This window comes from Python bivittatus, unplaced genomic scaffold, assembly GCF_059951505.1.
Source record: "Python bivittatus isolate LINGU-HERP-01145 unplaced genomic scaffold, Pbiv_v1 ctg000840_np1212, whole genome shotgun sequence".
In the NCBI taxonomy this organism is placed as follows: Eukaryota; Metazoa; Chordata; class Lepidosauria; order Squamata; family Pythonidae; genus Python; species Python bivittatus.
In genome coordinates this window covers 12,131,141-12,275,319 of record NW_028277113.1, presented here as the reverse complement: position 1 = coordinate 12,275,319, position 144,179 = coordinate 12,131,141, and the positions used below count along the sequence as shown (strand labels likewise).

Here is a 144,179-nt window from a genome sequence, read left to right as displayed (position 1 = left end):
TCCTAGCTTAGGATCATGTAAACATGGTTGGGGTAAAACTGAGATCTTGATATGTTTGTGGCATTCTAGGCAAAAACTGCCAACACTGACCTCTACTATTCTTACCATTAGCAAAGAATGATGCATGCAGCATGCATCAAATAAGGCTGGTAACACAGTCTACTGTCTCCTCCAACAAGTGTTAACTGAAAGCCTCAATTAGCCAATACTATGATGAATGGCAGAAGATATTGTATATGGACTCATTTGGTGATCACCATTGCAGAAGGAAGACTGCAACTAGGAATGTAAGTGGAGTAAATGGTAAAGAGCATAAATTAAGAAAAAAAATGAAAGAAAAACAGGTATATATTGTGTGTTTGTGAAACAAAAAGAAAGAGGAAAGATGTAACAGAGATGAATGAATGTGGTTAGTTTTTGTGAAGTGGAATTAATGAATACATGCACAGAAGGGAACATTTAATTATGAACAAAATGGGTGAAGTATATGTCAGAAAGCATGAAACTGTGGTTTCTAAATTAGTGTGGGCATGTATGAAAGTAAGAATTAATAGGTTGATGATAATAGCATGTTACTATCCAGGGAATGGTGGTGATGAAAGAACCAGGGATAGGTTTTGAATGAATGTGATTTACTCAGAGAAAGCTATTCTGTTAAGTGACATGAATGGATGGATGGGAATGAAACGGGAGAGTACAGAGAGAGCAACTGGATCATTTGGAGACCCGAGAATGAAAGAAATGGGTGAGTGTTGTGAGTAACTGCTTAGAAAAAGGTTTGCTTGTTTGTTTTTAATATGTGGTTTCAGCTTAAGTCTATTAACACATACATGACAAAGAAGTGAATGTAAGTGACTGATCTGATGTTTATGATGAAAGATGGAGAAAATTACTGATGGATATGAGGGACATGAAAGGCTTTGAATGTGAGACAGATTGTTTGTTTGGTAGAGTCAGGAGTGAATCTTGGGAAAAAATAGTATGGATGACAGAAAAGAAATGAAAGAAACTTCAGTAAAGGAAATTAACTGTGGGAAAAAGAAGTACAAACCCTATATGAAAAAGTATTAATATATAGTCACTCTTACTAAATATATGAAAACTGGGTGTAAGGAAGGATGATATTGAAACTGCTTAGAACAGAATTAAAAGAGTTATGTTACAAAGTGCCAATGAAGTTACAGCTGATAAAATTATCTTAATTTGAGTCAAGGTTAGGTTTACCAGCTGTCTGGCAAAAGGAGGACACATCCTCCTTTTTGTCCCCGTGTCCTCCATCTGGCAGGCATAGCCTCAAAATCAAACATTGTCTGGCTTTTTGAGTAGGTTTGTTCATTTTTTTCAAATTTTGGACTGTTTTCACAATAGCTGTCATTCAAACATTTGTGTATTGTGACCCTGTAAATTATGTTATTTAATTTATTTCCTGATTCCAGCAACTGGCTTCAATCTAGCCCCTTCAAATCTATGATCACTGTAGTCTGTAGATCACATGACTTGCCATAAGTTTCTATGATGAAATTTGAAAAGCACGTCATCATCAATTCTATATTATCAGTAGCACATGTTCTTGAAAATAAAAATTTGTTAAGACATGTTAAGATAGAAGAAATTAAAACTATCACAGTTGGGGAGAATTTCTGGGATAAAAATGAATGTTTTGCCAAGAATGATGTTTTTGTTTCAGGTAATACACATTTTGACAATGGATATACCATTTAAACAATGGCTAAAAGCCATATCTAAATTTATATGGCAAAGGGAAAAACTACGAGTTAAATATAAAGTGTTACAAGATGCAAAGGAAGGAGGAAGATTGTGTTTACCAGATTTGAAATTGTATTTTGCACCTTGTTGTTTGGTCTGGATGAAAGAATGGGTGCTGCTGAGAAACAAGAGACTTTTAGAGTTAGAAGACCATGACCTGAGGTTTGGATGGCATGGATACCTATGGTATGATAAAGTTAAAATTAACGTGGACTTTAAAAATCATTTTATTAGATGTGCTATACTGAGAATATGGAATAGATATAAACCCAGGTTGTGCCCAAAACACCTTTATGGATCTCAGCTCAAAAAGCATATTGTAGAAGAGAAATGGCAGATAAAGATAAAAGGCTGACATACTGGGACTTATCAGAAAACTATCAAGGGGAATTTAAGATCAAATAAAAAAAAAATAATAGCAGAAGGATACAGTTGCCAATGGCTTTCCCATTTATAGTTACTTTAAAGATTCAAAATGGATGAAAAGACTTATGGTATGGAGCAAAGTAAGTCAGAATTTGAAAAACAATTGTGTACTGATGATGAACATGTAACTGATAAAATGTACAAACTTTTGTTGAAATTTGAAAGAGAGGAAGAACAGGTTAAAGAATGTATGATAAAGTGGGCTAAGAACTTTGGTTATAATATACAGATGGATCAATGGGAAAATATGTGGTTAAAAGGGTTGAAATTTACATTGGGTTATGATCTCAAAGAGAATTTTTATAAAATGATGTATCATTGGTACATGATGCCAGAGAAATTATCTAGAATGTATAAAGGCACTTCAAATGCATGTTGGAAATGTGAACAGCATGGACATTTTATCATGCTTGGTGGATATGTAAAAAAACTAAAAACAATTGGATACTGGTACATACTTTGATATAGAGGATTTTAAAGATTAATATTCAATTGAAACCAAACTTTTCCTTTTAGGATTAATGGACAAACAGTTAGAAAAAAGCCATGGAAGATTATTTTGACATATGATTACTGCAGGGAGATTACTGTATGCATAGAGATGGAAAGATTCGACACTACCCACATATGGAGGAATGGTTAGTGAAGCTGATAGATTTTGCTGAAATGGATAAATTGATTTATTTGATTAGAGAAAAGACACTATCTACGTTTATTGGTGACTGGAAGCCTCTTATGGACTTTTTGCACAAGAATGAAAAAAAATGAACTTGTGATTTATGGTTTTGATGATTAGACAGGATAGTTTATAGAAAGAAGAGTAATATGATATACCGTTAGAGAGGTTAAAATATATTTGTACTTCTAACTGTTCTGAAGAATATTGGAAGCTACTTCTTTATATCTTTTTTTCTTTCTTTTTCTTTTTTTCTTTCCTTGCACTCTTTGCTTTTTCTTTGAATTCTTTTTTTCTTCTTTCTTACTTTATATTAGTTTGTGTTAGTTTTTATCTTCTTGTTTAAAAGTGTTAATAAAATTATATTTAAAAAAAGGAAATAAAAATTCGTTGGAAAAATATTGCGATTGAAAAGCCAGTCTTTCTGATGCTGGAAAAAATAATTTCATATACATGCAGGTCTACTGTCATGGATGTTACACAGAAAGTTACACAGTGTGATCTTCTTTTCCCCCATTTGTCCTCTTCTCCAATTGACCAGATCCTCCTTTGCCTGTTCAGATATCCGATAACCTTAGGTACACCAATATAAAAGAGCATAAAAGGGACATTCCAATTGTCCCAGTTAAAAGAAATTATAATAATACAAGTTGCCCTCCAAATATAGCTTAGGAATCAACAGCCTGTCTAAAAAGGAAGGTTTTCAAGCTCTGCTTGATGGCAGACGAGAGGGGGTAGGTCTGCCTTGGCGTCAGTGAGTCTCATAATGTGGGGAATGCCTTAGAGAAGGCCTGCTTTTATCCTTGACCACATGCAGATGGAGGGCACAGGAGCAGCTTGCAAAGGGTCCATCAACTGTTTTTCTTTGGTGCCTTTCCATCTGCAAATATATCAATTATACTGGAATACCACGTCTTCTGGCAACGCATTCCCACTGAGAGCACCAACAGACCACTTAGATCAGTGTTGTCCAAACTTGGCCACTTTAAGATGAGTGGACTTCAACTCCCAGAATTCCCCAGCCAGCCATGCTGGCTGGGGAATTCTGAGAGTTGAAGTCCACTCATCTTAAAATGGCCAAGTTTGGACAACACTGACTTAGATGCTCTTCTGATATGTAGCTTCGCAGATGGGTTTCTTTTTATCCATTTAAGTTGAGAGAATGGCCTCTTTACAATTGCAGCTGTCCCTGTCATAGATATGATAAAGGACAAGCAAGCATGAATGCAGACCTCAGTAAAATTTGATGGTAAATTACAGTTTCTTATCATAAGAAATTGGGCAATTTCCATTATTGTTCACTTTTTAGCAATATACTTCTGTTACAATGAAATGCCCACAAAGGCTTTCTGACAAATCACTATTATATTTCTTGACCAGAAATTCTCTAGATGCCTGCAATTCCTTATCAGTTGCTGACATCTTGTAAATTATTGAGTGAGGTCTGGAGAAGCTCTGCAGCTTTAACTCATTTTGGGGGTGACCGTAACAATGTTGAATTGCAGGTGAGAGGTTCCAAGATGTTTGTGAGGAACACAGTTAAAAAAGAAAAAGTAGGATTTCTTCATTTGCGATTTCAGAGCTCCAACTTCTGTTAACTCATTCCTCGAAAGAATAAATTCCAGGAGAATGACCTCACAGCACCTTGTGGATTTCTCTGAAGTGGAAATGAACTGGCCTTAGAGCCTTATTGTGTAATCATTTTGTTGCACTTGCATACAAAACCTTCAACATAAATTTGGGCTGAGATGCCATACATAAGAAAAAGTAATGCCACGATTTGATACCCCGTGCAGAGTAACCGTAAAAACATTCTACAACTCCAGAGAAGTTTTTCATATCTGAAAGAACTGGCATACAATAGCACCATTAGGGCTGTGAGCAGCCTCGTGAATATACATATAAATGTTGTACTTTACCTCAGACTCTAGTATACAACCAAGTCATTGTTGCAGCTTCAGCAGAGCCTGGGTTTAGCAATTTTGACATGGCTCGTCTAGCTTCTGGGTCAGTGTGTCCTGTGAGTGCTGCTGGTCAAGATTCATGCAGCACTGGAGGCGGACATCTAAGGCTTCATGACTCACAATCTCTCTTTTTAAGTGAAGCCAGCCATGTATACTTGTCACCCACCAATTCATTTTGTCCCTGACTGGAAAAGCCAACTTATCTGGGAAAAGAATTTGCCTAAAGTTGGAGAATAACAGATATTTTTGGACTTGTACACCATCTGTGCTTGTGGTTATATAATAAGGTTTTTAAAAGCTTATCAATATCCTTTAGAAATGAACCAGGTGGCTGACCTAGTCCATTTAAAATAATGAAATACTTTTTATCAGTCTTCAGGGATTCAGTTAAATGAGCTCTATCAGTGGCAAAAACTGTGAGGCCAAAATCACTCTCTTAGCTCTTTCACTGAATGAAACATACTCTTGTTTTCTGACTAGTAATCATGTGTGCACTCAGTGGATCCCTGTGACTCCTTTGATCCATAGGAAATCTTGACAGGACAAAGTCAACGTCCTTTGAATTGTGTGCTTCATTTTCTTCCTGGTTGCCACCAATTACTGCCTTTGTGGACAGTGCTACTACACCTTTAATAAATGGGCAGCAATCACTTCCTGTACTGGAGACTTCCGACATATACAGTAGTAGCTGCTCAGAGCTAAGTAGCCAGTTGTTGTTGGCCTGCCTGTGGCTGAGGGTGTGGTCAAAAGAGACAAGATGGCTGCTTCAATGTGAAATTGAAGGTCCACCTGTTTTTTATGTGTGTTGCTAATTGGGAACCAGGGGAAAATGGGTGCAGGTGGGACGAGAAATTTCATTTTACCTGACTGTAATCAAACCACATTAATACGAAGGTAGACAAAAGTTCAGGGATCTTGGGGCTTCTTTCTGCTTTTTCTCAGCTTTTGCTTACGTGCATCAGTGTAAACTTATGGCTTTTCATCACTGCTACTTGGAATTCCACACACACACACTGAAGTTAAAAACAATCAGAATTGAGGAGACAGAAGCAAACCAAGTTTAAAAAGAAATTCCAATTTCAGAACCCTGAAGGAGGTCCAGTTGTATGTTGTTTTGTGCCAATATTCAGACCATGGCTTATGGCTTAATGCATTATGCAATCCCAGCTAACTGACTTGTGACAACAAATCCTGCCTTAACATGACATGGGAATCCAGCCATTATTTTTAGGAGGTATCCTTGTCATTTCTATAAGATGGAATTCAAATGACCAAAAGAGGGGGAAACAGTGAAATTCATTTGGCAGAAGAACACCCAGCAACAGTTTTTCTTCTTTTAAGCTCTACTGAACTTGGAAAGAAATTATATAAAGAGCTTGGGATTCTGTCTGTCTTTCCATAGGATAGCTCTTGAAAAACTGTGCAGAATGGAATCACATTTGGAATGAAGGGAGAAGCTGGCAAAAGAAAGATTGGATTTGAAAATAGGCTGGATCCAACCGGGGACTGAGGGGATACCTTCCATGCATTGCCAATGGGAGAAGCAGTGGGGCAGCCACTTGGAATGCTGCCAGCTTCTCCATTCTAAGCCCCCTCCTTGTTCATCATGTGCCCATATGTAGAGCATATGCTGCCCACCCTGTGTTTCCCAGTGCACTCATAGACAAAAACATATTCAAATGCAACCCAAGGGAAAAGCAGGAACACGCACACATAGACACAATATGTGGCTTTGTTGCATTGGAGAAATACAGACATCAAGCTAGGTCAGCTGCTGGTTGGATTCAATTCCAAAAGCCATGTTCTTCATGCTTCCCTAACTTAGTTCAGGTATCATTACAGGTATTATACATTCCTAGATTCTGACTAAACACTGCTTCTAAGCTTCTACCCTTGCTGTTCCCAACTCCTGCGCAACCAGCCCTCTTTTCTATTGGCCAGTCTGCCTCTCTTTGTATCAAGCCTCTTTGGCTAATTGAATGCAGCCTGCCAGACATGATTTTTGGCTTATGAGAGGTCTGATAAACTGTTCTGCAGTTGGCCTGCCACCATGAAAAGGATTATGACAGACTTCTCCAGTTGTAATAGATGAACAAAGGGTTATACATAGCTAACTTTAATGAGGTCTGCTTTATATCCCAGATCTGCCCATATGAGTCTTTCAAAAACTAATTTGACAGGTTCAAACTGTATTCCTGGTGCAGAGCAGTATTACACACTCAGCAGTTTCTTTTGCCCTTCAAAACAAAATAAATACTTCTGCAGGTGTGATGGGTTATAATCCTGGTCCTGGGAAGGGATGAACAACAGGTTAAGGAAGGAGGGGGTTCAATAAAGTTTACTCAGTCCAGGAAAACAGAAAGCATGAGAAAAAAAAAACCTCAAAATAATCCAGCCTTGATTTGGTTGGTATAAGATGTAGTAGAGAAAAACTGACGGGCTTTAAAGATTCTGTTATTATACCCTACAACAATAAAGACCCTTTCTACAGGCCATCCTGTTTTTGGATCCAAATAAAATGCTGTAGCAGGACGCCTTTGCCTCATTCACTTGCCCTGTGGGGGAAAAACATGTGATTCAAACCAAAACATAAAACAATGATGAGAAATAGATGATAAATCATCTCATGCTGGCCTCTGGGTGAAACATGTCTTTGCATCCAGAAACCCAGTAGTAATTTACATAATATGTTTGTGATGTCATCCTGAATGTCAATCAGCCTTAGGCAATGTGTGCTTGGAATTGGGGACAAACTTCTAGAGCAGGGTACAGTATAGCTCATAGATGAACAAAGACACTAATCAAATGTCATAAGGTACTTTGTGCTGCTTCTTATTTAAAGAATTAGCAAAATAGGATGTGAATGGACTAGAGAGAAAGAGTTGCTTTATTTATTTTTAATTTGATGTCGACGGATCTTTAATTTCTGCTGGTTTCCAAGAGGATTTATAGCTGCACTGATATGATGAATGCCAATGCGGGGACTTTTAAGATTTGTTGCTGGCAAATAATGTTGTTTAGTTCCAGAACTACTTAAATGCACTTTAGATTGTGCTAACATGATGTCACTGTTGATAGTGTGATATGTCTCCTGCTATGGTACATCATAGTCCTTTTGAAGCGTTATTCATTCCACACATTGATGATAGGTAGACTAAAAATGGGATCCCATGTGGTGAACCAGCCTCTTCTCTTGCTACCACGTTTTAAAGTCTGAATCCCCAGTGTTACATTCATACAGCCTTTATGTCCATCAGGCTCCCTGCCTTGCTTTTATTTTTTAAATTAAAAATAATAAATGGGAAGAAAGAATGTTGCAACAGAAAGTACCCCATGTGGGGCATCTTGCTTTCGTTATCACAGAATTTGCTCCATAGACTTTAAGCTGAATTATTATACAGTATACTGTTTCAAATTGGTGTGAATAATCATTTAATTTATGTGATGTAAGAAGATAAGTCCCTTCCCTCAGGAGATTGCAATATAAGATTCAAAACAGAGGAAACCATAAAAGCAGGGAAGGGAGACAGGAAATTTAAAAGGGAAGTAATATGTAAAAATCAAGATGTGGTTGGGATTTCTGTAAAGAATTCTGTAAAGAACAAAAACTAAGTAGGTACATGCTTGCACATATACTGTACACGCAAATATGTCAATCTGTTGCAAAGCTTGGTAGTAGGCTTAGTGCTATTAATATTTACTGCAAAGTGATTGCTTATGTGCCATCAAGTCATTTTTGACTCCTAGCGACCACATCAACAGATTTTTTTCATGAACTGCAAAGTAGGAACGCTAATTGGAAAAAAAAAAATAAGTTGAAGTCCACACGTCTGAAAGCTGCCAAGGTTGAGAAACGCTGCTCCAGATCATATCCGCTTATTTTCAAAAGTCCTTTCTTTGTTTGATGCACACGTGCTGTGCATCCTGTCATCCTCCTCAAATGCTGCAGGGCATGTGATGTTGTTGTTATTATTTTATTTATTTATTTAGCACTCAGGCCAGAAGTATAAAAATGTATAAACATAGGAAGGTCACAAGCACATTGTTTTAAACAATTGCTCACGCTTAGCAGAATGCAGTATTTATATTTAGGCGGTTAACTTGCCCAAAGATTAATACTTTTTGGGGGGGGTGGAATTCTACAGTCTTTAGAAGAAATGACTGGTCAGATAATTTCTCAGGCTGGCATTTGTCCTGTATTCTTTATTTGTTGAAGAAAATGGATTCTTGTATAATCAAAGCTTGAGGACTCGTGTGATCTGTGTTGTATGTATGGAAAAAGAAGCCTTGTGGCTTTTAATCACATATCTGTCATGTAGGTAGATATGGGTAGGTAAAGTGTGGACAGGGTTTTTGAAAGGGTGAATTCAGATATTAAAAATGGAGGATCTCTAACTACAGGTACGTATTTGCTGACATTTTAGTCCCCTTTATTTTATTTTATACCCCCCTTTGATCCGGTGGACATCTAGCATTACAACCATATTTTTGAAAGTCTGCTTATTGTTGGCAGTTCTAGAACTGTTAGCTTGCTATTATTTTCCACTCAGATGGTAAATATTTTAATGAAGTTCAAGAGTGTGGTCTCAAAAAGAAACTCCCCTTCTGTGACAGCAGCTAAGTCTATTTCGAAACAGGTATCAGACATACTGGCTTGCCTCATAAAATTCAAAGCATGGTTTTAAGATGTGCCTATTCGGCTTTAAGAAAGATGAGATAAAGCAAATGTCATTTTTTCATATTTCCAAGCATTCAAGGTTAAAAAAGAAGAGATAAGTTTGTTCAAAAGTGTATGGAGCAAAGGAAATGCCACCATTCATATCATTCAGTAGAATAATTTTTAAAAGATATTTATTTTCATTTCTTGATTTTTACTTTTACTAATTTCTTTCATCTAAGAGAAAAAGAAAAAAAACCCCAAAGATATATCACCTAGCATCTGCCTACTGCCATTCCAAGGCTCCATGACATGTTAAAATTCCTAAGAATTAAACTGGCCTGCAACTAAGATGTGTCTGTCAATTTTTAGTGGCTCCCATTGAAAGCTATTAAACAAACAATTCTGTCACTTTGCATTTCAGGAACATCTTTTCTAACATCGTTTCATATGTTCTTCAGTAATTTGCTCAAAACATGATGAAAGACTTCAGTGTCTTCACTCTATATGTACTTACCTTTGCCCCCTCATCACAAATGGTTAAATTCCATTGGCTGAATAGTCCTGTGATACTGTGCTGCTCACCACACAAAACCTATATCTGGCTGGAATTGTTTTTGGAAGAAGACAAAAGAAAACAACAACAGAAATATAAAAGCAAGAGCTATCCAAAAGGAAAACAGTGTGTAGCAGCTAGGAGTTTTGAGGAGGTAAAAACAAGTCTGGGGAAGAATTACTATACAGAAAAGTCGTATTTTCAATTGCATATTTAAAATGGGAGAGACTTTGTCAAGGCAGCCCTAGGAACTGTGCCCTGTGCCTACATTTTACATCAATATTATACAGATATAAGAACAACTGTAAGGAAGAAGAATGTATTATTATTCCATTTGTTGTTGTTGTTGTTTAGTCGTTAAGTCGTGTCCGACTCTTCGTGACCCCATGAACCATATTGCGCCAGGCCTTCCTGTCCTTCACTGCCTCCCTGAGTTTGCTCAGTTTCATGCTCATTGCTTCAGTGATGCTATCTAACCATCTCATCCTCTGCCGTCCTCTTCTCCTTTTGCCTTCAATCTTTCCCAGCATCAGGGTCTTCTCCAAAGAGATCTCTCTTCGCATTAGGTGGCCAAAATATCTGAGCTTGAGCTTCATTATCGATCCTTCCAATGAGCAATCAGGGTTGATTTCCTTTAAGATTGACTGGTTTGACCTCCTAGCAGTCCAGGGAACTCTTAAGAGTCTTCTCCAGCACCACAGTTCAAAGGCATCAATTCTTCGGCGCTCGGCCTTTTTTATGGTCCAGCTCTCACAGCCATACATTACTACTGGAAAAACCATAGCTTTGACTATGCGGATCTTTGTCGGCAAGGTGACGCCTCTGCTTTTTAATATGCTATCTAGGCTTGCCATAGCTTTCCTCCCAAGGTTGTTTAGTCATTAAGTCGTGTCCGACTCTTCGTGACCCCATGAACCATATTGCGCCAGGCCTTCCTGTCCTTCACTGCCTCCCTGAGTTTGCTCAGTTTCATGCTCATTGCTTCAGTGATGCTATCTAACCATCTCATCCTCTGCCGTCCTCTTCTCCTTTTGCCTTCAATCTTTCCCAGCATCAGGGTCTTCTCCAAAGAGATCTCTCTTCGCATTAGGTGACCAAAATATCTGAGCTTGAGCTTCATTATTGATCCTTCCAATGAGCAATCAGGGTTGATTTCCTTTAAGATTGACTGGTTTGACCTCCTAGCAGTCCAGGGGACTCTCAAGAGTCTTCTCCAGCACCACAGTTCAAAGGCATCAATTCTTCGGCGCTCGGCCTTTTTTATGGTCCAGCTCTCACAGCCATACATTACTACTGGAAAAACCATAGCTTTGACTATGCGGATCTTTGTCGGCAAGGTGACGTCTCTGCTTTTTAATATGCTATCTAGGCTTGCCATAGCTTTCCTCCCAAGGAGCAAGCGTCTTTTAATTTCATGGCTGCAGTCTCCGTCTGCGGTGATCTTGGAGCCCAAATAAATGAAGTCTGTTACTGCTTCCATTTCTACCCCTTCTATTTGCCAGGAATTGATGGGTCCAGATGCCATGATCTTAGTTTTTTTAATGTTGAGTTTCAAGCCAGCTTTTGCACTCTCCTCTTTCACCCTCATCAAGAGGCTCTTTAGTTCCTCTTCACTTTCTGCCATTAGGGTGGTATCATCTGCATATCTGAGGTTGTTGATGATTCTCCCTGCAATCTTAATTCCGGCTTGTGATTCTTCCAGCCTGGCATTTCTCATGATGTACTCTGCATATAGGTTAAATAAGCAGGGTGACAGTATACAGCCTTGTCGTACACCTTTCCCTATTTTGAACCAATCGGTTGTTCCATGACCGGTTCTAACTGTTGCTTCTTGGCCCGCATACAGATTTCTCAGGAGACAGGTAAGGTGGTCTGGTATTCCCATCTCTTTAAGAATTTGCCACAGTTTGTTGTGATCCACACAATCAAAGGCTTTTGCATAGTCAATGAAGCAGAAGTAGATGTTTTTCTGGAACTCTCGTGCTTTCTCCATGATCCAGCGAATGTTGGCAATTTGATCTCTAGTTCCTCTGCCTCTTCGAAACCCAGCTTGTACATCCAGTAGTTCTCGGTTCACGTACTGCTGAAGCCTAGCTTGTAGGATTTTGAGCATAACCTTGCTAGCATGTGAAATGAGTGCAATTGTGCGATAGTTTGAGCATTCTTTGGCGTTGCCCTTCTTTGGAATTGGAACGTAAACTGACCTTTTCCAATCCCGTGGCCACTGTTGCGTTTTCCAAACTTGCTGGCATATTGAGTGCAGCACTTTAACACCATCATCTTTTAGTATTTTAAATAACTCAGCTGGAATCCTGTCATCTCCACTAGCTTTGTTGTTAGCAATGCTTCCTAAGGCCCACTTGACTTCACTCTCTAGGATGTCTGGTTCAAGGTCAGTGATCACACCAGCGTGGACATCAGGGACATTAAGATCTTTCTTGTATAGTTCTTCTGTGTATTCTTGCCACCTCTTCTTAATCTCTTCTGCTTCTGTTAGGTCCCTGCCTTTTTTGTCCTTGAAACAGTAATATCATTTGTGTTGTTTTCTGGACATGGACCATAATAACCTATAGTATTTGCACTGGGATGTGCATTTGAATTGTATACTTTTTCTGATGGTTCTAGAAATGTTTATGTTGGTCTTCATGCAAGATTTGATCTTTATTTTATCCAACTGACACATATCTAGATTGAATGAAAGCATATATAGTCATGTATAGTCAACTAATGATCAGATCCTCTTTTTATGTAAGAGATACACTGTCTGGCTTTGAAATGCACTCAGAAAACTTAGCAGGACTAGGACAAAAACTGTATTGGATTTAATGCAGTTAATATGACTCCCCATCTATTTAAATAACTTCACTTCTCTGGGAACACAATGGGAACACCGTTTTCATGCATGGAGAGGTAGCATGGAAGAATTGCAGGATAATTCTAGGATAGAGCAGAAGACCTAGGAGCAGAAACAGACTTGGGTGGGAGAACCAGAGTTAATTTTAAAAAGAGCATGGACAAGAGGACTGCAGCCAAGTATCTGATCAATTATTCTGAACAATCAAAGCAGCCTTCCCCAACCTGATGTTCTCCAGATGTGGTAGACTACAATCCCCATCTACTGCAGAGATGATGGGAATTGTAATTCAGCACTTCTTGAAACTACAAGATTGGGCAAAGCTGAATTGGTGGTATCAGCATGGAAGAATAGCCTTTCATCCAAAGATAGGGATGTTCCCAGCAGTACTCTGGAATCCAGAACTGAGACATGTGCCAGCAAGAAAGGGAGCCGCCTATCTTGCCACTGCAAGCTGTGGGGAGATGTCTGTGTCAGCTCCTCTATATCCACACACAAAGCCTCCTTGTGTGTCACAGTGTGATCCTTATCTTTCACTTCCCCCAAAGCACAGCAACATTCTGTTCTGCTATTGGGCTTTGTGCAAATAGGAAAAAAGACGTCTTAACAACTGCTTGTTTAGCAGAAGGCTACATTGGGTCATGGTTTCTTGGGCCACAGGGAAGGTACCCCAGAGGACAAAAACCTTGGCTTCCTACCCGGGTTCAAAAGTGGAAAAGGTCTAGCATCATGGACTCTCCATCCCAGATCACGGAGAAGAAGTCTCAATTGCTACTTTTGCACATGTTTCCACTTCCATTTCGAAGACAAACCAGAATTGACAGGAACAGACTAGCAGTCACACCACACAGATGCCTTTTCCCCATGCCCTTTTAAATACAAAACAGCCTCAAAGGCTGAGAATGAGAGTAGACGTGGGGAGGAGAGAGTCATTTTTTCAGCATAATACAAATACTGATGTCTCCCTCTCAAAACTGCTTTCTCCTCCATGAATGGAAAAGTCACGACTCTGTGTGTGATTTTGAGCAGATGTGATTGGGAAATGAAACCATAATGAAGATGCTGCCTTGCATGGATATAGGAGCACAGAGATGGAGATACGTAGATAATTATGGGGAGAATCATCCAGCTCAGCAACAGTGTAATTTTCCTCACAAAATTCAGTCTATATTAGATTAGTATTTGCCCCCGTTCTGACAATAAAGCAGTTTGATAATCTGTACGGTAATTCTAGAATGCAGGATCATCCAGCTAAGATAATGATAAGAGATTCAGAACAGAGAAAAAGGAATTTTAAAGAAGATGGTTGAATGCCGTCATTTGCTACCACAAGATGTATTGATGACCATACAGTTTTGACAATCTTTAACAGAGGGTTAGATTGTCTAAAGGCCACTATACATGATGATTATTGGGACTTGCACATGGGACATTTGCAACAGTTAAAATTTGCTTTCAGACTTGCACATTCTCACAACCAGCACTTCCACGTGGCACCATTTCTATTCCCCAATCCCTCCCCAAAGTAGCTTGCTAATGTTTTTACTGTCGGAGTGCTGGGATCACAATGAGCCAATCAGTGCTCTTCCTGTCATTGACCTATAGCAGCCAGCCTGTCCCAAGCTACTGTGAATCCTGAAGCAGCAGCAACAATGTCCTAATCACTACTTTCCCCATACTCATTTTTCAACGGAGTTCTTTTATTGGTCTACTGTGATTTACTAACAACCTAACAAAACTGTGAGCCTCTTAGTTAATCCAGACCACTCTAATTTCAGATATGCATTGCTTGAGTATCCCCAGCCTGGACATAAAGGATGTTTTGTACTGATGTGGTTGATTCAAGACACTTAAAATGAAGGATAAACTGATGCCCTTCTCCGGTTCTATATGGAGAAATTAACTGGCATGGCAATGGAATCTTTTTTTCCATATTGGCAACAGAACAATGTTTTCCCTGACTCCTGAAGGTAGCAGGATAACTTAGAGAAGGCAGGACAGTTCACGTGGCTTGCCCAGTTCTGCCCTCCAACGTCTGGTTGCAGTTCCTCCTTTAGCATCCACATCTTCCCCAGTCAGTACATGAGTCGAAAAGATATGGGCAGTGCCACCCACACAGAGAGAACTTCCCAGACAGAAGTTGGGGCATCTACTACAAGTGGCTTTCTGCATGGCACTTCCTCACTACCACACTGAACAAAAAGCCCAGAAAACCAAACTTCTTCTTGAGAAGATCTTGGGATTCGGACTTGGAAGTGCTGAGGTAGAAGTCTCCAAGTGTCAGAGCAATGGCTGCTGCTTCTAGCTTGGTATTTATCTATGTCATTAGACACCTGCTTGGTCAGCAGTGCCATTTTCTGCTCTGCTGACTCTTACTCCTATTATTAGATCTCTTTTCTACTTTGTGTCAGAGAGAAATATTTGTCTCCCTAAGGTGCATTGCATTATCTTGTTGTAAACCACAGATACTTAGGTTCACAGCATCAGCAGAACTATGGTCTTGCAGTTTTTGTTAATAATCTATGTGCCATCTGAGACTCAAACCCTCACTAATTCAAGTAGGAAGCGGATAAGTTTTGAATTTTGCATGTGCTCTGTTTAGCAGTTTGAGCACTTCCAGGTGAGGCTTTTGATCACCATGTAGCCTTTATGCAATTCCAGGAAAATTCAGATAACTTCATCCTATTGTTGTTACTGTTCTTCCTCATCTGCCTTTCTGCCCATAGAGTGTTTATGTTTCTGTATTGCTTCTTCCATCTTTCTTCTAACTGCAGATCCTTTAAGGAGAAAAAGAGAAAATTACAGAACAATCTTTTTCCTGGTATGGATGGGAAAGTGGATGAAAAAGACATAGTAGAGAAGCACTCCATGGAAAATGGAGGATATTTTGGAGATGCCCCTTATTTCATGATTGGTTGTTGTACATATGTGATTTTAAAGTCACTTCATATCCTGCACCCATGTTCTCCAATATATATATATATACTGCTATTTTAACCAAATAAAAATAAATTGATACCATCTAAAACAGTTCCACTTCTGACTCTTTGGACCAATTTTTCAAAGCTCCTTAAATCATTGCTTTTGAAGCATTTTTTTTTTCTGAAACAAATAGGTGTCATAACCCTCCTGTTTTTCCTTTCTAAGTTATATGGCAATCCAATTATATCTCAGATCAAATGGGCACTGGTGGTTTCACCTTTCCCTGATCTTAGCCACAACATAATGGCAGGGCAGAACCAAAGGAGATGTGAAATGTTCCATCCTCTGTGGGACTATTTATTTATTTATATACAACCGCAATCTAAAATGACTCTAGGTAGTATTATTCACTTTCCATTGGGAACAACAGAATTGAATTAATCTAGACAAGTTCAACTGATGGTCTAAATTTTCCTCTAGGTCAAAGATGCAGTAGAAACATGATTAGGATATATAAGTTTCTTGAGATGATCCTTCCCCATCTCTCCATACCCTCTTCTGAGTCATTCTGATATTCAAGTTTCCCAGTTTTGAAAAAAGATCACCTTGGAAGCTTGAAGAAAAGCAGGAAGAAGAATCCAGTTTTCCCCTTCAAGTTTTTTTCCAGTACTGCTCCAGAACTCATAGGATTGTAGTCTTAAGTAAGTTTTCAATTTTAAAAGAATGGAGTAATTCTGATCTCAATTCAATCACAGTAAATACATATCACCACAAAATGTTGGACTGTGAAAGTTGATTTTTGTCTGATTGGTTTATCTGATTGCTAAATTGGGTTATGAAAACTAATGACTAGTTCAGTTAGTCTGGTTTGTTGCCAGATTGCCTGGACCAGATATTGGGCATTTTCAAATTAATCAGAAGCCAGGTTCCCTCAGTAACAGGTTGATCTATCATCATCTTGCCTTGTTCTCTGTACTTCCCTGGGACAAATAGAGTATCATCTGCCTACTGGCAGTACTTTAGATCAAAACTCTGGATCACTTCCTGCATCTGAGATGCCTTGGCTGATCTCTGATGGCTCTGGCTTAGCTCTGGGACCATTCTATTATCACATTCTGTCATGAGATTTGACTAATTAGCCATTATTCTGCCCAGCAGAAGGATGTGCTGTAATTTAAAGCCATCACAAGCCTAAAATTACATCAGAGGACAGGAAGAATGGGATTTGGAAGAGATCCGTCTAATCTAATCTTGAATCTAAGAGTGCCTTACTTACCTGTTACTCCAGGTGGCCACATCCTCAACCTCTGTTTAGATGCAGTTGGAAAGAATGGTTCATCTTCCTCCTTCCTTCTCTGAAAACTACACTATATAACTGTCAGGTTCAGCCCAAGAACAACAGCGAGACAGTCCAGAACAGTTTAGCTCCTTTATTAGTTTACACCTAATAGACCGAATCTCGCCAGACTAATTCTAATCCCCAACAACAGCAACTATAACCATGATGCCCTTAGGGAGAGGCCAGTCTCCTTCTCTTGACTTTCCCACACTCTGGCTGGGGGCTGAGGCTTCCCCTAGAACCTCTCTTCCCCCTCCCAGCAACCTTGAAGCTCCATTCCAGAATCTTCCCCATTCATGCTTTCCATCATAATAACTCTAGTTGCTGAAGAACTAGAGTTCAAGAAAGGGGTTTTATGTGCATGAAAAATGTCTTAAATTGTGAGTTGTTCTCAGGTGCATCAACTCCCGTTTCAAGGCAGTGACCATTCTGTAAGAAAATAAATCGATATTCCGTTAAAGTACAGCAATGACACAGCTCCTGAAGCCAGAGCTCTCTCTCTCACTGCCAGGAGAACCTTGCAGAGTAGGCGTATTGACCAGTGGCTGGACAGGGGAGTGTGTTGCAATAGTCTTGCTAGACTAATTGGAGATGAGCAGATTGCTAATCTGGACTGTGTCATCTCAAGCTCCTCCATGCACTCTAGATTGCCTGAATGGGAGGTCTTTTGCTGGGATAAGAGGTATAAATACCAACTGGAATGTCCTCAGATATTGCCCCCATCTTATTTTTATTTATTTAATGTCATTTATTTAATCAATTGATATGGCCACTCATCTCACAGTAGTAACCCTGGCGTGGGGTGGGCGGCTAACAAAATTAAAACTCAGTAGAAAGAGACCAATAACAATAGCAGGAAAAAAAACCAATGAAAATAACAATAAAAGTATGCAGAATATACACAGAATGGCTGCTGATAGCAACAATAAGCCATATAATGAGTCAGCTCAAAGTTGAGTCAGCCCAGAAGTTAGCTTTAGTCATGCAGATACGGAGCAATATCATGGGTTCATCTACAGTCCATTCCTTTGTAATGTCTTAGTGTTGTAAGCTGCATTGACAGAATCCATCCCCTTGCCCCAAAAGATCGTGTTAAGCCTTGATACTATATCTGAAATACTTTATTATAGTATTATATTTCAATAACATAATATTGAAATACTTTATTATAGTATTTCTGCACTTCCCAGATTGTTTCTTTTCTTGTGCCATTTAAATAATAATATCCATTATTTGTCTTAACAGTCATTTTTACGAGATTACATAGCAAATACAGGCACAAATCTTATTGGCTTGACTTGTTGTGTATTCAAACATCACTGACTAAAAAGGCAGGGCTGAACTATCAAATAAGCAGTAAAACGGGCACCCCACAAATTGGGCCCAGCGTCTTAATGCAATTCTCTGACTCTCCCCTATAGTGAAACCAGCCCATTTCTCCAGCTCATTTAAAATTCTTTATTGTTAAAAACATGGGAGGCAAAAAAACCAAAAGGGCAAAGAAACACCACCATCATATTCCTTTCACCAAAAGAGAGGATCCTACAAAACTGCTTGTACCCAGTCTGACCCTAAAACCACAGATTCTTGGCATTTCCCCATGGGATCCTTGCGCCATTCCAGAATCAGCTGTGGAACTCAGTAGTTGCCTGCATTCAGCAGCTGAATTCATTTATGGGTTCATAATGGGGGTGGGGGTGGGGGGGTGGAGGAATCCTAGTTTTCTGTTTACAGGTGTGAAGTTCTGCAGAGTGTTTGGGTGGTCTGTTTCCACATTAGTGGGAACTCCTACCTCACCCTGCCATCTGGGCTTCAACTGACTTAGCATTATCTTCATAGGTTCTTCAAGGGACAAGATGACTTGACAGGTCTCCCTGGTAGGACTGCTCAGATCTTTTTCTGCATACAACAAGATGATGCCCTGGATTGATTTGGCCAGTTTTGACTGTTTGCAGATGCTTGCAACTCTTCCCAAGGTAAAGCAAGCAAGAATGAAATCTTTTTTTTTCCTTTTCTTTTCTTCATAGACCCCTCTGCATGGGTCAGTTTGAGCACATGTATTTGCACATCTAATGATCATACCTCAACCCAGTCCACAGAAGGTTATGGGAAACAAACCATTATGCCATGTTGCACTGACACTTCTGCCCCAAATCAGTGCATGTAGCCTTGTATCCCCCACCACCACCAGCCCCCAGTTATTTTTAAGAGAGAAAATCATGCTGGAACAGACTTATGATCCATCTTGTTCCTGAGATGTTTCTGAGAAGTTTATAGCAGGACATGAGGCAACAGACCTCTGTGTTTAGGGCCAACCAATAGAATACACATTGAAGTTTGAAAAGAAATCAAAGAATATTTCAAAAATTAAAACCTTCAGCCCTTGGACTGAAGGAGAAAAAAGGAAAGGGGCCCATGCCAATAAGTGGAAATATTTCAAGTGTGCTAGATGTTACTGTAAAGCTTTGGTTTAACAGACCTTGGTTTATAATTGATATCCTTCTTGGCTTCCTAACTTTGTCTTCCTTTCTGCTCTCCTGATTCCATTTCTGCCAGAGCAAATCCTCCCTATTTAGCAAGGACAAAATGTTTGTGAGTAAAGTGTTCCATGGCAAAACAGGGTGATATCAATTATAGAAAATGTCAAACATCAGCAATGTTTTCTAAACAGGTTTCTTCAGGTTACCACATTGTTTCAAAATTTGATGCAGAGCAGGGGTCTGGAAAATAGCATTTGATGTCGATTCAGTAATCACATCTCCCTGATTTTTGGGGTGGATTATCATTTGGAGGTCATTGTGCTAATGGCTATTAGCACATTGTGCAAAAATATAAACAGAAAATTTCAGCATGGATTCCCCTTTTCTTTCTTCTTTTCACTTCCAGTTCCACACTTCTAACTATTCCTTTACTTTTTCAGTGAAAGAGACTTTCGCTAAAAAGTCTCTGCCCTATAGCAATTTTGCAAAAATTAAATTATATCATTTTAAAATGTAAAATGGATGAAATAATCTATGCTCCCATGCATTTTGACTCTTATTATTTGTCTATGATTGAAAACATCACTTACCATTAGAATTAAGACTTTGGAGATTTCTATCCTTGACTCTGAGTAGGATGGCACTGCTCTGCTTGGACCTAATACACAGCTTAGGGGATCTTCTGGACTCACAACTCCTGCTTGAGGAGCAGGTAACAGCTATGGCCACAAGGGCCTTTACACAGATTTGTGCTGTATGCCAATTATGCCCCTTCCCGGTTTGGGCTGCCCTGCTGATGGCAACTCAGGCCTTAGTCATCTCCCAGTTGGATTATTGCAATGCATTCTACATGAGGCTGCCCTTGAAGAACATCCAGAAACTACAATTGGTCCAGAGTGCAGCAGCATGAGTAGTTATGCCCATGTGACACCACTCCCAGTTGGCTTTCCCAGTGCAATTCAAAGTGCTGGTTATCACCTTTAAAGCCCTATGTGGCCTAGGACTATGTAAGCTATTTCCGGGACTGCCTTCTCCCCAGGGTGTCTGCCTGCCCCAGATGCTCCAATAGGGAGTGTGCACTCTTGGTCTCTTCACTGAAACTATGCCATCTTGTGAGACCCAGGAGGCACACCTTCTTGGTGGTGACCCCTATCTTATGGAATGATCCTCCTCCTGACACAGAGTTGACTCTGACCCTGCTGGCCTTTAGAAAGGCTGTCAGACTCTTTCCCTGGGCCTTTGAGTTATGATGGGTTGGAGCCCTGATTGGATGATGGTGTCATTTTTGTTTGGATCACTGTTTTATTACTGTACTTTATTAATGTTTATCAGTTTATGTATTGTGGTTTTGTATTCTTTTTATTAGGTTCTGTCAGGATTTTTGTAAGCTGCCCAGAGTCACTTTGGTTGAGTTGGGCAGCCATACAAATGCTTCAAATACAAAAATAAACTAACCAGAAGAGAAATATTGGCTGATCTGGTGTTCAGTCCCAAGTAATTCCCAACACTGAAAGATACCAACATTACTTGTAACTTACTTACTAAGCTACATTATTTGTGGCTTAGTAACCATCATGGCAATACTATCAATGACCCCATACTTTGGAATTGCCAAAGAAGTCCAATATAGCCAAAACTTGAGTTTCCCAGATAGAGCTTAAAAAAATAAGGGTTTGCAAAAAAAAATAAATGGAAAGAGAAAGTCAGGAGATTCAGGAGAGATTGCACAAAATTATAATACTATAACCTATAAAACAGAATTCAGAAAAAAGGAACAAAATTACATCCTCCCCAGAAAAACATTTAAAATATATCAACATCTCATAAGACATTTGGGCTCTCATGTGAGATCTTTTGAGATACCATAATCTCATGAGATCTGAGCAATTTTATTTCTAGATGTGGCACTTGGGCTTTCATGTGAGATTATCCCTGTAGAATGGATCACGTTATCAAGAGCAAATTATTTAAGTACAAGGAAGCAGGAACTGGTAACAAATAAGTTAAAGAAGTAAAGAAGGCTAAAGAGAGCCAGTTTGTTGTAGTAGTTACAGGCACTGGGCTAGAACCTCGGAGACCATGAGTTCTGGTCCTTCGAAGGCCAACTGGGTGACTTTGGGTGAGGCATTCTCTCTCAGCCCTAGGAAAAAGGCAATAGCAAACCACTTCCAAAACTTTTGCCATGAAAACTGCAGGGATTTGTCCAGTTTTGTCCAGGCTCAAAGGCACAGATATATATACACAAAAAGAAGGCTAGGAAGATTTGTTTGCTTGTTTGTTTATATGGCCACCTATCTCACAGAATGTGACTCTGGGCAGCATACAATAAAATCATAAAATAACAATATTAAAACAAAATGCCATTAAAAATATTGAAGTTATTATTTAACAAAGACTAGGTGAGAGCATTGGATATTATTAACTGTGGAGCCATTCAGGAGATCACCATTCCCTTGAAACCCCCAGGCTGTTGACACAGCCAGGTTTTGAGGGATTTCCAGAAGGATGGCAGGGAAGGGGCCAATCTCACCTTGGGGTGGGGGATGATGTTCTGCAGGGCAGGTGCCATGGCAGAAAAGACCCATCTCCTGGGTCCCACCAGATGTAACTCCTTAGTAGATGGGACCCACAGCATAACCTCTTCTACCAGATCTAATGGGACAGGTAGAAGTATTTGGGAAGAGTCGGTCCCTCAAATAACCCGGCTCTGTGTTATGAAGGGCTTTAAAGGTCAAAACCAGCACCCTGAATTGGACCTGGAAGCAAACTGGCAGCCAACACAGCTTGTGGAGCAGAAGTGTAAAGTGTGCCATTCTAGAGGCACACATCACTGCCCACGCTGCCACATTCTGCACCAGCTGAAGTTTCCAGATACTCTTCAAGGGCAGCCCTTGTAAGTATTGTAATATAGAGCAGGGTTCCTCAACCTCAGCAACTTTAAGATGGGTGGACTTCAACTCCCAGAATTCCCTAGCCAGCCATGCTATCTGGGGAATTCTGGGAGTTGAAGTCCACCCATCTTAAAGTTGCTGAGGTTGAGGAACCCTGATGTAGAGTGCATTACAACAGTCCACCCGGACTGCAGAGAAGGCAAGCAAATAACCAAAAAGGACTTCTCTGGATAGTCAGTCTAATTAAGAAAGTGTGCCTTGTAGGTGTTTTAAAAAGCTGGTACCAGAGACAATAATCTTCATGTGGACAGGGAATGTAGATGATGATGATGATGACAGCAATTATGATTTTGTTATTTTCTGTACTGAGGGGATGCTAGATGGAATGTACAGTGATATCATCATGTCACCTGAGGAGCCAGAGGTTTCTTTTGTGGGGAATATGCTTTAAAGGCATTGTAATAGGGCATTTGTTCCACAGAAAATTGGTTGCAATCATGACACTATTATTCAGCATTCTGAAGCTACGTTTGGGTAAAACAGTCTTGGGGAGTTCTACAATGAAAAAAAGGGGCTATGGAGCTGCATATGACCTGTGAGCCACAAACTGCCTATGCTTGCCCTACAAAGAACTGCACGCTTTGCGGGACAGAAGCTCGGGGACAGGTGATGTAAAGCCTTTGCTTTCTCTGACTGTTCTCACTTTGTGGACAAAGGAGGTCCTAGTTGGATGACGAAATGTTGCAGAGAGATGAACAAGCTGGGTACTGTGATGAAGAGGGCACTGAGTTCAGTGACTCAGGGTTTGTTGAGTGTACTGCTTTCAATCCATTAGGATGAACAAAATGCATTATATATTCTCTAACTTCTAAAAAAATCTGAACTAACCACAAAAATGAACTTCCATTACTCTGTTTTAAAATGTTTCTCCTTCACTGTCCTGTTTGGCTTCTTTTATGCTACCTAGAAATCAGTAGAGAATTATTTGACTTTGGAACAACACTGCCAGTGAAATAAACCGGCAGCCAGTTCAATAGATGTAATATTGGCTGCATATGTTGTTGCCTTCTGAAATCTGTTCCGTCATTTGCTTTGCCCAATAGGATGGCAACACCATACATCCACTGGCTTACTGTAAAAAAAAAAAGTATCTTTCCCTATTCTTGTGAGGGCATGTCTGTCCTCAAAACAATGGAATGGTCTGTGATGGCCCCAGATGAAACTCTTTGGATCTCCATTGTGAAGCTCACAAAAGGGATCTTATAGTTAGCCTTATCTCCTTTGAGAAAAATATACAATGGGGAGGGAGGAAATCTCTGGAAGCTGAATTTAGTCTTTACTATCTTGCTTTTGTACGGCCCAATTTGAAATAACTGTTAAAATTAATCATTGGGGTCCCCTATGAGACAGACATAATCTCACACTTTAGGAAATTAGAGCATTTTACTGAATGCAAAGGGCTGTGTGTGCCTGTGCACACACACATTTTCCTGCTTTCAAAGACTGCAGGTGTCATCTGTTATGTTTTGAGAAGGGGTGAAAAGAATAAACAGCAGTCAAAGCATATTTTTCTTTGCAGAAAAAAACTCTTTTTATTTCTGTTTTCCTTCTGACAAAATTAAGAAAAATTAAATGCTACAATTGCTTGCAGCAGGCAGTCTACAAATTTTCTTTTAATTGGAGAAAGGATCTGAATTGAAATGTTAATGAGGTAGGGTGTTTTTTTTAATTGTTGAAAATTTGCTGCTTGTATTGGGACCATGAAATCTACCAACCAGATCAAGTTATCTCAGTTGATCCTGGAGCAGCTTTATCTTGGAGAGGTCCACAGTGCCCTATCTCTTGAATGGCCCTATAGATCACATCAAAATATCTTAATGCTAGTTGGGAATTTGTTTTATGCACAGCTGAAATTTCTTGCCCAAGCCATCAAGTTTAAAATAAAGAACTTCAAAAACATATGGGGCATATTAATAAAAAAATTGAGGGAAGGACAGAGAAAGAAAATTACTGAGTAAGCTGCTGCTTGTGGAGAATATAAGATTGTTGTAATATAATTCAGTGCCATTTTCAAGTATTCAGCTATATTATTCACTACAAAGTTCATTTTCTAATGAATTCTACTGAAGTTCAGCAAAATTATTTCTCTCCCCCTTTATATTAGGTTTGCCTCTCCATTTGAGTTTTCTTTGAAAAACCTTTTTTATTTTTTTAAAAAAAATAATTTTATGGAATTTTAGACCAGAATGTTTACTGTGCCATTCACTTTGTGTACTCCAGTCCACTTCATCACAAAAGCAATACATTGGTTAGCCTTTAAGGTACCACTGAATTTTGTTATTTGTACTCCAACATACTAATGTGGGTGCCCCACTAGAATCTTGTTGCTTAGGTAATACCTTCTACTGTTAATATTTCACAAGACATTGATTGCATTGCTTATATAATTTTAAAACTGCTTTAAATGCCATAAGGGCAAGAAAATAGCTTAAGAGAAATAACAGTTCACAATATTGAACTATGGATCCAATAGCATATTGTCTGAGATGTTTGTATCTTAAGGATCATCTTTTGCCCATATGGGCCCAGCTGAAATTAAGTTCAGCTTCAGAAATCTTGCTCTCAGCTGCATATTTAGTGGAAATTTCCCTGGTGATCACTTAAGGCCATTCCTTCTTGGTGATAGCAACAAAATTAGCAAAGTTGTTTTTCTGGGAGATCCAACAAGCTCCCTGACTGTTTTGAGGAATTTTCTGTTCCAGAGGCTTTTAGCTTTGGATTCCACTTACGTTATTGCTTTACTCTTTATGGTGGGAGCCAAGTAAGAGATTATAAGCAATGTGCACAATTGTAGTTGTTTTCTGCACCTTACATACTTGTGTCAGACTTCCTGACTCAAGTACATAATTATGACATTTGTGTGATTACATCATTTCACAGATGTCATGATTTTGGCATCATTTGGTTTGTGTTGATACTGCTATTATTTTCTGCAAGCTCTTTAAAGGACAAGTCCTTTTTTTCAGCTGTTGACAGTCTTTGTTCATTCAAAATTATTCTTTAGGGATTCTGTATGACACATGCAAAGAATTCTGTGGAAATATACTTTAGGCTTTGTATGAGGAGAGCATCTTCATTGTATTTAGGCAGAATTCTATGTCCAGTGAAAATATTCCCATTCTGATTCAGTCTATTATAAATGGCTTGAAAACATTGTTGACATATGACCTATAATTGAGGGAGAGGCTAGCTTCTAGGACAGAGTTACTAATAACTGGCTTTCAAGGAAATACAATTCTGGGGTTCTTCAAGCTCCCCAGTCAACACAGGCTTCCATCATCCCCAGTGCTCCTCATGCCAGGTGGTTATAACACATGGTACCACAGCAGTTCTCTGCACCTTCTTCATCGGTCCATTATTTCATTTGGAAATGGAAACTGGGTGGTACCAGGAAAGCTCTTCAATTCCCCCAAAAGATTAGCATTGCATATAATCTAACTTCCAGTAGAATGCAGTAGGAAAAGGAGAAAGATCCCTCAAGGTAGGGTTTTTTGTTTAATTGTTGAAAATGTGCTTCCCTGTATTGGGACCATGAAATCTACCATCCAAATCAGGTTATCTCAACCAATCCTGGAGCAGTTTTAACACAGAGAGTTCCACAGTACCCTATCTCTTGAATGGCCCTATAGATCACATTAAGCTGTAGATTGTTTTAACCATAACGGAGTGAATAAGCTGCAATGGTTGGGCTCACATAACAAGCTAAGTCAAAATTAAATAAAGTATATTAAGACTGAATGCAATGTGTGGACCCCACCACTTTCTTTGCACTTGTTGCCTAGCTTGTAAATTTAGGAACCAGAAATGTTTGTGCTTTTTTTTCAGTCTAAACTTCACTTTGACCCATTTCTGCATCAATTTGTGACTTATTTTAAAAAGTACCAAATAGAAAAAATGTACACACATTTTTGCATGTTTGATCTAGTTCTAGTATTTTCTATGCAATTTTGCCTGTGTTATGGATATCTGCAAGTATTTTCACCTGATACAATGCATTTTAGCCAGACCAAGGACAGACTAATTTTTAGCATGGAGTAATCATCGGTCCAAATGAAATTCCTGCCCTGACTCGCTGGAACTTAGATATTGCCTTATAGATCCCAAAGCCTGCTGCCCATAACCTAAACATGGGACCACAGCAATCCCTTCTCGGTGGATTCTTGAGCTTAAACGTTGCTTCACAATTGGCTCAGAAGGAGCTGGCACAGGCAGGGGCTTATCATGTATTCAGAGCACAGCTCAGGTAAGAAATTATCTGCATGACATATCCGCAGCTTTGCTCAAGTTCTTTGCAGCAGAGCTCAGTTGAAGCTAGCCATGCCTGGTGGGTGATTTACGAATGTTGAAAAGGAAGTGAAGGAGCGTGGCCATCTCCTTCTCATACAGATTAGGAGGCTGAGCTGCATGTACACAGGCACCAAGCCAGTTCTCCTCGCTCCAGCCAATCAGAAGCCTCCCTTGCCCTGAGTTGCTGGGTAGTGCTAACCGTTCAAACACTGAGTAATTCGGACCAAGTCATAACAAGTACAACAAAAACAGGTTGTAGATGCTGCAGAGCTCTCCTCTTTGGTTGAGATTTTAGATGCATTCCCTCTCTTATTGCCAATGGGGGAAAAAAGCACTTGGGTTGGGAATGGAATGAAAAGATGGGCTTAGGAGTAGAAAAGTAGGGGGGGAAATCTCGATTTGTTTGTGTGTGCCTTTTGCAGTAGCCTCGGAGGACTTTTAATTGGAAATGTTAATGAGATGCAAGAGTGGGGGGAGAACCAAAGGATGTTTGGAAAGGATGAAAAAGATCCCCTCTTTTTCTAGAATTACAGGAAGCTCTGTTGAAGCTGCAGCTGTTCTTACCACTAGCAGTATTATTTTTCAAACTTGTTAAATCAAACTAGCCTTTAGCACCAGCAGAAAGAACCTTGTGAAGCCTTCCCCAGTTCCCTACTAGGATAGGAAAAGCTTTCCATGTAGGTTTCTCCTTGTTACAGAATTGACAAGTCTAGACTGCAAATGATAGGAAAACGGCAGCATCAGCAACCTGCTTATTGAAATAAGGAAATTATTCAGTTGATCTATGGTGCCCTTACATATTATTACATTTTATTATTACATATTATTATTACATATAATATTATTACATATTATGTCCTACACATGGACATCACCAGATGGTCAATACCGAAACCAGATTGATTATATACTTTGCAGCCAAAGATGGAGAAGCTCTATACAGACAGCAAAAACAAGACCAGGAGCTGACTGTGGCTCAGATCATGAGCTTCTTACTGCAAAATTTAGGCTTAAATTGAAGAATGTAGGGAAAACCACTAGACCACTCAGGTATGACTTAGATCATATTCCTTGTGAGTACACAGTGAAGGTGATGAATAGATTTAGAGGATTAGATTTGGTAGACAGAGTGCCTGAAGAACTATGGACGGAGGTCTGTAACATTGTACAGGAGGCAGCAACTAAAACCATCCCAAAGAAAAAGAAATGCAAGAAAGCAAAATGGCTGTCTGATGAGGCTTTACAAATAGCTGTGGAAAGAAGGAATGCGAAAAGCAAGGGTGAAAGGGAAAGATATAAGCAACTGAATGCAGATTTCCAGAGAATAGCCAGGAGAGATAAGAAGGCCTTCTTAAATGAACAATGCAAAGAAATCGAGGAAAACAATAGAATGGGGAAGACTAGAGATCTCTTCAAGAAAATTGGAGATATGAAAGGAACGTTTAGTGCAAAGATGGGCATGATAAAGGACAAAAAAGGCAGGGACCTAACAGAAGCAGAAGAGATTAAGAAGAGGTGGCAAGAATACACAGAAGAACTATACAAGAAAGATCTTAATGTCCCTGATGTCCACGCTGGTGTGATCACTGACCTTGAGCCAGACATCCTAGAGAGTGAAGTCAAGTGGCCTTAGGAAGCATTGCTAACAACAAAGCTAGTGGAGATGACAGGATTCCAGCTGAGTTATTTAAAATACTAAAAGATGATGGTGTTAAAGTGCTGCACTCAATATGCCAGCAAGTTTAGAAAACGCAACAGTGGCCACGGGATTGGAAAAGGTCAGTTTACGTTCCAATTCCAAAGAAGGGCAATGCCAAAGAATGCTCAAACTATCGCACAATTGCACTCATTTCACATGCTAGCAAGGTTATGCTCAAAATCCTACAAGCTAGGCTTCAGCAATATATGAACCGAGAACTACCGGATGTACAAGCTGGGTTTCGAAGAGGCAGAGGAACTAGAGATCAAATCGCCAACATTCGCTGGATCATGGAGAAAGCACGAGAGTTCCAGAAAAATATCTACTTCTGCTTCATTGACTATGCAAAAGCCTTTGATTGTGTGGATCACAACAAACTGTGGCAAATTCTTAAAGAGATGGGAATACCAGACCACCTTACCTGTCTCCTGAGAAATCTGTATGCGGGCCAAGAAGCAACAGTTAGAACCGGTCATGGAACAACCGATTGGTTCAAAATAGGGAAAGGTGTACGACAAGGCTGTATACTGTCACCCTGCTTATTTAACCTATATGCAGAGTACATCATGAGAAATGCCAGGCTGGAAGAATCACAAGCCGGAATTAAGATTGCAGGGAGAATCATCAACAACCTCAGATATGCGGACGATACCACCCTAATGGCAGAAAGTGAAGAGGAACTAAAGAGCCTCTTGATGAGGGTGAAAGAGGAGAGTGCAAAAGCTGGCTTGAAACTCAACATTAAAAAAACTAAGATCATGGCATCTGGACCCATCAATTCCTGGCAAATAGAAGGGGTAGAAATGGAAGCAGTAACAGACTTCATTTATTTGGGCTCCAAGATCACCGCAGACGGAGACTGCAGCCATGAAATTAAAAGACGCTTGCTCCTTGGGAGGAAAGCTATGGCAAGCCTAGATAGCATATTTAAAAGCAGAGACGTCACCTTGCCGACAAAGATCCGCATAGTCAAAGCTATGGTTTTTCCAGTAGTAATGTATGGCTGTGAGAGCTGGACCATAAAAAAGGCCGAGCGCCGAAGAATTGATGCCTTTGAACTGTGGTGCTGGAGAAGACTCTTAAGAGTTCCCTGGACTGCTAGGAGGTCAAACCAGTCAGTCTTAAAGGAAATCAACCCTGATTGCTCATTGGAAGGATCGATAATGAAGCTCAAGCTCAGATATTTTGGCCACCTAATGCGAAGAGAGATCTCTTTGGAGAAGACCCTGATGCTGGGAAAGATTGAAGGCAAAAGGAGAAGAGGACGGCAGAGGATGAGATGGTTAGATAGCATCACTGAAGCAATGAGCATGAAACTGACCAAACTCAGGGAGGCAGTGAAGGACAGGAAGGCCTGGCGCAATATGGTTCATGGGGTCACGAAGAGTCGGACACGACTTAACGACTAAACAACAACATGGTGCCCTTTGGATATGTTGAGAGCAACACATACAGAAGAAAATCCCATCTACCATAGCCAGGGTTGTAAGCTTTAGAAGTGGACTCTGCTGCTATGTAACTGTGGTTTGAACAAGTGAGCTGGTGATAATCTTGGCTCTCTTCCAAGGGAGGCTTGATCTGTTCATTTTTGAACATCCAAAGGCATAGGAGCACACCAGGTAGTTCTTTTCCTAATCAGCTGGCAACCCTATATGCAGCATGGACTGCCAGTCCTTTCTGAATAGAGCTTCCTTTCCTTCCAAAGCTTCCAAGACCAAGAAATTCCACAGGGTTATCACTTCTTGGCATGCATATTCTATGATATTTTTTTAAGAAAAAAAATATCCCCCTTTTGAAATTCTGCTCATTATAAACCATTAAAGGAGGTTGGAGGTTAGCATCCTTAATTATAATGGAACACATGCTAGGGATCAAACTGTAGAGAGGAAATGAAAGCTTGTTAGCTTTGCAGTAGGAGCCTAACTTGGGATAAATAAAAAGCTGAAATTAGCCTGATTCAATTTTATGACTCAGGAGAGCCTTAGACTGTGTTCAGTTTTCTGCTTACCTCCCAAATAAGCCAGGGAGATTTGGGAAATGGTAAGACTTGTTGATTTTTGGAACTTGTCCTTGCTAAGTTTAACCAGTCTCATTAGGGAGCTTTGGAGCAATAACAAAAGATGTAGAATTCTATTTGAATCAGAAAATCTATAATTGCTGTTAGAAAAACCTGGAGTTGTTCTAAAAAGCAAACAGAAAAACACCTTCCAGAAAATGAGGATATGCTACCACCTTGCCACATCTCAATCTCACAAAGAAATCTGTATGCATTAAATCCCCATGAATGATAATGAATTTGATTTAGGTTGGTGGGGTGTGGAAGAAGGAGTTAATTCTTTCCTCTGAGTATTCCTCCAGTGCAAATGGGAGGATCCTGCCTCCAATAAAACAAACCACAAACAATTGTGGTTTTACTATGTCTTCTTTGAGTTAGTATCATGTACACAGAACAGGCTGTAAACGGTGACTACAACTTTAATGAAACAGGATTGATTACATGTTAAAGAACAGGTGTTGTTTAAAAGGGAAGATTTTTTTGTGAAATTGGCACTACTTCTTGTTCCTTTTACAAAACTTAGCACAGAGGGAAGTTATTTTTTTCCCACTATTTCTCTGTGTCAGAACAGGTTCACCTATTACATTACTGACCTAAAGGCCTACAAAGAAGGCCTATAAGAATGTTGAAAAGTATATCCACAACTGCAATATTACACTGAGAGAATTCGTGCATCACCCAAAGCCAGGTTTGTTAATTATGTTTTATTAAATTGGCTCCATACAATGTGCTAAGCCATAAATCACAGTTAACAAGCCTCAAATCAACGGCGTTAGGACTTAGCCTTTTCTGTGATCACAGTTGAATTCTTACATGCAGTTTAATAGAAATATTAGTCAGATTCACACATTATTATTTGTTTGTTTAAATTTGTTATAGTATTCACACATCATTATAAGCCATGGATTATTTAATGAACAATAAATGGCAAGGTCCACATTATACACTAAGACACAAACTATGGTGAATTTAACTAGATATAAACTACACCAGGAATTATGCCAACCATTCTCACATACACTATTCCCATCTTCCATCTTTTAATAGTCTGTGGGATGTACTGTGCAAATAGTGTAGTTCACCTTTCTCCTACAAGGTGCCCCAGATATGTTGGAATTATAATTCTTGAAATCCCCACCCAGCATGACCATGAATTCTGGGAAATGTAGTTTCAGTAAGCAGCATCTGTAGCAAGCCACAATGAATAAAAAATGATGGCAGGGATGTGGTAATGTTATGACGCAAATCCCACCCTTACATACTTGGGTCCTGATGTTGGATACAAGTACATAGATCATGGAATTGCATCATGACACATATTTTTTCATTGGCCCCCATCCCTCCTTGCCCCAGTTGCAAACATCCATTGTTCCAGCATATATGGAAGGTACCAGGTTGAAGAAAGTTGGCATAGTGGAACAGCTCAAATACTCATTTTAGTTTCAAATGTCAATGAAATAATTTGCTTATCATAATTCTTAAACTTATTTTGCGCCTTATTCATGCTTCACGTTTCCATGTTTGTAATTTACATAAGGACACCAGCTTAATGTAAGCAGGAGTACGGTTTCATGTGCCTCAATCACAAACCAGTTTTTTCATATGAGGAAGGTGCAGTAGATCCCAGCACAATGAAGTAACTGATGCAGAGAAAAGCTTTCAACTAAAAAGAAAAGGTTTCCCAGCAGTTATTTATGAAGTGATCCTGATAGGAAAATGACAAGCGGAAACTCCATAGCATCTTTCATGAAGGTGCATGTCAGATACCTTTCTTTAAAAAAAAAAATTAACCTGGTACAGCCTTGTTGCAGTTCCAGCTGATCAGCTTTATGCCTGTTCATTTACTCTCAGCCAAGTAACCAGAAATAATTTTCTTAATTTTCTTTTTTTTTAATAATATTTTATTGAGATTTTAAAGATACATATTTAAAAGTTAGAAATGAAAAGGAAAATTTGAAATACAAAATATAAAGAAAAGGAAAAGAAAAAGTGAGATAAAGTAAAAGAAGATATGAAAAATAGATAACTTCCAATCTATCTCTGGTCTTAGAAATAATAAGGCTATCATAAGTGCTAGTTTTTAATACATTAAATAGGAATAATTCTTTGTCTAAACATATCCCATTACATTTATAATCTAATACTTTTCTTAATTTTCGAATGTCAGGATATGAGAGCTTGATTTAAATATGGTGTCAGGCATGTTTTAAAAACAAATCCTTATCCTTATTAAAAACAAATCCCTATGTGCTGTTCTACGTGGCTGGCCTCTCATTTTAATTAGGTCATTTCACCTACATTTGTATGTTTGTATGCAAAACAACTGTAGCTCAGGTGGGCACAGCACTGGCTTTCTTAATAAAATCCAAGGGGGCAACAAAATTTAAATACAATAAAAAAGACATTGAGCTAAAAAAAAATCCTTTTTGCAATAAAACAGATTTCATTGCTCATTTCAATGTTGCCTTCAAGGCAGAAGAATTTCAGAGCAGAAGTTCAGGGTCTCATTTGGTGGAATGGACAGAAGGGCCTTTAAGTCCAGCAGGATTGGCTTACTAGATTGTGAAGTAATGCACAATCAGCATCTAAAGAACATCCTTCCCCAAAAAGACTCTTCATGTCCGGATTTTAAAATTACTTGCTAAAAGAAAATCAAAGATGGGACCTTGTTTGGAGCTATGACTGACTCTGTCTTTCAGGCCAAGTGAGAGCAGATCAGCTAGCCAGGAATGGTGGAGCACAACCTCCGTTATCAATGTCTGTATCCGGGCAGGTTCACATGGGAGGAAAAGATTCCCAAAGAATCCTGTCCAAGGACCATGCAGAATAGCCTTCTTCAATCTGATTCTTCAGTCTCATAGGTTGACTTGGCTCTAGGAAAAGATATTTAGTGTTGCAGGTAGCAAGGGGGAAAAAAGAGGAGCAACTGACCACTTTAAAGTGGTCGGTGGATCACTCCATGAGTATTATGTATTCAGCATCACATTTCACTGAAGCAAAGAGGACAGGGGGAAAACAGCCTTCAAGGTCTGCTTTTAAGCAGGCTTATTTTAAGAGCAGGAAGGGATAAATATACTTTTCTGTTGGAATGAGAGAGCACAAGCTTTCTAAACCACACAATTCTTGCATTTAACAATCTGATATTTGAGATCTTAGGTAACGTGAACATTAATCTTTAACTTCTATTAAGTATTAGTGAAGATGCCTTCAAATAATGGGTCCTGGGTTTCAGATTTTAACTATATTGATTGATCATACTAAGAGACAGAGATGCGCAATTGGTCATTAATCAGTTTTGCATGCACGTTGAGCAATAAACCACATACTAAATGATATGAAACTTTTCTTAATAGTCTGCTGCTGTGGCTTTTTAAATAGCCAGAATACAAAACATCACCCAATGAAACTTTTCCTGATGTTACAACAAAGTCAGCCATGCCAAAAACTTGAGCTGTTAAGTCAGATTGTTATCCTAGTCACAAGAACAGAATCACGTGAGGTTGGAGACAACAAAATCCAGACTCCTGAAAATGTGTCTCTTTCTTTTCCAGTTGCAGAATGCTGATATTCACTCTAGCTATGTCCATTGACTCACAGACTGAATTACTGCCCTAAAAAGCAAAAACAAGATATAATACATTGAATTCTACTATGCATCTAGCTGCAACTACAGCAACTGAAATCAAATGATCAAAAGTGGACCAGGGCATTATTCTTTATTTTTCATGTTGAATTTCAGTAACTATAACTCCCACATGTGCCTATTTATTTATTTATTTATTTCAATGTCTGTGGCATTCTAGGCAGCCAATGTTTAAAATAAAAATAAACAATTGAAATACATTTCAAAAGTGCATATTAAAAATGAACAGAATATAATTAGATAATAAAATAATAGAACATCAAAAAGTAGTCAGTTAATCAGTGTCTTGAGCATAAAGAGCCACTGGTCTAAATAAGATAATAAACTGTGCCTAAATAAAGAATGGAAGCAAAGGAAGGGAGGAAGTTTAAAAGCTGGGAACAGCCACTGACTGATTTTCACATTAACCATGGTTTCCTTAATAGTTTGTGACATAATCCACAAATGCTAATTTTACATAGGGTATTAAGCTGTGAATTGTAGTTTATAACCTATGGCTAAGTGCATACAACATGCTACACCAAAACCAAGCAAACATTATGACTCAGCACAAAATATGATCACAACTATGGAGGAAAATGTATTTCACAAATGATCCCAAAATTTAACATTCTGAAAAGTCATAAGATTCAAGCTGGGTCAAAGGAAGAAATCTCAGATTATTTGATCCAAGCTAATTTGTACACATATCCCTTGTCATTTCTTCTTTTAACATTAAAATGTTTGCCCTGAAGGAATAAATTAAAAGATATTTAATTAGCCAATACCACTTCTGCAAATGATAGGTCCAATTTGCCTGTCTGCTCATTTCTTCCACATTTCATCTAAGACCAATCTGATGTAGATATATCTTAAACATCATTTGTGGATTTTTTTCCCTCTCTCCTGTCTTCCAGATTTGGGGGGGTGGGAGAACAATCATTCTGACAGGTGAGGACTTCTCAAATGTGAAAGTTTGCACGCTATTTTGCGAACCTTCTGTTGGTCTAATAAATCAATTACTGTCATATGAGTTCCTCCACCGCCCCCCCCCAGAACATAACTGGCTGTTCCTTTAAACTTCTGCTGCAATCACATTACTGTAGTTTCTAATCTTTCACTGACGCTTGGGTTTTTGCTAAGGATTTGTAGGACAAAATGAGTCCAAAGGCCAAGATTGCCCGCATAATGCCAAACAACCCCCCACCCCTGTAAGGTAACTGGCCATAACAGTTGACCAAGTGCTGGCATAGATTGGATTCATGTTAATGCTCTAATGATGAGTAAGAAATCTTACAAAACTCCCACTAAAACAGGGATTTAAAGCAAGTCACTGGTCTTTGAAGGATGAGCAGTAAATTATTTCTAACAACATCTTGTAACCAGCATATAGTGAACTGGCCTTCTCCAACCAGCTGCTTTCCAGATGTAGCACACTATGACTTCTGTATTCTCCAGCAGCTGAGGATGATAGGAACTTTACTGCAATGCATCTGGAGAGCACCAAGTACAGAAAAGCTGAACGTCACGCTTCAGGTGATTCTCTTTCCCCGCCCCTAAAGAATGGACAATCGTTCCTTGTATGCAACAATGCAAGGGTGGCCAAGGGCCACATTTAACATTGGGAGGCTGGGGACTAAAAAGCATGTAGGACCACATCACACATGGGGTTACAGCTGAGGTTGGGGGAGTTGATGTGCTCTTAATTTTTTGATTCCTGCCTACTTTAGGATTCATAGTGCACGTGTTTTGCATTTCAGAATGGGAAAACTGCAGTTTCCAGAGGGGTTCCTGAGGGCCACCAAAGGGGGGTTTGGGGCTACCTGTGGTTTGGGATTATAAATGGCCTACTCTTGCAACAATTTACATTTCTAGTTAAATCTGTAAGTTTCAACAGTTCTGCATCATCATCATCATCATCATCATCAGGTTTACACCCTATGAATGAATAGCACTGAGATATTACTACAATGGCTAATAACAATTAGTCATTAACCATAATAAATCACATTCTGGTACAGTGTGATGTATGTGCCAGACCATCATGGCTTGAGGTGTTGCACTGCATTGAGCCATTATGGTGTAGTCCATAAATTAGGCTATATCAGAATGTGTTTTATTGTGGTTAATGATCAATTGTTATTAGCCATTGTGATTAATAACCAATAGTATTAAAGCTTACCTTGTTGTACAAACCCAGCCAATTATTATTCAGCAATGCATGGCTAACAAAATATGGTTTAGTATATGTGAACCAGTGATTTACTCTGTGTGTGTAGCTTTGGGAGTACCTCAAAATTATTGAAAAGTCACATCCCATTTATATTTATTTAGAAGTCCAGAGAGGTTTATTACCAAGCCACTATATATAGAACTTGAGTCATTAACTCTACTGTACTCTAAAAATAAAAAAGACAATTCAGCTGCTTAAACCTTCTTGATTTCATTAAGATGTGCACAGCCTCACTGTGGGCAAGATTGCAGCTTCTCAATTGATGACTTTGCTCATTATTTAGACACAAAATGCTGAATCATGTTCACTTGTGCAAACAACCAACAGAGTCACCTCCCCACTTCCCAGACTGTCTGAAATAGAAATTGCTTATATACCTGAAATCAGTCTAACCATAGGAATGCAGAGCAAGGATAGTGAAAAGTCCTGTTACCCAAATGGAGAAGTAGATTTATGTTTGAGAAGTGATGGTGGTTCTCCAGAAGGGCCATGCTGCTTCTCCATCTGTTGGTATGCTGAGCATCTTAATCAAGAGAGGAGACCTGTAGACTTCCAGGCATTTTGGAGCTAAAACTTTCATCATCTTTCATCACACACACCATGCTGACCAGAATTGTTGCAGGTTTCCAGGTCTGGGCTGAAAAATCCAGATGACCAGTAGCTGGTGGCAAAGAGATATGGTGTTCTATATCTCTTTGTTGCCACTGAGTCTGCATCTGGATTTCTGCAGCCCAGACCTGGTAGTCCTAGGTTGATAGAAATTGAATTTAAATAGGATTTTAGGGTTATTGTTTCACCATCCCTGATTAATATAACCTGGTCCCCAGATAGCCTGCTTCACAGAATGAGTGAAATCTATGGTTTGTTTTAAACATAGTTTGTGAATCAAGCCACTAGGGTGTGGTTCACAAACAGGCCATAAATAATGGTTTCCAAACCAGTGGCTGAACTTGCACAGCATGATTATCCAGAGGAAACACATTACTGCTAAGGAGGCTTTGTCCTAGAAAGCAAAGTATTTTCTAGCTTGAGAGGTTAGAAAGTTAGACAACGTATCTTTCATTGTATTATTGACACAGTTGCAAAAATAAAAAGCAAATGCAATCCTAGGTTGCATCCACAGAATTGTAGTATCCAGATCAAAAGAAGTAATTGTTCCTCTAACATTCTGTTCAGAATGACCAGAACATTCTGAGCATGATTCAGACAATATTCCATTCAGTTCTGGACACCATGTTTTAAGGAGGATATTGAAGAAGTGAAGCACAAAGAGGACAGCAACCAATGTGATAAGGGGCCTGTAAGGAACCAGCTAGGAGTAACAATTGGAGCAGCTGAGAAGATTGCAGGGAGACATCTGGAAGGCTGACATGCAGATAATGGTCAAATTGTTCCAGAAGGAAGGACCAGAAACAATGGGTTTAAAGTGCAAGGACGTAGGTATTGATTGGACATCAGGAAGACTTTCTTAATGGTAAGAGCTGCTCAACAAGGGAACAGGCTGCCTTGGCAGCGAGTGGACTCTTCTTCACCATGGGGGTGCTGTTGTAGTGGATTCCTACCAGATTATTTTTGAAGTTCCTTCCAACTCTTACATTCTATAATTTGATTTTGTGCTGGGAGAATGGGACCACAGCACATTAGCTCACCAGCTAATTGGAAATAAGCTTAGAGAATCTTGCCCTGCCTCATACCAATTTTCTTCTAATTTTGATTTAAACTGTCAGTCAAGTTGGTGAGACATTTTGTTCTATTGACCAAATTCATGCAGATATATTGTATCATAGTTTATAATTATATTTAATTATTTATAATAGGAAATTTTAATGTATTAAGAACAAGAACAAGAGGGCTGAACCTTTTGCATTGATTTTCAAAAAAAAATAATGATTTCTCAGCCTTAATGTTGCATTAGATTGCACTTATATTACAGAGAATGAAATGACAATTCTTATGCTTTGAGTGGAAATGATTAATCTAAAATAGTTTTACTTTCAGCAATTTTATACTGAAATTATGTTGCTTGTTTTTCTAGAGAAAAAATTAAAAGAGTGAATATTGGCTCTATTTTTATTCCTTTAATTACATTTAGTGTATAAATTAAGAACATAAAATACAGGGCAACAATAAAACCAGGATGGTAACTCAGGACAGTAACAACCAAGAGCACACAATAATGCCAAGAAAGAAGACAATAGAACACATAAAATAATGCAGAAAATTTAAGAGTTCCTAAATATCTCAGAAAAATAAAAAGGAGTATATGTATATGTATATGTATATGTATATGTATATGTATATGTATATGTATATGTATATGTATATGTATGTATTAGAATCCCTAATTTGGAACAAGTAGTGACTCTCCCTCTTAACAACTTTGTTCCTGTTCAGTGTTCCATTCCCTCCAGGTGGGTCACTCTATTTTCCAGCTTCTCCTTTTCTGTTTTAACAGACATCAGTAATCTGTGGCTACCAAATATGTGCTATCGACTTCCATTGTCCTTGATATGCTCTCCTTGCTTTATTCTTTTTGTTATTTCAGCCTTAGAAATGACTCCAGAAAAATTATTAGCTATTCAAACAATTATGTCAGGATCACTACATATACATACACTGAAAAATAGAAAGTATGGTTGCAAAAAACATGGCTTACAACACTGGTTATACATCTGACTGGACATACAATGGATTTTGCACCATTTGTCTGCAATGTTATGCGTACCTGTTTGAGGATAAGATATACAAGGAGTGAGATAAAGAGTACATTGTTTGCCTTTCCTGTTGCTATAGGAAGGTATGGAGAAATGACATCCACCCACTGATAATTCTGAAATCCATCTACTAGTGCTTGACCAAGCCAGTACTGTCCACTATTACAGAATTAAAAAGCTACAGGTTTACAACTAAAGCAGTACACTTAGTTGCTCTCATGCTAGTATAAATCTTACACAAAGGACTTTGGCTGCTTTGTACAACATGTAGCCTTCTGTTTCCAATCCATTCAGATCTCTAAATTGTTAGAGTAATATTACTCTTACCTATTGCCTTAAACTGTGGTTTGTTTTAATGATGGTTTGTTAAATAAAACATAAGTTGGACTGACACAAGACACTAAGCCATAAACAATTTTAAAGATGTTATAGAGGCTGGGCTCACCCAATATATTAACCCAAAAGCAAAGAATCACCTTATGGCTTAATGTGATGGGTCAACTCAGCCAATAATATCCTACTGTATATCCTTCTCTCCCAAAGTATATCATAATGCCCAGTTTAAAGCACAACAGTTGGTGAAGAGCTTTCTCCAACATCCAATTGGATGGGAAAATGGAGCATCCTTTTCACCTATCACCCTTTTTCATTTGTGAAATGCAAGGCCTGCTTGAAGCTCTGACTTCCTGTTTCAGCAGGAGAAGAGACGTGGTCAACAGCAGTCATTCTTACACTGCATCGACTCGTCTGTAATCTGTCAGGAAATCAGTTTATCATGCAAGCTTTAAAAAGCAGGTCTAACTGGTTTAGGAATTAGCTTTCACGTGGTGGTGCAACAGCTAGGATGACTTTCAAAAGCAAAACTTAGCAGCAATCTTCTGTCCACCTCTTTTGGGGAAGCCTCCAGTGAGTTAAATGAGGAGGGATGAATTAGATTGTGCTTTTAATGGGAAGCGTACAGCACAATCTCATTCCTTAGAAGTGAGTTGCACTGTGCCCAATGGATCTTGTTTCTAGGCAAATGGTTATTGCACAAGGGAATTAATTTACACATGTATAAATAGCTACAAATAAGCAACTGTCCATTTATGATTTTCCCTCTCTAGATGGGATTATTTTATATTAATCCTCCCGCTGCACAAAGGCAGTGGTGTACACAAGAACAATAAAAACAATTCATCAATCATAAAAGGCATTAAAATATAACCATTTTAAATAGTCCAACTTAAAAAGCTGTCCAAAACTGCCATCTGGTCCAGGACAAATTGTAACCCTAAAAGTGTCAAATACAGTTGGCTTACCTTTAATTGTCTTTTAAAACGAGGAAGCAGTTATTTCTTTGTGATAGAATTCCATAACTGCAGTGCTACCACTGAGAAAGTCCATTCCTGATCACTGCATTGTGAGTTGAACTCACTGGTGGACCACTTTATATATTAATTAGATTTATATCCTGCCTTTCATTCAGGAGCTCAAGGTGGTATGTGTAGTATTTCCTCCTTTTCTTTTCCCCCACAACAATGGCTCTGTGAGGTAGGTTATGCTGAGAGAAAGTGAGCAGCCCAGAGTCATCCAGTCAGCTTCCAGGGCTGAGGGTAGACTGAAACCTAGGACCAGCACCTGAGCCACTGCATCATACTGGGTCTCTACAAAAGCAACATCTTCACAGCTGACATTAGAATATAGGTTGGATGGTGTTGGGCAGTGATCTTTGAAATACATGATCCCAAGCCATTTAGGACTTTACAGATTAATGTTGACACCTTCATTTGGGATTGGCATCTGACGGATTACAACTACAGTGATTTCATGATGGTGCTATTTGGTCTGATTTACCTGTCCCAATTAACAATCAGTAGTCATGTTCTGCATCGGCTGAAACTTCCAGACTGTCTCTAAGGGTAGCTCCATTACAGGGGATTACTGTAATCCAACTGAGAGGTTTCTAAGTCATGGATCACCAAGGCTTGCATACCACCAAATATGAAGATAGGCCCACCTAGCTACTGAAGCTACTGTATTGATAGACTAGAATCAAGAGGAGCCAAGAAGCTGTGCCCCAGTTCCTTTTGGAGGGAGTGTTAGATTGCCCGGGATGAGGTATATTTCTCTTTCCTAGACCTGAGTCTAAAACCTTGTTGAGACCCTATAACTCAAGCAGCATGGGGCTGAACAGGAATCTCCTGTTGTGACTCTGGTAGTATACTGAGAGTATGAAAGGAAGCAGTGTCATAGATGCCTCCAATTGCCAACCCAACGAAGCTTCTTCAGCAGTATCTCGTGATCAATGGCCCATGATCAAAGGCAGCTGAAACCTCCAGAAGAACCAACATGGGAGCACTCCCCTATCTCCTATATTGATACCTGTAAAGTTCATCAGTCAGATTCAGGGCAACTAAATCTGCTTCAGTGTAATTTCCAGACTGAAAGCTAGGCTAAAATTGATCTAGATAATTGGTTTCTTCCAAGCATGCCTGTACTTGGATGGGCACTCCTCTCTCCGTTACTTTGCCCAAGAAATTAGCACCTGGATAGTAGTTGTCCAAACTAAGTGCATGCGCACACACACATGTATATAAAGTGTTACAAAGAGACAGGTCTAAATTAAAATATTCCGCATAAATATTCCCTGATACTGTAAGAAGGAATACGGTTAGATGTATAAGAATTTGTTTTTAATCTTTTGTGCCATATCTATGAACTATACAAGATAACTAGATTCTGAAAAAAAGAACTTTATCATCACCTTTTAAAAGATAGTGCTACTATCTTCTTTCTGATTGTTCCGACTCTCTCCTTTGCTACCTTCTTCAGCTCCAGTTCCCAGAACACTCAGCCTCTCATATTTATTTTGTGGCATCTTATGCAATTTCTCCATCTTCCATCCACCCATAAAATTAAGTGTTAATGTGTTTGCATTAACAGGCAGAGATAGTTTACACACGCATTTACAAGGAGAGTCCTGCTATCAAGAGGCTGGATTCACACAACACACTCACTTTAATGAGGTTTAGTTTAGGAGCGCTACTGGATATTGCCAATGCGCTTGGTGAAGCATTGTTTGGAGGCGCAATGGGCATTGTGGCTTATTCAACAAATCATAGTTTAAACATTCTGGCTTAATGTAATGTGCGAATTAAGCCAATGAAATTTTCTTTTCAGCAAGCGTATAGAGAATTGCACTGTATAAGATCTCTCTGCACATTTTCCTGAGAGTTAATCCCACCGAAACAATAGCAATGAGACTTTGATACTGTAATTCTTTGAAGGTATATTTTCCTTCTATGAGGTTTCATGCCAAACACCCCTTTGAAGCAGCTTCCTGAGGCAATGTGGCTGCTACTTCTAAACTGCAGAGCTACCACATCACCAGAGGAAGCACTGACTAAGGAAGCACCTTAGAGGAGATGTTTCTGCTCATGTAAAGCACTTGGGGGGGGGGGGAGAGGGCCTCACTCCAAGCCTCATCAAGGGGGAGCATATTATCTCTGCAGTACAAACAGCCTCATTAGGCATCACCTACCTTGCACATCCCTGTCTCTGGATTCACTTTTATTAAACCCCAATGTTGTGTTGATATGCACGTCCTTGGAAATCAAAGGCTGACTTTTTATTTAATTACTTCCATTGAGCAGGGAGCACAGCCAGTGTTAAAGTCCCTTTGTCTGTCTAGGCAGCAAAGCAGAATAGTTTGCAGGGCCTTCCCTTCATTTCCCCATCTTGCTTCAGTGAGGAAGCCAGAGAGCGGTGCTGCCCTTACTGTTTCAAGGCAGGACAAGGAGTCTCCCCCAGTGGCTGTGGCTGGCCGTACTTCGAAGTAGCATGCGAAGTAGTTAGAAGAGACGCTCCCCTAAATAAAAACCCTGAAAAGCCCCTTGTAAACAGAATAAATAGAAAATGCACTCTGGCAACAAAACCAGCAACATACAGCTGGTAGAATCTGGGAGTTTTTCCCTAGTAGAAATCAACACAGCAGAAGAGAACGCTAGTGTTGTGTTTCGCTTTGTTTTAAAGACAGGCACTTTCAAGATAGCTTTAAACAGGTGTGTACAAGGACCTCATGTGAGGTCTGACAAGGGCTTCGTAAGGTGCTGGGGTCAAGCATTACGCGGGCAGCGGCCTCTGCAGAACCAGGTGCCCAGTCTGGCCCTGCAGCCCAAACAGCCAAGAGCAATGCCTGGAGGGAGGGGCTAGGCCTGCAGCCACTTGATGCGGCCATAGGAGATTCCCACCACTTGACCACATCATGAACCACCTACTGATGAAGTGTGTTAGACCAGAGCAGGTCCACAGCAAAAAAGGCCTCTGGAGAAGAGGGGAATGCTGGTTTAAAAGTGAAACACCTGAAGATGCCTTTCAACTGCCTCAGCTGTGATCTAGGATGAGACAAAAACAGGACATGGCATTAAAAAATAGTTAACGGGGCACGCTTGTGCCACTGTTAGGGAGATATGAAGATAAACCCCAAGAGAGAATGACCTTAAAACAGATATGATAGGCTCGGGCTATGTTTATAGATTGGGTGCAGACATCACATAGCGCTTCGGTGGACTTAGTCAAGATTTATTTAATATTCCACAATTGGTTAGGTTTCTACATCATGTTGTCCTACGCCATGTATACTAACCGCAGTTTATGGCTTAGCATGTGGTGTGGGTTGACCCAACACATTAAGTCATAAACATGACTGCCAAGCTCCAATGCCTCGCTTCACAAGGCATTCTGCCGCCGAACACCCAGCCGACCACGCTGCTGCTTAGCGCGCTGGGTGAACCCATGGAGTTGATACTTGCTGCGACGCCCGACCTACTTTCCGCCCAGACGCTGCCTATCCAAGCCAAGGCGTCTCCTCCTTCTGGCACTCGCCCCAAGGCTTCCTGAGCTTGGCTGGAAACTCTCGGGAGTCGTGCGAAGCGGCCCGATGCCGGGGGCGTTCCGGTCACCTCCTGCAGGGGGAGCCGGGCGGCCGCAGAGGCTCAGTACGGCAGCGGCAGCGGCAGCGGCAGGGGGAGGAGCAGCAGGTGCGGCGGCCGCAGTTGTTACCTTTACCTCCGGGAAAGGAGGAGACGGGGGCGGGAGCTGGGTCAGGGGGCTGGGCTTGCAGGTTGAGAGTCAAGCGGAGGCAGCGGAGGAGCCGCGGCCGGAGAAGGAGAGGGAGGCAAGGAGCCGCGAAACCTCCCAGCCCCCACTCGGGGAAGGAGGCGATCCGCAGCCGCGAGAGGACGGAATCCGGCTCTGGCTGGGCGCGCGAATGCGGCTCCTTTCTACGCTCCGCCCGCTCGCTCCTCCGACCCTCCGTGGAGGGGAATCGTCCCCCCGGCGAGCTTAATGGGCGGTAGCAGGGGCTGGCGAGGGACTGGCGGGAGCCGCTCGCCGGATTCTTTTCCTGCCGGCCCCAGTTGCAGCACCCGCGGCCAGAAGGAGATCTTTTAGATCCGATCGCCGATCTCCCAGTCCCGCCAACAGCCCCGCGGGCGCTCGGGCCCGCCGGCGTCCGGCAGCGGAGGCAGTAGCCCCCGCGGGTCCGGGCAGAAGCGGGTGCGGCGAAGGAGACGCAGGAAGGTTTTAAGGACAACGTGGAAAAGGAGGGCTGGGTGTGGCGGCCAAGGAAGGCGGGCGCGCCTCGGAACGAGGGGAAGCGAGGCAAGGCGAAGCGAAGGTGGGCGGGCGACCATCGGTCTCCCGGGACCTCAGTGCCGCTAGAGCGGTTACACCTATGCGCGAGTTGGCGGAGAATCCCGCAGGCGAGGCTTCCGTCCACCAGCCCGGCCGGCTTACGAAACCGCGGATCGTGCCCCGGGCGCCGCCTCCCCGGGTCCCCTCTATGTGAGCCTCTTCAGTTGCCTTCACCTCCTCCTGCTGGATGGCGATTGACCGGCGACGAGAGGAGGGGGGCGGGGGGGGCCGGCCCCTCCCCGAGGAAAACGGTTCTTTGCCTGCCGGGGAGGCGGACCCTGCCACTGCAGCTACAGCCGCACCCCCTGCAGGGGGTCTGGCGGCGGAGATCCAGAGCCTGCCTCTTCCGACGCCTCCCTCCGGGTCCTGCAGCCCCCTCCTTCTGGATTACGATGGCTCCGTGCTGCCCTTCCTGGGGGGCCTGGGGGGCGGGCACCAGAAAACCCTCATCCTCCTCACCTGGATCCCTGCACTCTTCATTGGCTTCAGCCAGTTCTCGGACAGTTTCCTCTTGGTACAGCCCGTCTCTTGGTGCAAGGGGATGGATGGGCAGAGCAATTGGACGGGACTCCCCCCACAGCCTGCCAGGGGCCTCACCACCAGCCCCAGCTACAACCACAGCAGCAGCAACAGCTATAGTAGGGGGATGCTGGCAGCCCCAGAGCTGCCCACTCCAGAGGGAAAGAACGACAGTTACTGCCACTGCAGCGAGAGGTTCCATCGGATTCCGGCAGGCCTTCAGGAGAACATTGTGAGCAAGGTAAGAGGCATGGAGGTAGGAGAGGGCCTGATGCAGGGTGGGAAGTGGCCTTGGCTCCTCTAGGTCAGTTATGGGTCACTGGGACTGTCAGCCCCTTTCCAGCCCCTTTCCAGCAGGAAGGGTGGCCAGTCCTCCTACTTGTATCCCTTGTATGTGGGGTGGGGGGAAGAGTGGACCTTGCAACTTCTCATAAAGTTCTCTGCAGTCCACATAGCTGCAGCGGGCAAATGAATGAGATCATGTAGTTTCCGTTCTTGAGTGCAGTTCTTGAGTGAGGTCCTCCAAGTGTGGCTTCCCTGGTGGTGCAAGACTCAACGTATGCCCGTGCTTGAAAAGATTTCATGGCCGCACTGCAGGAAGGGAGGCAGCAAGATCTGGCAGAGGAGCAGGGCAATGCATTTCTAATGCCTCTGCACGGACAGGGATGTGCCATTATGTGTGGAATGGCCATCACGGGAAATCGCTTTAGCAACATCTGTGTGGCCACTCTGGCATGTCTGAAGTAGATGATGAGTGGGTTAACATAAGCTGTTGAACCACAAACCAGGCAACCACATTTTCACCTAATGTGTTGTGTGAATCCAGCCCATGGTTGGATGTCAGGTGAACCCAGAAAATTGAGTTAATGGAATCACTGTGGCTAAATTAATGATGATAATTGAACTGTACAAAGGCAGCCTATTTGTATGGGAGTGAGGATCATGAGCTGTAGTATTTTTTCAGCTGCTTCTCAACCCAGTTGACATGAACCCAGTAAAGAATGTTTGTTCATTTTGGATGGCTTATTCTAGGAGAACTTCTGTTGGTTGTAAGTGTTCAGATTGTATTCCTATAACACCTTTCCTTTTTCAGGGATCAGTCAGTTGAGTGTTGCCTTGTGAGGACATCTTCCTAGGGGTGTCCTCTGCTGTAAAAGGATCTCTCTCTGACTAAAGTGAAAGGATCTCTCTCTGTTACCTTAAATTCTTTGAATACTTTAAGTCTGTGAGATATACACACCTGTTTTCACAGTCCTTTTATGACTGATCCAGTTTTAGATTTTAACACAAGGCACAAAACAAGTACTTGTTCTTCCTTTCTTGGCAGAATCAATAATACATTTCTCTTTAAGTGAATGCTTGTTCCTATGATAAGGAGGTCCTTTTTTAATGCTGCTGTGGAACAATTGGGCCAAGCCATAAACAAGGTTTTGGAATCTCAGTGACAATATTCAGACAAACCAAATGACCTACATTACAGCACAGTGCAGTGCCTGGCTCCAACTTGTAGACAAGGATTCCAGTGCATGCATTTCTCACTTAGGAATTTTGCCTGTCGCGCTTCATAAGCACCTTTCTCATGTGATGGTGGTATATTTCTCAGTGAGAAGCAGGTTGGCACAAGTCAAACTTAAAACACAAGGGGAATAACAGAACTGCTAGCTTAAGAGTGCAAGTTCTAAGCCTGCATTTATGAGGGAGTGAAAGTGTCATTGAATGGGCTGGCACGCTCACACAGTGCACTAATTCTTAAAGTGGTTTGTTTGGTTATTGTGACCTAGTTATTGACATGAATTTATGATTAGCCAGTTGTTGCTAATTTAACAAATCATGGTTAAAGCCAAATACAACAACATGATTGAACCTAGTCAATATAGGTAGCCAGTTAGAGATATATTGACTATTTCTGTACAGATAAAAGGAATGAAGATTTTTGCATAAGTCACCAAGAAAATATATTGCAAATTACAGCAAAACAATTTCAGTATAACCTCTGATGTGAATGAAGGGGTACTAGAGCTATGTAGGATGAAACTCTAGGTTGGAATATTCCCGTGAGTAATATTTGGTTTAGATGAGTGCTGTCAAGAATTGCCCTCCAAGTGGTATTAAGAAATCAAGACCTGTTTCTCCAACATTTTTGGAATAGCTAGCTACTAAATTTATTTGGGGCTTTTTAGCGCTATGTTATACAGAAGGGTGGGAATCACAAACAGGACTGGTGCTATTAAGGCTGGAATTACTGTATAATGTTTTGCTGCAGGAGCCCATTCTCAGTTTTTAGAATGTATTCCTCACTTGCTCCCTTTAACGGGTGTTTTGCTTTTCTTGGGAAAGAGATGGGTATTTTGTATCTTCTCTAGCCTCACAATCTAAATTGAGTCAGATCTGCTCAGTATTTGGAGGGGGAATTAACCAGGGAATCCCAAAGCTGTAGGTTAGAGTAGGAAGTAAAAAAAAAAAATCCAGAAAAAGGAAGTGGCAAACCACTTCCATATTGTTGCTAAGAAAGCTGCATGAAGGTATCCATGAAATCACCAGGAGTAGAATTCAAGTCAAGAGCCTGTCTTTCCAGCATGACTTGAATAAACAACTTACATTGTAAAATGAAACTGTTCATCATGATTGTGGTTCCCTTAATCCCAAACCACCAAAGCTCAGCAAAATTTACTCCTTCTGGGAACCGTGTTAGAATTAACTGTTCTGTGGTTCAGGCATGCACTAATCAAGTGACTGCATTCTTCAGACTGAAAAGCCAAGAAGATTTGAAAACCTTCTTGTGAAATAGAAGTTAAACAACAAAAAAAGTGAGAAGAAAAATTAGGCTGCATTACTGAGTGGCTGACAGAAAGGGGTTTTACAATATGGTTTTATTTCATGCAGAGGCATGGTACACTGTTTTTCTTGTAATGTTCTTCACTGTAACCCAGATTTAATTAAAGATCTCATTTTGATCCGCTGCCTTCCTGAGTGTGAATTCACATAGGAAAGTGTGTTCTTGTCTACTCACCAGATGCACACAGCCAAATATTAGTGGGCCAGTCCAAATCCAATGTGCAATTCCTTTTGAAAGACTCAAATTGGTAACTAGCCAATTAGTGGTGATACAGTGGCATAATCTATATTTTGCATGCAGAAAATCCCAGGTTCCATTTTTAGTATCTCTTGAAAACAAGTGCTGTGAAAATCCTCTGCTTTAGATCCAGTGCGTTGTTGCTAATCAGAGCAAATCAGCTTTCCCCAACTGATAGCCTCCGGGAGCATTGTGCAAATAGGTTCCAGCCCTACTAGGCTGCGTGCCAGCTGTGGATAATGAGTGCTGCAATCCCACAGCGGTGGGATGCCCATTACATCATTCACCAATATGTTTTTGGATGCCGCTGTCATACCTGGTCATTGGTGTGGGGCTAATAAGAGGTAACTGGGGATGGCTCTTTCGTGGGGACAATGTTTGTGGAAAGCCTGCCTGCTTGATCTAGGAGCTTTACTACACCTTACCCCTAAATGATCGGTAATGGTGAGATGCTGATTTTTGTCACCATGGAAAAACCCAGCTGTTGTGGATTGTTCAACAAATCATGGTTAAACAAACCATGGCATTGCACATTGTGTGGACCCATTCATTTTATTCCTGTTCTTCCTGGTTTCTGCTAGGGCTGAGTTCTGACAATGAACCCATTGTCAGATTAAGCTGTCAGTTATAGCAATTAGGACTTGAACCTGATAATATAGAACCTGGGTTCCTTTATACAACTCAAACAAATGTACTGGAAAAAGTAGCTGATAACATAACTCAGAGCTGCCAGTGAGTGTATTTAATCACAGATCTGGGTTGAAGTCTTGACTCTGATCATAATTCAGAGCTTGTAATGTTGTGCTTCAGTAAATCTTTTTCCTCTAGATTTATCTATCTGAATTCCTTTAGAGAACTTTCTAATTGCCTTTACAATGGCTGTTAAAGCTTCATCTGATCCCCAACTAGTACTACAATGCTTATTAGGCATTGATGGTCCTGGGTGTCCAGGTAGGGGGAAAAACTCTGAAACACTACTGTGCATTAGTGGTAGAGTTTTGATGCTACTAATTAGTTATTTCTGCATATTGTTATTTATTCTGGAGAGAAATAAAGCTACTTAATTGCAAAAAGTTAATAATATTTATCAATGAACATTGCTTTATTGTATTTTAATCAGTATTTTAACCAGTATTTATTTTTGTTTTTACTGTAAACCACCCAGTTGCTCATTGAGTGAGGTGGACAGTGACTAAATTTGAGATATAAATAAATAAATAAATAACCTCTAGCTCTTCCACTTCTTGAACTCAAATATCTAATGGACCAAGGCTGTAATTCTTAGATGTAGCTTTCTCAACCTCCAGGTTGATTGGACTATGCATTTTATCATAGCTAGCAGGCACAGTAATTGGGTGCACTGGCTGGGATGTTGGGTGTTGGAGGACACCTGCTTGGGTGAATGAATGAATGAATGAATTCTTGTTGCTCTAAATGGGATTTTGCTTCTGAACAAACAATTGTAGATAGTGATAGAGTTTCATTGTTACATTCACTGTTTACTAAACCGTGACTTAGTGCAGCATGTGAACCCAGTCCCAATGATCTCGTTCATACATGGCTTAACCATGAGTTTTGGAGAAATCCACAATTCATTGTGTTCCTACTGCTAAAGCAGAAGCATCGATCATACACATGTTCAGCTGAAACCAAACAAATCACATTTTAGCTTGGTGTGGTATGTAACACCAACCACTGTACATCTTTACACCATCTCAGAAGCTTCCTAGATTTTCAAATTAATGTTAATTCAGGATTTAATTTAATGGCTTTTCCTTTTCCAGAGGGAAAGTGCTATGTATCACTTAGCACTTTGAAGTGCTATGTATCACTTACCTTATGAAAGGCCATTGTGGCATTCTTGAACTAAGGACATTTTTGTAGTGCAGCTCCTTTCCTTACATGTAGGACATCCGAGAAACGCCAGAATATGTGGAAGGAGATAAGGCCAGAATCAAAAAAGTTTGTTTGAGGGTTGCTGCTGGAATGGGGAGTCCCTGGATCATGGACATCCTTTGCCTAATCCAGGGCTTTTTAGGGTTATCCCAGGGACATAGGAAGTGGTTTATGGGACAGGTTGGAGTTGTTGTTGATCTGCAGAAAGTCTGATGCAGAAATCCCCCTGAAAGATTTAATTATTTCTTTGATTCTCCTGTTTCTCTGGATATTTAAGATGGTAGCCTTACAAAGAATCACTGGTTCATTCATACCACTAGCCCCCAAACAAGCAAACCTTATAGAGCTTTCTGATATATATGAGCCAGGATCTAATCAGATCTGATATCTTAGTTGCATCACTACTGCAACATTATCCCTGAAGAGTATCCAAAGCTCAGCTGGAGCAAAATGTGGCAGCAACATTGCTGTTGCTAACTCATGAATGATACTGTGATCATCAATTGTATCACCCCAATGCTAAAAGCTCTGATTGCCAGTCATTACTGGTTTGAACCTTTAAAATTCTAAATGACTTAGATAGCTAGCATAGTGAAGTGACCGACTTGTAGATTTGACCAGGGAGATTCAGAACTAGTGTCCACTCAGTCATGGTGTTTCCTGGTGACTTTGGCCCAATCAGTGTGTCTCAGCCCAATCTACTTCACAGTGCTGTTACAGTGTGAATAAAATTAGAGATTGTCATGCATATAGCCTTGACCTGTTAGGGAAAAGGTAGGATATAAGTGAAATAAATATAGTAAATGTGACTGATTATTGAGGCCTGCTTGGCATATGAGAAAAGACCTTTCTCCTGTGTCAAAGTCTTAGCCATGGTTTATTGAATATATCCCAGTTGACTGAGAACAGACAACATACCAAATTGTAAAGCATGGTTTTATACTACAACAGCTGGTTCAAACAGCATGCTAAAATAAACAAACCACCTCAGGATTCAGCAAGATCTTTGCAGCTGCAACCTCTGTTCCAGTTTTTATATGGGGCCTGTGTGTGTGTCTCAAGATGTATTTAATGTTTTGCAATACAGGTTTTTCTCTCTCCTCCTTAAACAAGCTCTAGATATGTCATTTTTGCTTAATATTAGCAAAAACATCTGATAAGACTTGCATATTTTTTTTTGTTTTATTAAGACCTTTAATTGTAGAGATAGTAGAGATTTCAGTGGTATGCTAGATATTACCCAGATAATCTCCAGTCCTTCAGGTTTGCATTGTGTTCTTGTGCACTCACAACAGTAGCACCTATGAGCTACTTACATTTAGTCACTCTGTTACATCCTATGCAAATGTTCCTACTCTTCCACAAGTTTTTATATTCACTGAATGGGAATTTCATGATAGCAGCTTCTATTACAGTAGTCAGATCAAAAGTTATTCCGAAAGTCAAATATGTCTAAATGTTCATAAGACCCAAGTTTTGGTATGCATTTGTTTGTGTGATTACATACACACATACACATACATACATACATACATTCTACAGGATATGGTTGTTTTGTTGAATCTGGGGACCCCAGCTCGCTGCTAAGTCACCCATGGAATTTTGTTTTGTCTTTTAGTTCCTTTAAGCCATACAGATAATGGTAACAAATAAATAAAGGAACGTTTCTTTTATCCCTAAAGTGAAAACAGATTTGATCATAATTCTTATAGGATCCATTGCTTGCTGTATTAAAAGGATTCATGCCATAGTACGTGTAGTACATGTTTTTATGATTCCACCCACTGCCCAATTAAGCCAAAGTCTTGGGAATCTTTACACAGTTTACAGAGCCTTCTCTACGTTTCTCAAAAGGCTTATTAGTGTGTGTTATCATTTCCATGTATGTGATTTTTTTAAGCAGTTACAGCAACTGTATAGGTCAACATTTTCCAAAATTCCTGTTTATAGAGCGCTGATTCCACATACATTTTAAGTGAAATAGCTTAGATAGTCTCAGAGACTGGATTTAATAATTTTCCAGTTCCCTTTGTAAAACATGTTCATGAGGTACATTATTTCATTTACATGTGTCCAACTTGTTTATTTCAGTCTCTGCTCCCAAATCCCAGTTTGATAGTTGTTGCATTTGTCTGACAAAACTTGTTCATGTTGTAGAGTAGTTGTTCTAACCCAGGATAGATTTCAGGAGCTCCCTGAACTTGGATGGGAAGAGAATTACCATTTTATTTTCACTATTTTATTTTGTGCATTTAAGTACATTTTTCTGAGAAGGGTCTCTGTGTTTCATCAGACTCTCAAAGGAATCTCTGGTTCAGAAAGGTTAAGAACCCCTGTTGTGGGGTGATTTGTGATCTTATAGAACGATGTGGGCAAACCCCTGACCTAAATGCTGTCTTCATATCCTCATATGAACAATGCAAGACCTGGAATATTTTAGGGGAATAAAACTAATACAGTTCAGTTCAGAAAACAGTGGTCACCATTATGGATTTTCCTGCTGAGAAAACCACTTCACAATATCTAAGAGTTTGTCTTGTTGTATATAGTGGGCTTCCTGCTATGTGAAGGCATTGCAGAATTGACATGGGTTACATCTTGTGTGACAGCATATATGAGGAAGGTTACCTATAGTTTCTGAAATATCCAAAAGTGAAGTCTTGCAGTCTTCCTTTGTGCCGGTTTTCTGCTGAGACCTAATCTTAGTGTTGTTTGGGACTTTTTTTTTTTCAGGTTCATCTTCTGAACATTACTTGTTCTTCTGCAAATCTTGGGTTTCCCCAAGCCAGCTGATTTTTTTCCTGTTATGCATGGCTGGTAGCATTTTGATGACACAAGCACAGCATCACAGGCTAGACTGTAGAAATGGAGAGGTTAGCAGAATCCCTCAGATGCTTCTTGTGACTGAGCTCTGTTTTTTAAAACATGAGCCAATTTAACATGATAAGCCAATTTAAGTAATTTTTGCTTGCAGCAAGTTCTTAGATGTTTGTATACAGCAGAGTTTCTCAACCTTGGCAACTTGAAGATGGGTGGACTTCACCTCCCAGAATTCTCCAACCAACCATGCTGGCTGGGGAATTCTGGGAGTTGAAATCCACACATCTTCAAACTGCCAAGGTTGAGGAACGCTGGTATACAGTGAGACAGGGTTTTTCCAGATTTCATTTTGATGCTTTCAGAAAGACTCCTTTATTATCCATTTGTTAAAGAGGATCCAGGAAAATTACATTTTCTTAGCGTGCTGATGTCACAATTAAGAAAATGTGTTTAGTGACTAGTGTATTGATATCAGGACAAAATACAGATTTATCTCTTTTTATAATGGTGCTCCTGAATGCATCTCTTTACTCTCTGCTGTTCAAATGAGTGGTTGTGGTTCCATCCGTGTTTACCCTGAGTCTCACCCTCTCATGATGCCTCAGAAGAGCAGAATGTACACAGGACTGTAGGAATCCTTACAATATTTGATTTCTCCAACCACGCAGCACCTTAAATAATGGGCACTTTGCTATTTATAATACAGGTAGTCCTCACTTAACGACTGTTCATTTAATGATGGTTTGAAGTTACAACAGCCTCGGAAACGGTGCTTTACAGGCCATGAAGCACTTCCAGCCATCTAAAACATCACACCACCCCCTCCCCCGCAGTCATGTGGCCGCATTTCGGGCACTTGGCAACCGGCTCGCATTTACGACTGGTTGCCAAGTGCCCTGTGATCGTGTGATCACCATTTGCAATCTTCTCTGCCAGCTTCCCCAGAAAGTCAGTGCAGGGAAGGTTGCAAGCAGAGGGGATGGAGGGAAACCTCTTGGTGGTGTCCAGGAATGGAGCTCAAATCCTGAAGATTTGAGCTCCCTCCAGCCTGAGGAAGGATTTCCTCTCCATCCATGGAGGGGAGAGCAAACCCTTTGGCAGGCTTTAGGAACATTTGAGAGTGAAAGGGCTGCCTGCTGGAAGGATTTCAGCTCCACACAGAGCAGAAATGCTTCAGCAGACAGCTCTTTTGCTCCATCTGCTTAACAATCTGGGAGATTGCTTAATGATCACAACCGGGTGTGCCCAGATTGTGGTCATTGAGCAAAGCAGTCATATGGGCATCTCGCTTAATGACTGCTTTGCTCAACAATTGAGATTCCAGTTCCAATTGTGGTTGTTAGGTGAGGACTACCTGTAGAGCCAGTTTGGTGTAGTGGTTAGGGCACCAGACTAAAAACCAGAACACTGTGAGTTCTAGTGACCTTGGGCCAGTCACTCTTTCTGCCCTAGGAAGGAGACAATGGCAAACCATTTCCAAAAAAAGCTTGCCAAGAAAACTGCAGGGACTAGTCCAGGCAGTCGCCAGGAGTCAAAATGAACTCAAAAGCATGTATGTGTGTGTGTGTGTGTGTGTGTATACATATACAGTACATACACACAGACACACATACACACACACACATACAGAGTAGCTTTTACCTTTTACACTACCATGTAAGGTAGGCCATTTATATTCCTCACCTCACCTTGATTAATATTTGAGATGCTGATCTAAGATTCAGAGATTTGTCTAAGCTTACTCAGAAAATATATGGCTTGGCAGGGATTTGAACCAGTGTGGAGCTTGTCCTCTTAAGTACCATGCTACAGTCCACTCCTTGGGTTAAATGCAGAATGACCTATTCACTTAAGGGTTCTGGGTCACAGGAAGTTCCCCCTGCTGGCCTCTGGGAAAAGTTTGCTAAGCACTTTGAGAACAAAATTGCAGGATAGGTGGAGTCTCATAAGATGATAGATAATGCCTTGCAACACTACCTAGGATTTGTTTGTGTTTATGAAGCTAAGAAAGTTGACAGGGTCCTCTGTGGCAAATATTTATTTAAAAAATTTACATGGTTGCCCATCTTAGAGCACAACTCTGGGCAACTCACAAACATGAGATGTGAAGGAAGTGTTGTCCAAGTACCTGGAGGCTGTGAGGGCCTGGATGGGGCAAAACAGACTGCTGATGAATCCCAGCAAGATGGAGCTACTTTTGATACCCCCATGGAGATTCTGTCTACTGCTCTAGTAGGCTGCAGTCCTCCTAAAGGAGATGGACTCACAGCTTCTCTGGAACAGCAGGTGGAAGCTGGGGCCAGGAGACCCGTGGGCCAGCTTCAGAGGCTCTGCCAGTTACACCTGTTCCTGGATCAAGAAGTACTGAAGACTCACACGGTTGTCATTTCTCAGACCCAGAGGGTTTAAAACTTTTTTACAGGGCAGGGAACCTGTTTGGTTTGTTAGGTAAAACAAACCAAAAAAAATGCTAGAACCGCTGATTAAGAGACAAAGCCTTAGGAATAGAAATTGGGAATAACACTAATTGCCACTATTTTTCACTTGTCCATAACAGAAGGGCCAATTAGGAATGGCCTGTCTCCGTCCCCCTTCCTTGCGACCTTGCTCAGGGAAAGGGCAGAAAGCGGGGCAAGCATGCACAAAATGGCAACTCTGAGGTTTTTCCACAGGAGAATACTGCATGGCCAAGGCATTTTCCTAGGTAAAGATTGTGGCCATCATTTTTGCCCTTTCTGCTGTATTTATAGAAATTACTATGGATGCATTTAAGTGAATTTATTTTGCCTGTAGTCTTTCCCATCAAGTTCTCACAGAACCCAAGGGTTCTTCGGAACACAGTCTCAAAAACTGGGAGTCAAACTACTGGAAATGTTCATATTTTAATGGATATTTTTAATTTTATATACAGGTAGTCCTCAACCTACGACCACAATAGGGACTAGAAAATTAATCATTAAGCTGTGTGGACATTAAGTGAGGCATCATATGACTGCACCTGATTTTATGACATTTTTGTGGCGGTCATTTAGCAAATCATGGCGGTTGTTAAATGAATTATGTGGTAGTTAAGTAAATCACATGGTTGTTAAGTGAATCCCATTGATTTTGCTTGTTGGAAGCCAGCTGGGAAGGTCACAAATAGTGATCACTTGACCCCAGGATGCTGCGACTGCTGTAAATACATGCCAGTTGCCGAGTGCCCGAATTTCGATCACATGACCACAGGGATGCTGCAATGGTTGTAACTGTGAAGACCATTTGTAAGTCACTTTTTTAGCATTGTTGTAACTTCGAATAGTCACTAATGGTCATAAGTTGAGGACTACCTGTATTGTAAGCCACCTAATATCGTATCAGTAGGCAGTATTCAAATGATGGTAAATAAATCAGTAAGGAATAGAGATATTCCAGGAAATGCTAGTACCATAAAATAAATCAGATATTTCGGACGTTTCCTGCTTAAGTTATAAGTAAGCTATTTTCCTGTTCCTCCTCATCTCTGTAGCTAAGAAATCTGTTCCCTTCTCAGAGAAATTGCTTCAGCAACAAATACCTTGCATATTTTTATCTTCTGACTCCATAACTGTAAATGTCCAAGTTAAGGCCTGCTGTTCTTTACATACTGACCTGGGAGTAAGTCCCATTAAACCCAGTAAAATGCATCTGTCTGTACCAGGGAAACTTACAAATACACAAAGTGGACATTTTTAACTGGATTAAGTTACTAGTCCACAGTGTTTCTGTGATGCTGATGGCTCAAAATAAATGCTGTGTATCTGTGTTTTCGAAAGGCTTCCCCTTCCTGCTTTTCTGTAATCAGGGCCAATTATTTATCTCAAACCTTGGGGTCACTAATTAAGAGTTCTGCTTAGTTGCCCCTGATAGAACTACTCTATCCCTGCGAGAAAGGATCGCTGAAATCCCACTGGTGTGCTGATAATGCGCACAAATGACAAATTGTTAATGCAGCCAGAAGGCTTATGTTGTGGCTGGTTCTTGAACTGGGACTTTTACAGGTAAGATCTTAGAAGGAATTTCATGTATGTATAATTTGATGGGTGTTCTTTCCCTCCCCTCCCTGAAAAAAAGTGATAACTAAAGAGCAGCATGATATAGTAGTGCGTATTTTCGGGCTGCTGGATTGTCATGGTGCAATTACTGTCCATTTACATTTCAGCGTGGCACTTGTATATGAAGGTTTTGAGGAAAGGCAGTAATTTCAATCTTCCAGAGGACTCCCAAGAGGACCTAAATTTAGAAAATACTTAAGCCAGTGCCTTTTCTCCAACACATCTTTTTACCTTTTTGTCTGACCACTGGGCTGTGGACTTTCAGAAAGTGGGCTGTACTGTGCCCCATGCAAAGCATACATACAACCTATATTCATTTATTGCAGGAGTGCCAGACTCCTGGCATTAATGCAGCTCTTCTGTTTTAGAGACACCAGACTTTCCTAGCACTCTAACATTTGGTTTCTTGGTTAAAAACAATCCTCTCCACAATAGCTGCGCACATCTGTTGTGACTATAAGAGCCAGAATGAAAATGCTCATCTCCACTGCCAGTGCATGAATTGTGTTCTAGCCCCACCCTTAAATAAACATCAGAGAGAGCCGGTGTGGTATAGTGGTTAAGGCACCAGGCTAGAAACTGGGAGATCATGAGTTCTAGTCCCAACTTGGGTACAAAGCCAGCTGGGTAACCTTGGGCCAGTCACTCATTCTCAGCCCTAGGAAGGAGGCAAACCATTTCTGAAATCGTGCCAAGGAAACTGCAGGGAGTAGTTCAGGCAGTCACCAGGAGTCAACACTGACTTGAAGGCGCGTGTGCATGCGCGCACACACACGCACACACAAATAAACATCAACATGGCCTCCATACTCAGCCTATTTTTTTAGGCTTTTTTTTTAAAAAGCACCCAATAATACTAGAACTACCCTCCCAGTGTTGTATCTTAACTTAGTTGTGCCTTCTCAGGTTAAGTAAGATATTATGTTGTTAGAGCTGGAGACATGTTAGATGAGAATAAAGATAAATAACGCATTAAAGTATCATCCAAAGTAACTCTTTGTTTCACTTCATTACATATTCTGTCCTTGGCACAAATGCCTTCTCTCACGCAATTATTCTTCCTTTGTGCTGGCCATATTTTCTCTCTTTTTCTTACTTAAATGTTTCCTGTGGGACAATCACAATTGTTTGATTTCTGATTTCCAAAGTACTGCTGTGGCAAACAGTTCCTTGTGTTATGGCATAAGGACAATGGAAGGGCAAAGATAAATTTTGCTTTGATCTTTTGTACGTTCTAGTTCTGGTTCTAGCAGATGGTCTTAAAGAAGGCTAGGCAGAGACTGTGAGGTGGATCCCTTGTCAATTATGGATAAACAAGCTAGTGCCTACTGATTGCTAGTGTTATCTTAAGGAAATCTGAACCTTGATTTAATATGGACCAGCATTTAGTGACATGGTTCACACAACATGCTAAACCATAATGTGGCTTGTTTGACATATTGTATGAATCCAGTCACTGTGCTGAATAGCTTAACATGTTATTGAAAACTACCCAATTCTGGTTAATATGACAAACCATGACTAAGGACAATGTGAATCCTGCCACTGCTTAATATAGACATGTAAAATGTTAAGATACCCTAAGGGTGCCTCTTTAAATGTAAAACGTGATGCAAGATAGAGACTATAGTTAAAACAATCAAATCATCTAATATTGAAGAAAGCCTGTTTTTGATTATTGATCTAGTCCAGCATGGGCAATAGGGCAGATCTGTAGTTCTAAATAACCTTTCACGAGCCTGTGGCTGTGATGCTTCTGTCCCACATACTTCTCTCTTGTTAAGATAGTTTCTAGCCTTCTATTTCCGTATTATATTAGATAGAACACACTGCATCCTGTCTCTTAAGCTTAAAGGACAGATCCAAGCAGGGGAGTCAAAAAAAGTCACGCACATTAAAAAAAGGGTGGGGCTTTATTGTTGTGGCCAGCACCTTGACTTTTTTTTACCTCTCCTGTGGATACTCCTGAACCCAAGCAAGACATTAGTAATTGGGTCTGAAGCAGTTTTTGTCCCTCGTCCTGTAGGCCTAAATTGAGAAATACACCCAAATAATAAGCATAGAGTTCACTGCCTATTCCAAGCTGAGTCCTGAATCAGGCACTTTTCAGTGGGTTTTCTAATAGTTTCAGCATTGGCATTGTTTACTGTGGGCGTATTAACATAAATGCTAATTCAGTGTAGAGAATCTTCAAAGATGACAAGTCTTGGAAAGAACCTTTCATCCTTGTCAGAACTGCCATTTGTACTCAGTGAAAATTATTATATTTTTAAGGACCAGAAGTTTATGGTAATTGCTTTGAGATGGCACTTTTCTCTTGTCCATTGCAGTGGTTGAGATGAATGGCTTTTGTGCATCTGCCTTCTTATTTCTCAGTTATTTTATTGTCTGGAAACATTCTGCCTACCCGCTTACTGAAACTATATTCACCCCAAATGGTAAATTTTGTTGCAGTTAAAACCCCCAGATCTCTGAAAATGCCATTCTGCATTCACTGTCTGACACTGGATTATATGGAATGAACTAATAGATCATTGGCATTTGGGGTGGTTTTTAATCTTTTAATTTCCAGCATTCTTGACAGAATGTTTATGCTCCTTTATTCAGATTGAGAAGAAACACACACATTTTGCAAAAGGCATATGTATTTCCTTTTTCAGATGGTTTCATAAATCTTTTCTAAAGAATAGGAGGAACTGGATGTAGATTGACAATGATTTTGCTGGGATTTCTGCTTTTACAGAGAGGATAGATGAATGGATGGTGGCCACCATCTCATCCTCCTGATTGATTTATTGATTGATTATGTGCCATCAAATTGTTTTCAACTCCTAGCAACCACATAAGTAGATTTTCTCTGTGAATTGATGTCTTTGTCACCAAAGTGATCATCTGCCTCCAGCATCTTCCTATATCACTGTTCCCAATATAAGTGCCTGCTTGCTTTAGCTGGGCAGCTGGGATGACTTTCATGCCTTGGGTGACCCTGCTGGGAATATATACTCTTGGCATACACTTCCAGCGTTCTTCACTCGTTCATCCCAGGAACAGCCCCCTGCCACAATGAGATAGCACACCAGGACTTGGGGGGGTCATCCTCCTGAGCTGGGGAATATTTGCTCTCTCATATGAACCATGTTGAAGATGTTTGCCAAGTCTGCCCACCAGCTGCTTCCATTGAGTTGACTGGTAGATTTCCTGGGGCAGGTTTATCAGGAACATGATCCCCTCAAACTGTGATTTTGCAAGCCAGACTGAATCACTTGGCAGGTATGAGTTCTTTGCATTTCACGCATGGGACCGTGGCATAATTGGAGGTACTTGGAACTGAAAGTAGCAGCCCTCTCTTTGGTTAGTTCTTACAGACTGGCTGGTTTTATTGCCAAATACAATGAAAGGTCTTCCATTTAGTACAGGAAGACCTTCTTGGAACAATGTTTGTGGTGGTCTGAAGCCCAAAGCAACTTCTTTTTGCTTTTCTCCATTTATATATTCTGTAGAGCATAGTATTTTTATTAATGACCACTTATTCAAACCATGCATGGAATATAGAATAACAGAAAACTGATTTTTCATAAACTGTCTTGGATTCCTGATTATTGAATTTTGTCATTATGTTGTTCAACTTGGTATAAGCCCTATTTCAATGGTAATTATTTCCAGTTAGATGTTTGATCTGTGATATATGTAATTTGAATTTTTGTATGAAGTTATTTTATTTTTATTTTATTTTATTTTCTATAATTTTATGTTATCAACAGATGGTGTTGTCCTATAAAGCATCCTAGGAAATCTTGCAGCAAATAGAAGAAAATATATAAGGAAGAAGTGCAGAAAAATCAGGATAAATAAATATATGAAAGAGTAAAAAAAGCATAAAATATTAATATTTCTTTTTCTAGCAATAGATTTCATAAATAGGATGAAATATATGCATGGGATGTAGCTTTGGAAAGTTTGCCAGTTTAAGTATAATTGTTTCCTGAGGTTCCCATGAATGTGGTGAATCCTTAATAGCCTCAATTCCAAGTATTTTTTTCATTTCTGGGTTGCTGTTACACCCTTTGTCATTTTAAACCTCTGTGATATGTTTGCTTTTCATGTAGTACTTTTTTATTATCAGTTTTGCCATGTGAGTTTCACTTGCTGCCATGTCTTTCATTGAAGTGCATGCCTTAGTGAGCTGTTGTCCGTTTATAGTCTTGTCTTGTCTTCTTTCTGACCACCACATACTTGTCTTCTGTGGCATCTTTGAGAAGGGAAGCATCTAAGGCTGCTTAGAATTCTGGGAGTTGTAGTTCTAACTCATTGGAGAAAGTTGAGCCAGGTCATCAGTTTTTCTCCCCCCCACCCCCTTCATTATTAGGTTTAATAAAATAGTAAGAAATGTGAGAGGCATTTCAGAGAACAAATTTAAGGCTCAGTGCAGAGGATGGATGGATGGATGGATGGATGGATGGATGGATGGATGGATGGATGGATGGATGGAAAGGAGGGAGGGAGGGAGGGAGGGAGGAATCATAGGCTCTAGCTCTAGAGCAGGAAGGATTCTGACATGGTGCTATGTAGGTTTTTGCTTCAAATAGCTTCTCAGGTCACTTTGGAGAGGTCAGCATCCCTAGCATGCCTCATCCTAGAACTATCATTGCTGTCACAGTCAGTTTTCTGGATGGGAAGAATCTGCTCCCTTTTATAAGAAATAAAAAGCTTGAAGCCAAGCAGGCTTCAAAAATCTCTCAGTGTGCAGTTGCTTGTATTGCCAAATACAGAAATGAAACCAGCAAGTTAGAAATTAGACCTTTGAACTAGGTTTATGATGTTGACTGCTATGGTTTGACAGTGGTGAGGCAAGTCAAGGCCCTGTTGAAAGACTGCGCACTTAATCCAAAATCCACTGGGTTCTCAAAATCTGATTTAAAAGCATACTTCTGCCTTTTAATGCTGAAGCTTTGTGGTCAGGGAAGTTCCATCAGGTACAGTGTTATGAACTGTAACAGCAAGTTATATTATCAGGAGTGACAGAATGCCAAAGGGGGAAGGTTATGTTGTTAAATTAGTTTGCCCAGTTTCTCTGCTATTCTAAATCCATTCTAAATCTCTGCTGAATGGTAAATTACTTCAATTTTGGCTCTGCTGTTTTATATCCACTGGTAATAGTGTCGGCTGAAAAACAAGAGAATATAGAGGAATAGCAATATTAGGGGCAAGTGGTAAAAAGTGGACTGCCAGAGATAAAATCCTGTTTTTCCTGCCCTCAAAATCCATAATGTAATCTGGATGCAATACGAGTATTTCTTTTTTTTTCTTAAGGATTAAATGTCCTTTTTTGGGGTAAAATATTATGGGATATGCATAACAATAACAAACTTTATTCTTGTTTAACCAGAAGTAGCTGTCAAGTTTAATGAGCATACTTTTCAGTGTGCGCATACACCTCGTGTCTTAAGCAGAGGCTACCTTGCAAATACTGAAGTGTTAAACATTCAAGCATGACTCAAAAGTATTTTTGAATCAAATCTATGAAATTAATAAACCAGTTATGTGCGTACAGATTTAGATCCAGATTCTCTGCATCAGTTCTTGGCAGTATAAAGGGGTAAACCTGCAGTTCTTAAACAATGGCTCATGAGTCAAGAATAAATGTGAAAGAGATCCACACAGTTTATTGTTTCTGGGAGTCCTGGCACCACAGTCTGTATTATTCATGAAGGGGCTGTTCCCACACAGTTTATAATTTTAGAGGGTCCTGGCACCACAAAATTTAAGGATCCCTGGACTAGAGGAATAGACAAAAAGGAAAAAGGGGTCAGGAATGGAGAAGAGGCAGAAGAAGGGGAAAAAATAGTACTTAATGTATGAGTAGTGATATGAATAATGACATGAATATATGACAAGTCACAGCCCTCTTCCCCCCCCCCCACTCCCATTGCTTCACATTTCTGTGGCAATAAAACTATAAAATAGAGAGGCAAGAATTTTGTTTAGAATGCCCAAGCAAATACAGTAATGAAGCCCATGCTAGTTAAGCTTTTCTAGAGAGCATGACCCAAAGTCTGGGAGCTACCACAGAAAAGTCCTGGTTTTCAGAGAAAAGTCATATCTCATAGCTACATATATGCTTATACAGAGAAAAAAAGACTCGGTTCCTGCTATACTTTAGCCTGCAATATAATCCTCCACCTTAGATTCACGCATGTAAAGGAGTTATATTTTGAGATGTTTCTACATTTCAAAGCTCATGGAGTGACTATTCCACAAATAGGCTGGGAGGATTTTGATGGCTTCCTCTAGGAAGGTGTTACACCTGGAGCAGAGGGCTCTTTGAATCATTGGCTCCTGCAGACCAAGTCAGTGAGAAAAGATTGGAGGAATTGGGAATGTTTAGCCTGCAATTAGGACTGATGAGGTGTGAGATAGGAGCTGTCTTCATATACTGGAAGGGCCGTCATATAGGTCAGGAATGGGGATGGGCATCTTATATCTCCCAAGCTGACGTGGCCCGTAAACACATGGAAACTGTAATTGCAAGCTTGTAAATAAAAGCATAGCTTTTAACAAGTCTGTAAATAAGCTTAACATAGCTTAACGTATACCCTTGCCACATAAAAATCATCTAGGCCTGACAAACAATTAAGCAAAATAGAAGAAACTCAACTCTTGGGTTCAGATTATAAGGAAAAAAGGGTAACAAAACATTAGGAAACATTTCCTAACAATGCACACTGTTTGAGAGGGGAACTGACTGTCTTGGAAGCTGATGAAATTTCCTCCTTTATGTTTTCAAGCCAAAGTTCATGCCTGTAATGGTATGTAGAAAAAACCTTGGGAGATGGGGCGAAGAGATGCTGCCTAGAGAATGGTCAGATAAGAGACAGCATAGCCTGCAGCTACATAGTGGGAAGAGCAAGAGGCTCAGAAGGGACCCTCCCTAAGTTCTCGGGCTATAAAGGTGACGGTGGGAGAATTTTACTTTCAGATTTGCAAGATTGATGTCAGCCTTACCAGGTAGACCAGACAGGAAACATGACCAGATAAACTAATTCTATTTTATTGTATAGTTACATTAACAGAATCTCAGGTCCCTTCTGAGCCTCTTGCTCCACCCAGTATGAGCTGCGGGCTATGCTGTCTCTTATCTGACCATTCCCTGGACAGTATCTCTTTGCCCCATCTTCCAAGATCCTTCCCACATACCATTACAATGCCAGCTTATTGGTAGTGTTTTAATAGATTTCCTGCCCTGCCTGGGGGTGGACTAGCTGACTTTTGAGGTACCTTCCAAATCTATGATTCTAATTGAGATGGCTGTGTTATAGCAACAGCTTTGATTGCTACGTACTCCAAGATGACCAGGGGGATTCACAGTAGAAGCCCAGAAGCATGGCCTTCTGACCCTAGTAACCTCCAACTGGGCAAGCCTCCATCCAAGCTAATTCTCTGCCCCTAAGGAAATGAGTAAATGTAGTTACATGTAATTAAGTTTGTTTCCATTTGGGATCATCTTAGCATAACAGAGATAATTCCGCTTGCCGTTATCTAGGCATACTTGGGGTGGGGTGGAGAATTACTGCCCACACAATGCTATGTAAGGCAGTGGTGCGTGATTTAAAAACAAAGATGTTGGCATCTGCTCATGAATCTGTTCCTTTAGATGAATCCATAAAAAGCCCTTTTCTTAGCTTCACATTTCAAAATATTCCACATAGTAACTGAAGCGTAAATTAACAACTGAGTTCTTCTCACTTTAAAAGGTGTAAATGTAAGATTTCACGCTTCTTTGGTGGTGAGAATGACAGAGCGCAGCACGCTTGGGATCCTTATCAAGGGACTGCCTGATCTGACATTCCTGGGGATATTAGTTGTCCAAAAGAGTGTAAAGAATGTAAATAATAATAATAGTAATAATAATAATAATAATAATAATAAAAAATAAAAATAAAAATAATAATGATAATAGTATAATGATAATGTACACCAGACAGTTGAAGAAGAAAAAAGGGCATTGGAAGAATATCTGAAGGACAGTGAAGAAGATGCACTGAAGCTACTACACCATGAAGGCTTACCAAAGAAACCAAAGTGGCCTATAAGAAAGACCAGATGAAGAATAGAAAAGAGACATGGCAAGGCAAAGTATTACATGGTCAGTACGCAAAAAAACTTGCAGCAAAGCAGATAACAACAAGACCTGGCAATGGCTAAGAGCAGGAAAGTTGAAGAAAGAGACACAGGGGCTCATTCTGGCTGCACAAGACCAACCCTTAAGAACAAATGCACACAAAGCCAGAATTGAGAAGACAGCAGCAGACAGCAAATGCCTCCTCTGCAAAGAGGCTGAAGAAACAGTGGACTACCTTGTTAGCTGTTGCAACATCACAGAGACTGACTACAAACAATGGCATGACAAAGTAGCAACAATGGTGCATTGGAATATCTGCAAGAAGTACCATTTGCCTGCAAGCAAGAACTGGTAGGACCACAAAACAGACAAAGGAATTGAAAATGAAGAAGCTAAAGTACTCTGGGACTTTAGAATTCAAACAGGCAAGCACCTGCCACATAACACCCCAGACGTAACCGTTGTTGATAAGAAAGACAAAAAAGTCTGGATAGTGGACATTGCAATACCTGGAGACAGCAGAATAGAAGAGAAAGCACTGGAGAAGTCACAAAATATAAAGACCTGCAAATAGAAATAGAACAACTATGGGAAAAGAAAGCAAAGATAGTACCAATAGTTACAGGCACCTTGAGTGTAATCCCAAAACAACTGGAGCACCACTTGAACACCATCAGCATTGACAAAAATCACCATCAGTCAATTACAAAAGGCAGCTTTACTTGGGACAGCTTATATCCTGCGACGTTACCTTTAACACCATCGAAGAACAACATCTGCCTATCCCAGGTCCTTAGGAAGGACTCGATAGGTGGATAAAAATGCCAAATCTAGTCTAAACATCTGGCTGACTGTGCAACTAACAACAAAAACAATAATAAAACATTAGCTTTCCTTTAGGCACCCTGCACACACATAGAGGCCTACTTTAGGGGCACTTGAGTTAGACATTTGGGGTAGTCTTCCTGGGTCAACAACAGAATTGGTGAGGGTGTTGGGAGCAGCCCAGAAAAAGGGAGTCATTGCACACTGTTGCCTGCTAGTACACTGACACACTCAAGATACTTCTCAGAATTATTGAGATTGGCTGATGGATGAGTTTTGAGCCTGATGGTATTTCCAAATATACAGTATTTGGATACTGTAGCTGTGGTGCTTTTAATATATGGTAGATAAGCATTGCTTGCAAAAGGAACTATTAACTAGTAAGACTGATCACTGCCGATTTTCAAATACTTTAGAAGTGAAGACTAGCCTTCCCCAGCCTGGTACTCTCCAAATAAGATGAAACTACAACTCAGCAGATTTCTAGGCTGCATGGCCATTGTTTCCTGGCAGCCCTGGATGTTGCAGAGCCACACATGTCGGAAAGAACCAGATTAGGGAATGCTGGATTAGGAGATTGAAAGTATGCCCATTTAATAAGATATAGAGTCACTTGGAAATTCTCCCATCCAATGCCTCTCTCATTCATTCATTCATTCATTCATTCATTCATTCATTCATTCATTCATTCATTCATTCATTGCATTTATATAGTCGCCCAGAGTCACTTTGTGAGATGGGTGGCTATATAAATGTGATGTATGAATAATAGATATATATAAGAGAGAGGCATTGGATGGGAGAATTTCCAAGTGAGAGATTGGAAATTAAGAACTACTGTATTGACTCCTCCAGCTTTTCACTCTGCCCAAATAACTGGAGTGGAGTCTCTTACTTTGTTGTAATTGATAAAAGAATATTCCAAATAACATTTCCAAAGAATGAAACTGGTCAGGCTTTTCAAAAGAGTGTGGGACAGTTGGCTTGGGGGGGACAACAAATTTCGTCTTGGTTCAGATGCATCCTGTCAAGATAGCTTGGAGGTAGGGAAATAAATACCTTTGCAGTACTGTATTCCAGAAGGATTTGATATTCATAATCTGGTACTGTATTAGGCAGATGATCTGTTTATACCTGATGGAGACAGAACAAGAATTTAGCTAGTAATCATGGTCTTGACATTTTAACTAACAACCTCTGTCCCAAACAACCATTGTTTGGTCCCTAACTTGAACACAACAGCTCCAACAACTCCACGCCTCCCTTGCACCCTCACACATCCCCTTGCGTCCTCCTCCACCTGGCAGTAGCCACTTATTTGTGAGCTGCCTGGGACTTGCAATTTCCTGCCAGCTTTCCCACTGACTTGGTTGTGGGAAGTCGTTAAGAAGTTGCCTCCCCTAACAACTGTGGGATTTGGTTAACAATGGCAACCAGGACTGCAGGGATTGCCATTGCTAAGCAATGCGGTCACACTTTACGACTGCATCAGTTAGCAGTGCAGTTCCAGTCCCAATTGCCGTCATAAGTTGAGGACTACCTGTAAAATTTAGGCCAACGGCTTTACTTGCCTTGTTGTATTCATTTAAGCACTTTTCAGCATCCTCAGCCTTGTGATTGTCAGTCACAGTGTCATTAACCAACAGGAAATGAGTGAGCGTTTCACTGTATTGATTGCCTCTTTTGCCTCAATTAAGCCCCTGAAGAAGCTTTGGGCAGATTATGTCACCTTGACAGACACCTTGGCATATTGAAATATTAATTGGGCAGTAAAATGATGTCATATTGGTTGAACAGCCTTAATTTACATTTTCTGTAACATTTGGATGTATTTTTTGGCAATGCCTTGATTTCTATATAATTACATCCATACTGTAAAGCACTTTTTCATAGTCAACAGACATAAGGCACTGGGGCATGTGGATTTCTCATGTTTGTTCATATGTAAGCAGTTGACCATATGTAAGCAGTTGATGGTCAAATACCCTTTGTGAAAGCTAGCTTGTTCTCGAGGCTGATGTTTATCCAGGTGTTTCTCCAGTCCGTTGATTATCACGCGCATGAAGTGTTTGTAGCCTCTAGAAAGTAGTCAGATTGAGCAGTCACGTTTGAGATGGGCAGCCATATAAATTGAATAAGTAAAATAAATGGTAAGTTTTTGGAGTTTTATTCTTGGGGAGTAAGATTGTTTTTTATGTTTTCCACTGTTCAGGAAGATCTGCATCTAAGCAGTTATTGAAGAACCTGATTTTGCTAGTGTTTCTCCACTTGCTTTGTAAACTTCTGAAGTGGTCCTGGGGCTTTGCTTGACTTTGATGCTCTTCAGGCAGTAAGACTAGCATCCATCTTTTCAGTTTTTGACACTGTTGATGATAATATTTGGGGATGACTACTTTTGAGGCAAAGAGATTAGTATAGAAGCACTGCCACTCTTTTTCAATTTCCCTTTGGTTGGTTGTAGTGGCGTCACCATCTTTCTAGAGAGCTTTGGTACTTTGACCTCTGCTACTTTTATGAATTGGTATAGTCAATGATTTTCATAGTTTTCTTTTAGTTTTCACCTAGTTTTTTTTTTAACTAACAAATAACATAACAAGAGTGTTCTATATATCTCCAATGTCAGCATTACAGTAACAAACTCAGAATGTAACCCAGTGGAGTCTGTGAGCAACCCATATGCAGGAGTTACAATAACAGCTTGATCTGTAGAGAGGATCCAAGCCAGGCTGCTCTTCCTTTGCATATGGCTTGAATCCTCTCTGCAGAATTTCAGATCTGTTACGAACTTCCTTCATGCAAAAAACTGTGGTTAGATTGTTCTTGCCATGAAAGAAGCTTCTGTGGAGAAATCTAGGGAACCCAGTTGGTTGTGGTTTTGCCACACTGCCTCATGATGCAGCAGCGGGCAAGCCTGCTAGCTGGCAAATATGCCAGGGAGATGTTCTCTCAACAAAGGCATCAGAGAAGCAGATGCTGGTGTTCTTCTCCAGACTCCGGTCTGCTCATTCTGTCTGACAGACCTTCTCTCAACAGCTCATTGAGCAGATCCGGATAACGGGGCAGTTTGTTATATTTGTTTATTGTGCTGATTTGGTTGAAGAGCTTTCTCGGGTAGTGCAATAAAGATTCTTTATAGCAGGATCTCAAGCGCCCATCCTCAAGAGATACTAATGGGTTTTCAAATGAGCAATAGTTTTTCCTGGCATTTAATAAAGGATAGGGCAGGGTTGGTGTCTGGTTTGGTTGGCTTCGATGCTACATAACATTCTTTCATTGCGGTGAATTTTGCATGAGATTTCTGCTTATGTTAGTTAATCCAGTTAGTTAGATTTACCTTCCTTTCTGCCTCCATCCTCTTGTAGTTTGTGAATGCTGAAAATGGATCTGATTGAAGTGAGTATCGGTAGTCTGAAGCTCTGTCCTTGCTTCTCAGCCTGAAAACATTACTTTTGTAATCTAAACAATTAGAATTTGGGAAGCACTGAAGGAAATACGATCAAACGGCTTCACTTAAGTATGTGTCTTTTCAGTCTAAGCTGACTGTTCTGAAAGAGCTTCCAGAATAATAGAATTAATAATATTGATATAAATCTTCTTGAATGCATTGTGATTAAACTGAGGATTTGTCTGAGTTAAATATTTAGTCAAAGAAATATCTTTAGATCGCTTCCTTTAGATATCTTTAAAAATCCTTAAGTAGTTAGCAGTGCAAACTGAAATTCATCTCATTCTCTTCAAGGTGAACACTAGCTGTAGAAGATACCATAAAGGACATTTTATTGAGTCATTTCATGTTACTGGATATATACAAGCTTCCCAGAACTCTAACAGCTTAACAATAACTCTTCCTTCTCTGATTACAGATGATCTGGCCAGGCCTCTGCTAATACTTGCTCTGAATACAGAAAAATAATACGGTTGTTTACCATTCACTTAACATGACCTTAGATACCGACCTCCACCTAAGAACAAAAATTATTTTAGGATGCTGTTTTAAAGAGCCAGTAAATTATTTTCTTATGGGAAATAGGAAAAAGAAAAGAAAACAGGGAGTGATGGAAATGGGTAACCAGTAAAATTGATCAATAGACATGCTTCTTTAAATTGAACATTGCTAGCTCCTTGAATTTTGGGCCAAAAGAAGTTATGACAACTAATACCTATTGCTTTTAAAAATTGGGCAGATTTATTATTGATAGATTATCACAAAAGACCTCCATAGTCAGAGGCAGTATATCTCAAAACTACCAATTGCTGGAGAAAAGGAGGAGTGAATGACTAGCATTATATGGCCTGGTTATGAGCTTCTGTAAGTTTTTAGCTAGCTACTCTTGGGGAAAGGCCCAATTCAGTAAGAAATAACCATTCTTCGCCTTTTATAAACATACTGACGTCAGGGTAAAATTATCTGGCGCACCAGTTGGTAACTATATGTGATTTTGCTCCAAGTATACGGAAATAACCCTACCCACTTTAAATGCATTATCTTTCCTTTCCTTTTTTGTTTTGTTTTTTTTAGTGGGATCTTGTCTGCGACTCTGCCTGGAAAGTTCACATTGCGAAATTTTCCCTGCTTGTAGGATTAATCTTTGGCTACCTAATAACAGGATGTATAGCTGATTGGTAAGTTCAACTAAAACCACTACAAAATTACTCTCCCTGAGGAAATACCATTTCGCCACCTCCAGTGCTGTTTAATTTTTTTCCAGAACATTCCACTTCAGTGCATGTACCACAAAAGCCCAGTATTTCACACCCACAATTGGAGGAATGGATTGTAATGAGGACAGAATGAGCAGAAATGGCAAAACTGACCTGTCTTGTCGGGCATAAAACGACAACTCTATAAAAGACAGGAAACCTTTTATGGACTTTTTGCTGAAAATTTAAAAAAAAAAGTGAAATGGTGATTTCTGGATTTGCTGATTGAAAAAAGGGTTGAATATAAGAAGGAATTTCTGTAATGTAATTTTAAAGAGGGAGGAGGGATAATTTGTTTGCAACTAAAAAGAAGATCAGTCATCACTTCTTTAACTGTCTTTTTCTTCTTTTCTTTCTCTAATTGCTTTCTGCACTTTTTCTTTTACACTTTTTCTTTTTCTAACTTATTTATATATTTTTACATTTATCTTTTATCTATATAAAAATCTGCAATAAAAATTATATTACATACATACATACAAAAGCCCCGTGTTGCACAAATGACTTGCTATTGATTGATGTTGTTGCTATGCTAAATAAAGTAATTTTAAATAATAAAAGAAGGCATTTGAGATATTATGGATGGCTTAAGCTGGTGTGCTTGCATTCAAGCTGACTGTCAGCTCCATTTTGTGTGGAAAATTCAGCTTCCAGAATCCCTCAGCTATTGAGGAAGTTTAGAGAGAATGAAAATAGATCTTACCTGAAATATCCTATCCCTGTACAGAATTTTAATGCACCTAAATATTTATTTCATTACAGCCATGGAGTTCATTGCTAGTAAGAAAAGAGAGAGATGAACTAGGAATTGTAGATACAATTGAGCAGAAGCCAGGGGGGAAAATCTGTTTCCAATAATAATTAAGGGAGGGATCACTTTCATTCTTGAATTTAAAAAAGCACAAAATAAAAATCCTTCATTCTATGCACGTAATACATTTTTCAGCCATTACTGGTTTGGGAATGTAGAGGGAGTTGTGCATTTTTACATGTCTCAGTGCGATCCAAACAGCTTTTATACCACATGCTGATATGTAATCAAATGCACCTCAGATTTACGCTTGCAGCTCCTAATGCCAGAAGTCCTGCCTATGCAGAAATTTGCCAGCACCAGCTTCATGCATTTCCATTTGCCTTAATTTCATAGCTTGACATTTCCCCAAATATGTTCTGCAAGTTCATGTTTTTCTAATTGGTAATTTGGTCAAATTACCTTTTCAATGAGTTTGTTTCGGTCAACAATTTAATGGGCAAGGGAGGAAAGGAAGAAGGAAGAGGCAGCCGCGTACAGTAACATTATCTGAAGCCAGAAACATGTTTTATACTTACTTCATTTTATTTCCTCAGAATTGTATGTCACCTTAATCTGTTGTCTCCAGAAAAATCATCCAAATTAGATGCCTGTATTTCCTTCTAGTTTTTAAGAATTAAAAAAAAGCAAAATAAATAAATAAATAAATCCTAATGGTGATTTGGCTTACTTGAATTGGGTAAATAATAAAATGAAATAAAATCATGATTAGAGCTTTGATAGGAGCATCTTACAGTTGCTCTGGTAACCAGCAGAGACTGAGACTATGTTTTATTAAGCATGCTGGGTACTTGAGTCTGGATTAGATGTCAGGGCTTTTTATCTAGGTAACGGTTGCAGTCTATGCATGCTTGTCATAAATGCCATCTCTGTCTGGTTCTGCTTCACCAGCTAGAACTAGCTTATTTGCAAAGCAGGCTATTCAGGGGCTAGATTTTTTTCCCCTTTCCTTTAAAAAAACCCAACAAACCAATTCTTTTCTAAAAATCCTTCTAGCGTTGTCGTTCTGTAGGTAGACTAGGGATGGGTAAGCTGTGAATGGACCTTTAAGAAACAACAACATTACGTCGCTTTATTCTAGGGTGTTTTAAAAAGAATACTACTAAATTGGTTATGTGTAATGCACGAACAGAATCCACCGGCTGTTTGATGCCATTCCTTTTAGCATATCCCATGTTTTGGAAGAACGACACACAAAAAGTATATTACGCAGGCACAGTGTTTTTTCTGCTTTTATTTTCACTTTCTCGCACTGCTTACCAATGCATTTTCTTGTTTTTAATATTTTCACTAATGTTTTCATCTGTCTAGACACATTCATAGTGTAGAACAGATTAAAAATATAATACTATAAATAGTAATCCTAAGAAGCAATGATTTATTGTTTCTTATAGGATTTATCTAATCATCTACAAGCATACCTGCACATTCAAGAGGATTTCCTCTGCTTCTCCTCCTCTCCTGTAGCCCTCTAGCATACCTCAGATCTGCTCCAAAGGCCTTCCCAAAATTCTGGAGCAAATTTGGTGAGGTTTGGGATAAGTTGAGGGGGGAAAGAAAGCATTTATTTGGATGGTAGATTCTGTTCTGCCAACAGAGAGCCATCATTGGATACAACGCATAGTCTTTTTCAAAGCCAAGTTTGGATCCAAATGTTGATAACCATCAATTTTGTGCCAGTATCCCCAACACGATATTTGTGAGCACCATATAGCTATGGAAACTTTTCTTTGCACTTTCAGATCCCCACTCTACTTTTCAGTCATTTAAAGGCTTATTTTAAATAAAATTAAAAAGGAAGCCAGCGTGCTCTAAAGCAAAGAACCAGCCTCCAATCATCCTTATTTCCAAGAATGTCTTTGGATTCCACTTTGATTTTCATAGGTACAGGTAGTCTTTGCTTAACAACCACAATTGGGCCTGGCTAAATGACACAGTTGTTATGCAAAACACTATGTGACTGCGCCAGACTGTCACTCCAGCTGTGGTCATTAAGTGAATCGCCCATGGTTGTTAAGCGAGACATCATGTGACTTTAACTTACTATTTTATTGCTGGCTTCTCTATTGACTCTGCTTGTTGGAAGCCAGCTGTGAAGCACGCAAACAGTGATCACATGACTGTGGGACACTTCAATGGTTGTAAGTGCGAGGACTGGTCATAAAGTTACTTTTTCAGCATCGACATAACTTCAAACCATCACTAAACAGGGCAGTTGCTAAGCAAAAATTACCTTTCTTTCTTAGAAAATAAAAATGTTGAGTAGTTGCTTTATTTGTAAATGTACTCACTAGCCTCCCCCCCCCCGAAAAAAGAAAAAGTTGGGAGCTGATAAAGAGCAAAGCTACTTTATGGCAGCCATGTTCTATGAGTGCCCCACATCATGATTTCAAAATGTGAAATAGACCAGAAAGATTGGAGTCTCCTGGTCTTGATTAGGAGTGGAGAATCTGTGACTTTCCAGATACTGCTTAGCCACAAGTCCCCAAATCCCTTAGCTTTAGCCATGCTGACTAGAGCTCCTGAGAATTACAGTTCAGCAACATAAGGAAGCTGCAGTGTTCTCATGCTTGATGAATAAAATGAAGGTGAAGCATCAAATAAAAACAATTGTGCTTTTAAAAAATTATTGTTGTTACAATTATTTGCAAAGAAAGAAAGAAAGAAATCCCACCAAACTTATATCTCTTGTACCAAAGAAAACTAGTCCTATTTACATCCTCATACATTTTAGAATTAAATTATTAAGTTTAAGTCAGTCTGTTTAACAGTAAGGAAAGAAAAGTGGAAAATTAAGTATACAATGCCCAAATGTTTAAGTAGTCATCTTGGGGAGACTCCCTTTGGTAAAATGGTTGTTTATAGAAGGAGAAGTGAGTTCCTTAGACCTTTGCATAACTAGATAAAGAATGGAAATGCTTTTGCTCGTTCTGTGTCAATTATTTTGCAATTGTAAAAGCAGAGAGTATCCACTTCTATTGTCCTCTCGTTAATTTCCAAAGAGTTAGTATAAAATCCAAAAGATTATAAGCATCCAAAAGGTATAGGGGGGAATAAAGCTTATTCAGGCACATTCTCCTCGCCCTCCCCTTTTTTTTTGTATGATGCTTATTTTTCATACCACAGTATATATTTTACCTAGAGAAGGCTTCAAAACCATTAATTAATGTAATTGTTTTTTTAAATATATCCAATCTGAATCATAAATCCCCAATGAGATACCGCTCCCAAAATGTTTTGACAGAGTTAACGATCGAGTTTTTTTTAACATGGCTGGGGAACATTGTATCCAGTGCAGAATTCTAATTTGCAGAGGGATAATATGGAACACGTAATATATAAATGCAATTTCCTTTTGTTCCTTTTTTCTTTTGATAGGGTTGGTCGTCGTCCAGTGCTGCTCTTCTCGGTGTTGTTCATTTTAATATTTGGACTGACAGTAGCCCTCTCAGTGAATGTGACCATGTTCAGCACACTCAGGTTTTTTGAAGGGTTTTGCCTGGCTGGAATAACCCTTTCCTTGTATGCACTACGTGAGTATCATCTTCAGAATGCATCTTGGATACCTTTGTAAAAAATGTTTATGGTCTGTTATAGGCATTATATTGGTTGCGTTTTCATATGATGAGAAGATTGAGGGCCAATTCTATATAAATCTCATTACTCAATTTCTTCTTGTGTCATCCTGCTGAAAAACTAGTCAAACTGGCTGGTGCAGCTACGGTGGTAGACAATCTCAGAAGCAGGAACAAGTGATGCAGAATGAAGATAACCTAAGAGGGGAACAGAAACTCTCTTGGATCACACTTAATCTAGCCAACCAAGTATGGCAAGATAGATGCTCGGGGAAGTGTATGGGTAGGGCTTGATTATATAGACTATGAGATGCCTCTTCCATCTCATCCTTTAATTATGCATTGAAGCTAAATGCCTTCTTCATTGGCCGCTGCACCGAAACATATTTGATTGCAACTAGGCTCAAGGCCAACATTTCACAATAAAATTTCTCTTCTCCTTGCCAACCTGCTTCAGACTTGCTTTGGAAGATACTGCTCCCTCAGATCTCCAAGCAGACTTTAGACAATATGCGCAGAGGTCAGAGGAGGCCATTTTTTCTGATGGTTGTTAATCTGTCCAGAGAAAACAGTGGTTGAATGCCACCCCTAATTGATCCCACTGAAATCAGTAGAATGTTCATCAAATCGGTTTATGGCTATGTCCAGCTAACATACTAAATACAGTTTACTGTTCCTGGATTTTACAATTCTTAATTTTTTCTCTCTTTCTCCATCCTATGGAGTAAAATTAACAATCCCCTCAAGTAGAGTTTGATCCTGGTAATTACATGGACATACATACTTCTTACATATTTCTTGGCAATGATACAGAAATGGTTGGTTTATCATTTCCTTGTTCTGGGGTGTTGTTTTTTTTAACCTCTCAAATTAACAAAAAACCCAGGATGTCCTGGTGGCCTCCCATACAAGTACTGCCCAGGTCTCACTCTGTTTAGCTTTTCCAAAATCGGCTAAGGTTACCTAGGGACTGCCACCTTATTCTGAGTTTTAGTTTTCTTGGCAGCAATCAGAACTAGATTCCTGTGGTCTTTTTCCTTGGCTTTCTAGTCTAGCCGAATATTGTTTACTTTTTGCAAGGTTGGCTAAGGTCAGCTAGATGGCCTTCAAAGGAATACAAACAGCATGGCTTCTGTGCCATGGTGCAATCTTCTGTTTTTTGTTCTGCAAACCCACCCCCATTTTTTCTGAATCTTTTTCCTTTCATTTCCCTTTCATTGTTTTCATAATGGTTACTCTAGGATCAGTAAGACCTCAGTTATGTAAGGTTAATAATGTAAGTTCATGTGGCAGTTAGGATAAGGAGTTGTTGTTAATCCATCAGTGTTGCTCTTATCTTCATATTTTCATAGGATAGGGAAGAGGATTTGCCATGTAGCCATGATTTATTAACTTGTTTTGCAAGTTTTGTTAAACACCCACTTCTTTTCTAGATCAGAGGGGGAAGCCTGCAAGGGGCTCACTTCAAAAGAATTAAGTCAGAAAACTTTCTGTTTGTGAATCAGTTTCAGCAGTTACACCTGAAAATTAAGTACAGAATGTATTGTGAAGCCTAAAAGGTCAAAATGGTGGCTTATATCCAAAGTTCTCTAAGCAAAAGGAAAAAGTGTCTTAGAACTGTTCTGTGAACTCTTACAGGTAGTAGAGAGATGAGGGAATTGATGTATGCCTCAGTTGCTATCAATTTCTTATTTTCCTACTGATAAACCTATTCTGTCTCATTTCTTCCTTATTTGCAACTTGAGCCCACCTTAATGTTTATATGCATATTTGCTTAAAAGATTAACGTAAATCTGTTTAATTGTTGTCGGCTTTTTGCAAGCAGTGTCCTTAAAAGAAAACCTTTTTGGAGATTTCTTTTCACTAATGTAAACATCTGGGTCACACATTCCTTTAATAGCTACATTATCATGTACATTTTTTGTTTGGAGAACTATATTACAAAATTGGGAAAAGGGCAAATATTAAAAGGTTTGCAAATTGGTATAGGAAGAGATCTCAAGTACATTACCTATTATTCAGGTAGGCTAGAAATATTCCCTGAAACCATTGTTAAGGTATGATTTATTTAAGGATAGTTTATTGGAAAACTCTTTCTCAAACAAACACAATTGACTGAGTTTGTGGAATGCACTGAGCTGTAGGCCATGATTAACAACCCCACCCCACCCCACCCCCAAATCACACTGTGCCTTAGTGAGCTGGATGAACCAGGAGATTGTTGATAGCTTTGAGTCTGGATGCAGCCATCTCCTGATTTAAAACCCAAGGCAACTTCCTTTGATGTTTTTGTGAACTGAACAAAATTATCTTAATATAGCTTGGGAACATAATAATGGAATGTAGGTCGCAAAGTACAATACCACATAAGATACAGGCATGTCATTTCTAACATGACACAAAGGATTGTTAGAGAAGATCTTGAACAATTAGAAGACCTCAGAATTTGTGGTCCTGATTTTTACACGGGGTTACTTTACCTGGTGAGAAATAGCCCTTCTATGAACAGAATAATCTTTCTGCTAGCTAAACAATGTTGTTGGAATCAGGCCCATTTCAGTACAATATTGCTTCTTTGTTTAAAGATGCATACTCTGCTTTTTCACCATGAAAGCCCTTGAGGCGACCTTCAAAAACAGTATTACATCATGTTTAAAGCATTACTGTATACCCAATAGAGAAATCTAATGAATTGTGCTTGCCAAGTTAAAAGAAAATGTGGGGGGGTGGGGAATGTTTAATCATTAAGAACCATGCAATTAATCTAGATTACAAATACAAAATGTGCAATTGTAGCATCTTTAGAATCCATCATTAACTCCTCAAAAATGGAATTTTGTTTACAATTTTAATCTGAGTACTTTGCAAAGCTAGGTTCCTCATTCAATAGAAATGGAAACTGAAATTTCATGGCCCCATAGACTACCAATTGATTGACGTTTGTGTTGAGTAGTGCACAATCTTTTTGGTATATAGCACTCCTTTATGAAATGTAAGGAGTTTGAAAAAATTGTAATTTATGTCGTGAGTTGCAAGGAAAGAGAAGGAGAGGACAACCCATACAAGATGGATTGACTCAATTACATTTATGATGAGCGTCACCATTGGAAGGTCTGAAGGACCAAGGTGGGTACCATTTGTCCTGGAGAAAATCTATCTGTGTGGTCACTAAGAATCAATATGGACTTGATAGTACATTATCAATTAAATCAATCAGAGCATGAACTGGTTTAAAAAATGCCTTTATGGATGCAATTCTTTAGATCTTTGGGGTATGCTTTACTCAGAATCAGAAGTATTTTTCAAATCATTTCAGTTCAGTCTGAGACATACCAAATATTTCTTTCTGAAAGTTCATGGTGCAATAGTGAAATTACACACCCCTGGAAAGAACAGATACAGGATACTTTTTTTTTTTCTTGCTTTGCTTTATTTTTAAGGGTCTAAATGGCAGTAATTCCATTACCATGAATCCAAGACACCTGTCAATCCTAGCTTTCCAACAAGAGTATGTCTCATAAAGGCTTCTCTCTTATGAAAAAGTGCATATCTAGGTGTGATCTTTCAGGGAGGGAAGAATGTGTAAAGCATTCCTGAATAAGCTTTTTTTTTCCCTAAGCAAAAGTAAAAAAAATACACAACCATAGCAAACTTTTATTCAGATTCAAATGATATCTTCGTGGCCAAATTGAGTAATACAGGTAGTCCTCATTTAGTGACTGCCTCATTTAGTGACTGTTCACAGTTACATTGGTGATGAAAAAGTAACTTTGCAACCAATCCTTGCATTTATGACCTTTGCAGGTCTGTAAAGCAAAGGAAAGCTGAAGTAAGATCATAAGCACAGTCACAGTTTCACTTAGTGACCACTTCACTTAACAACTGAATCACCAGTCCCAATTGCAGTAGCTAAATGAAGACTACGTGTATGGGCAAATAACCCAAGAAGGAAGGTAGTATTTCCAGAAAGTTTTGGGGATCTTCTAAGTAACTTCTATCTGTCCTTCCTTCCTTCCTTCCTTCCTTCCTTCCTTCCTTCCTTCCTTCCTTCCTTCCTTCCTTCCTTCCTTCCTTCCTTCCTTCCTTCCTTCCTTCCTTCCTTCCTGTAGTAATGTAACCATATAAGAAAGTTATGTAGTTAAATAGGTTGAAAAGTGCCAGCTAGCTGCATTTATATTCTGGATTTTTGTGCAAAGTTGCTCATTTCCCATAGGCTTTTTTACCAAAAAATATTTGGCTCTGACTGAAACAGGCATTAAATTAGTTGTAATTGAAAATGAATCTGTGTCAGAATGAAATGAAATCGTACGAGTTGGAAGGAACCATTTAGGCCATTGAATCCAACCCCCTGCTCAATGCAAGGTTTGAAATTAAAATGTTTCTGCCATATGGCTGTCTAGTGCCCACTTAAAAAAATCTCCGGTGAAGGGAACTACACCTCTGGGGAATTTGTTCTACTGTTGAACTACTAAGCAAGGAGAAACTCCAGAACTATGACCTAGGTTAGGAATTTCCCCTTCTGTTCAGCTTTTACCTGACTGTATTTGCCAGTGCTATGATTTAACAATTATGACTTGGCAGTTATTTTCATTTTGTGTACCATATCACCATAGAACATAATTCAGAGTTACACACCCCTTTAATTGTATCCTGCCAATCTATACTAATTAAGCTTTCACCTCTCTGACATAGTGCTTCTTGGTATTTTCAGATTGTATGTATTCTTTTTAGTCCTTTTTGATCAGCTCCCACCATAATGGGCCTCTTTAAATCTCCACAAGCTATCATTATGAGTATGAATGCATTTTGCTTAGTACCTCTCTCTAGCTAAAATCCTGTGATCACTTCCTTGGGCCTAAGTAGGGCTTCAGCAATAAACTGATCAGTCTCTTTATAGTCCATATCATTTTCATATGTGCTCATCCATAAATCCATTCCATCTTATTTCCATCTTATTGGAATGTTTATTTTAAAAATTCCACACAACATTGCATTTCTCTATAGATGTATTAACAAGTTGCCAAATGTATTTTTTTGCCAAAGTTTATAATTCTATATATTTTATCCCCAAACATTCAATTTTATAAATACTTGTATTTTTTGCACAGAATTTCCTCACAAAATAGGAGGCATTGACAATCAGAGAAAAGCTTTGTTGTTTGTTAGTCCGGGATATGTGAACCATTAAAAACATAGGCTGAATAAAATCCTCAAACTTTCTGAGTAGGCAAATTTAAGATTACCCTGTCTGTTAGTTACTGTGATTGAAGTAAAAATGAATATTCTTCAATAATTAAGCAGTAAGACTGGAGGCAATAAAATTTGATTATTTTCAGTGCTGACTAAAGACTCTTATTTTAAATTGGTCACAGCCATTCTATTAGTAATAAGGAGGACAGTATACATTCACCCCCTGAATACCCAATCTTGAATACTGACTTCCTATAAGTCAGAGTTAAGGAAGCTTTGGCCTTCCATATGTTCTTCAAAAATAGCTCTCCTAATTCCTAATCAATTAGTAAGCTGCCTGGGACTGATGGGAGTTGAAATCCAGTAATACTTGGAAGTTCACAGCTGTTCTCCACTGTTCTACGTCAGTGAATGTTTCTTCTCTCCTTCCTCTTTTATTGTTTCCAAAGTTTCCACATCTAAGTAGCAGTAGTTGCTAGTGAAAAAATCATCTCATATGTATGTGAAAAGAGCTTTCCATTTTCCATGGAGATGCTTCTGTCAGCTGTAATAGCTATTCTGGTTAAAATTGCGGTGTTCTATCTCTAAGATGGCTTTAACCTTAGTGTACAAGACATAAGAAGCAATGGTACAGATTTACACACAACTGCAGAGGGTTCAGAAATTTCATGGATGGCTGAGCTAAAAATTACCCTGCAGAATTATGAAGCACAGGCAAGAATAAGCAGGTGACTGGGCTCCAAAAATAGTTTTGTTTGTGTAGAGAATAAGTCCCTGCCTGTTGGCGCAAAGTAAGTGCCGTCTCGGTGCATTGAAATGCACCCGAGGGAAACTGCAAGGAGAAGATAGACTTGGTCTCAGTTGCAGTGGTGGTGTTCACGTTGCTCTAAACTCTCCAGTGCAATGTTTCTCAACCGTGGCAACTTTAAGATGGGTGGACTTCAACTCCCAGAATTCCCTAGCCAGCCATGCTAGCTGGGGAACTCTGGGAGTTGAAGTCCACCCATCTTAAAGCTGCCATGGTTGAGAAACACTACTCTAGGGAATGGGACAAAGGAAGGAGAAAACTTACCTGTACATTAGTTACTAAAAAGATATGCAAGGTTAATCCTCTTCCTGAATTCAGAATGTAGTAAAAACAAAGGGCCAGACTTGTCAGACCTTGGTATTAACAGACCAATTCTTTCTTCCTCACTGTTTCTAAATGAAGACTGATAACAAGGCAGAAAGATAGACATACACACATGGACACACACGCACAAACACACACCCGAAGGACAGCGAGTCAGTGTCTCTGGCACATTTTACAAGTTTTCTTTTTGAAGGAAGATGCAAGAATACTGTAATCTGCACAAAGATATATTTTAGTGATACACTTTTAAAGAATCTTGTTTGGATGTAGACGATAATGCTAGACAAGTGAACCCCTCACATTTCAGCATACATTCACCATAATATTTATGGTGGTTGCTGTTTTATGAGGCTGTTTACCTGATATTTTATTTAGTGCCAAAATGCTAATGTATTATTGTATTATTTTAAGAAGAAACATTATGAAAACAATTGTTAAATGAAACAGTTATAGTACTATGATAGAATGGTTGTAATTCAACATTTCAACAAGGCAGCGTTTTTTCTCATTCAGCCAAAGAAATATTAAGTTCTGTGTTTTTTCACAGGTATTGTTGAACAGTCAAGCAAGAAGAGAGGAATCTTGATAGTTTGGAATGCCATTTCCAGGCCCTTTTGTGGAGTCCTTGACATTCCACACTGTCAGGGATGCTGCTATGCACAGCCAGCTGTAGCTGTGGCTTTCAATGAATCACGTTTGCTTCATTTTATGTGGAATGTGAGTGTAGGAAATGGTCGGGAGTTTCTTCAGCTCCTCTTCTCCCAGCCAGCAAATACCACGGGCCTTTTGCTAGCCTAGAATAAACCCCAGCTGAATAGTACTGCATTAGCATTCTCTGCAGAACAAAATTCATGATTTTCAAGTTTGCCTCTGGTTTTTCCAATTAGCACCTACTTCCTGCTGGGTTTCCATTGTTACTATCTGAGAAAAAAAACCCAATATATTGCAGATAGATACTTTCAGCAGCGTTCTCATTTGATGTCACTCAGAACGCATTTGGGAATGCAGGGCTATGAATCGCTGACAAATTTCAGATTCTGTTTTAAGGCCGTATCTTTATTGGATCAATTCAAAGGTAAAAAATAATTTACCTTTCTGAGTTCTTCATAACTTTTTATCCAGTATGAAGCAAGCAAGCAAGCAAATACATTTTAGATCATTTTAAAACTCAGAGACAGCATTTAGTCACAAGTGAAGTGAAGGCTGCGTGTATTAACATTAGACTTTCCTTTTTGGACTACATGTTGAAAGATGGATAAATAGAAAGGAAAGAAATAAAGAATGGATACTTTTTAATTGATGCTGGCTCGGAATTGTGCCAAAGGTAATGTGTCTGTCAGTCTAAAAGACTGATGTGAATTCTAGCTTAGAGAACAAGTCTGTTATGACTTAATAGAATTCTGGAATAATAAAGTAATGTAACCTTTGGGACAAATAACATTTGTCAAAGACTGGCTCGCTTTTCACTCTCATCAACCCAGGCTCAGTACTATGAATGAGGCAAGCCATGTACTTACAAGCACAGATAAGATGACAACAGTTGTTTGAACTGTACAGTTTCAAATGGAAAGGCTTAAGCTCCCATAACTGGATGCTTAATATATATAAAACTGATATGTCAGGGGAAATGCTACCTTCAGAAATGCTAGTTCCTAGGAAATGTTTATGTGAACTCTCCATCTGTGTAATGGTATGTGGGAGACAGGCAGAAGAGCCGCAGCCTAGACAACATTCTGATAAATGAATCTGAGTCCAAAGGAGGGGTGGGGGTGGAGAAAGCATCTCAGAAGGGACCCTCCCTAGTTTTCAGGAGAGTTAAAGCAAGGGAGGGGAGAGGTACTTTCAGATTTGCAAGATCCTGGTACTATAACTTTACAATAAAGGTAGCGTTAGTACTCATGGCTAGTACCTCTTGTCTAGACTACCTCAAAGGACTGACAATCTACATCTTGAAGTTGGCCATGTAGAGTTTGTGATAATTAGACCCACATCTCAAGTCTCTAGTACTGGGACGTATCTGCCACAGTTACTCCATTGCAAATTTCCCAGGTGGAACAGAATACCTGAGGATCCATCAGTTAGTATATTATAGGTATGTCACCAGTCCCAATTAGAATCTTTGGAAAACAATTTAATTAAGAGGCAGGATATTATAATGATATGGTCAGAGCCTTTGAGATAAAAGAAAGCATCTACGTAATTTTTCTGTTTTGGGGATGCTTCCAGACAAGGTTTTTTTATTTGTTTATGTGTTTTAGAAATTTATAAGGCTGCCCAACTCTACAACTCTGAGCAGTGTACAATAAAACAATCATACAATACAATTAAAACATCCCAAATGCTGGACAGGACCTGCCACCCACTCAGTCCAAGGCCTGGGGAAAGTGCCAGTTCAGTGCTCTTCTGAATAGAGCCAGTGTAAGGGCCAGAAGTGAACAATTTGTCTTATTCGTAGAATGTTAGAGGGGTCCAAAGAACATTATCTTAAACCATTTCCCTGTATTGTTTTTACTCCTCTACTTTAAAAAAGAGAAAGAAAGAAAATTCCACCCAAAAGTCTTTTATAAAGAAGGGAAGGCATTAGTAGCACTAAGAGGCCTGTCTGTGGAATAGCTTGATCACATAGGCAGCAAATCTTGTGAGTTGGGCAGCTATATAAATTTGATTGATTGATTGATTGATTGATTGATTGATTGATTGATTGATGCCTTAGTGTAAAAACGTACTGAGGAATGCCTATTTGGGCAAAAGCAACCCTAATTTGGTATAAATAGCCCAACTCAAGCTCAGAAAATAGTGTGCAGGTTTTTGCATTCTCAACATTGCTTCACCGGGAAACAAACCTGAAACTTATTCTTGAAAGTCATGTCAGATTTTGGGGTGGGAAATCTCCCAAGTCCAAAAGCTGGTGTTCAGCACAAGGCTCAACAGGGTCTTGCATGTTCAGAGGGGAGCATGTAGAGATTGGTTTGGTATCACCTAAGATTTCTGAAGTGGACTTCCCCTGTGAGGTGAGCATGAAGCTCAGGAAGAATGAGAAGCTGTTGGCAGGGACTTTGAGATGCCAGGGCTCTTTCTGAAACAGTTTATAAGCTCCACAAGGATTTTCCCAATGCCGCATCCAGGGTACTACAGCATTAAGCTGTTTTTCTCCCCCATTTAAGGAGGATTTGAGCTTTTTTCTATCTTGTTATACAATTTTGTCCTCCCCCCCCCCCCCCCCGCTTATTGGGCATATACATCCATAGCATCATATGGGTGATTGTGAAGTTAGGCAGTAAATGGAATAGGCATGTGCAAAAGAGGAAGAAATCGCTGATGTTCAAACTGTAATTCTAGTTGGTAGATCTTGGAAGTGCAAGTAAAAACAAAGCAGCTTCCAGGAGTTCATCCCTGGATTGCAGAATAAAATAATACAGGCAATGCATTCTGGCATGCTGCTCCGTGCTGTGTTATCAGTGGCCAAGGCTTTAGCCAATAATATATATCTTCCAGGACCTTTTAGCTAAGATTTGTGTATGTATCTTGATAGCGTTAACTGGATGTGGAATGACATACTTCTTAAAATATCTGAAATAAGATATCTGTTTGGTTATCTTAGATGATGACCTCTTATTCCCTTTGATGACTTTTCATAACAGCCTATCCTCAAGAGCTGTTGAGATGATTGATGACTGAGACATTCAAGACGGATGTGGTTCGCTTTTCTTAAGTCTGGTTTCCTTAGTAGTGAAACTGAAGTAAGACATGGCTCAGGCATGGGAAAAATGACATCATTTATACTTACCTTCACTTCAGCTTTTCAGGCCAAGAGCTGTATTAGCCTTTCAGTGAAATACCAGGGTGCCATACCACCACCCCCTAAAAAAAAGATGGGACATGGAGAAAAATATTTTTGGTTCAACTAAAATTCAATTAATTACATTCAGTTAACGTAATTACTTCTGTCACCTTGAAAAGTACAGTTTAGTGGCCAGTGTTGTAGAACAGGGACCCATGCTCCAAACTTTCAGCATATGGCTCCCTCTGAAGTAAATTATAATGCTGGTAAATCTCAGGCTTAGTTCATTCAGAATAGAGATAATTTTAACCTCCTAAAAAGTCTAGATATGTCTTTCCTATCTTGTACGTAAGCTTGATTATTTGTTTAAAAATTGGTGAACTGAGCTTTAGGGAATAAATTTGAGATACAAATGATCTAACCACAGATTAGACGAGGTCTAATTAAAACTAGGTTTAATTAAAAGCAATGAAGCTTGAATTGTTCCATTGGTTCCTTTTTATTAAAATAAAAATGCTATGCTATGCATTTTTATTTTAATGTTATGCCTGTTAACCTGGACTATTACTTTTAAAGGAAAGGCAAGATTCCGTAGTAATGATATGCGTATTGAAAGTGATAGATCCAAATGAATAGTTTCCTGAATGCTTAGCCTTTGTCCTTTCTGGCTAGCAAGATTGTTTACATTAAATGCTGTAATAAAAGGCATTAGAATCATAATTTTTATTGACACATTTATAAAGACATACTGGAAAGGGCTTTTAAAAGAACAAACTCAAGACTTTATGCCTTGCAGAGCTTGCTTACTTATCTTGTATTATGTAATAACATGCAGCCAAGTGTTAATCAATTATGGATTGAGTGGGTTTATTTCCATGTAAATAAAAATCTGCAGCAGCTTTTTGGTGGCTAGAACTTAAGGCAAATTTTTTATTTTATTTATTTATTAAATTTTTCAACCGCCCATCTCCCCCCAATGGGGGAACTCTGGGCGATTCACAACAAACATTAAAACATAAAATATATAAATACATAAAATCTTAATTTAAAACATTACTAAAAAGAAGGAGAGTCCAAGAGGATGACAAATCTGAGGCTGAAGGCAGAAGGCCTCTATGGGGCTAGCCATCCCCATGCTTGAGGTATTCCCATCCCAACCCAGGCCAGGTGGCAGAACCAGGTCTTCAAAGCCTTACGGAAGGCCAGGAGTGTGGGGGCTAATTGCACCTCCGGGGGCAGAATGTTCCAAAGAGCAGGGGCTATGGCAGAGAAGGCCCGCCTTCTGGACCCCGCCAGTCGAAGTTCTTTCACCGAGGGGGTCCGAAGCATGCCCTGTCTGTGTGATCGGGTGGGATGGGTTGAAGTCATAGGGGAGAGGCGGTCCCTTAGATAACCTGGTCCCATGCCATGTAGGGCTTTAAAGGTGATAACCAACACCTTGAATTGGACCCGGAAGCAAACTGGCACCCAATGCAGCTCGTGGAGCAGAGGCGTTACATGGGCCCTCCTTGGGGCTCCAACAATAGCCTGTGCAGCTGCATTCTGGACCAGCTGTAGCTTCTGGATACTCTTCAAGGGTAGCCCCATGTAGAGCACATTGCAGTAGTCTATCTGGGATTTATGGCTCATAAATTCACTTTGTTCTGACATACCACTTATGACATTAAGCAAACAAATGTCACTGAAACCAAATAAGAATTTACAGTAGTTACATAAGTCATTTGAGATTTCATCTGGAGTAAAAGAAAGGTAAGAGTTCTACCCTTGGATGTATTAAACATGGGGAAAGCAATCAGACCAGTTTCTTCAGTAACCTTCAACCTTCACCTTCACCTTACCTTAACCTCTATTGACCTCCTGCCAGCATGGCAGAAATGAGAAAATATTTCCCTTTGTCACTACCCTACCCTCACTACTTCTCCTTTAGAAGGAGGCCTACATAATTTGTGAGCTACCATACTGAAGAAAGCACGTGATAGGCTCTAGCTTGTTACAATATAAATTGTTTTTTGCCCATCTCACAGTCATCTTAAAAATGTCAGGTGCTTCAGGCCTATGACAGCGTGAAAAAGCTAGAATTTTATGTGACTTAATATGCCCTACTGTTAAGCTCAGTCTTCAGTGAGGAAATTGAACTCACACGTGCCACGGGCTAACTAAACTAGCCTTTAGCTCAGGCTGGTACATCCCATTGACAGTCTTGAACTAAGATTCAATCACTAGTTAATTTCAGTTTCTGTAACTATAGTGGGGACTGGTGCTATCTTGTCCTGCAAAAAGTGTCTTGGGCTAGCTCTTACAGAAGGACCCAATGTGGGACAGAGCCTCCTTGATATAAAGTCATTCAAAAGTTGGATATATCTAATTAGGCTTAATTTCTTTAAGGTACGCTTTAGTAATCTGGCAGCACGTTAAGTGTCCATCCTTGATATTTGGGTGTAGCAAAAATATTTCAAACATAAACCGTATCTGTCCTTGTGTGACTTTTGATGCCTTCTCCACCGTGTTCACTTATCATCTTAGGACCAAGCTCCTGATAAGATTGCTGCTATGCATTCTGGCAAATTCTGGGCCTGGAATTGAGGCACTGTAATCTTTGTGCCATTAAAACCGAATGACAAAGGCCTGAATGACAAAGGCCTGGTCCCAGATTTTTGGGACAGGCTGGCCCTTCATTATGGAACAAACTGCTTATTAGTGCTGCAACATTACTGAAACACTGAAACAGCAGCATTGGGACTGTGTAATTAATTGAGGCATATCATAGAAGATGAGTAGGGTGGAATGGATCATTTTCATTCCTCAAAGTCTGGAAAGTTTACACGGGGGAAATATTTTTTTATGCTACATACTGAAGGGTCAAAGAACTGGCTGAGATCTACCCTTGGCTTTATAAGCTATGCTGCTGGATCTCATCTAGAGTATTTCAGCTGAAAGATGTGAAAGATATGGCAGGGGTAGGAAGCATCCTCTCTTTTTTTCCCCCCTTCTAGATTTTTGCATCTCTGCTTTATCTCTAACACTATATAAGTGTGCCAGGCTGGAGTGACTTTTGCAATAAAAAGCATCAGATTTGAGTTTGGGATGTTACTTTTTTAAAACAAAACAAAACACTACTGAATAGCATTTGTGTGTGTATGTGTGTGTACATACACATGTTACTTTTCAGTTCCTTCTATAGAGGCTTAAATCCTTAGGTCTCATAGGGAGGTAGAGAAAGAGAAAGCCAGAATCTTCTGTCAGTGATTGTCGTGTTTGTGTATTCATTTAAAAGACTCATCTTATGTACCATAACCCTGGGCAGCTCAAAGAAAAACAATAAAAACATAAGAACCATAAAAACCACAACAAAAACTCCTGGCACCCCAAAGGTAAGACCTCCCCACACATCTGCATTCAACTATACTGGGCTCCAGCCTCACTTTACTTATGGGAAGAGCCAGGTGTTCAAGGCCTTCTGGAAGGTTGTGTGGGTGGGGGCCTGTCGGATCTCAGGGCAAAGGGTGTTCCCCAGGATAGTGGCTGCCACGGAGAAGGCATGCTTTTTAGGTCCTGTGAGATGACAGCATTTAAAGAAAGAACCTACAGTGTGTCCACCCTATTAGACCTGGTAGAATGGGCAGATACCTTCCGGGAGAGGCAGTGCTCCATGGCAGATACCCATGCCATTCAAAGCTTTAAAGGTGATAGCCAGCACCTTGAATTGCATTTGGAAAGAAACTGGAAGCCAATGCAGCTTGCACAGCAGAGATATAGTATGGGCAAACTGTGGAACACCCAAAATTACACATGCCGCTGAATTCTGGACCAGTTGTGATTTCTGGATGGTCTTCAAGGGTAGCCCCATGTAGAGCGCATTGCAGTAATTCAGCTGGGAAGTGACCAGTGCTTGAGCAACTGTGAGCAAGGCCTCCCAGACCAGGAATGGCCACAGCTGGGCACAAGTCAAATCTGTGCAAAAGCCCCCTGGCCACCACTGTCACCTGCTCTTCAAGCAGGAGCCACATTTCCAGGAGAACCCCAAGGTTGCATACTATCTCTATCCAGGGCAGTGCTGCCCCAGCCAGGGTCAGAGATAACACCTCACCAGAACCAGGGGGACCAAAGACTCAGAGCCACTCTGCCTTGCTAGGGTTGAATTGGAATCGATTCCTCCCCATCCAAGCCCTTACATCCTCCAGGCACTGGGCCAACACCAGGCCAGCATCACTTGGTTGGTCAGGGGTAGAGCTGTATGACTAGGTATCATCAACAGGCTGACCATGCTGCACCCCCATGACCTCCCGCATGTAGATGTTGAAAAGGAAAGGCAAGAGACACAAGCCCTGAGGCAACCCACATTGCAGGTCACTGCAAGAGTGAGAGAGGTGTGGTTTCTTTTTATTTATTTATTCATCATATTTATATGGCTGCCCATCTCACAAAAAGTGACCCTGTGTGGCGTATAATAATTTTAACATATAAATGCATGTACAACTATGCTTCAGAATCTCTTCACAAATCTATGGAGCAAATTGGAGTCTGCTATGTACTTACTTTCAGAAGGCAGCTATAGCGTGAGTTGCTCAGTGAGTGCACCTGCATTATATTAAGCAAGTATGTCAGGAATGTGTATCCATCGTTTTCTCAATTAACTCAGCTTTCTGGGGTTGCATGATGCACTGAAACATAAACTGGAGCTCAGGTCATACTACATGCTAGGCTAAAATGAAGTTTGCTAGTTGCTGGTTCAAGATAATTATATTTTATTTCTTTAGAGATACAGTTAAAGATCAGGAGATCTAGGTAATCAAGAGTCGTGAGCGAAGTCTCAGTTAACTAGATACCACTGGAACCACGGAGCTACTGCCTGCTATTTGGGACCTCAGTTGGGACTTTTTGCTTGCTATGCTGGCAGAAACCTCCCCTAGAATTCTTTAGGGTCTATTCCCTACTTGACCTTTATAAAATATGGTTTTCATTGACAAAAATTAAATGGGAGTTTGGCATGCTGTGGAAGAAAGCTGTGCTTGGATCATCATTTGTACATGTTGCTCTCTCCAGCTATACAAAGGAGGTGAGGTTTTATGAACTGTCCTTGAAATTATTTATCAGAGTTTTAAAATAGAAACATGCCCAATAGGAAATATGTCTGGTAGCTTGATAGCCTGTAACGATCTAAAAGTAGGCCTCCAGTTGCTATAGATTATAGAATATTAATTAGTTCCTCCATTCTTCTTGGAGGTGATGCTATCGACTTTGTAGTAAGTATTATACTTTTAATTTCAGTTGTTCTAACAAAATGAAAACATCACCCCTGATTATCTGTTGTCTGACTCTTCTTGAGTCCTGAATTTCGAAGGCAACTTTGCAGTGAAATCCCCCTCAGGCCTTATTGTCATACCACACTCATAGAAAAACTGGAATATAAGATTCTCTCTTACTATAGGAGAGGTGAAAAGATGGTGAGGAAGACAGTAACCTAAGCAAAATGCTTTATTTATACCTTATCTTAATGTTTGCTTTGTGGACTGTGTTTTGGTTATTTTTAATTCTAAGATGGCAAATGCCAGCAGAAATAAGCACTTGGAAAAAGATAAGATCACAGAGAAAAGCAAGTTGAAAACTGAACCTCTTACTATCAGATTGAAAAATGTAGAAAAATGAGGAAATTAAGCTTTTTTAGAAGTTAGTGTGGGTAGAATCAGTTCAGCGAGTGCTTGTTTCTTTAAAACGTTTCTGCTTTGCCTTCACATAATTCAGCTATCAACACTGTAGCAGTTAATTGATCCAAGCAATATCCCATGTAGAAGCCTTCAAGAGGCTGACCACATTCCAATCAAACTTATTTATTTATATTACGCTCCAACTGTGTAACTCACAAATCCAAGCTTTCACAATAGCTAGTAGCATAAACTGGCACGTCTCGTGATCAGCGCATCTTACCCTAGTAAACTTGTTTAAAACAGCCAATGCTAAGGGCTGAATAACTAAAACGGAAAAAAAAAAAGATTTCCTTTGTTTTGGGAGGAGGGGCTTATTTTTAAAGAGATATTACACATATTTTAGAGCATATGTGACAGTTTTGCAAGTGTTCTGTCTCTTGCAAAAAAAAAAATGGTAGGAAATCATGCTACCAATTTTCAGCTATGGTGCTTGCAGCATGAAGAGTCAGCCACAAAAGGATAATGGGCAAAGCTCAGGCCACATGATTAAGTACCATATTATCTGGGCTGGGGCAATGTTACATTGGGGTTTTGTATATCATATTTTTATCAGTATATGATTTGAGGAGAAACCAGATTAATGTGCTTTTATTGGTGTTTTATAAATAATGACTATGTATAATATAAATTTGTTGGCTGCGTTTTCAAGTAATTCATTTTAGTTTTGATGGTATATTAGCCTTATATGATTTTTGTAGTATTTGTACAGGTTGCTTGGTTGCATGGATATGCTGAATGTCTGCCATTCTGGCATAATGTATGACTGAAAAAAAATAATACTGTGGGCAACAATGCCTAATAAACTCTGATGATGTCAAAATGAAAGTCGGTGCATGATGACACAATGACACTAAGACTGCAGTTATGTACTTGCTTGTGTCATGACATCTGATGCAAATACGTAAGTTGCAACATTTGTGTGATATTTTCACATGTTGTCATTTGCCTGCCTGCCCCCTAACATTGTTGTGAATCCAATTCAGATTAAGGGCAGTTAACTTATCTCTCAATTTGCATTGTCTAATATATTTTGAGACAACTAGAATTTTGCAAAACAGCTTTCTGACACAATCACTTTCACGGCATGATTACCAGTCATCTGGATTCACGGTACAATAGATATGAAGAGGCATTAAAAGAGAAAATAGTACTTCAGCTCCAGACAGGGAAATCTTCAGGTACCAGTGACAAGATAATAGAAGTAACAATCTTCACCAGAGACTATCAAATGCAGCTGTACGGTATGCAGTTGAATTTTGCTGAGGCCCACTTTATTATTACTTTCCAATGCATTAGTGGTTAATACAATATTAACAACCGTGCTGGGAGACTGCAGTTCTGAATATAACCTATAATTATTTTTCAAGCATTTTCACAGTGCTTAGTTAACTGAAACTTAATGTCTTATTAACTTTTACCTGCAAGAGCAAGGATTAGATTTCCTATTTTTTCCAATAATTTTATTAAAGATTATATAGAACAAATAAAACTAATGCAAAAAACCTAATATACAATTACATTAAAAAATAATATAAGCAAGTGCAGAGAAAAGGGAAAAAAAATTCCCCCCAAAAAGAAAAAGAAATTTCCCCTTCATCCCCAGCAAGTATATTCAGCATTAAGAATTCATCACTGTCTCTTAAAATATTACCAAATGCATCTTCATTCCATACTTCACTCCATTTTCTATAGACCCATCTCTAAATGCTCAGCTCTCCGTATTAATTATCAAATGATGTAAAGATTAACAGACATAATGAGCAACATAAGCATTTAGTCCCCCTTTCCATTTAAACATAATCCCCCTAATCCTTCTGTTAATAATCAAAATGTAATCCCAATTAACAAACATTACAAAAAGATTTTAAAATTACCATTAATCATCACCAGAGATAGCAACCCCTTATCAATCCCAATTAACAATTAAACATTACAGAAAAATAAAAACTGTTAAACATAACCAAAAATAAGAATCCCTTATTTGTATATGAAAAATAATAACATAAATATTACAAACTAATCCATTACACCCAATTGGACATTTCCAAAAATGAGTTATCCAGTTGAAGTAACCATTAAACATTACCAAAAATAACAACCCATTACTTAACCATAATCAAATAAACCAGTTTTGTATTTTTTCTTCTTCCTCCCATCAGTCCTTGATTCCCATAGAAAAAATTCTAACATCTGCTTTCTTCTATTACCCTTGTCTCTTCTCTCAAAATCCTTGTCATCTTTATCAAAATCCATATGTAATTTAAATGTAACCACTTCTGTAAGTCTCTTATATTCCAATTTAAACAGGTCACAAACAAAACACCCCTCTTTTGATACATTATTTGTATACCTTTTTAAATTTTCAAATGATCATCCAATTCCATTTGTAAATCCAGTATTTCCATCTCTTTCTTATAGGTTATACTTTTTAAGTCCACCTTAAAATCCATTTCAGTTATCTTCCAAGGAACTTGGTTCTCTTCAATAGCAACTTTTGGTTCCAATATAGGGTTAAATAGTCCAAGCATTTCTTGAGCCAGCTTATAAAACATTTTCTTTAAAGTAGCCATCTGGTGTTCTCTAGTGATTAACATTCAAAGCTTTGTTATCAGGGCGAAATATAAACATGAATTTTTTTCCCACACGAGAGCATCTTTTTAATTAACTTCAAAGTTTTGAAAGCAATTTCTTCCAAATCCTTAGTACTCAAAAACCTTCCAAAAAACAACACTATAGTCCCTCTTTGGTTATATATTGCAAAAAATAAAGATCTTACAAAGCTGGAAACACATACTTTTCATTCTTTTTAAACGGATTGAAGAGTCACCTAGCAAATACCCAACTTGCGGTTTCGAAGGTTTTTCAGTCTTAAAGAAGCAGTTAGAAAAAAATTAATCTCCAAGGTGATTACAGATATGAGGTTTAAATGAACTTTAAGTCCTTAAAAGGCTACATTAATGGCTCAGAGCATGGTGAAACCTGTGACTCCCAGCTGATTGCAAGTGGCTGCAAAAGCATCGGTTTCTGCTGTCAACTCACAAAAATACCCAGCTGTCTGAAATGCATGAGGGTAATCTCAAAATCTTTCTTTTATCCAGAGAGATTTATCAGCAGTCTGAATCCAGATCCAGCTGCCTTTTGGCCACAATGTCTCCCACAGAGCATGGGGTGTCAGTTTGCTAGCCTTACTGGAAGTCCAAGAACAGGGATTAGATTTTCCTTAGGCAAATGTTTTCGTAATTTAACTATATAAAATGCACAAAAGTCTGGTGGATTAGAAAGAAGTCCTAATCCAGAATCCTGTTTGTATGTGGGAAACTTACAAACAGGATATGAGGGCAACAGTCCTTTTTCTGAATGATTGCTATCCCCCTCTTTAATACATTCAGTCCTCTACTTACGAACAGGTTACATTCCAAGAGGCTGTTCGTAAGTCCGTTTTGTTTGTAAATCCAACCAAGTAAAAAAAAAAAAAAGTGGTGGTGGCTCCCTGGGCGAAGGTGGCAGCTGTGCAGGAGGTGCTGTTCAGGTGGCAGCAGAACTGGAGGAAGCAGAGGGGCGAGTGCTTCCTGCAGGCACAGCGTGCATTCTGCAGCTCACATTTGCAGGAGGAAGGCTGAAGATTGCAGCCTCCCAATGTGCCCCACCGGCTTGTCCCACTGTGCTCTCCACAGTCTGCGGGCTATCACTCCTCACATTGGCAGCAGAAGACAGGGCTCCTCTACTCACACCACTGCCCTGCCTCCTCCCTCCTCCTCTTGTTGGAGTTGGAGTTCTGAACAGGTTTGTTCATATCAGCAAAAATCTGTAACTCAAAAGTTCATAAGTAGAGGGTCATCTGTAATCCCATCCTCTGTTTTTAGAATTTTCCCTATAATATCTTTGCTTTGTACTGATGAAACCTTCTGCTTTCCTGTTGTCCTCACATGAACACATACCATACACAAATTAAAATGTGATGTTTTGACTACAATACAAGAGGAAATAGCATGCTTCTCAGGGATGCAACAAAATAACATTGTTGTGACTTTGCTAGTGTTTGGCTATGAAATGGGAGACATTAAGGTTGATATCCTTTATGCATTATTTTGTTTCTGAAAATGTGAAAGAGGGATGAAATGTGCTATAAATTAGGAATTCAGTCAAGATGGTGGTTTGTTGAAGCATAACTTTTAGGGCACCCTTAACATTATTTTGTTAGGGTAATTAGAGGTAAAACAGAAACAACTTTCAATTTGCTTGTGCTTCTTCTAATCCAGCAACTTTTTGATGGCCACAGTATGAACTTGACATGGGGCTTTTCTTGAAGATCCTTGGGGACCTCCAGCTGCTTCAGAATGTCAGAAAACTGGCTTTTTGTTTACTTGGATCCTTTATCAGTTGATTTATATTATCTTTTGCTAGTCATATTTTTATTTGCTCATCATATTAGTAATTGTGCTAAATAGACCTGAGCTCATGTTCCACATTCCTCATAGGAGGTGGGCTGATGAGGCCATGGGGGACAATGGACAGGCCACTTCTTTGCAAGTAAGATTTGATTAGTGCATACACTGCTAGAGCAAACTGGAGAGAAACTGAACTCTGTTGTGTCTCTGTAGGCTTTTGCTGGGCCTGCAGTGAAGTCAGGAATGTTTATCCATATGTTAGGGAGGGACTTGTTAACCTTCCCATCTCCCAAACAGGCTGATTCCCTTTTAAAAGAAACATTTCTAACCTTTGATTCTAAAGGTACAGTATCTGGATTTTACAGTGAAAGCAAATAATAAGTTTTAACTTTACTCCTGCTAAAGCAGCTTTATGAGGTGGTCTGTTAGGCTGGCAATGTTTCAAAATGCCTTTAACAAGCAGTGCTCTGCTCTAATTCAGCAGGTTGATAAAGACAAGGATGCAAGGTTCACTGAGCTGGAGAATATACAAATTCCCCACCAGAGACTACCTTTCCGATCATACTAGTCCTTCCTAGTAGTAAGTCCCTGACTCTGGAATGTCCTGCCTACTGATGCCTACCTAATTATCTCGTTGTGCCATTCAAAGACATTTTTATTCTCCTGGCCCTTTTAATTGGGGTTTAATAGAAACACTTCAGCCAATGAATGCCTCCTGTGGATGCTTTTATGGTGGATTGCTCTGTAGTTTTAATAATAATTCAGGGTTTTTAAAATAACATGTGATTTTAGAATGTAGTTAGATGCTCTAGAAAAGCTGTTTGAAGGGCAGCATACTTTTTTTTTAATCAATAATGTGAATTCTTGTCCGGCTAAGGGAAGCTAACCCAGAATGTGCTCTGATTACATGCAGTAAGCCAGTAATATGTTGGAGGAGCTCCATAATTATGATGGTATCCAGGTGGTTGAGCCACTTCAGATCTCTCAGCTGGTTAGCAGAACATTCAGTGTGGCTGTTGAAAACACTATAGGTTGAGATTAGGCTGGTTGGGATAGGAGCTGCTGGGATAGAGAGGGAATAGAACAGTAACTCCACTTTGCTTCCTATCCAGCCTAGGCTGGAATGTGCACCAAATATCAGATAGGTATAACTGCCTGGTTCTCTCTGGTATAAACTAGATAATTCCCTCTTATTAGGTTCTACATGGGAGAAAGATTACTCTGTTGGCATTTATCCACTAGGACAAAGAGCAAGGTGGTAAAGCATTCAAGACTTTTCCCAATGAGGGAACAACATAAACTGTCAGACTGCTCCTCTTCTCAGCTGGTTCATATAAACCTCATACTCATAATTCCTCTACCTATACTAGTTACAGGGTCCTACCACCCTTCTCCAGGATCACAGAATTACAAATTCCAAATAAAATAGAATTCTGCTTCCACCAACTAAGGGTGAGCAGCAGTTAGAGAGCGTTTAAAGTTCTCAGTTGTGCCTCATTTTCTCAACTGCATTGCTCAGTCTTAGATACTGTTTGATTATATAATGGTCACCCATGTAATTCAACACGAAGACAGATGTTGTCTCCCAATTTGGGAGGCAAGCTGTCTTTCTTTGATTCTTAGCCCGGTTTATGTTTTCTAATTTATGCATGTATATCTACTCTCTTGCACAAAGTATTTCTAAGGTGGTTTACAAAATTATCTTGAAGACACTATATTACTTCTCCAGATAATTTCAGTTTGAATATTAACTATGGAATAGATTCACAGTACATTTGATATGTAGACTGCATTTATCTCTAAATCATGGCTATTCCTTTTAATATATTGGAGTATAGCCTTGTGTGTTCCTGCTTATAAATATTTCAAAATACAATTTTGTAAAGTGCTTGCACAGCCGGTTTGGTATAGTGGTTAAGTCACCAGGCTAGAAACCAGGAGGCTATGAGGTCAGCTTGGGGTGACTTACAGCCAATTACTCTCTCTCAGCACTGGGATGTAGGCAGTGACAAGCCACTTCCAAGAATCTCACCAAGAAAACTGCATGGACTAATCTAGGCAGTCACAAGGATTCAAAGCCCCCTAAAACCTGATCGTATATTATTTTACAACATGCTTTAGGCTTTGGTCCCAAGACCATTTATTTGGATATCAATTCCTTTTACTTGAGGCTATTTTGTACTACTTTTTAGAAGGAAGGAGTCTGCAAATGAATGTGTTTTATTGATAATTCTAATAATGGATAGAATAGTGAGGATCATTAGCAGAAAATAATGCCTTGATTTACTATTTATTGATACCATATGAGAGTGTTTATTTCTGCTTTTCCAGATGCCAGAAATTCAATGTTGCCAGGAAGAATTATAGGACTTCATTCCTGTTATGAAGTTATGAACACTTCATTCCTGTTATGATTCAGCCTGTAGACAGGAATACAATCTATAGGAATCTCAGGTTGAACATAATTGTACCAGATGGTATAAAGAGCTCCCACCTGTCTGCAGCTATAATGATTGTATAACATGAACAAAAATGATAACTTTTTTCAAGATTTCAGTCAAAAATCTTTTTATACTTTTCAGCAGCCTTCTCCATTCTTAATATCCATACACCCCCTTGTCTTTTGTAAGAGGGAGAGTCATTTGCCATAGATGCTTTCAAGTTAAATGCTTTAACTTCAAAAGGTGTTTTCTCTTCGGCTGTGTTCACAAATATTGCTATGCCATGGTTTGCTTTATTGTGCTTTGATGAATAAACCACAGTTGATTGGGCTACACCATACATTGAACCATAAATCAAATCTGCTTCCTCAAGGATGCCCGAGCTTTTTCAGGGGAGAATAGGATTGTGGAACATTTCCATAGGCAGCCCATACAGGTGATGAAGGACACTCACTCAGACACTGTACAGTCAGTCTTGTGTCAGGAATGGGATTAGATTAAAGCTTCTGCCTGCTGGAGCTGTAGAACAGCCCTCTCTCACCTGTAACAAAACCCAACCATCGTACCTTTGCAACATGGCTAAGAATGAACATTTTGTAAGTCACTAGTCATGTTTGCATGACATTGCTATTGAGTCACCTCCTCTCCATTCCAGCTGATCTGCCTTCTTGCATCAAATGCCATGAGCTGGATGGCTTGATCGGTTTTCTGCCAGCCATTTTTTTAGCATCCCAGCTGGTGTAAAATAGGCCCAAAGGCTGTCATTTCCTTTCTGCTTTTTCCCCCTCACAAGAGCACGTTAAAAAAAAAAAAGAAACACAGAAGTGACACGGTCCCGGTCATCACCACCACGGACGTAGCTGGAGGACCATACCAACCCATCCATTTCTGCCACTTTTTCACCCTTCATGTGGCCAGAGGAGTAGATTAAAACAAAACTATCTAGTGTCAGTGTGAACAACAGATACTCCTGAATTTTTCTGAAGTGTTTCTTCCTCTCAGAATCCTTAAATCTATTGCAAGCTAAGCATTGCCATTCTTTTAAAATATGATTAATCTTAACTTGCATGGTCAATTTACCAACACACTCTGCTCCAGTATCCAATGCTGGACAGACTGAGAAATGCAGTAGCAACATTCAACATAACTGGGGCTTCCTTATGCAGATCTGGGAGCAGGAGTTCTTTAAAAGTACAGCAGAATCCCTATTTGCATTTAAGAAAATGTTGGAGAGTGTCCTTACCTAATCATAAGAAAAGCAATCTTATCTGACAGGGAGAGGACATGTTTAAACTAGAAAGGTGCTGATTTGCTGTGCAATTAAACTATACAGTAAATTATTTTGTCCCTCAGGTGACCTTATTTATTGTATAGATTAGGAGCACAGAAAAGTAAGCTAATTTTCAGTAGGTTAACTTACACCCCTAGGTGTGAGATGTGTCTGTGTTTGGTATTCTGATTTCGTAGCCAGCTGTCTCTTTCACTGTTCTTTTTGTGTGCAAATCAGTGTAGCAGAAGGCAACAGCCGGTGAACTGTCTCAAATGCTTGATCAAATAGCCTTGTTTCAGAATAACTATACTGTATCTCGCTTCCCAAAGGGTCAGCCTGAGCTGCAGAAATCCGGTTGGCCGCTATGCAGCAACAAAGAGATGCCAAAATGCTAACACTTCGCTGCCACCTACAGATTGTCCAGATTTTTGCAGCCAATAAATGCTTGCCCTCCCTCCGTTAGTGATAGATCTATCCATAAGGAGGTTTGGTTGATTCCCTCCTTTGTTTTATTGGCTGAATTTGCTTTTATTATTGAGACAGGAACCAAGACTTCCGTTTTCATAAAAAGTTTCTGATACCTGGGTCAGCTGCTGTGTTCTCGTGTGCATGTGGAATATAGGAAAGGAAAGAATATAGGGAAGAAACTTCAAACAACTGGCATTTTTGGTCTGAAATTCAAATGCTCCAATTAATAACCCTGTATTTAGAACCTTTTATACCTGGGTTCTCACCAGGCACAATTTTATTTTGCTGGCAAGAATAGAAATTGGGGGGGGGAGGTCTTTTTGAGTGTGGCAAAGTATGCGCCTAATAGCTTGAATATTATTTCCCCTAGGAATAAAATCAGAAAGCTTTGATTAAAGTATCATGGATGGGGAAAGGGGGGCATTTAGTAGCTTGCTACTAAAAATAGTGGGTATTATTGTAAGAATGGAAGTGTGACTAGAAATGGAACATAAAATGGTGGAGGGAAAATTGCAGTGAGAAATTAATACTGCTGATGATAATCCAGGTTTATTTTGAGGAACATTTTATTATAATTACACTCCATTTGCTGTGCAAAGTCTAGCATGGTTTTATTTGGCTAATTTGCCTACTAATAAGTCTGTGGTTTCTGATGTCTTCTTTTCATATTTTCCTCTCTCACTTTCTTACCACAAACCATTTTAAATAAAGCCCTAATTCTCTTCAGGCATTACAGAATTGTAGTTGGGAATATCTTCCTCTCCTCCTCCTTCTACCTTGACTCTTCTGCGTTGCCCGAATGATCCAAAGTCAGATACGTCTATGTTTAGCTGAGTGTGATCATGCAGTCTAGATTCCCAGATGCATTAAAACTTGCAACCAAGTTCAGCCAAACCGGCTCACAGTGTGATTTCATATTTCCCCTTTCAGCACAGAATAGATAGGATTGAGGAGGTGGAGCTGGAGCAATTTTGTAACCCCTGAAGATGGTTTACGTTTCCCAGGATTCAGAAAGCAGCTGTCATGTTTCATCCACGTCAAACTGAAATGTTGAAAAACAGGATCTTAGTTGCTCCCATGATATGTTTAACAGGTGTATGCTTTCCTGTCCTTGTGATTTGCTGGAGGTTGGTTGTTTAAAACGTAACAGTGAGAAAATGAGGTCCTGCAAAGGAAACTCTGATAACTCAGCTCCATGGTTTCCCTAGAGCAGTGTTTCCCAAACCCAGGTAAATTACCCAAAATTGGGTAAAAGTGGTTTTACTTTGGGTAACGACAGATGAATCCATTCACAGGAGGGATACTTAAACTTACTTAAAGATCGCCACGTGTACTAAAATATATTCAAAAATCTCCCAAAGTATTCCTATTAAGATGAAAATCAATTAAATTACCAATGGTAATTTGTTAAAATGATAATATAGATCATTCAATGATTCTGTTTTATAAAACAGATAGTCCTCGAGTTACGATTATTCATTCAGCGACAGTTCAAAGTTACAACAGTGCTGAAGGAAGGAACTTATGACCAGTTGTTGAAGTTCTAGCCGTTGCAACACCCCTGCAGTCACGTGAACAAAATTTGGGTCCTTGGCAACCACCTCGCACTTAAGACCAGTTGCAGCATCCCACAGATTATGTGATCACCTTTTGCAACCTTCCCTCCTGGCTTCCCACAAGCAAAGTCAATGGGGAAGCTGGCAGGGGAGGTCATCCCGGCCTTTCTTCACTCGCCCACATGCACCATGCCCTCCTTCCCCCCTTTGCTTGCATGCACACACCCACCAGCACCCTCCTTCCCTTCTGAGTTTTGGGGTGATGAAGTTTGGGAAGCACTGCCCTAGAGCAACCCAGTTCACCATATTATGTTTATGATGGGTTCTGAATCCAGAAACCTTTTTGTTTCAGATTTCTATGACTCTTATCGTTATCATTAGATGAAACTTTCTGAGGTCTTTCATGTCATAAAATTCCTTGAACCCCATACCCTCGCTTGGCAGAACCTCATCTCATCTTGAGGTGTTCCCTAGTCTTGATGGTCTCCCAGTGGAAAGCTTGTGCATCAGTCTGGTAGATGGCCTCTTAACTGTCATTTAACATCCACCTGACTTGCTTCTTGACCATTTCTCTCTGTGGAATTCTGATTCTCTACAAAATATTTCTTGCTACCCCAAACTCGTCAGAGTGAGATTGATTAGTAAATTATTAAGTTCTATTTTGTCATGTACACATTGGTTTTCTTCTGTTTTCCACTTTTTATTATAAACATTCATTAATTTGGAAGCTGAGTTTCACTGGATTCCTATACCCTGCAAAGAAATGAAGTTCTTTCCATACTATGCAAATGGTTTAAGTTAAACAATGGGCTTTAACTTAATGTGGAATAAATTACTAAATTGACCACTGAAAATTTGGAATTTAGTTTATGATCCTGCTGTTACTAAGTACATAACTGCAGGTTGTGGAAATGTTAGGCTGGCCAAAGTGGATGATGGCGGTAATAATAAGAAAGAGAAAATGTTGTTAGTGATGCACACTATAAGATTCACACTGGGATGACTGTCCTCTTCCTTCCCAAAAGTGAACAATAGAGGATAATATCAGCTAGGTCTGCCCCACTGAAATCGAACCTGTATGGCCCAGAGACACTAACCCGTACAAAGTAGGTAGGGCTTGTTTCAGTAGGCATAGATTTTGAGCCCAACTTCTATTGGTTCACAGACTCTGTTGCTGCTGTTTTGTGAAGTGAGATTCTACTTAAATGTGAGAGATGGGAAGTTCCCAGGTCAGATCTCATCTCATTATGAACTAGATGGCCATAAGCAAGGTACTTTCCATCACCCTCCATTTTTACACATAGTTGTTCTAAGGATTGGTAAGATAATGTTTTAGGAAGTGCTTTGAACACTTGAAAATGCATAATGTCACCTTCCTGAACCTCCAAGAGTTCCCAAGCAACATGACAACAAAGGGCACATCAAGAAGATCCAAGGCATGGCCAACATCTGGAAGACACTAGATTGGGGAAGGCTGTTTCACATAATACTCAGTGTTAGTATTACTGTTATGGCCAGTACTTTGGGCCACAAATAAATAAATCTGCAATAATGGATATTTATATGTACATCTGCCTATGCTACATTTATCAGTTGTGCAAATAAATTGAAAATTGCTGTGTCTACTATGAATACAGTCTCTCAAGCCATAATTCTTGCGCTTCTTCACTTCCAGATTCCTTCATCCTCACTTGCAGCTTGAAATATCTATTCATTCATGTTTCCATAAGATAATTGCATTGCAACCTAAATCTGAAAGAGCCAGTAATGAACTACAAGGGCGATACTGTGTCAATTTTTTTCCATGTTATTCCTTTTCTCATATGTAACACTGAGAGCTGTCTGAAGGAGGCAGAAGTCAAGGACAATAAGGTTGCATTATTGTTTTGATGAAAACCCTTAGTTTCACAGGTGAATGAATACATGTTAGGATTAGGGCTCATCTTCCTTTAATCATGATGCTCCATGTTACCTGTTTTATAAAATTAGCTTTCCGAACATATGATTTATAAATACTGTGTATCACTAGTTGCCTTTTTAGGGTCCCCAGAGTCTTGTTCATGGGCTACAAGGTAAATTTTGTTTCTATCACTTTTAAAATGTTCATCCTGATTTACTTGAGTTGAGAGTGCAAGAAGAACAAAAATGTTCACCAGTCCATTTACAGATGCCCAAGTGTCAGTTACTGTGTTTGTCCCCCTAACTCACATTCCTTCAAAGTAAGAGTATGTTTCTTCTCAGTTTGAATTGGCTTAATGATGTCATATTTAGCCACCCTGATTCATCTGGCTTTATTGTACCATATAACCGTATTAGCTACAAGACAACATCACCAAGCCACTTAATATCAAAGGCTGAAAGTTCTGCCCATAATCTGAATATGGCCATCATATGATCCCAAGTTTGATGGCATTGTTTTCCCCAAACACTTAAGGTTTTTTTAGTGATGACATTTTTTTTCCCATGGAAGAAAGCAGCCAGCAGGAAATAGGTGTGAAGAAAAATTAATAGGAGGGGAGGGGAGTTGGTATGGGAGCTCCCAAGAAATATTTTGAGTGCCTCAAATTTTGGGTGCCTCCAATCTGTACCCTTGTGGTAAAATTGACTTAAAATATATTAAATATAGGCTGAGTTTTTAGCCCCAGTCAGAGATGTATACATCAAAATTATGCCACATTGCCTTTTGGAAAACTGAAACTTTCTGATACTTAAGCGAAGATACAAATATATGCTATTAACTTCTATTTTATATAAAGCAAGTTTGAATTCATTTCTGGGTACAAGTAGGGAGTTTTGAGCCTCGGATTTTGGTAACAGAAATGTACAATTTTTAGGTGAGTATCCCAATTGTAAATAAACAGCTCTTGCCTTCATATCTGAGCAAACACATCACGACATATGGTAATGTATTTTTGAACCACAGTCCAACTTTACTGCCACGTTATTTTTAAATTAAACCAATTTGGTATAATTTACTCAATACTGTTACATTCCTGGTGTGTTCTTGTTGTAAGGCAGCGTGGGATTGGTTGGCATTCTTTGATTTCATTTTTTTTTTCTTTTGCATTTCTTTCTCTCTTTTTTTTTATGAACTTTGCATTGCAGCATGTGTGAGCAATCTTTTCCACCCAAGACCATTTACATACATCTGTTGTAAGCATAATGGACAATACAGCTCTTTCTTTTTGCTCCCTGCTGGTAGCAGAAACAATTGTGCATATATTTGTGGATGATGACAATGATGATGATGATTGCTTTTGGGGAGAATAAATACAGTATAGACAAATTGAACAACGGTTGCATGTTGAATTAGCAATATTATAAACTGGAAACAATGGTTTTGCAGAAGCCATTGTTATCTTTCAGTACAGTCTGACTGATAAGGTCTAGAGCAATAGTATCTTCAACTGTGTTCCCAAAACACAGATTGGAATTATTTTTTAAATATGGCTGTTGCCATTTAATTTGGTGAACTATGGCATATCCAAATGTTCACTGTGTTGATAGTCAAATATTCAGGCCACCAAAGATTTTCTGGGATGTTCAAATGGGAATAGGTATTTTATGATGCCAAGTGAATATTCATTATTTGTGGTGGCTATTAAAAAAACCAAAAGGATATCCCTCTTTCTCCAGTGGTAAAGATGGTCTGGATCCAAGTGAGATTATGACTAATTCGGTTGAGAACAGTGAGGCTTGAATTAGTCAAGTCTAACTGGTTTTGATGTGATTCACAGAATATAGAATGCAGCCTTAACCATAACTAACTCCAGTATTCATGTAAATAAATTGTAAAATGCAGACTATTACTCTAAGAGAGACCCAAAGCAGCAGCTGAGTAACTCTACAATCCACTTCTATGCCCTAAAACAAAAGTTTGCTGCGTGGAATATTTCCAGTTGAATTACCCTATTTGACTGTATTGTTATTTTTATAAGTACTTGAGAGCAACAATTGCAAAGATTTCATCTTTTTCCTTTTTGATTGCCATCACTCCCAAAACTTTCTTTGTATTTTTCAGGGATAGAGCTCTGCCCTCCTGACCACCGATTTATGATCACAATGATAGCAAGCTTTGTAGCAATGGCAGGACAGTTCCTCATGCCAGGGTTGGCTGCCCTCTGCAGGGACTGGCAGATCCTCCAAGCTGTGATCATCTGCCCTTTTCTGCTGATGTTACTCTACTGGTTGTAAGTATCTGCAGTTCTTTACTTTCAGAAGTGGTTCATTAGTAACAGGTGAATGCTTGGAGCCAAACAAGATGTTACAAGAGAAATGAGGCATTTGATTCTAAATTTCCATGGTTCTATTTATGTGGAAACTAGGAGAAATAGTGGGAGGAGATAGTGCTTCGTCTTTTTCTCCTCTGCCATTTCTCCTCCAACCAGTAGTCTTTCACCCAGTTTCTTTTAATTGATAGATCAAAAATCAGAAGTAAATTAGCTTGTAGGAGAGATCAGGATTAGTAGGGTGAAAAGAAATTAAAATAACACAAGATATAACTACTTTATCCCTTGTCCCTCTGTTTCCTTTTAGCATGGATCTTAAGTTATTTGGGGATTTTGCTTAAAACCTTAAGAAGTTCTACTATTTTGCTAGCTGAAACTTTCTTTTCTACCTCTACCCTTTTCTTTAATTGAGAACCATAAGAATAAAATCTAATACTAGGTTCAGAGAAACTGCTTAACCAACATAATATAAATCACTGGTTCCAGTTTTCTTACATGACAGTCTCGACTACAGACTTCAACTGTGTGAAGAAACATCCCTTATTCCTTTTACCAAGGCACACTGGGAGATGTAGGTTTGGGTGAGGAAACTAGGGATCTCAGCCTCCATAAAATGACAGTTCCCGGGATTCTTAACAATTGACCTAGAGCTTTTAAGTGGTGCTGGTGAAGAATGTAGTGCCCATGGTAAATAATAAAACAATAAATTATATTTAAAATAGAGTGAAATCACCAAAATTAAAAAAAAACACAGATAGAGTTACCTCACTTTAATCCTCCAATGCTACCCATCAATCTTTACCAGTTGCCAGAAGGCTACCAAGGAAGGGGTTAATCTAACTTCTAGGGGGAAAGCTGTTACATAGGACAAGTGCCATGACTGAAAAATGGCAACTTTGGGACTCAGCACAAAAATGGGGATCCCACAATAAATTTTCTCAAGAAGAATGTATCAGATGGGTTGATTATGGATGGAGAAGATGGTTCTGCAACAATCTAGATGCAGAGTCATATCCAGATAGTCCTCAATTAGTGATCACAATTGGGACCAGCAACTCTATCACGAAGCACCACAGTCACTAAGCAGAAAGTCACGTGACCACACTAGGCTTATGACCTCACTTCTCCTTGGGTAAGCAAAGTGCTGCAGTCATTAAGTGAAACATCATGTGACCACGACTTACAATTTTACTTCCACCTTCTCTATTAATTCTGCTTGTCACCACGGGATGCTGCAATGGTCATAAATTTGAGGAGTGGTTGCAAAGCTATTTTTTACACTGTCGTACTTTGAACAGTCACTAAACAAGGCAGCCAGTAAACGAGGACTACCTGTAAGGCTTTATAAGTTAAAATCAGCACTTGGAAGCCAGTGCAGCTCAGGTGTCATATACTCATGGTGAAAAGCACCACAAAACATGTGGACCCTTGTATTTTCTACCACTTGCAGGGTACAAATAATCATCTTCTAGAGTGCTCAGGGCCCTGTCCTCATTCTTCCCCAAAAAGGGGAAGTTGGAGACTAGGCAATAGTTGTCAAATATAGCAGGATCTAGGGAGGGCTTCTTAAGGAGGGCACATCACAATTTCCTTCAAGGCTGCTACCATCACTCTCTCAAAGTGAGAATTGATCACCTCCCAGATCCACTTGTCATATCCCCTCCAGCCTCATGGAAAGACCAGGAGGGGCACGAGTCTAGCCCACAGGGGGCAAGGCCCATGCTAGAGAGCATCCTATCCATTTCAAGGGAGTCTGCAGGCCAAAATAAGATCCAGCTGAAACAAAACATGTCATCTTGGAGCTGCCTGCGTAGAGTCAGATTTTAGTAAAATTGAGTGACTTTGTCAACAAAATGCTGTGTAAAACAGTCACGGCGGGATATCTATTCCGTCTCTGTAAATAAAGGCGTAAGTGAGTAATGATGGATTCTAGATATGGACATATCAGTTGAGGATGATGGAGTTGTATATCATACATACCTCAAAGCAGCTGTGCTGACTAAATGATGGTGTTGTAGCCCAACTCAGCTACAGGAGATGTCCATATTGAGAAATATGGACATAAACATTGTTGCATATAGAATCTATACAATGCTGTCATGAGGTATATCTGGATATTGTGTTTATTTTCTGTTTGGTTTTTTTTAATGAGTTTAACCCCTGAAGCTATCCCCAACAAACCCCAACAAACCATTGAAATTGTTGTTTGGATCTGGGTGCAACGGAATCATATCCATCTACCTAGTATCTGCTCTTGAGGCCCTTTTCTCTCTGATTCTTCAGCAAGAACTTTCAGGCTGATGAATACTTCTCAATTTTGTCTTTAACCCCTTAGAACACTTTCTCAGGATGATTCATCTGGTCCTTCTCTCTATTGATTATAGGGTAAACACAAAACACTCCTTTTTTGGTCAGCTTTTGCTTTCTAATTTCCTTTTTCATTGTGTGGTGGTTCTATATGATTACGTATTTTATTTTGTAATAGGATGGTTTGGATATTTCAATAACTTGTAATTGGCACTGGTTGCTGTAAGTTAGTGGGTGTGGATAAAATTTTTGAAGAGTTCAATGTATTAAATATATAAAACCCATAACCTTAGAAGTCCCCTCTCCCACTATCATTCACTTTCCAAGGTTCCCTGGAGAAAGAGAGTACCAGTTAAACTGGTTTGTCTGTGGTGTGGAAGTTCCTACCTATTCTTGAATTAATCATCTTATTAATAGTTTTTATGAAAGAAAGAAAGAAAGAAAGAAAGAAAGAAAGAAAGAAAGAAAGAAAGAAAGAAAGAAAGAAAGAAAGAAAGAAAGAAATAAAGAGAGAAAGAAAGAAAGAGAGAGAGAGAGAAAGAAAGAAAGAAAGAAAGAAAGAAAGAAAGAAAGAAAGAAAGAAAGAAAGAAAGAAAGAAAGAAAGAAAGAAAAAGCAAGCAAGCATTCCAAGCTTGATCTGAGAGCAGGTTTCCTCTTCTGATTGAGGCAAGTTTGTTCAACTCTTTGGAAGGGGAGATACCTCTCTACTCACCCTAAACTGTTCCTGTTTAGGATACAGTATCTATATGGAGCTCTGGTCTAGTTTATTTATTTTTTATTGTTTATTTATCAAATTTGTTACCACCCATCTCGTTAAATGACTCTGGCTGGTTTACAAAACAATTAAAATAAATTAATATTACAATATTACAATAATAAATACAAAATAAAAAGATCCAAAATAATTGGCGATCACTCAGGGAGCGTCATCGAGGCGCTAGCCACCCGCAGGATTGGGTAGAGTTGTTATCCCCCCACGCAAGCTGGCAGAGCCAGATCTTCAATTTTTTCTGGAAGGCTGGTAGGGTAGGGGTCTGCCACACCTCTGGGGGGAGAATGTTCCAAAGGGCGGGAGCCACGGCAGAGAAGGCTCTCCTCCTGGGCCCTGCCAGTCAACATTCTCTCACTGACGGAACTTGCAACATGCCCTCTCTGCCTGACCGGGTGGGGTGGGTTGATGTGACGGGCATTTGACGGTCCCCCAGGTAACCTGGACTCATGCCATGTAGGGCTTTAAAGGTGATAACCAACACTTTGAATTGGACCCAGAAGCAGACTGGGACCTAATGCAGCTCGCATAGTAAAGGTGTTATATGTGCCGTTCTTGGGGCACACTCAAAATTATCTGCACAGCCGCATTTTGGACCAGCTGTAGCTTCCGGACACTCTTCAAAGGTAGCCCCATTTATGTTAATGATTCATCTACCCTCCCGCACCCATCACAGTTTGGTAAGGATAAAGAAGAGTAATGCATCACACATCTCAAGCCCTTATCCACAACATGAATGAGTAACTCATCTAAGATACTTCCAGGGGATCACAACAAGATATTTCCTGACTTCTCACATAAAGCCCAGTTTGTAAAAAGAACTGGATCAGGACACTCTCAGACAATAATATTGGCTTCCTGGTTTAAGATGAAATTTAGTGAACTTCATTGAGAATCTTTGCTTGTTGCTGAAAACCTGCACTTCAGGGTCTTCTGCTAGCTGAAATAACAGTAATTAGACATACATACTTTAACTTATGCTGGCAACTAGTTAGGCTTACTGCATTTATTTACAGGACCAAATCTCAAGCTTAAACCTAAGGAACAATAAGTAAATAAAATTAAATCTATTTAATTTTAGCAGCTAAAATAATTATCCAACATTGGAAAACTTTAGATAATGTTACAGTTGAGATGTGGATTAACAAAGCCTCTTCAATTGCCACATTAGAAAAAAAATCAGACAAAGTTAAAATAATGAGACATCAGAGACAGGAACCACAATTTTATCAAATCCGCATGGATTTTATGGTTTACCTCAATAACAACAGACCATAATATGATAATACTTTTTATATATGGTAAATTTGTGTGTGTGTGTGTGCGTGTGTGGAGAGAGAGAGAGAGAGAGAGAGAGAACCTGTCTACTTACTTTTTAGTAGATTTTTTTGTATTTTCTGTATCTTTTTTCTTTATGCATCTTGGATTTAGGTTAATTTAGATTCTTGATAATGTTTGTTAATCATAGTTCAATTAAAAAAAAGAAAACAAAATATATCAAGAAGGAAAAAAAGACAATATTAAAAACTAAAAAAAAAAAATTATGCTGGCAACCCTTTGAGAACCTCCACTAACACATTCTCCATCTTTGAAGTATTTTCCCAGAATCTCTTCGGTGGCTGATGGCCACACAACAGTTTGAAGCTGCGAAGAAGCTCATCCTTCATTTGACTCACAGGAATAGGACAAGCACAGAATCTGATATTAAAGGAGTGATGCCTGGTGAGTGTTGGAAGCCATGAGAAGTAGACAGTGAAAATAGCATGAATGGTTGTATAGATTGCTAATTAAAAATTGCAACTTTGCTTTTGGAAAAACGTTGGATACCAGGCTCACCTGCAATTTTCCTTCAGGTTATTTAACTGACACAATGGAGAAAATAATTATTTGGCTCACTGTCTGAAATTTTGCTCCAGCCATGAAGACTCATATCTGAATACAGGGTAAATAATACTTCATTGATACTAAGAACCAAATTATCTTGGAATATCGAAGTAGTGCTTAATATAACCTAGATGAGCCAGGTATATTACTTCCAGCCTGCAAGACAGAAAAATCAACAGCTTCACAGAACTAAAGGCTTAAACTATCTCTACAGCAGCACACAACATTAGCAGAGATATATCACTGTGGGGGATAGAAGCAGAGAGCAAGGCTATCAGGAAGGAGGGGCTGCGTTCCAGGAGGGGGGTGGAGGCAAGAGGCAGCATAGTCTGCAGGGGGAGCGTGAGAAGCCTAAGAGATTCAGGATAGCCACTCCCTAGAACCTCCCAGGGTATGTCCACTAGTTGCTGTAGTATAGATTTAGTCTGGCAAATTCTGCCTTTAAGTTGTAAACTAATAAAGGAACTGAACTCAACTGGACTGTTTCACCATTGTTCTTGGGCTGGGCCCGACAACCACTGTCTTACCACTTGCAAGTTTTGTTTAGATACTACTAGAAAACAGGACACATCTGTTTCTGTAGTCTTACCAAATCAATTGGTGTTTTTTTCTCTTTCTCTCCCTTTTGTCCCTATCACAATACTGTTTCTTCTTCAAAACAAACCATATGTTAAGTGTTTTCCTGTCTGTACATGAATTTTTCAAGGAAAAAATGTGTCAAGAAAGCACATTTTCACAGTGGATTTTACAGAAAATGTGTGCAATGTCTCTCATTTTCCTAAGTTAATTAAAGTAGTAAGTACTAAGGCGAGAGGGCAACCATTAGGAAAAAATATCTTAGAAAGCCAGAAAGAAACAAGAGAACAAACTAGGAATACAGTATTGTGGGAATGGATACTTGCTCACAAATGATGGCCAAGGGACAGTGACCTCAAAATAGAGACTATTTGGACAATTGCAAGTTGTAGTTTGGTTCATTTTTGCTCAGCAGAATTTTAATAGTCCTTGATTGTGATGTTCATTTTTCCCTGAAAGTTACTTGGTCTCTGAAGGTGTAGCAGATTCATGAATTACAATAGAACAAGCATCGTCCCGTCCAAACCTTCCTGTCATACATACTTTGCTTTTCTCCCTACAGAAGGTCTTACATATCTCAACTTGATATTTTGTTCCATACTGTCAAGTATGGAACCAATACACACTGTACTTGCCATTTTAATGGACTTGCTCTGTATTGCAGTTTGACCCTTGTGTTCCCTTTGCTTCATATTTTATGTGCTGCCCTGAATTGGATTTTGGGGAGAAGGATGCTTGTGAATTAAGCAACCATCTGAATGTTTGTAGAAGCACATTACCAATGGCTGACTGATGATAAAAAGGAAAGTAAATACACAGTGGACCCTCCTAAATTGTAATAGAGTGATTTGGGCTGTGCTCTGATACAATATATTTGGATAATCCATCTGAACCATCAGACAGATGAACATGCTCAATAGCATATGTATACCCTAGAGCATCTCTGTCTTTTCTTTCTTTATTATATTCATATCATGCCCTTTTTTAGGTAGCAAAGTGACATTTACGATATTCCAGGTGATCTCCCATCTAAATGCTGGAACTGCTCCAGAGATGAAAGTTCACAAGTTTTTACATATTTCTCTGTGTATATGAATGATTGTTAGAGCTAGATCTATTTTCAATGAGACTATTTTCTTAGCCTTTGTTATTGCAGAGATAGGTTGAGAAAGTTGCAGCTGTATAAAAAAAACTTAAATAACCAGCCAAGTTAAATTCAGTTCGTGACTCTGCAGCTTCCTGGTGTTCCTTTTGTGGGCTGAACCTTGTATGCTGGCCTTGCAGGTCTATTTTGTCATGCTGACTACCTGTAAGAGTGTCCTGTCTATATAAAAGCCATTCTTTCATTTCTGCCCTGCTCTATGGCAAAAATGGGCATCCTACAGAGCTTTTGTGTTTGCGTGTGTGTGGCTGTTAGAGCACAACCCAGATTGCATTGGCAAAATTCAGTGTTTTATTTTTTTCCGGAAATAGGAAAGGACATAGGTATGTTCAGCACATGGTTGATTTCAATTTTTATTTTATATGTGAAAAGAAGGGGCAAAATCTTCCCCCAGTGTGCTCTGAGAGGCCTGTGCAATGTATACACCTGCTCCATTAGTCATTAAATAGTAAAACTCTGCAGAGGAGAGAGAAGGATGAGCCCTGCTTGTAAACAAGCTCAGTTGTTCGGAAATCAGCCTAGTTTATACATGAATGTTCTATGCCTTGAGGACAATAGATGATCTGAATTGGAGGGTCGGAGCTCCTAGGAAAGAAAATCCTTTGCATGGATGTAGCTTATCTAGGGAAATGTACCCTGCTTCTAATGTTCTTTGGCAGATTGTGACTTAGACTAGTAAAGCAATGCTGTTTTCATTTCCTGATATTGTCAATCACACCAAGCTTCCTTTACCTGTTTGGTTGGCTCCCTCTCACAGGCCACAGGTGGTTCCCCACAGCTCTGTCAGGAAGTGAAGAAAAGGACAGCACGTCATGGAGCTCTAATGGCTTTGTTGTCAGGGAGTGCCAGATGGGGGATGTGGGAAGCAGCCAAGCTGGAGGTAATGTATGAGCAGGCTGCCAGACACAGAAGTTCCATACAAGCCCTACACTAACTCATGCAGAAGCAGAGACTGTGATCAGCAGACTCACATGATTAGTTCGTGGATGAGGTACATCACTTCAGATTGCTCTGCAGGAGAGGATCCAATATTTAAATGCACTTCCATGTTTAAAATACACTTGTGGAAATGGGAATTCAGTGGGAAATACAGTTGCATGATGCTGTCCTTTAAATATTAGGGATAATGAACTCTTTCCCTGTGACACACTGATTTTATGTGTGGAAAGCTGTCTCACCTTCAAGAGTTAATCCAATAATGGATATTTCATATCAGACTGCTGATCTTGTGGCATAGCTCTCAGGTGCTGGCTCAGGTGCTGTTATTGGAGAGGGAACTCACTGAAGATTGTATCCATCTAGCAACAGCAACCTTGGGCAATTCAGATTCTCCATCTTGCCTTCACACTTGAGCATCTCCCAAATATTCTTTAAAGCAGTGTTTCTCAACTTGGCAACTTTAAGATGTGTGGACTTCAACTCCCAGAATTCCCCAGCCAGCCTTACTGCTGGGGAATTCTGGGAGTTGAAGTCCACACATCTTAAAATGGCCAAGGTTGAGAAACACTGCTCTAAAGGTTTGGAGCACTGTCTGGAGCAGATCTGAAGGTGCATGCAGGGGAAAGCAGGAGGGAGAAGAACAGAGAGATTCCTTTTTTGTGTGTAGATATCTAATTATACAATAATGGATTTCGCCCTAAAGCAGCAATAGTGCAGCCTCTATGAGTAAATTGCCTAATTCAGATATGCCTCAAACATGCAGGAGAAGGCTTGGAAAAGGATCTAATTTAAGCAAGCTGCATCTCTGGTTACATTTGTTGGGATCTCTTTTTTTTAGTGTGGTTCCTGAATGTTTATTATTACAATGATGTGATGCTAGCATCCATGTAAATTTGCTGATCATATTTTATTGTTTATTGTGACAGAAGCATTATAGAAATTCTTGCCTGCTAGATTTTATAGTGCTGGTTTGTTCATGTGTCAAACAAGAACCAGATTTGGCAGGCCATCCTTTATGTTCTGGAGATATAAATAGAAAGGTAACTTTCAGAAAAGCTTGCTGAAGATATACGGAAAGAATACAGGTGTCCTTCGGAGGATGTCATCATGTTGTTTGTGCATTTGTGAGATGCTGGATGCAGAATCCATGTTATTGCCAGCGATCCCATGATGAGTGCCTAATCAGAGAATGATCAATGTCAGACATCTCTGAAAATAAAGTTATAGATCCAGCACAAAAGCACCTGTGAAGGGTGGACACACTGAAAAGTCCTACATGTATCCAAACAGGTATTTCAGTTTTTTCAAGTGTCTGTATCCACAAACATAGTTTTTTTCAAAAACCAAGAAGAACCAGTTCTGCAGTGGCCTTCTGCCAGATTATTGTGTTGGTTCAACCCTATCTTATCTGTGCTAGGAAAGTCAGTAATAATGTTTACAAGAAGATGAGTAAAACATTTTATTTTTTCTTTTGGTGTTTTCTTCACGTTATATGGGATTTCCTGTGTTTGTGAGATGTTTCACTAATTCGCAAGTTTGAGAGAGGCTGAACTTTACAAATATTACAAAGATTCAGGGGGATGGGGAAATAAATCTACAGGCATACCAAAGCAATATATTTACTCCACTTGTGTTATGACATAGTATAGAAGTTACACAGAGGTCTTCTTAAAGCTGATGTTTTAAAAAAATTAAAGGGAAAACCATATTTCTGGGTAGGTTTAGACTAACAGTGATAAAATGGAAAAAGATGTGAAATTATTAAGTTATAAGGAAAAAGCATGCTAGAATAATAAATGGAAGAATTCTGTTTCAAAATATAAAATACCAGAAAGGTTTTTTTCCCCCCTTCCACTGTTTTTTGAGAACATGACTTGGGCGGACACTGAAATTTAATTGTCTGTTAATCCCTTTATGGTTCCTGTGCTAATTCAGATGGTTATTTATCTGTATTTCCTGGTATGCAAGTTGAGTCTCTTTGTATTTCTTTTCATGGTCATGAATGGAGCCAGGGAGGGAATTATCAACTTCCACACATAGATCCAAATAATTCTGTCCCACAGCTGTTTTTTCCCCCAGCCAACATTATAGTCTCAGAGTATTGTGATATTCAGTGGTTTCTTATTCAAGGAATATTAATACCATCTCAAATCTTCCATTTACATGGACACATTAATATCAGGTAGTTCAACACGGTGACTATCTAGGAACAGAGCCTTGCATGTAAACTTACAAGAAATGCTAAACCTCAGAAAATTTCAGTAGTCTACCAGTTCTCATTTTCAGATTAATAACAAATACATCAAAGAACCCTCTCCCTTCTCTGCCTGGTCAACTGTGAGCATTTCTAATTTGCCAAAGGCTCTGAGGTAAATGAATATCTTTATAAGCCTGCTTTAGATCCAAATCTGTGTCCATTTCAAAACATTTTTGTGGCCTCATTAATTTTTAAAAGTGTTACAACTCTCTGAAGAAAAGATAGAACATTTACTCCAAGGGTGGGCAGAAGGCAATAACATAGATACTATACTGCCCGAACTATATTAGCTGAAATTAGAAATCAGGAGAAGATTTTTGTGATGGTGTGGTATCTGTTTCTTTCTGGTACTCAAACCAAATAACTGGGTTCAGAATTCTTTAATTTATCTCAGTGTTGCCAGGCTCCACTTAGTGGAAATCAGAATGCTAGTAGAAAAGAAGGTAGGGCATATAAGCCTGAAATTTACACCTCCTTAATCTAATCCTAAAGCTCTATATGGCTTTGATAACTTGAAAAGAAAGAGGGAAGAGGTTCAGTTAATTATGAATTCAGAAATGAGATCAAGGTTAGGGGAGGTGTACTAATTTTCTTTTTCTTTTGCATGGTTCCCAAACTTCAGAAACCATGGTGCATGTGGTTTAAACACAATTTACTTTTTAATGGAACCTTGAAAAAAGGGTCAGGCAGCTTTAATTAGAACTTTTCTTTCCACTGGACTGATCTGCATAGTTCCCAAATGCCTATCTTTTAAATAATGAAATGTTTCTTTTGTTTCAGAACTAGAGAAAGAGCTTGCCAGGAGACCAAAAAAGGTCTGCATTGTTAAAGTGGTGGGAACAAGAAACCTGTGGAAAAACATTGTTGTGCTCTGCATCAATTCGTAAGTATGAAGATGCCTCCCAGGTGGATTATTAAGAGAGTCTCCATAGGCAATGAGGGAAATAGGGAAAATGCTTTATCTGTTAGCACCAGCAACCCTCGTAGCTTGGCTGTTAGGGCTTTGTAAGTGAGTAATAGAAAATCTCCCTGCCTTTTATCTTGTAAAGGGGACAAAGTGTTGCATGTACGTTATGTAGCAGGATTGCTACCTCCCACCGTTGTTAAGAGGCAATTTGCAGCAGAAGAATTTGTTTTAACTGCCTTGTATTTTACCATCCATTCCATGAGACTGGCTTTTCTTGCCTTTCCTGTGATTCCAGCTGAGAGAAGGCACTTTGGGAGACAAAGACAAGCTGGCAGAAGGTAGACATGGAACTAGTGATAGGTCTACTAGTGGTAGAAGGTAGACATGGAACAGACGTGGAATTAGTGGTAAATCTATTAGTGGTAGAAGGTAGTCATGGAACAGAGACTAGTAAATCTCTGGATGATTTGAAGGAGATTGGCAAAAATTGCTAATTCCAGTTGTTTAACAAGAGCAGTAACAAAATTACTGTGCCCTTCACCCTGCTTTTATGAATGCTTGTATGCTTATTTGTTTGCAAGTGTCATGTAGAAACTTTTTTTTAAATGACTCCGTTAGCGATATTGTAGTCCCATAACCTTTACTGCAAAGTTCACTGAGATCCCATTGAACAACATACAGTAACTATCTAACACAAGGAGGAGAGAAATCGGCGAAAACAATTTGTGTATGTAGATGCTTCATTGAGAAAATGTTCTACACAACTAAAAGTATCCAAGCTGATAAAAAAATTGTTCCCTATAAATTACAACAAAGCTCATTTATTTTTCATGAAAGGGATTGTTTTTTAAAGAAAAATAAAGTCATCTCCCATCCTCTGGGTTAAAATTAAATTTCAAAGGGATAACAAATTGTCATCATAAACACATGCTGTTAAACTGATTTTGAGACCCAGTTTGGTGCACTTGTTAAAAGCACCAGGCTAGAAATCAGGAGACCGCAAATCCCTCCTTAGGCACAAAGTCAGCTGGATGACCTTGGGTCAGGCACTCAGCCCTAGGAAGGAGGCAATGGCAAACTACTTCTGAAATCTTGCCAAGAAAAGGACTTCCAGTGGGGACAATGGTGGCTTGGCCGTCTCCTTGTGAGAGGGGAGGCGGCACTGCAGCTGGATCGGTGGCTGACAGCAAGCGCTGGCCACCCAACTTGCTCCAGATTATGAAGGAAGCAAGAAATCAATCCATTTGGTCTCTGGGATGGCCATTCCTCATAAGCTTATCGCAGAAACAGAAGCTGCTGCAAACAGCTTGCAAGCAAGTGGCTGGGAGGTGGGGGATCCATCTTCATTCACAGCTGTGTGCAGCCTAAATATGGACACTATAGCCAGCCAAACCCATTTCTAAATCACTTTGGAATATAACTATTTTTCAACCTGAGAGAGACCTTCCTTTGCAATGAATAAGTCATCCTCTTGGTGTTTTTTCATTATTTCTGGGACTATAAAAGAAGAATTAGAGTTTTATTGTAATTTGAACAATTCACAAAAAGCTGGAAGATTAGGAGAATACAAAAAAAGATTTAAAAGTTACTTAGGGTGAAAGGGGAAGATTTATTTGTTAAAAATTTAATTTTACGAAACTCCATCTGTATTAATTGGATTTGATTTTTCTATGGGAAATTGTTTTGCTTTTCTGTGATATGCTTGGTGATTGGCTGGATTTTCAAAACTGAAGAAGATAGTAATTTGAGCCTTCTGTGTATTTTTTACTGGCACATGACTGCGATTGTATCATGAAAGGCACCAAAGGGCATGAACTGTCTGCTTACTTTCACTTATACAATATCTATGATTGCTTGCTTTGGCGGGTGGGGGGGAAATGGCTAGAAGAGGCCGTTTGGAGCAGCCTTAGAAGATAAAAGTTTATCTTCTAAGACTTTAAGTTTACTCCAATCACTGTTTAATGAATTAGGAGCTAAATTCAAGTCCCTTGAAAAAAAGATAGAAGAAAGATTGGATAAGATGGTTAATTTTGAAATGGAGGTGGAGACTGACTTGAATGTGGATTTGGAGTTTTAAAAAATGCTGGATTATGAAGATGGTATGAACAAAGATGCTGTGGATTTGAAAATGGATTTTAAAATGCCAAAGGATAAGAGTGATATGGAAAAGGATGCCAGAAGAGATTTACAAATGAAACCAACTGATGTCACAATGATCAAAGGGGATATACAAACAATAGAAAAGAAGAATGACTTGGAAAGACTTTTTATCTTGGATTTGCAAAAGGAATGTGTTGAACTGGTGAAGTTGTTTTTGGGAAGAGACAAAGAGAAATTACTGGAGCTGTTTCTGGGAGAAGAGAAAGAAAGAATGATGGGGAATCAACTTGTGGGACACTATTTGAAAGGATTAAAGTTTAAGCTTCTTAAAAGTAAATAGAAGGTTTACAAAGTAAACTTATTTGATTATGGTTAATATATATGTTAAGATTTTTGGTAGTTATTAATGGGATTTTTTTTTTTGCGGCCAGGATTGAACGACAAAGTTTTAAGGATCTGTATATAAAGGGGATTTCATTTGCTTTTTTTTTTTTTTTTTGAGAAAATGATAAATTGGATTATAAAATGGATTTATTTTTGACTAAGGTTAAAATACATTTGTTATTAAATTTATGGAATTTTGTTCTTATATATGATAACAGCATATATAAGTGAAGCGGATGGAGTTGGCTGAAATGGTGAAATATATGGCTTTGATTTGAGAAAAGAGATTGTGTAATTACAATGTTAATTGGAAACTTTTTTTGGACTTACTGCAGGAAACTGAAAAAAATGAAACTATGTTGTATGGATTTGATTATTAGAAATAATATGGGTTCATAGTAATAATGAAAGTTATGTTGTAAACTTAAAGCAAGAGATTGATGTATACTGTTCCTTATATCTGTTGTGAGGAGGGTCAGAAGTCAATTCTTTTTCTTCCTTTATCTTTCTTTTACTTTCTTTGATTTTGTTTTGCTTTTTTGCACTTTTGACCTTAGTCATTCTTTTTTTCTAATTTTCCGTTCTTTTTCTTATCTCCTCCCTTTAATATTAGTTTTTGTTAGTTTCTACTGTTTCTATTTTAAAATTTAATAAAGTTATTTAAAGAAAATAAAATCTTGCTAAGAAAACTGCAGGGACTTGTCCGGGCAGTTGCCAGGAGTCAAGATTGACTCAAAGGCAGACACAAAAAAATTGAACTGATTAGTTTGCCTGATTTTTCTTAACAATATCACTCTGAACAACTGTTACAACAAACAACTAAAAACTGGGATGAGGTGGGGTGGGGTGTTGGGGTTGGCAGATTGTTGGCTTTGGTGACAAGTTGCCTCCTGGCATAGTACTTTTACGTAAGGCATCTTATCTAACTAGAGAGCGTAGTAAAAGAAAAGTTCTTTTGAACCCAGATCAGGAATGATTGCATACGCATGTTCGTCATTTGGTGACTGCAGCATTAAGAGTGCACAGATCTCATATCACTCAGCGGTAACTCAAATCACTGAGTCTTTTTTCAGACATCCAATTCCCTGTTGTTGACTGCTGAACAAGCAAGAGATGTCCATGCATATGTCAACCCACTATGATAAGTGCCTCATTTCAGGAACTCTTCATCACTTATACTGGGTAGAGAATTATGTGGGCTGTTTTATCAGACTCCAATAGCAAGCAATCCTAAAGTAAATTGTCCAAATTTTTGTTGCTCTTTTGATTGTGCTAATCTAATTTAGAGTTGTTCATTGTGGGGAAAAACAAACTGTGAGGCTCCTGGCAAGGTTGCTTTTCAGTATCCATATTTAAGTATGAAATGAAATAAGATTCTACACCATCGCATGGTACACTGCTTCCTGTTAGCCTTTAGATTCTGCAGTTCTTTGCTAGAGTAGAAAAATGCCTTCCATTTAGTACTGAACAGAGAATTCATGATTTGAATCTCTGTTTGCTTTTTGTTAAAAAAAATTATTTAAAAGCAAGTTTCTAGTCCCTTTTGATTGTGAACCTTGGCTTCAAAGATTTGGTCCATGATCACTGAAATAATGCTGAAGAAGCAGCTCATTTGTTATGGACAAGGATGTGATTTCCTTATCCTTCCTCCCAGCTTAGGAGGAATAGTTTATGCAAACAAAGCAATGATGAACCAGTTCACTTTATTTGCATGACATAAGCATGTCTCAGAATATTTATATTTTTAATATGGGTTCTCATGGCTTTGGATATAATTTCCTTAGTACCAGCAGATATTGGACGCTAAATGGGGGGGGGGGGAGCTTATCCAAGCTCCTACCATGTATTGCAAATTGGAGCTGCTCCACCCATCTATATCTAACCTGAGCAGAATTATTACTCCATCATGAATCTAAGCAAATCTTTGGGAGCCAAACATATTCGTGTATTGTTTTCTTGTAGCAAGTTGCTTGGACCTTGTAGCTGTCTTTCTCCACAGGAGAGAGACTTCTCATGTGGGTAGTTTGAACTGCATGGCACTGTACCTTGTGTGCCACGTCTTGGCACTTCGAGGTCCACATACCAAGCTCTCCTAGATGTTACTAGAAGAATTCTGAGAGACTATGATAGATAAATTTGGCCCTGACATCCCAAGCAAATGGGAGAAATATGTAGTTCAGTTTTGTTTTGTTTTTCCTCTCTGTGACTCTTATAAAAGAAACCTATTTGGGACTGGGCTAAGTCCAACCTGCTAGTTCTGAGTAATCATTTACTGTGTGGTCATAAAGGAATGGTTCCTGTTACTTGTCATGTGTTGTCTCTCACAGGCTGACTGGATACGGGATACACCACTGCTTTGCAAAGAGTATGATGGGTCACGAAGATAAGATGTCATTCACCAACAATTTTTATGCGGACTACTACACCATGGCTGGGATCACTCTGGTGTCCTGCCTGGCCATGTGCCTGGTGGTTGGTTTTCTTGGGAGAAGAGGGGGTCTCCTGCTCTTCATGATCCTCACTGCCCTGGCTTCTCTTTTACAACTGGGCCTTCTCAACTGTGAGTGTCAGCATCAAACTACTGCAAAGCTTAGTTCAGATTCACTGAGCCCTGACTTTCAGATTACCACAGGGTTTCAGGTCTACTACTACCCTTCGTTGTAGGTGGAAAGATAAGGGAACCATCACAATGGGCAGTTAGAAGCCCTGATTATGAACAAAAGGAGAGAAAGAAGGAACAATGCAAATTTGTACATTTCTTTACACATTTCTTTGTGTAAGGCTTAATATAGTCTCTACATATTACCTTTTCTTCTTGACGGTAGCTGATTGCCCATCTCTCCAATTTAACTTCTAGCAAGGATATAGAGGGCTCTGTCATTAAGCAAAGTGAGGCAGCTGACTCTGGTGATAGATGCTGGAGAAAGGCATGGGCAGAACAGCAGCAAGATGTTGGAAGTGCTGGGTGTTATGCAGTTTTCCTTGCACCCTTTAAGTCAGCAAGTTAGCCCTCAGTTGCATGGAGGATACTGATCCATTGCTTCTGCATTGAAGTAAAGAACACCTGGCATCTGACTGGCTGCTATATGTGGGAATGTGCCTCAGGCACTAAATGGTTTGGGCCATCCCTGCTGCTTTGCCATATAACTTCCACTACAGGTAGTCCTTATTTAGTGACTGACTCATTTAGTGACCATTTGCAGTTACAACAGTGATAGAAAAGTAACTTTATGACCAATCCTTGCATTTATGACCTTTGCAGGTTTGCAAAGCAAAGGAAAACAGAAGTAAGATCATAAGCAGGGTCAGAATTTCACTTAGCGACCACTTAAGTTAACAACCAAGTTGCCAGTCCCAATTGTGGTCACTAAAGAAGGACTACCTGTATAAAGTCTCCTCCAATGGAGACTTTCCTCATCTTGTATTACTGAGGTAGTTATCCATATGGCACAAAGGAGCCACGCTGCAAGGAGCATTGGAATTTATAATTGAAGGACAGAAAATTCTAACACCTTGGAGTGCAGATAACGAATAGATTGGACCTGGTTATGACAAAATGAACCATGCCCTTTTAGTCTTTCTGGTTTCTCCATTTGCTTTCTGTGCAAACACATTTTCAATTACAGAGCCTTTCATATCGTACCCTTTGGGGGAACACAACATTATGCAAAACTCAGAAAAAGAATATGAAATATTGAGCAACATGCATTAAACATATAAGTGAAAAGAAAGGGAAATATAGCTAAAGGTAGTGTACACCAACACCATTCCCTACATTCCTCCATACCTTTCAATCCTTGCAAACATTCCTCATTTCTACCATATCCATTCACTTCTTCATAGATTGCCTTTTGCTCTTGAAACTTCTCACCTCTCTCTTTTTGAGGATTTTCTGAACTCCATCCAAGCATGACTTTTGTTGATTTCATACCTCTCAATCCATTCATTCTTCATATATTTGTTTTGTGATTTGATTTGCATTCTCTATAGGACCAAACCACCAACGTAGTTTTTTTCATACTGCTCCCTCACTTTTGTATTCAGTCCACATTCAGTCACCACCCATTCAGTCCTGACTCACTCTCTCCTTTTGCCACACACACATTTTAAGAGGCCTATTTCCACAGCATTCAATTTACATTATGTTTCTCCTGCCCTACCCTATTCTCACTTACATATAACAAAGCAGAAGAATGCTCTAATATGCAGCCACTTTTACTTCTTTTGACAACCTTTCATTCCACACATCAGAATGCCTACTACCAAATACTGCTTTTCTACACCTGTACATCACAAAATTTTAGCTAATCGTGTGGACAGTATCAGTCAGTTTTGATACTTTGGTCAGGGTACCACAAATGCCACTAAAGCCTAGTTTTACCCCAGATATGCCAAGCTACTCTGCAAGCTAGGATCTCTAGACACTACCTTACAAGCCAATATATTGTTGTATAGACGTGCCACTAGCTAGAAGGTACATGCAGTGTGCTGACACACTCCAGATGCTTCCTTCTGAGAGAAAGAGCAAATTATAATCTGGCAACTGTGCCCTATGTCATTGTGGTTTGATATCATGGAAATGGCTACTTATATCTGTCCCTTTTTGATTCAAGGTTGTCATTTTCTGTACTTCAATTGTACAGTTTAAAATGCATCACACATCACCAAAGCTTGGATCTCTACAAGGTTCATTTTCTAGCATAGTCTGTGTCTAGTCTGGATAAATTCAGAGACTGGGGAGAAAGAAAATATTGGCTGATGACACATTTCCATCTCTGCCAGAACTATCCTGAGACTTAGAGATTATACTACTTTTAATGGAAGACACCTCAGCTACTTCTGTGTTAATTTGCATTTGGCTGACCAGAGCAGATGCTGAGACTGTGAGGTCCCACAAAATCCCCATCTACAACTAACCATCTTAGCAGATCATAATGACCCAGATTCACCTTTACTTTTAATCCAATACCATTTCTCTTCTCAAAGCCTAAATTAATTTTGGCTTTGTGTGTTTCGTAGCAACTCCTCTGAGATCAAGAACATTATGATTAGATGATTATGTGGATGACAGAAATAATCAAATATGGTTCCAGGACTCAGGAAGGCATATCCTAGCAGAAGATCCTTGCAGTTTATGCCTGTATCAAACATCGAACATGTCATATACAGCTCTTAGCAGGTGGATGACTTTGTCTGGACTCAGAAGCTAAGCAGGATGTGGTCATTTAATACATGCAAAGAAGACCATTCGAGAGGTCCAGCCTTTAGGGTAGACTGGAAAACACTTCTTTGGAAGAAGGCAATAGCAAACAACTTCCATCCTGTTTCTCAGCTGCATGTATGTGTCCATGTAGACACCACAAGTCAAGCTTGACACCAAGGAAATGTTATCTTCATACAAATGCAAATAATAATCTTCAGTAAAGCAGCTCTGTAAAATTTATATCTGATTATATTACATACTGACTCTGCATGAAATAAATATCAAAATAATCCAAAAGTGACCTGAGAAACAGGGAAAGACATGGAGATCAGGTTTCTACCTTAAGGCATTCATGAAGTGTGGAGTCCTGAGAGTTACAATAACAGGGTTTGCAGGAGCTCCCTTCCAGTAAAACTTGCCTAAAATTTTCAGAGTTTTGCTTTTTAATAGTGAATCTGGTTCTGTCTGTGTTTTTCCCTATTTTCCCTACATGATCAATATAAAAGCCTTTGTTGAGTCTGCATTAATTCTAGGCCTGGAATCCTTCACCATCATGCCGTTCATTGTTAACATCTCATTAGAATTCTATCTTTTCATTGGGAATTGGAGATAAAACCGCAGGCCAGGCAGTCTGGGGAAAGGGTATATTTCCTTTCTACCAATCCATTAAAGAAGAAATGTGCTGGGGTAGTTAGAGGAGCAATTCTACACTGTAACCTTTTAAAACAACTGCTATTGGATGTGTGTTTTTCTTCATATGTTCTTTTTTCTTTTTCTGTTTCCCATGTTTTAATCATCATATGGTTCTGAATCCAGTGATAGGAAAATACAGTCAACTTCCAGACTCAGGTATAGTTTCCAAATCAGTTTTTGAATGTGATTTATTTAATGTCAGTGAACCTTCTTGCACTGAGCTTACATTTCCACCATTTTAAGCACTGGTAGCCAGCTTTGAGGAAACCCTATTTCACCCATATCTCCCCTCTGTTTCAGCATAGCCTTCCCCATTGGTTTCACTTAAAACTTATTTTTGTTGCTGCTGTTGTTATTTGACCTTCCCCAACAAGCATGCTTATAATCGGAGTGAACAGGCAGAAGTCCTGAGAGTTTTTGATGTTGGTCAGGTCACTTCCCAAAGCTCCCACAAAATTTCATGTAACAAAATGGGGAAAAGTATCAGGTGCTTGGGGAATAACTGTAATATTTGTAATATCTATGTGTGATTAATTTTAATCAAATGCAAATTTAATTGAATCAAGTTTGGAGTTTGATTTTGTGGGCCTAAACACATATTCTACCTGCATGTGTAGCTATGTCATATTTTTCTTTTTAGACTAATTATAATTATGTAAGAGTGGGAGGTCATTTTTGTTTTCAGTGCCATGCATGGTGAAGGCGGATTTATCTCTCCATACTTCAGATGAGAGATAAGAAAGCCAGTTTGGTGAGTGGTTAAGGCATCAGACTAGAAGCTAGGAGACCCTAAGTTCTAGTCCTGCCTTAGGCACAAAGAGAGCTGAGTGACCTTGGGCCAGTCACTCTCAGCCCTAGAAAGGAAGCAGTGGCAAACCACTTCTGAAAATCTTGCCAAGAAGACTACAGGGACTAGTCTGGGCAGTCGCCAGGAGTCAAGACTGACTCGAAGGCACCAAAAAACAGAAACAAAAAAACCTTCAGATGAGAGTCAACCAACAATTTCAACAACAAAAAAGACATCCTTATAGCTTGTTGTTTTAATTCAAATAAATAAATAAATAAAAGACACATCCCTTCGCTGTTGGATACATTCCAAGTAAGAATTTTTTCTTGGGTGCATACCTCTAATTCACAAAGACAAAAGAAAGTGCATAATGGCCCTCATGTTGCCTTACACTTCCTTTTCATTACACTATCCTGAACACGTACAAGGGCCAACAGTTGTAGTTGGTAGAGGTGAACTATGAACAGGGAGCTGTCAATCCTTGAGAATTGAATGCAACTGACATGTTTGCATGTGTCTAAACAGGTATGAGTGACACCATAAAGGACAAATTCTCCATTGCATTTTCCATTGTGGGGATGTTTTCATCGCACGCAGTTGGAAGTCTCAGTGTATTCTTCTGTGCAGAGATCACCCCAACAGTAATAAGGTATTTCAATAAGAGTGCACTCTGGGAAGAGAAGACATTCTGGACTCTCTTAAGTTTATAGACATTGGTCCTCTGATCAACTAGTTTTAGGGTTGGACACTTTGGGGCAGACTAGGTATTAATGATTGCTACATAAACATCCAAAAACTAGTAAGGACATTGCTTTGTTGTTTCATACACCACCAGTGATTAATCCATGCAATAGCTTTGACCTGTAAATCTGATGAAAGGAAAGCTGGCTGTTTGCTATAATTGGAAATGATTGAGGTTATTCTCCAGTTGTCCTCTGCATTTCTATTTTATTTGTTTCTTCTATGTTTCAGTCAGTGTACATAGTTCTCCCAGTGTCTCTTTGAGACTTATAAAATGGTTTGAGCCTGGGGTATACCAAAAGCTTCTGTAGTCAATGAATTAGCAAGCTTCATAAAAAATAATAAAAACATTCAGGGAACTTTTTAGTTTAAAAGAAAATTTAATCTCTCTCTCCTCGGTTCTTGTCTTCTAGTCCAATCAAAATGCAGATTTTGGAGAGATTATCACTATTGTCTACTTTTTAAAGGTGTTCTCCATGCCATAGTGTTCTTCAGTATATTGGCAAACCTACATTTGGCATGTCCTGTTTGCTCATTATTGTTCTTTTTAGCAGGTTGTTTTATTGTTTCTATTGTTTATAACTTTGTTGTCAATCGTTATAGGAATATGTAAATGAGAAGCAATATGTACATTTTTAATCAATCCATAATGATGAAATAAAAATGTTGCATACACTGCCCTAACATTCTGCTATCAGTAGGGTTTAAAATCAGGAAACTATCTGAACCAGCCACTCCCTCTCACCATTATGTGATTTGCAGAGTCATCGTGTTGTTGCAAGAGGAAGGGCATGATGCTTTGTTTCTTGGAGGGCTGTGTGATGGCTTGAGCTCCTTGGACAAAGTTCTAATGACTCATGTTTTCATAATTTTATTGCTAGCTGTTGAATACTCTGTCTAGTATTTGGTTGCAGCTGCCAGTTTGCTTTGTGACCACCAGCCTGGGTGAGATCTTGCATAGTTAAGTGGATCTGATCCGCAGAGGAAGCTTCACTGAAGGAGAGCCAATGTGGTGTGGTGGTTGAGGTGCTGGACTAGGCATGGAGAGAGACCCAGGTTCTAGTCCTCCCTTAGGCATGCAAACCAGCTGGGTGACCTTGGGACAGTCATCCCTCTCAGCCCATTTCAGCACCAGGCTCTGTAACCAGCCATATTATTACTATTGTTGTTGATGTTATTTACACATAGTCCACCAGATAGCTCTGACTGGATTTAGTAATTTTGACTACCAGATATATCCCAGAGATTTAGGATAGTTAAAGAAACTGTAATATATGCACTGTTCCAAGTAATAACACAACTACTACTGCTCCTGCTGCTACTATTACTATTTATTATTGTTTGCCTGCAGCAAATGAGATATTAGCAATTATATTACATTTTGCATCTGCATTATGATCATAAACACAGCAGTCATAGAGCACTGTAGATATTAGAGAGACAATGGATATAGAATTCTTTGCACATTGTTATTACATAACTTTGTAGTAAGTCAAATTAATATAGGGGAGAGCTCTGCTGATAAAAGGCATTGAATAGCATAAAATATTAAATTACTTTTTTTGCTGAAGTTAGTAGGAAAATATCCTTTCAGTTTATTTTGGATACAAACCCAGTTTGATTTTAAAGAATGACATAACTCAGATTGAAATAATGTAAAATCTTCTCAGTACCCTTTCCTTTAAAACAAACCAACAACTTTAAAATTGTGTTTCTGAGTGTTGATTTCTCCTGTTAATCTGCATCACGTGTATAATTTACTGGCCCTAAATTCGATGAAGATAAGTTCATAATAACATTTTTAAACTTTCAGATTTCAAAGATACTGACTGTGAGGGGAATTAGTGCCATTTATTAAAACATGTTTTGTTATAAGGAAAAGTCTGTTGTGAACACCTCCAAATTGAAGCATAAAGAGAAGTGGAGGTTTTTTGATACAACCTCGTCCATTCAGATGGATGTTGATCCCCTAATTCTGGTTGGTTCTTCCAGCCCCAAGCTGCTAAGCATTTAAACATCACTGAAGAATTTTAATTCTCTGTTGCAAGGGCTTTCAAATACTTAGCAGAGTGAAAGCCCTAAGCGTCCTGTAGTAGACTTTTTGCGAAATAACTGTATTTAAAATACAGTTTCCACTGTGTATTTTGGCTGCTGAAAACAGAATTCTTTTTAATAGAATGAGATATTTGTGGGGGAGAAGTGTCCAGCAAGGGCCTAGGTGCTAAGAAGCTGGCTTCCTCTGTGTCTTTCCATTTGAGGTATTTCTCAATCTCTTTGCCCAGCTTCAAATCTGCAGAAGAGAACAAAATCTTAATCATCTCAGTTAAGGGCCTGTTCTTTATGTGCTCAGTTGCAGAGCCCACTTGTTTTGTACTACGTTCACCTAGTTCTTACAGTGAAGCCTATCAGTGTGTGATGTGACAAGGGTTGTGGTTTTCAGCCAGCTAGTCATTGAGCCTGATGCTGATTTGCACTGAGAGAGAGTGACTGGCCCAAGGTCACCCAGCTGGGTTCTGTCCCTAGGGGAGGACCAGAACCTGGGGCTCCCTGTTTCTAGTCCAGCATCTTAATCACTACACCATACTGACTCTCTTCATTCTGGATAGAAAACCCTACATTTATTTTGCCCTTGTGCAAAGAGGAGAACCAGAAATCTCAAAGGAAGCTGAAAGAGAATCACTCCCAAGTAATTTCAGAGAAAGAGCGAGAGAGATAGCATTAGCTACTTCTGAAGTGCATATTCCATGGAAGCATAGGGACAACTTTTGGAAACTCCCTAAAGTGTGAATGTATATTTAAATAAGATTTTTTGTTTTTGTTCTTGAACACCTATCCTGGAATCTTGACACAGCCAATGTAGATTCCTGATTTTAAGCACTACTAGAAGTCACTAGATAATAGATTCCACAGACTGAATTTCAGGAGATGAAATAGGTATGATCACTTCATCTCAAGAAGAATACTGCAGAACTGAGGGAGATGGAGAAAAGGGCAGCCACATTTATTGGTGCCTTCCTGACAAGAAAAACATTGGGGGCTTGCCTTAAATAAAGTGGGGGGTTTTGTATTGGGGTTTTTATTTTTGTAAGCCGCCCAGAGTCACCATGAGTGAGCTGGGCAGCCATATAAATTGTTTAAATAAAATTAATTAATTAAATAAAAGGTAAATAAATGTGGACACAACATAAATATTTGAAATCATGGATAGTATGGAAAATGTAGATAGAAATTGTTCTAACTTCCACTGTTTGATCAAAAGGTGGTTTTCTTCTGTATAATGTGTTAAATCCAGATAGTCATGCTTAGAAAATATTTGTTGAAAGCAGTGAGAGTTTGCTTGTGATTAAAGCCTAATTTCATTGCCTTTGTCATATTTGGATCCAGGCCAGCATTCTCATTGGTCTACATATTCATACATACTTAATCCATCAGCTAAAAGAGTTGATCAAGAAAGAATTTTTTAATATGAAGGCTCCTGAATGGCTTTTCAAATATACAGTAGATACAAAATGTGACAATGAAAAGTGAGCAGACATGCTGGTTAAGAAACCTAACATCAGTATATCTTTTTCAGTAATTGCAGCTCCTTGCTTTTATACTGCTTATAAAATAAATAAGGAAAGCTTGCTCTCTAGTGATGACATAAAGAATTACATAAGTCCCAAGTTTCTGTTTTTGGTAGGATAGAAAGCAAAGATTTATCAACAGAATAGAAGAATATTTAATACATGCACGCACACAAATAAACAGAAAGGAGGGCATTTAATTGTAACTTGTTTTAGCAGTTTTAAAAAAATATTTTACCTATTTTTGGATTGTACTTGATACATAAATGCAGATTTAAAGCAGACAGCGTAACATTTTATTGTGAGATTTCCTCATTTCTGCTGACTTTTAAGTGCTAGAACTGAGTTATGAGGTAATTTTCACTCATATGCAATAATTTGGTTTTCATGTGCATTTTACTCAGAGTAAAAGGTGTGTGCAATATACATATACCATGAATCAGGCAATTAAAAATCTGAGCAACATGCTTGGCACAATGAGGCCTTGTTGATAAAAAAAATTCATTCAGTTTCTCAAAAGATTTCTTGAAGTACATTTTTCAGATTTCATGACTGTTGATGTCATGTTGTCATGGTGCTACCACTTACTAGCCAATCAGCTACTCCTTTTCCTTTTATAACCCATGCCAACCTGGCAGAAGGAGACCAACAACTGTGTGTAAGTCCTCAACCTGGGTTATGGTCCATCTTTTGTTCTCTCATGCCCCATGTGACTGAATATAAACAAAAGTCAATAGTAAGAGGACTGATTTCTTAGCTTCTACTGGGGCCAAGGATACAACTGGGGGACTTCATTTTTCAGGCAAATATTGGAAGAATTTGTTTGGGGTTACTAATTGCTATCATTATTATAATTCAATTAAGTAATTTATGGGGTCTGTTCCATACAAGTGTTCCTCTTATAGTTTTATTGTAATCTTTCAATGGTTGCAAATTATCTTGAGGTTTTTGGTGTTAAAAAACCAATTTTGGGTTTTTTAAAAAATATTTGGTGTTAAATAAAAGCATTAGATAAAGTGGCCCACTTCAGAGATGAGGAGGAGAGACTATCCCATGTGAGCAGCTGCAGAAGTGCATCTGTTCTATATTATTACCATATTACTTGGACAGTTGGCCTACAATGAAGAATTATGCTTGCTTCTACAGGGGTGGTGGCCTCGGCCTTGTCCTGGCTAGTGCAGGCTTCGGGATGCTGACGGCACCCATCATGGAACTTCACAACCAGAGAGGTTACTTCCTTCACCATGTGATTTTTGCTTGTTGCACCCTCATCTGCATCATTTGCATTCTCCTCTTGCCAGAGAGCAAAAATCAGAACCTGCCAGAGAACATTCCAGATGGCGAACATTATACCCGGCAGCCTCTCCTACCACATAAGAAGGGGGAACAGCCCCTGCTGCTGACGAACTCTGAACTCAAAGATTACTCTGGCCTCCATGATTCAGCAGCCGTGAATGACGGGGTGACCGAGACTGTCACTGCCAATGGGATGAAAGCAATGTAACGGGCAGGAGGAGAGGAGGAGGAGCGCTTAGCTGTGGGATTGCTTCTCTTCTAAGATTTACAAACCAGTGAGAAGAAGGGATGGATACACAGGGGAATTAGACTCTGCTGCTAAAGCCACTTCTTGTAGGAATCTGTGATGGGGGTACAAATTGCTTTGGGCACAGTTAGGGGGAAATGCAACTTCAGAAAAAAAAAAAACTGGCTGGAGATCACTGTCCATTTATTTTCTTCCTGCCATGAAGTAGTTCTATTTATTTTGATGATTTTCCCCCATGAAGCACTTTATTCTGTTCTTCTCTTGTTGACCATAAACATGAAGCCATGTTACTCTCAAGAAGAGCAGCCATTCCAAGAAAGAAATCATGAGGTATATTTTGTGGTATGGTTTTGGTTTCATTTTACTGTTTGTGTTTTTACTAGAGGTATGAGGCATCTCTTGCTGCAACAATGAATTCATTGGCTACTGACATTTTGATTCAATCTTTTTTTTTTCTTGATCTCTCCAGATAATCCAATATTTCCTCCTTCCAACCCTCCTAGTCATACCTACTGTGAAAGTGTGCACATAAAGCTAAATTCCAACTGTGTTTTAAGTAGCAGAAAGAAGAGTTTGGATCACAAGCCCTAGGGTATTTTTAACAGGTCTTAATTTAGAAGTTGAAGAATCCACACGTAAATTGCTGTTTACAGTCAGAAACAAAGCACTGCACAAGGAGGTAATCTTTTTCAAGAGGAGGTCAAATGGCTAGGGTTTTTAAATGAGATACATGTTTATTAATTATTCTTTTAAATGTCTGCTAATTAAGAACAAGAAGCAAGTTCAAGAAGCTCTACTCAGTAGTAAACAATATCAAGAATGGTTTTTAACTCTGAAAGAAGAAAGTGGTTCTTTTTAGAAAAGTACCTCCAAGCTGAGAAAGGGAAAATGATGGCAAAATAATTAGTTACTGGTTGTTCCAGAAGCCATGGGCTGGGATTCTAGTCAGTCCCAACATCATCATCACTTGTGCCCTTGTCCTAAGGACTGTTTGATTCTGATGGATGAGCACAGTGACTTAAAGGTCAGGTTTAGGGGAAAAGATTTGGGGGGAAATGGGAAGCAAGCAGTTGAAAGAGCCCTTTAAAAAGAGATTGGAGCACTCTCCATGTGTGATCTGGAATAGAGTTTTTCAGGGTTGCATATTGTCAGCCAGCTGCCCTTTTTACTATTGAAACCTATAGAAAATGGCCACCATAAGTGCACCAATGCAAAATCCCAAGTGCTCTTGTAGGATTCTTCATTTTTACCCTACAATAAATAAAAGCCAAGATCCTATGACCACAGGGGCTGAAAACAGATTCTTAACTCCCTGATCCTAAATAAACCTGAAGGTAACTGCTCTTGAGACTCAGCAGGATCTCCTTCTGTATAAACTGTGTTTAAGAGCAGGGTGTTAATGAAAGAGAACACCTTCCTTCCTCTTCCCCCAAGAGTTATCGGTAATATATGCTGGCAATTTAAATCTCTGCTCTTGCTTAAGAGTGGGCTATTTCAGCATTGCTTCTTACGCAAGAGCCACACAAAGCCACCTTCACGCAAGAAGGTCTGAACTTGTGGCTCGTTTGCATCTAAGCTGTTCCTACTCCCTTTCCACTAACACCATGCATTTGAGATGGATTGCCCAGCAGGACTGCCATTTAAATGGACACAGCAGCCAATGTGGAGATGTGTAAAGCTCTTCACGTGGTGGTCATTTTGCTTGATGTATATGTTGTATTTGTGGGTGAAGTGTGAGTACCCACTTCTGTGCGCCCTCCTTGTTAATGCCCCTTCTTTCTTTCTGTATATTGTCTGTTGACTTCTCTGTGTATCTTCTTCCTTCTCCTGTCAGACTTGTTTTGTGTTGATACACCTGCACCCAGTAGCAAGTATCACACAGCCTCCAATGTTGACTGGCTACTTGAGGGGCAAAATGGCTCTGCAGAAGAGATGAGATTTTGATATACTTGAAAAGAGAAATAACGTTGTCATAAAGCTGCTAACTTTCATATGCAGGATGAAATGCTTGGGGAAATCCTTTGTAAACACTTTTGGGGGGAGAGGGAACATAAAGCAGCTGGGTTGTTCAGCATCATTATTATGGATTTCCCCCCTCAGTTGCTACTGCTGTGTTCACCTCAGTAGAACTTGCTTTCGAAAATGTGAGCCCAGTCTTTTTTGCACACTGAAGTAACTTGTCTGGTTTTAACAACATGACCACCTCTCCTCCATTATTAGTTAATATCCTTTACATCACATTGAAAAAATAAGGCCCTTTGAATTGTGCAGTATTCATGTGCCAAATTTGTGTGACGCCTTTTGCCTTTTATATGATGCTTGTTATAAGTGATATATCAGGAACAGCAAGTTTCTAGTATAAATTTATTTTTCAGTGGAGCGGGGCCTTGTGTTTTGGGAGGGGGGATTTATTATTGACATCCAGGCTCCAAGTTGACACAGAGCACTTTTGGAATCTGTATGCTATGGAGTAGCTTTTTTAATTCCCCACTTCTGTACATATAGTCTTTACTACAAACTCTGTTGACCACGCACCAATATAGGGAATTTCTTGCATTTTACCATGGTTAAAAGTCTCTGTTGTGTTCATTCAGTCACCTGCAATGCTCACCACTTTCTGATGTGATGCTCCTTAACTTTACAAACAAGCAGAGAGAGACAGAAAGACGTTACATATTAAAGAATGTATATTGTAAGGTGAGAGGAGCACTTGGTGATTTTTTTTTAAAAAAGTTTGTTTTAAAAATGTGCTTTTTTATTATTTTGGCCTGAATCTGATATTTGGAATTAATGTGTTATTCTTTGTGCCCAACTTAGTTTGCAATTTGCCTCACTAAAAACCATCAGCTGAATTCTCACAGCACTTTTGCTGAAGATAGTTGTGTAGAACGTATTTCTAATAAATCACATTGCACACCTAATTCAAATTATGTCTTGATGAAGTAAGGTGGGCATAAAATTATCTGCTGGGCCACAGGACTCTACCAAAAGTGCTCAAGTTGTGGTGGGCCTCTGCTGCTATCCCCTCTGATAATAAGTTGCATATTGCTGGAGGCTTGCCTGTAGTAAACCAATGGCAAGAGTTTTCCATAGCAGCCCATTCAAGTATTCTTGTTAAGCCTGGACCACCTGATGCTTGGCCCCTGGGTTGTTTCTGCTATATCAACTACATATTGCAGCCTATCAAGCATTTGGGCAGATCTTCTGTTTTTACATCTCTAGCACCATCCATAGATGTTGGGGGTCCCTGTTAGACCCTAATGTAGAGCTAATTGCACACAACCAACCAGAGGTCTGTAGCTTTGACAAACTCAGTCAGGCAGCCACACAGGACTTGGCTACATTTATTTTATCAGGGTTTATACTAGTCACAATAAATTACAAACCAAACTGGAAGTATTCAGATGTTTTGTTTTTTCCAGTGTGTGAAAAGTTGCAGGTATGTGGTGTGCAGTTCCATTCCTCTGTTAACTCTGAAAAATGGGGGGTTTTTTAGTCTTTCTGCTCTTCAAAAGTGAACAGAGGCCAGCAAGAATGAGTTGTATACCACAAGAATCTGTTCTCTGTCATACTTTTGTAGCACTGCACTGTCTCCAACTAGGTGGTATTTCTATCTTTTTTATTTGTCCTTCTGAACTGTAAGCCAGCTTGAATGTTCAATTGGAACAGAATGGCAATACATGTATTAAAATCAAGTAAAAAAATCTTTAAAAATATTTCCCTTTAATGGGAAAAGGTTGATCAAAAAGAACACTGTCACCCATTGCAGACGGGAATGGGAGCGTGCTGTTTGGCTGTTCCTTTCAGTGGGTCTAGGTTCAGCAGAAGTGGTAGGGGACCTATGTTTGCACATGTACTGCAGCATGGGTATGGTTCTGGCATGATTCTGTTACCACCATGCTCATTGTATACCGTGAGAATGGTTTGAATGCTCCATTAAAAGTGATCATTTGACACTGATCGTGTATCTGATGCCATTTTTTCCCTGTGGTGTCTAAGCAACAACACATCAGTGCTATAGAAAAGTGCCACTACGGCCTTTCCCTGCAGCAGCCATGAAGCCTGACAATCTGCCGAACAACAGAACATGCTCAGTCAGATCAGCTTCTGCTGCTTCACCACAAGCCGTTGCAACGGGATATGCAAAAGGGGAGGGATGCTCTCTAGTTGCACAGATTTCAAGACCAGCTTTAGCACAAGAATGCCTGAAAACTGACTGCTACAGAACACAGATCCAATCCTTGGTTCTTGCCAAATAATTCTAAACGGCATATAACATTTGGCAATTTCATAGAAAACTAAAGGGTAGATCTTGAGACCCAAGGCAGCCAGACATTCCAGCTAGGAAACTCAAGGAGGCTGTCTGGCCTGGAAGAGAGAAACAAGTCCTCATATTTATCCGAACAGGGAAAGCATCAGTGTCCACTCTGTCCGCTTCAATTTTTCTAGTTCTGCTTTTGGTAACTCAAGTTCGGCCATTTTTTGTAGGTGTGTTTGTAGCCTTGAAAATAATTTACTGGAAACCTTTTAAATAGCAAGAAAGCTCAGATCAAAATTGAACATTAAAAGACTTTCTGTGCCATTTATACCAAAACAGTCTGAAAATGGTACGGAGAACCTTGTTATGGATCGTTGTAGGAATAAATTCTTATGAGTATTCTGAATTGTTGGCTCTGGGTTTTGTTTTGTTTTGCTTTTTGAATTACAACTGTTTATGTTGCCAGATCCTAAAGCCAAACTAGAGAGAGAAAAAAGTCACCAAACTCAGAAGTGCCATTAAAATGAACTCTGAATGTCATATCAAGTTGCATCTGTAGTTGGGACAGAAAGACAACAAGTGTGGAAGATGGTTCACACTTGATTTTAAAAAAATAAAGTTAACAAAACCTCATTTTTCAATGTACTGTGTGAAAACATTTTGGAACAGAGTAGTGTGCTATGTCTGTAGTGGGTGAGATTCCTGCCCTTTCCCTCAATTTCTGATGAAGTTTTCTTGACTAATCGTTGTTACTGTACTATTTTTTTTTTATCATGAGTAGTTGGTGCTTCTTCATAGCACAAGCTTAACTATCAACTACTGAAGAACAGTCTTAAAAGCTAAATGTCTGCATGATGTTACATCTGTTGTACCTACTGAACAACTTTGTATGTAAATGTACAGGAATAAAAGATGTTGCTCCATTAAGATTGGACTCAGTGCTCATCAATCTTGTCAGCATTACCCCATTTTACACTGTTGCAGATGCTGCTTTTGCTCAAAGCTGCTTTTGGCTTTTCCTCAAGAAAACTATCACCTGAAATACAAGATCTCTTAAGATCTATGCAAGACCTGGCAGCCGTAACTGCCCCACAGCCTTTTTTCTGTCTTCCACAGAGACCTTCCCACCCCTTGCCTTGCGAAGAATGCCCTGCTGAAATTCAGCAGCCTAGAGGATTATGTAAATAAGAAAGAAAACAGCCATGTAAAGCCTTCAATAGCTTTAATACACCTATTATACCTCTAAAGAAAACTCCTAAAAGCCAAACAAAAGAGTCAGGTCTGATCTAGAGCAACTGATTAGGAGCTTTAGGCAAAGAATACTGGATTCAGTATGCTTTGCTATTATCTAGCAGGATAGATTTGAGTTTCTTAAGGTTTTTAGTACAGTATTAGAGACTGGAAAACGAAAAACAAGCAGCACACACTCTCCTTGCAGAATTAAATCTTGTCCCAAAACAGTAAAATGCCTTTAGGAATTATGCAACAATACTGCAAAAATAGATTTCAACTCACTCTCCTAGAAGCAGTGAGAGTTAGCTGATGTGGCGTAAAGGGGCAGAGTTTCCTTACAAGCCTGTGTTGTGTCAATCAGATTAGCTAGTGTGTTTTTATGAACATTTTCTCCACTCTTCAGTCTGGAAAAAGGTCCCTGCCATAAGAATAATACCTCCCATCTGTACTCCTTTCACTGAAGCTTCCACTGTAAACCAGGATTCTTAACCTGGAGTCCCCAAGCTCCTTGGAAGTCTGGATAGATTTTAGGGGGTCCATGGACTTGACAGGCAAAACATTCCAATAACAAGACAAGCTAAATTTCAGTTAAAGTTAATGAAAATAATTAACTTTAACTGAAATTTAGCTTGTCTTGTTATTGATTTAGTGGATGAATAAGGAAGTACATACGTTACTGTATTAGATATTTGTTATTTTTTTAATTTGATAACCATATTTGAGCACAAGTGGTTTCCTTTGCAATACAGTCTATAGCTATTTTACTTTATGCACTGAAATACATTTTTCTGAGAAGAAACCTGTGACTCAAATACCATTTCTGCCTCACCTCACAGATGTGCTTCTAAATCAGTGTTCCTCAACCTTGGGAACTTTAAGATGTGTGGACTTCAACTCCCAGAACTCCCCAGCCAGTATGGCTGGTTGGGGAATTCTGGGAGTTGAAGTCCACACATCTTAAAGTTCCCAAGGTTGAAAAAAACTGTTCTAGATGCTTCCCCCTTTCCTGATAAAATGTAGGCCTGCTCACCAATGATGCTCATAAAATGTGAAAACAGTTAATCAAATTGCACACCATACTATTAAAAATGGCTAGGGAGGCTCATAACACTACACTTCCTGAGTAAATTTTACATCTTTTTCCTTGACTATGTTTGCTGTGGGTATTTACTCTGCAAGGAATCCATTTCAAATTTGATATTTTCCACTGAACAGATTCGCTTTACCGTTGGCTGGATGTGAGAGAACTAGATCATGTATGGATTAAAAAAGTCAAAACAGATCTGTGCCATATCAAGCAGAAACAGTAGGTGGCAACAGCTGCCAAATGTTGCTGCATTTACTCTGGTTCTAGACTTTCCCAGCAGGAGCATCCGAAGAGCTGAACACTTATTTCCATTAGAGGTTTAGATTCACTCTCTACGTGGGTTCAGAAAGAAGCTAAATCAAACTGAATGCATTTCACTGTCCAAAATATATAACTCAGTGACAAAAAGATCAAGACGTGGTTTTTTAAAAATGTTTCTTTAAAAAAAACATGAACAAAAATGTGACTATGCCAAGCTAAAATTTGTCTGGGAAGGTTGCCATTTCCTCCTTGATACGATTTTCTACAAGTAGTATGAAGCGGCTGTCAGTGTTTTGAATGTTATAGCTGACAAAAATCTGCTTTTTAGTCTTGCTGGCTAAAATAGAAACAAAGCACAAGTCCATCAACCTTTGAGGGAAGACAGCAGAAATCAAATGCTATCATATGTTTCCCCAGTTTCAAGCCCACAGTAGCTGACAAAAACTGGTCAAGACTGGGAGGTAGATACTTACATGTGGGATAAATTTTCTATGTGGGAGCTCTTCAGGATAAAAAGTATATTTTAAAAAACAACTGATTTGCTTTCAATAGTGCTAGGGGTTATCTAGGAAGCACCAACATCATTTAAAATAATAACAATAAACATACTAAAAGATTGCTGATAACTCACAAGGTTTATGATGTTCTCATAGGACTTGGGCCATTAATGTTATTTTTTAAATTTTCATATCATGCTACCCAGCACATAAAAAGGTTGTCAAGCCCAACGTATGTTGCCATAATTTTTTTCGACTTACTTGTGTTACACTTTAAAAACCCATGCATGTACATACCTAATCTTTGAGCTAAAGAATTTGAGGTGTTGTCAGAAGCGTTGCCAAAAAGTAAGGTAGATGCTGGAATGGAGTCCTGGAACAAAGAGGTGGTTTTAGGAGCAATTCTTTATACTCACACATACATAGATCCTTTACTCCAGGGTTCCTCAACCTTGGCAACTTTAAGACGGCTGGCTGGGGAATTCTGGGAGTTGAAGTCCACCCATCTTAAAGTTGCCAAGGTTGAGGAACCCTGCTTTACTCCATGAGGAGAGAGGGAGAGGGAGAGAGAGAAGAGACTGAACATGAAAATTCACATGAAGATGTTGCCGAAGATCTGGTGCCTGAAATCCTAAACAATTATTTTCGTGCCCTGATAAACAAGCCAGAAGCATTTGTGTTTTATTATGGCAAGAATCACATTGGGGACCAAGCCTTTGTGGGTTTTCAGAGTTGAGGGTATAGGGGGCTACAGCTGGTTCTTGTTTTTTGCCTGTAAATGCTAGGTGAAATCTGATGCTGAGTATGCGTATTACAATAAATGTACTCACACTGCAATTCCTATCTTGAGACTGATTTTATGGCTGTTACATCTGGCCTAATTAGCTTTTTTCCCACCCTTTGGTCTTTGTAGTATCTTTCCTGATGAAAAATTGTGGATAACTCAACAGCTCACACATTATTTTCTGTGTTGCAGGTTGATATTTAAAGATATGACTAAACTGTGGGTCTTTTTCTTATCATGAATCAAAATGGGTACAATTGCTTTTTGCACTATTTTCAAATTAATATCTATGCTAAATCAAAGAACTCCAGTATATACTATATGGAGAATACGGCTGTGATCACACAACACATTAAACCCCATCTGTCGCCATTCCCAATGGTCTGGTAGCATACAGCTGGAACCAGCTAAAGAGGGAACAGCAATTTTGGCTGCTAGACCAAGGGCCCAGGGCCCCCCCCAAAAAATTCTCCACAATATAGGAAAAATGAGTGAATGGCTCCAAAGAAAGATGGGAAAGCTTAGTGATCCCAATTTTCTTTTTGCCCCTAAGTCAACTGCACACACCCAGGTGGGGTGGGGTAAGAAGGAAGAGTAAAATGACTAAACAGATGGAATGCCTGGAGCAACCTTGGATCTGTGTCTCAAGGTCAAACAGGAACCTCTCTTCTAGATTCAGGCAATACACTAGATTCAGGCAAAAAGAAGATTGGGATCACTAAGCTTTCCCATCTTTCTTTGGAGCCATTCACTCATTTTTCCTATATTGTGGAGAATTTTGGGGGGGGGCCCTGTGCCCTTGGTCTAGCAGCCAAAATTGCTGTTCCCTCTTTAGCTGGTTCCAGCTGTATGCTACCAGACCATTGGGAATGGCGACTTCACTCAGATCAATTAAATAATGATTACAAAAGTATCATATTTGGAGGTATTTGGGACTTTAACCTAAATGACTGGGTTTCTGAATTCACATAACTTTAAATGATTACATACATAAAGTGTATTGTAAAACAGGCTCTATTTGTGAATCTCCACAAATGGCCTGGAGTTGCAACATTGCTGAAGGAAATGAATGTAAGTTCTGAGCCCCTTGAACAGAACACTATTTGAGTGACCTAAGGGTATTCAAGCATCTCAATACATCGGAACAAAAGGACAGCATCATTAAGGAGTTTTTCCCAATGTTAATGCACTGGAGATTCCATTTTTGCTTGAACCTTTTATTTAATATTTCTTTCCTAAAAATCTCACTTGCTAAATCCAAAGATGTATGAAAATAATAGAAGTGTTAAAATGGTCACAAAACAGAAGGCTCATATCCAAGTTGATTCGATGCCATTAATTTAAGAGCATTCAACAAACATTCCAGCAGACCACTTTCTATCCACAACTATTCTCCCAACGTTTTCTATCTTACAAAGCATACTATCATGATGCACAAATTCAGCTGCCTGCCCTGGATTTCAAGTCATTCAGATTCTGCCAATAACAAGTTATCATCTGCATTCAAAGGTACACATACATTTACATCCTTTACACCTCTGCTGTTCCTAAGGGTGTGCTGGGGGAGCAAGGGACAAGTAACAAAATATGCATTGCAAACCTTACGTATGTGCCTGCAATGTCACAATGCAAATGCAAAAGGCCATCACGATGCATGGCTCATCATTTTGGCACCATCATAGTTAGGAACTATGTTATTGTCACAGCAAGCATTCCTTACATATTTACCCATGGATACTTTTATTCCTAGGCATAATCTGCTTCCATCCTGCATGTATGCCAACAATCTTTAGAAGCTCCTGTTAAACAACTACAAAACAATGGTCAAAAGGAGTTTCTTCTGGGCAACAATTAAGAAAACTACAAGAAGTACAGTAAAATAATAAGCATTGATTGTAGATAACTAATTCGTACATAATGTGGTGTACAGCCTTCTGTGACACCAATGCCAGTGGCCTCTTGGTTTCAGAACCTAGAAGTTTTTCTTCTTTTTTCCCCAGTTCAAATGTTTCTGATAGGAATGTTTCCTGATATAAAATGAACATAGCCTAAAAATTAGGATTGTATCAGATTCACTGATCTTAATGGATAAGCATACAAACCTATCATGTCATGGCTCCACTGAGATGAGAAAATGCGTGTCTTGCATTCCCAAATAAGACAAAGCCATAATGCAGCGTGGCCTTGAGTAGTGTACAAACCCACCTCCTAGCTTCAATAATGACTACTATCTCAGGGATCAATCCCAGGGTCCCATCCTGGAGAGAGGAGAGGAAAGAAAGGCCCACCATTTATTTTGGCACTAGAAACTCGGAAAACAGATTTCCTGAAGATCCCGGCAGATGATTCTATTCACACAAACCAGCAGGTGCATTAGAGAAAACAACGCCCTTCAAAAACCAGTGTAAGAAGCAGGAAGAGGAGATGCGAAGGTGCAGATGAAAACCCGCTTGAGTCGCGCGCCAGACCCGGTTCTCGTCCTTTTCTTAGTCACAATTCGAAAGCGCTCTGTCTCTGCTCACCTATACAAAAAAGGGGGTGGGGATGATGGGCCTCTCCTCGGGACCCCCCCTGGGGTCTTTAAAGAATAAGAGGAGTGGTGCGCTTCTCTTACAAGAGCATTTTAAGGCCGCGATGTCCTGCTCCTACCTACTTTCTCGCGACTCAGCCCTGATGAAATCCCGGGGCTCTCCCTCCGGGAAAATACGCACAGAACTGAGCTGCGGCGGGAGTTCCTCCCACACAGCTCTGCAAAGAAGCCACGGACTCCACCCGCGGAGAAAACGGCTGCTCGGTGTGTTGGGAGCCGACCGGCAGCTACCCCACTTTTCAATGCAACGGGCACGGTCTGCAGCTTCCTGCAGCCCCGGGTGCCACCACAGAGGGGAAAGAGGTCCGGAACTCACGCGGGGGGTGCACATGGCCACGGCCAAGTTGCTGAGCTCCGGGCCGTCCCCGACCCACAGGAAGAGCGAGTCCTGCAGGCGCATGGCGTGGAAGTGCACGAGGTGTTCCGCTAAACGCCCGCAGAAGTTGTGCAGCGAGATTCCACCTTCCTCGGCCGGCGGGGCGGCAGCCGAGACCCGCTCGGCGGCGTCTCCCCTTCCCGGCGGCGGCGCTTCCTCCATCGCCGCCACGCAGCCGCCGAGGGCGACGGCAGGCGAAAGCAAGCGATCCCGGAGCGCGCCGGCCCCTCCCTGCAGCTCCTCGTGTTCCGTTGGCCAGAAGCCGGCGCAGCTTTCGTGTTTCTTCCACAGCGGCAGGCTCGGCTTCCGTGGACGGCTTTATGCTCTAGATTTTCCACAACAGGCTGAACCACAAAGGAATCGCATGGATCGGATGTACGCGTCGCTGAGCCCCGGCCCACAGTTCAGCCCACCTTGTTGTGCAAACCTAGCTTAAGGGGCAGCAGCTAGCTCGAGTGAGTCTGGGCATTTAAGTTGCAATCCTGTCCGGACTTACTGCAGAAAAAAAAATCTATGCTTGACTTTTTAAACCCAATGTTCTGGGAGTTTGGGATCATTAAAATGACAGACAAGCAAGTCATAGAAGAAATGGAGAAGTCGTCATTAAGAAAAGGGTGAGAACTCAGCTGATGAAATGATCTTAATTTGAGTCAAGGCTAGGGTTACCCAGATGACTGTCAAAAGGAGGACTTGTCCTCCTTTTTGTCCCCGTGTCCTCAGTCTGGCAGGCATAGCCTTAAAATCAAACATTGTCTGGCTTTTTGAATATCTTGTTTTTCAAATTTTGGACTGTGTTCATAACAGTAGTCACTCAAACTTCCATGTATTGTGACCTTGTAAATTGTCAGCTTCCTTTTTTTCCTTGTTTGTCGACAGACTTGACAGCCAAATAAATCTGGAATTTATTTCCAGATTCCAGCAATCGGCCTCAATCCAGCCCCTTCAAATCTATGATCACGCTAGTCTGTAGGTCACATGACTTGTCAAATGTTTCTGTGGTGACATTTGGAAAGTGCATTGTCATTGATTCTGCATTATGGTATGTTCTTGAAAATAAAGTTTTGTTAGAAAAACATTGGAATTGAAAAACCAGTCTTTCTGATGCTGGAAAAATAATGTTATATACATGTAGTCCTAAGTATATTTTTGCTGTAATTTTTGTCATGGATGGCAAGATAGTTAAACAGTGTGTCACCCTTTCCCCCATTTCTCCTCCTTGTCTGGATCCTCCATTGCCTGTTCAGGTATCTGGTAACCCCAGTCAAGGCAAGTGATGCTAGTCTATGTTCCAATTACAGACGGAAATGGAAGTTTAACATTTTTGTAGTAATTTGCAAGATCTTGTTAACACCGCAAAAATCTTATGCTAGTTATAAGACACTGGGATGCTAAAATTGGAATTAAAACCGCACCAAGAATAACAGGAAAAATGGCCATAGTGTATGAAACAAAACAGAGACAGAATAGTAAGAGTTACAAGAAAATTAATTCTTTATAACATATTTTCATCCAGCCACCTAAAAGATGACTCCACACATGGAAGTTACTGGAAGGACAAAATCATATTGTCCATATACTCAGGCAAGCAAAGATGGAAATGCTCTATTCAGTCAGTGAAACCAAGATCTTGTAGTGACTGCAGTTCAGCTCACTCCTTCTTGCAAAATTATAATTAAAGGAAATGAATAGAATTATTAGACCGATAAGATATGATGTCAGCAATATTGCATATTATTATGCAGTGAAGAAAAAGATTAGATTTAATGGATTAGGTTTGTTAAACAGAGTGCATGAAGGATTTGGGACTGACATTTATGATACCA

At 39.6% G+C, this 144,179-nt stretch overlaps 2 protein-coding genes across 3 annotated transcripts; one reads left to right on the top strand and one right to left on the bottom strand.

Annotated features, from left to right (window-relative positions):
- Positions 1 to 44,305: 44,305 nt before the first annotated feature.
- Positions 44,306 to 136,455, top strand: SLC22A23 (solute carrier family 22 member 23). Of its 2 annotated transcripts, XM_015887331.2 has the most exons (11): positions 44,306 to 45,639; positions 70,724 to 70,827; positions 75,095 to 75,249; positions 105,244 to 105,412; positions 110,123 to 110,250; positions 112,908 to 113,030; positions 116,127 to 116,229; positions 121,065 to 121,297; positions 124,757 to 124,789; positions 125,946 to 126,069; positions 130,874 to 136,455. In XM_015887331.2, exons 1-11 carry the CDS (start codon positions 45,067 to 45,069, stop codon positions 131,229 to 131,231), a joined length of 2,103 nt encoding a protein of 700 aa, XP_015742817.1. In that variant the 5' UTR covers positions 44,306 to 45,066; the 3' UTR covers positions 131,232 to 136,455. The 2 variants fall into 2 exon arrangements, with proteins under 2 accessions (XP_015742817.1, XP_015742818.1); XM_015887332.2 differs by lacking the exon at positions 112,908 to 113,030 and having other exon boundaries at positions 44,308 to 45,639.
- Positions 136,456 to 136,735: 280 nt separating this feature from the next.
- Positions 136,736 to 142,564, bottom strand: PSMG4 (proteasome assembly chaperone 4). Its single transcript, XM_088130925.1, has 3 exons — positions 142,297 to 142,564; positions 138,904 to 138,979; positions 136,736 to 138,446 (listed from the first exon to the last, which is right to left on the bottom strand). The coding sequence occupies exons 1-3, from the start codon at positions 142,516 to 142,518 to the stop codon at positions 138,325 to 138,327; spliced, it is 420 nt and encodes a 139-aa protein (XP_087987051.1). The 5' UTR covers positions 142,519 to 142,564; the 3' UTR covers positions 136,736 to 138,324.
- Positions 142,565 to 144,179: the final 1,615 nt, after the last annotated feature.

What these genes read in the sequence shown, in the direction of transcription:
- SLC22A23 (XM_015887331.2), top strand. Translation starts at nt 45,067, where the DNA reads ATGGCGATTGACCGGCGACGAGAGGAGGGGGGCGGGGGGGGCCGGCCC. An exon ending in CCTTTCCTTGTATGCACTAC is followed by an intron (nt 75,250 to 105,243) that starts GTGAGTATCATC and finishes TGTATTTTTCAG; the next exon opens with GGATAGAGCTCTGCCCTCCT. An exon ending in CAGTCAACTTCCAGACTCAG is followed by an intron (nt 124,790 to 125,945) that starts GTATAGTTTCCA and finishes GTGTCTAAACAG; the next exon opens with GTATGAGTGACACCATAAAG.
- PSMG4 (XM_088130925.1), bottom strand. Translation starts at nt 142,518, where the DNA reads ATGGAGGAAGCGCCGCCGCCGGGAAGGGGAGACGCCGCCGAGCGGGTC. An exon ending in TGGCCATGTGCACCCCCCGC is followed by an intron (nt 138,980 to 142,296) that starts GTGAGTTCCGGA and finishes TCTTTGTTCCAG; the next exon opens with GACTCCATTCCAGCATCTAC. An exon ending in TTCTTTAGCTCAAAGATTAG is followed by an intron (nt 138,447 to 138,903) that starts GTATGTACATGC and finishes TTTCTATTTTAG; the next exon opens with CCAGCAAGACTAAAAAGCAG.